Source organism: Balaenoptera musculus, chromosome 11 (assembly GCF_009873245.2).
Source record: "Balaenoptera musculus isolate JJ_BM4_2016_0621 chromosome 11, mBalMus1.pri.v3, whole genome shotgun sequence".
Classification (NCBI taxonomy): Eukaryota; Metazoa; Chordata; class Mammalia; order Artiodactyla; family Balaenopteridae; genus Balaenoptera; species Balaenoptera musculus.
In genome coordinates, this window is record NC_045795.1 from 58,270,762 (window position 1) to 58,378,338 (window position 107,577).

At 45.8% G+C, this 107,577-nt stretch overlaps 1 protein-coding gene across 4 annotated transcripts; it reads right to left on the reverse strand.

Moving 5' to 3' along the window:
• Positions 1 to 21,323: 21,323 nt before the first annotated feature.
• Positions 21,324 to 107,230, reverse strand: GASK1A (golgi associated kinase 1A). Of its 4 annotated transcripts, none has more exons than XM_036870459.1 (10): positions 106,448 to 107,230; positions 105,779 to 105,883; positions 96,003 to 96,085; positions 93,910 to 94,019; positions 93,220 to 93,333; positions 85,924 to 86,053; positions 40,261 to 41,529; positions 24,374 to 24,496; positions 22,461 to 22,564; positions 21,324 to 21,842 (listed from the first exon to the last, which is right to left on the reverse strand). In XM_036870459.1, exons 7-10 carry the CDS (start codon positions 41,482 to 41,484, stop codon positions 21,632 to 21,634), a joined length of 1,662 nt encoding a protein of 553 aa, XP_036726354.1. In that variant the 5' UTR covers positions 41,485 to 41,529; positions 85,924 to 86,053; positions 93,220 to 93,333; positions 93,910 to 94,019; positions 96,003 to 96,085; positions 105,779 to 105,883; positions 106,448 to 107,230; the 3' UTR covers positions 21,324 to 21,631. The 4 variants fall into 4 exon arrangements, with proteins under 4 accessions (XP_036726354.1, XP_036726353.1, XP_036726356.1 ...); XM_036870458.1 differs by having other exon boundaries at positions 106,416 to 107,230; XM_036870461.1 differs by lacking the exon at positions 93,910 to 94,019 and having other exon boundaries at positions 106,416 to 107,230.
• Between the last annotated feature and the right edge of the window lie 347 nt (positions 107,231 to 107,577).

Below are 107,577 nucleotides of genomic sequence, written 5' to 3' on the forward strand. Positions count from 1 at the left end.
CTGCACCTCCACTGATCTATGAGATAACACTTCTGTCTCTCGAATTGGAAAAACCCTGTATTTCATTTATAATTATTTTAAATGATAATGCCCAAGTGGTGAGGCAGTAAAAGTTCGTAAATTTATGCAGGGCAATTTGACAATACAGTCAAAAGCCTTTAAAAACATACAGACCTCTAACCAAGAAATTCTAATAAATGTGGATGAGTGCAAAGGCTGAACAGTGTTGTTTATAATGATAATAAGTTATAAGGCTGGAGTGGCTATATTAATTTCAAAGTAGAATCAAGAGCAAGGAAAATCATCAGGGATAAGAAGGGATATTATGTAATGACAAAAGGGTCAATTCACCAACAAGACATAATAATCCTAAATGTGAATGTACCTGACAATAGAGCCTCAAAATAAATGAATCAAATACTGATGTAACTAAAAGTAGAAATAGACAAACCTGTAAGTACAGTTGGAGACTTCAACATCCTTCTCTCAACAACTGATAGAACAACTAAGCAAATAGTCAGCAAGGATACAGAAAACCTCAACAACACCAAAAACTAACAGGATCTAATTGACATTACATAACACTCCATTAAACAACAAAAGAATACACATTTTTTCAAACACTCACAGTATATATATTAAAATAAACTCTATCCTGGACCATAAATATAAAAATTAGCAAAAGACATGAATAGACATTTTACTGAATATATATATATATATGGCAAATAAATACATGAAAAATGAAAAGATGTTCAACATCACTAGCCCTTAGGGAAATGCAAATTAATACCATGATGAAACAGCTAAATTAAAAAATAATGTCAATATCAAATGCTGGTGAGTATGCAGAGAACTCTATCTCTCATACATTGCTGGTGGAAATAGTTTGGTAGTTTCTTAAAAAAAATAAACATGCACTTACCATATGACTCATCAATCACACTCCTGGGCATTTATCCTGGAGAAATGAAAACTCACACAAAAACTTGTACCAATTGTTCACAGCTGCTTTATTTGTAATACCCCAAAACTGGAAACAAACAAAATGTCCCTCAACAGATGAATGGTTAAACAAACCGTAGTGGATCCATACCATAGAATACTATTCAGTACTACAAAGGAATGGACAATTGATACAGGCAACAACTTGGATGGATATCAAAGGCACTATGTTGAGTGAAAAGATGTCAATCGCAAAAGGTTACATATATGATTCCATTTATATGACATTCTTGAAATGATAAAACTGTAGAGATGGAGAACAGGTTAGTGGTTGTCAGGAGTTAGGGATGGGGTAGAGGGGGAAGTGGTGAGTGTGACTATATAAGGGTAGCAGGAGGGAGGTGCACCTCTTTGAGGTGCTTGATTGTGGTGGTGGTTACACAAATCTACACGTGATAAAATGACACAGAACCATACACAACTTTATACCAATGTCAAACACCTGTTTTGGGTACTGTACTATAATTATGTAAAATGTAACCATTGGGGGAAACTGGATGAAAGGTTCCATGGAACCTCTCTCTACTATCTTTGCAACTTCTTATGAATCTATAATTATTTCAAAATTAAAAGTTTTTAAAAAGAAAGAAAGAAGCAAACAAACAAACAAAAACCATGGACATTACTTAGGTCCTTAGCCATACAGGATTAATTAAATAACATCGTGGACCATCTGAGAAATCATTAAAAGAATGTTGCAAAGTAATATTCACTTAACACTTGGAAGATATTTCATATTATATCATATTTAATTTTTAAAAAGCACCAAAACATTCAAAGTGACCCCTCTTTAAAAAGAGTATATTTATGCAAAAGAGTCCAGAAGGATGTCAGCACATACCCTGTATAGTGAGATTATAGATGATTTTTATTCTCATCTTGTTCATTACCTATATATATATATTTCTCCCCCACCCCCGCCCTAAACATGTATTTTAATTTTAAGGTTTAAATTTAAGTCGTATTTAGTTTTAAAAAAGCTCCTAGGTTGAGTTCACGGTTCTCTACAACAGCTGTCCCCAACCTTTTTGGCACCGGGGACCGGTTTCGCGGAAGACAATTTTTCCACGGACAGGGTTGGGGGCGGGGGGGCGGAGGTGGGGATGGTTCACGCGGTATTGCGAGTGATGCTTTGCTCCCTCGCCCGCCGCTCACCTCCTGCTGTGCGTCCCGGGTCTTGACAGGCCGCGGACCCGTCCTGGTCCGAGGCCCAGGGCTTGGGGAACCCTGCTCTACAAGAAGGACAGTAATGGTCAGCCGATGGAAAGAGGCACCAAGCAGCCCAAGAAAGCAGCCCATTACCAAAGGTGGGAAGGGATTGAGTTCTGGACAAAGCAGAGTCTTCTGCTTTGGACATAGCCTGTGGGTCCCCTAGGACCCAGTTTGCAGACAAGGATGATGTTTCATTTTATGAGCCAATCATGTTTTAAAAACTATTCTGGTTGTGGAGCATTAGGTAGTGCTTTACTTGCTGGTAGGAAGCTTTAATAGACGGAAAAAACAAGTACTTTCCTTTGTAGTAAATACCCAAGGTGGGCTGAGTAGCTGTCTTTTTGAAGTCTTAACCAATACTTTCAATAAATCAAGTATTTATGCAGCACCAAGCTGGGTTTGGCATTCCTCATGACTGAGTCCTCTCCCTTCCTCTGGGGTCACATTCCCTTTCTATTTCTATATGTGGATGACTCCCAAATCCACATCTCTAGTCCTGAGTTCCAGATCCACACTTCTGATCAAGTTGCTTGGGGCATGTTTCTACCTGGCTTACCTGACAGCATCTTAAAGCCTATGTGATGAACATGACGATGATGGTAATGATTTTAAATAGATCTGCAAATTATTTTACTCTCCTTCCTTCAAAAGATGAAGTTGAATTATTTTTCCCTTGAATAACTTAGTGATTCACTTAGTGGCATAATGACTCACTGCTAATAAATAAAATATGTCAGAAGTGATAATACGTGATTTCTGAAACCAGGTCTTAAAAAAGACATAGCATCTACACCTCTGTCTCTGTCTCTGTCTCTCTGGTAGCCTTTGGAACATAGCTGCCATGTCATGAGGAAGCTCAGGCCACATGGAAAGGACATGCATGGGCACATTTGTTTGCTAGGGCTGCCACAGACTGGGTGGCTTAAACAAAAGAAATTTATTTTCTCACATTCCTGGAGGCTGAAAGTCCAAGACCAAGGTGATGGCAGGTTTGGTTTCTCTCCTGAGGCCTCTCTCCTTGGCTTGCCGATGGCCATCCTCTCTCTGTGTTCTCCCATGGCCTTTACTCTGTGCACAAGCATCCTTGGTGTCTCCTCCTCTCCTTACTAGGACACAAGTCCATCAGATTGGATTAGGGCCCACTCTAAATGGCCTCGTTTGAGCTTAATTACCTCTTAAAGTCCCTATCTCTAAATACAGTCACATTCTGAGGTACTGAGGGTTAGGACTACAACGTATGAATTTGGGGGGGGGACACAATTCATTCCATAACAATGGGTGTACCAGGCAACGGCCCCAAGTAGGCCTTCAGCTGACAAGCAGTAGCAATTGTCAGACATGTGAGTGAATGAGCCCTAAGGTGATTCCACCCTCCAGCCTTCAAGCTACCTCAGCTGATACCCCAGACATCACAGAACAGAGATAAGCTGTTCCTGCTGTCGTGTTTAAATTTTTGACCCACGGAAATTACAATAAGTAATACATGATTTTTGTGATTCTCAAGCCGCTATGTTTTGGAATATGGTTATGTAACATTAGATAAATAATATCCTTGTATTACACTTGTCTAACACTACATAACAAATCCCAAAACGTACTGGCTTAAAGCAACAATAATCATTTATTATATCTCACAGTTTCTTTGGGGCCAGAATCCGGAAATGACTTGGCTCGTTGGTTCTGGTTCAGGGTCTCTTATAAAGTTGCAATCAGATGTTGGCTGAGACTGCAGTCAACTGAAAGCTGACAGAGATGGGAGGATCTGCTTCCAAGGGGGCTGGTTCACGTGGCTGGAAAGTTTGTTCTTCTCCATGTGGACCTGTCTATACGGCCTCTTGAGTGTCCCTGTGGCCAGGCAGTTTGCATCCCCAGAGCAAGTGATTTAAGAGACCAAGGCAGAAGCTGAGAAGAGACCAAGGCAGAAGAATACCTTTTGTGACCTAGCCTCAGAGGCCTCATACCACGTCCCGTCTGTGTATTCTATTGGTCACATAGGTTGACACTGATGCATGTGGAAAGGGACCATGCAAGGGTACGAATACCAAGCGACAAGGATCTTTGAAGACCCTCTTGGAGGCTGGCTACCATAATGATAATCAGAGATACCATCTGTTCAGTACCTATTATGTGCTTTGCTTTAGATGGAAATGATCTCATTTAATCCTCACAACAACCTCATGCGGTAGATTATATATATTTTTTACATCTTTATTGGATTATAATTGCTTTACAATGTTGTGTTAGGTTCTGCTGTACAACAAAGTGAGTCACCTATATGTATACATATATCCCCATATCCCCTCCCTCTTGCATCTCCCTCCCACCCTCCCCATCCCACCTCTCTAGGTGGTCACAAAGCACCAAGCTGATCTCCCTGTGCTATGCGGCTGCTTCCCACTAGCTATCTATTTTACATTTGGTAGTGTATATGTGTCCATGCTACTCTCTCACTTCGTCCCAGCTTCCCCTCCCCCCGTGTCCTCAAGTCCATTCTCTACATCTGCGTCCTTATTCCTGCCCTACCACTATGTTCATCAGTACCGATTTTTTAAAAATAAATTTATTTATTTATTTATTTATTTTGGTGTGGGGGCTGCATTAGGTCTTCGTTGCTATGCACAGGCTTTCTCTACTTGCAGCAAGTGGGGCTACTCTTTGTTGCGGTGCACAGGCTTCTCACTGTGGTGGCTTCTCTTGTTGCTGAGCATGGGCTCTAGGTGCATGGGCTTCAGTAGTTGTGGCATGCAGGCTCAGTAGTTGTGGCTCACAGGCTCTAGAGCACAGGCTCAGTAGTTGTGGCACATGGGCTTAGTTGCTCTGCGGCATGTGGGATCTTCCCAGACCGGGGATGGAACCCGTGTCCCCTGCATTGGCAGGTGGATTCCCAACCACTGTGCCACCAGGGAAATCCCAGTACCGTTTTTTTAGATTCCATATATATGAGTTAGCATTTGTTGTTCTCTTTCTGACTTACTTCACTCTGTATGACAGACTCTAGGTCCATCCACCTCATTACAAATAACTCAATTTCGTTCCTTTTTATGGCTGAGTAATATTCCATTGTATATATGTGCCACATCTTCTTTATCCATTCATCTGTTGATGGACACTTAGGTTGCTTCCACGTCCTGGCTATTGTAAATAGTGCTGCAGTGAACACTGTGGTACACGACTTTTTTGAATTATGGTTTTCTCAGGGTATATGCCCAGTAGTGGGACTGCTGGGTCATATGGTAGTTCTATTTTTAGTTTTTTAAGGAACCTCCATACTGTTCTCCATAGTGACTGTATCAATTTACATTCCCACTAACAGTGCAGGAGGGTTCCCTTTTCTCCACACCCTCCCCAGCATTTATTGTTTCTAGATTTTTTGATGATTGCCGTTCTGACTGCTGTGAGGTGATACGTCATTGTGGTTTTGATTTGCTTTTCTCTAATGATTAGTGATGTTGAGCATCCTTTCATGTGTTTGTTGGCCATCTGTATGCCTTCTTTGGAGAAATGTCTATTTAGGTCTTCTGCCCATTTTTGGATTGGGTTGTTTGTTTTTTTGATATTGAGCTGCTTGTATATTTTGGAGATTAATCCTTTGTCAGTTGCTTCGTTTGCAAATATTTTCTCCCATTCTGAGGGTTGTCTTTTCATCTTGTTTATGGTTTCCTAGTAGATTATATTTGTCCCCAGTTTATAGATAAGAAAGGCTAAGAATCAGTAAACATTTTGCCCAGGGGCAAGTAGCTAGCAAATGGAGGGAGATGGAACCCAGCTTGGTGTGACTCCATCCCAGCCTCTCCACACTCTCCCGGGCCCTGAAACCTCCAAGTCACTTTCACCTTCTCTCTCCTCACCACCAAGTTGTGTAAATTCCTGCCATGTTTATCCTCCCCCTCATCCTCTTCCAACCTTGCCTCTACTGTCCTGATTCAGGGTGGTCCCCAAAAATATGACTAAAAAGAATACATATTTGTTAAATTAAGGGAGAAACTCTAGCAACCTGTTATAGCTCTACTGTACTCAGTTTGAAACCCACGCATCTACCGTATTAGGATCTTTAAAAGGAATCTGCATGCTCAAAGCAAATGGCTAAACAGGAAGCCAAATAATCTCAATGGAATCTGTGCCCAGATCAGAAAACAAGGCCAGGGCAAGGCCCCGGAGAGCTGGATTAAGAGAAGAGGCAGAGAACAAGAGCCCTTCTACCCAGCCATTAATGCCAGGCTGGTTTATCTGGCTATGGAAGCGGAATGAGGTTTTCAATGCCTGTAAAAATATGCTTTTAGGACTTCCCTGGTGGCGCAGTGGTTAAGAATCCACCTGCCAATGCAGGGGACACATGTTCGAGCCCTGGTCTGGGAAGATCCCACATGCCACAGAGCAACTAAGCCCGTGCGCCACAACTACTGAGCCTGCGCTTTAGAGCCCTCGAGCCACAACTACTGAGCCTGTGTGCCACAACTACTGAAGCCTGCGCACCTAGAGCCCGTGCTCCACAACAAGAGAGGCCACCGCAATGAGAGGCCCGTGCACCACAATGAAGAGTGGTCCCTGCTCTCCGCAACTAGAGAAAAAGCCCATGCACAGCAATGAAGACCCAATGCAGCCAAAAATAAATAAATAAATAAACTTATATGTAAAAAAAAAAAATTAACCATTCATTAAAAAAAATGTTTTTAAAATTTTAGTAATTACTTTTGAGGAAATATAATTTTCATAAACCTCCCCTAGTGTATGTTTTTAGGTTATATTTGCCCAGCTCACTGATGGCATGTTAAGACATTTTGCTAGTATTTGGGCTCTCCAAGCCTGTTTGCCATGGGGACATTCCACTTCTCCTCCCACAGGGGGCGCTCCCCGCAGATAAGCAGGAGGTATAATCACAGCTTTGGGGAGTCTCCCCCACTACACACTGACTTGTATAGATAATTAAATGCTACCTAGGAAGAGGGATAATTATAAAAGACACATTAATTTCCTGAAACTGAAGCTCAAACGATTGCCTTTAATAAACTTTAAGTTTTGGAGGAAGATGTACAATGTGCATAATTCAAAATCATCCCATTCTTTCATCTCCTCTCCCCCAACACTGCCTTTTTCCTTTTGCTCCTGTCAGTGACTGCTATTTTAATTGTCCTGCTCATGCAGGCTTCCAGAAAGAGATTTTACTCTGAATGTGAGAGAGAAGACACATCCTTTAGTGGCAAATACTCACAGTTACAAAGAAAAAACAGTGCCTTTGGTACACATACGTGGGGAATACCTGAGAATCTGGCAAACTGGCCGCCCCACCTGCTACAGGACGGTCCTGGGTCACTTGCTTGTCTTCCTCTGTTGGCTCATTTATGCAAATAGCTGCAGTTACCCCCTGAACATGGCTGCTTCTGAAATCTCCAGCTCAGTGGTTTACTTCACTTTCTCCCACCCGATGTCCTGAATTTCTTGGAGGATAATTTTGCTGGAAACTTAGAGGTTAAAAACGGGGAACATTGGCTAAGTGAAATAAGTGAGACAGAGAAAGACAAATACTGTATGACCTCACTTATATGTGGAATCTAGGTCGCCCCCCCCCAAAAAAAACAAGTTCATAGATACAGAGAACAGATTGGTGGTTGCCAGAGGCTAGGGCGTGGGAGGTGGGCGAAAGGGGTGTATAGAATCAAAAGGTACAAACTTTCAGTTATAAAATAAATAAGTCATGAGGCTGTAATGTACAGCATGGTGATTAGTTAATAATACTGTATTGCATATTTGAAAGTTGCTAAGACAGATCTTAAAAGTTCTCATCATAAGAAAAAGATTCTGTAACTATGTATAGGCATATTAACTAGACTTATTGTGGTGGTCATTTCACAGTATATATAAATACTGAATCATTATGTTGTACACATGAAACTAATACAACGTTGTATGCCAGTTATACCTCAATAAAAAATTAATTAAATGCTAAAAAAATAGGGTATGTTGTAATACCTAGTAGATGGTGAGGGTATGAGGGAAAAGGTGCTGCCACACACTACAGATGAGAATATAAATCAGTGTGAATAAGTCAGGGACTGCTTTGGGCTGTTAGCAGCAGAGGGCTGCCTGCAGTAGCTTAGAACAATTAAGACTTTGTTTGCTCAGGTCTGAGAAACAGCCCAGAGCTGTTTGAAAGCTCTAACAGGGCTTTCAAGGACCCAGACTCGTTTGGCCTCCCTGCTCCCCCCTCCTTAGTGCACGGTGTCCATCCTCAAGGTTACAAGAAGGCTGCTGCAGCTCCTGCCATCACAACAGAGACCATTTGGAAGAGGAAAAAGGACTGGAAGCAAAAAGGACTTTCCTGGAAGTCTCACTCAAAGCTTCTGCTTCCATCTCACTGGCCACCCCATCTACAAGGGAGGCCCCAAAATGTAGCTTTTTGATTATTAAGGGACTACAGGAGAATGGATATTGGGTAGGCTGCCATGAGGTGCAGACTTTTTGGACGACAATTCAGAAATAGCTATCAAAATTTAAAAATTTAAATACACTTACCTCTTGACTCAGAAATCCCCCTGCTAGGAATTTATACTGGAGATGTGTTCTCATATATGTGCATGTGCTTACATACCACAGTTGTTTCTTACAGCAGGAAAGGATTCATGGACATGCATTTTCACTAAGTGCAATGTCTCAGTGAATGTCAGGCTCTGACCCATCCGATTAGCAACTTCTCTTCCCGAGCAGAAGGTGGGTAGAGACAGGGAGCAGGAATGTGGCTGGGGGTTCCGTCTCAGCCAAAGTAGTAAAGTAGGGAGGGGAGCATAAATGTTTCTCTGCAGCCGTTAAGAGGACGCAGAATGGGATTTATTAAGGAATATTAGGTGACTCAGAGATTCACTGGGATGGATGAGGAACAGACTCTAGACTGGTTTTCTAGGAACAATTCCCGCAATGTCTGAGAACCGAACTGCCGAGGGAGCAGCTGCCTCCCCATCTCTGGACTCATGCTGCTCTGCCATGGGATGGAAGCTACCACTGACTCTTCCAGATATAGAGAAACCACAGTCCTCTGCTGCCATTTCCCCCGGCAGGGGTACCACCTCATGGCCTTCTCTTCCTTCTTCCGCATTTTATAGGGTGCATCTGCTTGGTGGAGCCTTGGTCCCAGGGATCCCTTGTTGCAGAGTCTGGAAGATGGAGTTTGTATTTCTCCATCTCCAGTGTGGACAGCCTGGTGGAAGGGGGTTGGAGTGAGGGCAGAGTGAGATCCTGATGAGTGCAGACTTCTGTATCTGCTACCCTCACCAAGCACTTCATGTAGTTGCTTTTCAAAAGACAGTCCCTCTCATAAGAGGAATTCTCTTGCCAGATTTTAAGACATTTTTCTTTACCTTTTTACATGGCAGCATGAAAATCAGATAGAATAAGGCTGTGAAGCTATTGGCCAATGTCTGTCATATGGTAAGTGTTCAGTACATGTTAACTATTAACCAGTAAGGAGGTACCTTTCCAGCTGGCCCTTCAAGGTTGGGGGGTGGGAGTTGCAACCCAAGGTGCTTAAGGAGAACAGGCAAAGAGAGCGGGGGGGAGGACCCATTAATGAAAGTGTTCATCTTTAATTTTTTTCTTCCTGTGGTCCATCTCACTTCTCCCCGAGTGTCTTTTCATTCCGCAAGAATGACCAACTTCACTTACCGTCGACTCTACCTACTGAAACCTCTGAATGAGCCAGCCCTTCACAAGACTCCAGAGTTGTCGGTAGTCCCTGACTTAGTTTCTGCTGTGTATCTCCATCAGCCTTCACCATTTTTTGGTTGATTGTCCAGAGGCAGCATGACTAGAGAATGCACTACATCCAGGTGAAACCTCAGAGAGACAGCAAGATGGATAACGTCTCTGCCTTGAACGAGGCCCCAGATGAGCTCAGTTGCTTAGTTGCCCAAGGAGACTCTATCTTTTTTTTTCAAACTACCTAAACGATCCACTGTGCACCACACACAAATCCTAGCAAGAGAATGTCTGCTGATTAGGGCGGTAGTTGGTTTGCGGAGGCCCAGCTATAGGCAAGTTGACATTCACGCAGATGCTATGTGGAACAGCATTGTTCACTGCTGGGGGTCTCCCACTGAAGTTAAGAGGACCTCTGGGTCTCTAATTCTACATGGGGAACACCATCCTTCAACAATTTCCTTCATTCAGCAAACACTCTGTGCAATGTATCATTTGGGGGTATTTATCAGTGTTTGGGGGGGATCTTCAATGTGTATTTTCAGACTACATAACCTCAGAGAAGGCATTTGAAGACAAGGTTGAAGGCTTGCTGGCTTTGCTTCCTTTAATTTTGGAAAAATTCTTCTAGTCTGATCGAATCTACCTGATTCATAGCCAAGCTAGAAGGGGGCAATCATCTGAAAGACATTCTAAATCATTCTGGAGGAAAAAGAAACCCTCTGTTTGTCCTGCTCTCATTAGATTGCCGTCACAGGAGAAATCGCCAGCCTTTGGCCTGAGTTTGGGGGGGATGAAGACCAGGCTCTTGAACTTGCTCTGTCCCATATTTTGTTCCTCTGTCAAGAAATTGGTCCTGGCTTGTGAAACAGACATTTTGTAAAAGCAGAAATAGTAATGAGGCTGACGTCAGCAGTGTGGCCTAAACAGCAAATGATCTCACTGGCATATGAAGATTCATCAGTTCAGAAGAGGAAGATTATTCCTGAAGATGAGAGAGGAGAATTCTTAAAACAAAACAAAGATAGCTTGTTGGAACAGAAAAGTCATTCCATTCCTGGGGCAGGGAAGGAAATCCAATACGGGCTGCTCATTTCCCACACCTGCCCTTGGGGTTTGCACATAGAGCTCACTCCTTGTTCCTCCTCCAATGCCAGACTTCCAAAGCCCAGTGAACACACCAGATGCTGCATATACCATCTGGATCATCCCCACCTATAGGAATCTCTTACTCCTCTATGACTTTCATTTGTTGTATCATTCTCTTAAGTTGGGTTCCCCCAAAACAAGAATTTGAGAGAAAGTAGTTTATTTGAGAGGTGGTACCAGGAAGCTCCAGCCAAGGGCTGGAGAAGTGATACAGGAAGGGAAGGAAGCTAATATAGGGGGAATTAATACCGCCACTGTGGGAATCAGTGTCTCATTCCCACTGGGGAGCCCTGGAGACTGCACAGACCCCGCCTCATTGTCATCTTGCCTGAGTGGGATAGGAATGGAGGCTTTTATCCTTCACCTCCTATCCATTTTGCAGGAGCTATTTCTAGGAGTCTCAGAACCTCCTGCCCTGCACTCATGGAGAAAGCCCTCAGATGGAGAATCCCAGGTGTGTTCCTTAAGAATCCATCATTATACAAGGGAGTGGGGAAGGTTGAGGGGATGTGGGTAGGCAATGACAGCATCTGCTGTACTTTCCCTCCTTTATTCACTAACTCATCACTCTGTGTGAAGCCCTGTGCCAGATCCTGTAGCTGCAATGAAGAACAACACAGACACTATCTGCAATCTCCTGGAGCTTAAAATCTAGCAGAGAAGTCCAATGTTGATTAAATAAGCATGCAAGTATATAATAAAATCAGTGAAAAAGTGAGGTAGAATAAAAGAACTGCGAGTTCAGGGAAAGGATGGCAGGAAAACATACTCTGGTTTGAGAAATCATGGAGGGCTTCTTTGAGGAGGATGTGAGAGTTATCTAACTGGAGGTGAGAGAGAGATGGGAAGAGCATTTCAGGCAGAAGAAATAGCATGTGCTTATTTGTATGGAAATATATTAATATAAATGTTTCAGACATTACATGAAGTTTCTAAAAATCTTAAAAAAAAAAAAAGAAATAGCATGTGCAAAGACCCTGAGGCACCAGGGGCCACAGTAGTGAGGCTAGAGGTCAAAGAGCAAGAGGATGATTTGGGGCTCAATAAGGCTAAAAAGGTAAGTATGAAACGTACTGTGCAGGGCTGTGTGAGCTGTGCTCGAGGTTTTGGTCTCTGTTCTAGAGCAGTGGAAGCCATTGAAGATTGTTAAGCTAGGAAGTGATGTAATTAGATTTTTAAATTTAATAGATTTTTAAAAAAGAAAAGATAGTTGCTGGGCAGAGAATGGGTCAGAGTAGGAAAGAGTGGAAGAAGTCATGAAGTCAAGAATTGATGGCAGGATTTCTGCTCCAGCCCAAATAGAGACCGGATTTATCCTCTAGCCTGAAATAGTTATAAAATTGAACAAAGCATATGAAACAATGGTTTTTAAGACATCGGGCTTGCTTAATGATGCACAGTGATCCCTGAGAGAGAATAAACAAATGAGGTAGAGTTTATAATTTCCCCAGCTTACTGCATGGAGAGTTTCTAGGCCAAAAGAAAAGGAAACCAGGCAGAGTCCTGAGTTGAGAAAAAGAGCTGGAAGTCTTGGGGAGCCAGAGCAGCCAGAGTTCAAAGGGTGGAGTACTGGAAAGGAGAGAACTCAAACAGAAAGAGAGAGTTCTAGCCATAAAAAAGAATGAAATGATGCCATTGGCAATAACACAGATGGACCTAGAGATGATCATACTACGTGAAGTAAGTCAGACAGAGAAAGACAAATATTATATTATATGTTAATACTTAGATGTGGAATCTTTAAAAAATGATACAAATGAACTTATTTATAAAATAGAAATAGACTCACAGACATACAAAACAAACTTATGGTTACCAAAGGGGAAGTGGGGGGAAGGGATAAATTGGGAATTTGGGATTAACAGATACACTCTACTATATATAAAATAGATAAACAACAAGGACCTACTGTATAGCACAGGGAACTATATTCAATATCTTGTAATAACCTAAAATGGAAAAAATCTAAAAAAGAAAAGAAATATATATATGTCACTATGCTGTATGCCTGAATCATTGTAAATCAACTATACTTCAATTTGAAAAATAATAAAATAAAATAAAAGAGAGAGTTCTAGAGCTCTGGATAGGGTCCCCCTCAAATTTTTGGTTGAATATCGATCAGTGTATGTGTATGAGGAAACACCCAGAGACCAAAGAAAGAATCACCTAAAAGGATTAGAGGGAATAGGTCCCAGAGCTCACACGGGGCTGGGAGATTTCAAACCTCCCTCTGAATAATTAATAAGACAAGCAGAGAGAAAATCACTGAAAATGTAGAAGACTTGAATATGTAAGTAAAAATATAGAAGACAACCAACTTGACCTAACTGATATTTAAAGAATACCCCAAATAGTAGAATATTCATTTTTTTCAAATGAACATGGACCATTTACCAAGACAGACAATATTTTGGTGCATAAAATAAGTCTTAATAAACTTAAAATGATTCAAGTTAAAAGTAGGTTCTCTCACCAAAGTGGAATTAAATCTGAAATCAATGATGGAAACATACCTGGAAAATCCCCCAATTTTTGAAAACTAAATAACACATTTATAAATAACTCATGGATCAAAAAGGAAATTAGAAAATATGAATGAATGAAAACAAAAACCCAACATACTAAACTTGTGAGATGTCACTAACAGTACTTAAAAGGAAACTTATAGCACTAAAGGCCTAGGTTTTTAAAAAAAAAAAAGTTTCCAAACTGATGACTTCAGCTTCTACCTTGAGAAACTTAAAAAAAAAAAAATTAAACCACGAGTAAGCAGATGAAAAGGAAATGATAGATCAGAACAGCAGTAGAAATAGGAATAGAAAACAGAAAAACAATAGAGAAAAATCAATGAAACCGAAAGCTGATTCTTTGAGAATATCAATAAAATTTGTAAGCCTTTAGCAAGACTGAGCAGAATAAAAAGAAAAATTAAAAGATTACCAATACTATGAATGAGAGAGGCGACATCATACAGATTTCACAGATATTAAAAGGTTGATAAGGAAAAGTTATGAACAATTTAATGACAATAAGTTAAAAACCATAGAAACTTGAAAGATACAAAGTATCAAAATTCTAGAAAAAATAGATAACTTGATAACCCTATAAAATATCCCTTAAAAGAAAAATATTAATAAATTGGACCTAATCAAAACAAAAAACTTTTGCTCTTCAAAAGATACTGGTAGGAAAATGAAAAAGCAAGTCACAGACTGGGAGAAAATATTTGTAAACATATGTTTGACAGAGGACTCGTATTTAGAATATATAAAGAACTCTTAAAACTCAACAATAGAAAGACAAACTTTTTTTATGAATTTATTTATTTATTTTTGGCTGCGTTGGGTCTTCATTGCTGCGTGCGGGCTTTCTCTAGTTGCAGTGAGCGGGGGCTCCTCTTCGTTGTGGTGCGCAGGCTTCTCACTGAGGTGGCTTCTCTTGCTGTGGAGCACGGGCTCTAGGTGCACGGGCTTCAGTAGTTGTGGCTCGCGGGCTCTAGAGCACAGGCTCAGTAGTTGTGGCGCACGGGCTTAGCTGCTCCGCGGCATGTGGGATCTTCCCAGACCAGGGCTTGAACCCGTGTCCCCTGCACTGGCAGGCGGATTCTTAACCACTGCGCCACCAGGGAAGTCCCAAGACAAACATTTTTAAATGGGCAAAGATTTGAATGGACACTTAACCAAAAAAGCTATGTCACTGGCAAATAAGCACATGAAAAGATGCTTGGCATCATTAGTTATTAGGGAAATGCAAATTAAGAACATAATGAGGGCTTCCCTGGTGGCGCAGTGGTTGAGAATCTGCCTGCTAATGCAGGGGACACGGGTTCGAGCCCTGGTCTGGGAAGATCCCACATGCCGCGGAGCAACTAAGCCCGTGAGCCACAATTACTGAGCCTGCGCGTCTGGAGCCTGTGCTCCGCAACAAGAGAGGGCTCCACAGTGAAAGGCCCGTGCACCGCGATGAAGAGTGGCCCCCGCTTGCCTCAACTAGAGAAAGCCCTTGCACAGAAACGAAGACCCAACACAGCCATAAATAAGTAAATAAATAAATAAAATTTTTAAAAAAAGAACATAATGAGATACTATTACTCACATATTAGAATGACTAAAATTAAAAATTAAATTATACTAAAAGCTGGTGAGTATGTGGAGCTATTGGAACTATCATACACTACTTAAAGGGAATAAAATGGTACAACCACTTTGGAAAACAGTTTGGTAAATGCTTAAAAAAGTTACACATACACCTACCACATAATGCAACCATTCTACTCCTAGGTATTTATTAAGATAAAAGAAAGCAAACATCCATACAAAGACGTGTACACAAATGTTCACAGCAACTCTACTCATATTGCTAAAGTAGAACAACCCAAATATCCGTCAAGAAGTAAATAGATAACCTGTGGTCTATCTATGCAATGAAATACTACTCAACAGCAAAAAGGAATGGACTAGTGATATCAATAACAACATAAATATGCTGAGTGAAAGAAGTCAGACATACTGTATGATTCCACTTAGATAAAATTCTAGAAAATGCAAATCTATAGGGACAGAAAGCAGATCAGTGGTTCCCTAGGCAGGAAGGGCTGGAAGGGCAGGAAGAAATGATTACAAAGGGACACGAGGAAACTTTTGGAGGAGGGAATGTGTTGATTGTTTTGATTGTGGTGATAGTTTCATGAGTGGATACATATGCCATAACTCATCGACTTGTATACTTTATATATGTGCCATTCATTCTACTTCAATTATATCTCAAAAAGCCTATTTAAAAAATAAGGGTCAAAAAAAAAAAAAAATAAGGGTCGATGTGGCTTAGACCAAGTTGATGGAGACGGTGGAGATGAAGAAAAGTAAACAGATTTAACAGATATTTAGCAGGTAACTGGCAATAGTTGTGATGGATTGCATACAGGGAGGAAAGGAGAGGGAGGTACCAAGGTTGTCATCTGTATTAATGGCTTGAGCAATTGCTTTGATGTGTGGACAATCATTGAGATGGGGAAGGCTGGCAGAGGACTATGTAGGGAAAGATGATGAGGTCAGTTCTGGGCATATTGAGTCTGAGGAACGATTGAGACATCTAAGAGATGTCAAGCAGGCAGTTGTAGATCACTATGTTGGAAGCTGAGAGGAAGTGGTCTTGAGACACGGCCTTGAAAGTCTTGGGCACTGATATAAAATTACCGTATACTTTAATTTAATGTTTTGTGTCTGTACACTTTGTCTTCTCGTTTGGGTTGTAAGCTCTGTGGGTGCAAGATTTTTAACTTATGCCTCTACCTATGTCACACCACCCTTTTATACCCACTTTAGTAGAAGCAGCACGATGAGGTGGATGATGCATGGAATTTAGAATGAGAGAGGCCTGGCTTCAACATCTGACTCACCACTTACTAACTGTGTGACCTTGGGCAAATTGCTTGCTCTCCATAAATGGTAATAATATTAATAGGATGTATTTCATAGGTTACTGAGACATCTTAATATGATAATATAAGCTAGAAACCTGTTGAACCTATCTAAGCCCCAGTTTTTTCCTTCGTAAAATGCATGCAATGATACCTTCTTATCAGTTGGCTATTGCTGTACCACAAGCCACTCCAAAATTCAGAGGCTTACAGTAACAGTTATTTTTTTATTACAACTCCCATGTGTGTATGTCAGGCAGGGGACTGCCCTGGTTGATCTCCGTCGGTTTGCTTATGCGTCTGTGAGTTGACTGCCGCAGCTTAGCTGGGGCAGTTCTCTTCCATATGTCTCACCCTCCTCCTGGATCCAACGGACTTGGGCAGGCGTGTACCTTCTCAAGAATGTGGCAAAACAGCAAGAGCACAGGCCCAACTGTATATAAGTGCTTTTTCACACCTCTGCTTGTACCGTGTCTGCTAACAATTCTTTTGGCTGAAGAAAGTCACATTGCTGAACTCAGAATCAAGGGATAGAAATGTACACCACACTGCTTTGAAGTGAAAAGGCACATGGCAAAGAACATAGGTAGTGATAGGTCAAGAATTGGGGCAGCAATCCAATCTACTGCCTCTACAAAACAAAATATTTTCTTGTAACATATATAACATGCCTATCTCATTATATGTTTTCAATAACTACATCTGCTCCCATCTTCAACAAATGTTGGATTATCGACTCTGATTTTAAGGGTAAAAATAAATTGGTTCCAGGCATTTGAAGCCATCCTTGCTTATTATGAAGCTTGGCATATTATATAAGAGAGTAATAATTAACAGTTCGGGTTAGGCACCTTCACACACAGACAGTGGCAATGTAAATAGATACAATCTTTTTGGAAAGCAACTTGACGATATGTATCAAAAGCCTTAAAAATGTGTACCCTTTGACTCAGAAATTTTCATTATGGCAAGTCTACCCTAAGAAAATAGGAGATATATAGACAAATGTTTATGTGTAAGGATGTTCACTGAAGCAATATTTAGAGTAACAAAAAAAAGGAGGATAACGCCAGATTAATTTGTTGCAGGGGAAAAAAAAAACTCTCATTGAAAACAGCTAAAAAGGCTGGACTAAAACAAATCTGTTTGGGGACTGGAGAGTTACCAAGACAGTCACAGCTTGAGGAGCTGAGATTAGAGATATATGGAAAAGTAATTAAGGTGAGCCACATTCTATGCTGTTTTCCCCTCAAAGCATATGTGGGTTCTTGGATGGTACAGCCAAAGAGACTAAGCAACAAAGAAACGCTTTTAAGTGACACAGAATCTGAGGAGGGTCTGAGGAGGCAAAAATTAGAGTTCCAAGCTATTAAGACAGCTACGGCTTGAGAGGCTAAGATCCTCTCAGTGGTACAGAAAAATGATGTGTTTATTATCTCAAGGCATTCACCAGTTCACAAACAGTGCAGGCTGAGAGAAACAAAGCAGAAGGTGGCAGCCAACAGATGTTTTGTGGCCTCAGAAGTATGGAAGATAAAAATCGGTTTTGAAGTCCTGACAAGAAAGACTCCTGGGACTTCCCTGGCGGTCCAGTAGTTAGAACTCCACGCTTCCACTGCAGGGGGCGCAGGTTCAATCCCTGGTTGGGGAACTAAGATCCCGCAAGCTGCGTGGCCAAAAAAAAAAAAAAAAGAGAGAGAGAGAGAGAGACTCTGGTAAGCACCTCACGCTTTCAAATGGAACTCCTAAAGGCCTGCACCCTTGGAATAAAAGTGAACTAAAAGTAAACCAGGGCTTCCCTGGTGGTGCAGTGGTTAAGAATCCGCCTGCCAATGCAGGGGACACGTGTTCGATCCCTGGTCTGGGAAGATCCCACATGCCGCAGAGCAGCTAAGCCTGTGCGCCACAACTACTGAGCCTGCGCTCTAGAGCTCACAAGCCACAGCTACTGAGCCCGCATGACACAACTACTGAAGTCCACGTGCCTAGAGCCCGTGCTCCGCAACAAGAGAAGCCACCTCAATGAAGAGTAGCCCCTGCTCGTGACAATGAGAGAAAGCCCGCGTGCAGCAATGAAGACCCAACACAGACAAAAATAAATAAATAAATTAATTAATTATTTTAAAAGTTATTAAAAAAAAAAAGTAAACCAAATCTTATAAGACTGATAGCCAATCCATGCTGTGATTGGATTAAAACAATCTATCCTAATTCTACCTGCCTGCCATAAGCTAAAGGCTCATTTAGAGCTTCTGCAATTTTATACACAGTGTCTGACACTCAACCAAAATTCCCAGGATATCAAGAGACGGTGGAAGGAAAAAAAATCAGACAATATAAATAGATCCAGAGGTAGGCAAGAATATACAATGGAAAAAAGAGAAAAAGAAAAAAACAGTCTCTTCAGCAAGTAGTGTTGGGAAAGTTGGACAGCTGCATGTAAATCAACGAAGTTAGAACACACCCTCACACCATACACAAAAATAAACTCAAAATGGCTTAAATATAAGACATGACACCATAAAACTCCTAGAAGAGAACATAGGCAAAATATTCTCTAACATAAATCGTACCAATATTTTCTTAGGTCAGTCTCCCAAGCCAATAGAAATAAAAGCAAAACTAAACAAATGGAAGCTAATCAAACTTACAAGCTTTTGTACAGCAAAGGAAATCATAAACAAAATGAAAAGACAACCTGTAGACTGGGAGAAAATATTTGCAAATGATGCGACCAACAAGGGCTTAATTTCCAAAATACACAAATAGCTCATACAACTCAACAACAACAACAACAAAAACAACCCAATCCAAAAATGGGCAGAAGACCTAAAAAGACACTTCTCCAAAGAAGACATACAGATGGCCAACAGGCACATGAAAAGATGCTCAACATCACTAATTATTAGAGAAATGCAAATAAAAACTACAATGAGATACCACCTCACACTGGTCAGAATGGTCAGCCTTAAAAAGTCTACAATAACAAATGCTGGAGAGGTGTGGAGAAAAGGGAAGCCTCCTACACTGGTGGTGGGAATGTAAATTGGTGCAGCCACTATGGAGAACGGTATGGAGGTTCCTCAAAAAACTAAAAATAGAGTTGCCATATGATCCAGCAATCCTACTCCTGGGCATATGTCCAGACAAAACTATACTTAAAAAAATACATGCACCCTTATGTTCACAGCAGCATGATTTACAATAGCCAAGACATGGAAACAACCCAAGTGCCCATCAACAGGCAATTTGGTTTAAGAAGATGTGGTATACATGTTCAATGGAATATTACTCAGCCATAAAAAAGAATGAAATATTGGGACTTCCCTGGTGGTCCAGTGGGTAAGACTCCATGCTCCCAATGCAGGGGTCCTGGGTTCAATCCCTGGTTGAGGAACTAGACACCACATTCATGCCACAACTAAGAGTTTGCATGCTGCAACTAAGAAGTCCACATGCCACAACTAAGACCTGGCGCAGCCTAAATAAATAAATAAATAAATATTTTTTTAAAAAGAATGAAATATTGCCCTTTGCAGCAACATGGATGGACCTAGAGAATATTATACTTACTGAAGTAAGCCAGAGAAAGAAAGACAAATATTATATATCACTTATATGTGGAATCTAAGAAATAATACAAATGAATCTATATACAAAACAGAAACAGACTTGCAGACATAGTAAACAAACTTACGGTTACCAAAGGCGAACAGGGATGGGGAGGGATAAATTAGGAGTTTGGGATTAACAGATACAAACTATTATACATAAAACTCATAAGCAACAAGGATTTACTGTATAACACAGGGAACAATATTCAATATCTTGTATAACCTATAATGGAAAATAATCTGAAACTATAGATATATAACTGAATCACTTTGCTGTATACCTGAAATTAACACAATATTGTAAATCAACTATACTTCAATAAAAAATGAAAATTAAAAATAGGTTTCCCTATCAGATGAATTAAAAACAAAAAGTTTGAGAATAGCAAGTGTTGATGGGAAAACAATTAGTCCCCTACCCTCTGTGTAGGAGCGTAAATTGACACCACCATTTTGGAGGGAATTTGGCAGTTTCTCTGAAAATAAAGAATGCCCATATACTTTGATGCAGAAACCCACCCATAGAAACCTAGCTAGCAAAAATACTTGCACACCATGCAAAGATGTTCATGGCAGCATTGTCCAGAATTGGTGAAAAGTCTGAGCCATCTAAATGTTCATCATAATGAGAACAGCTAAATGAAATATGACACATCCCTGCCTGGGAGTTCCATGCAGTCATGAGTAAGAATTGGGTCAACCCAGATGGCGGATACAGAACATAGTAAATATAGTAAAGTACAAATAGTGAGTTGACAAACAAAGATACCCTACTTTATTATATTTTCATTTGCGTGCAGTGTGAGTGTGAATAAAATGCGTATCACATCTCTAGGGGGTTTCTGGAACTCTCACTTTTTATCTTATATGCTTCTATTATTTATGAATCTGTTTTTAGTGAGCATGTATTACTTTCATAATTCTTAAACCAAAAACATAAGTGAATAAGGATTGAACATCTAAAGCCTATAAAGACAAAATGCTTAGTGCTTCATTTCTTGGACCTGAGTTCACTTTCAGCCAGAGCAGTTCTGGGCCACAAGTACAACTCTGTGAAGATCCTTTATCAGGCTCATCTCATGTGTGCATGTGGGCATACACACATACCACACATGCACAACTACCTACACACCTCTACACACACACACACACACACACACACACACACACACAGAGTTGCCCAGCTCCGCATGTGCATGTGGAATGCATGACTTTACAGCACCTGGAGCAGTTCATAGAACATTCTTGTGTATTTATTGGTGCAAGGGAGTAAGCAGCCAGAGCTGAGCAGGCAGAAAAGAATGTGAAGAGACTGAAAACCCAACACCCACCACCTCCTCCACCATCCCAAGCAGATGACACGTCCTGTGGAATCCATGGTGCCCTCCTGATTTCTGGCTTTTCCCTTTTGTCTTCAAGACGGGTGAACCCAAGAAAATGTGGCCGTGAGGATGGGCTTATCCACTCAGGTCATGTCGTGAGATGCCCCCCCCCCTTCTTCCCCCTGCAGTGAGGTGAGAGTCCCGCCCAGACCGTGGGGGGCTTACGGGCCCTCGTCCCTGAAGAGTGTCAGGTTGTGCGTCCGGATGTAGCTCAGCAGGACCTGTCCTCGCCGCTCCAGGGTCTGGAGGACCCGCTGTAGGCCTTGTTGCCCGCCTTGGCTTTCCCAGAACACCGGGTCTGTCTGCAGTGACTTGAGCAGCATATTCTGTAGACACCCTGATGCGAGAACCTTCACGACAGACTCAGGAAACCTGGAGGAAGGTCCCCCAGTCCCATAACAGAAAGGAAGAGCAAAAGCCATCTCAGAGAGTTTCCGTGAAAGGCCAGGCCAGTCGGCCAGAACTTGCACAGCTGGGGACCCACAAAGCCAGCCCGCAAAGTCTCCGGGGCCACCTGCTGACCAGTTATCCAGGAACCCTTCCACCCGCTCTGCTGTGACAGCAGGCAGGGGATAGAGCTTTCGATGGGTCCCACCCCCCTGAGTGGGTGAATCCACTCTGCTGGCCCGGGTGAAGTGAGGAGGAGCCCTAGGAAGGCCCAGCCGCTGCAGGTGTGAGCAGGGAAGGTGGCTCCCAGGCTAGCTCCCTGCCAGGGAAGGGCCAGCCTGCCCACTCCCCAGCAGGGCAGCCCATGTTGTGCAGGGCCAGGAGGCCCTCTGGATACTGGGGAGGGGGCAGCCCATCATGGACTTGAAGGGCCTGCTGGCTGTATCCCCTCAGCTTTCCCAGGACTCCTCAGCCCCTTCTGAGGCTCATCCAGCAGCTTTTGCCTGGTGGACTGTGGACTTCTCTGGAGCCACAGTTCAAGGTCTCCAGCAGGGCCATCAAGCCTCAGCCCCTGAACCTCCACCCAACCGCTCTGACCCTCACCCGTCGATGCCCTCCAGCAGCCGGAAATTCAGCCTGTGCTCCGGGTGCTGAAGGTTGCCGGCGTTATCGATGTAGACCAGATGAGAGAGATCACTGCTCCGGACCTCAGGCAAGAACACGGACAGAGACAGAGGAGAGTCAGGGAACAGCCTAGCTGGTGCCCCTGGACTCTGTTGGGGCTCAGCAGCTTGGGGGGCCCTGAGCTGTCAGTCCCACCGCCCACCCTGCTACTCGCCCAGATGGTCCCCTCGCACTGAGCAGTGAGCTCACCCCATGCCGCTGCCGTGCTTAGGGAATCCAGGCACCCTCTCAGCGAACCCTCCCAGCAACCTTGGGAGGTGGCCACTGATATCAGCTTCATTTTACAGAAACAGAGGCACAAAGAAGTAATTTGCATAAGCTCACACAGCTAATAAGTAGCTGGCTGGTTCAAACCTGGACCCGCAGGCACAAGCCACAGCACCTTCTGCAAAATTGCAAGGCAGAGGGACTGATTCCTGTTCTGGTGGCCGAAGGGGTGAGGAGCACGGGTGGGAATGGGAAGGGGCAGAGATAGCCCACCCAGGGGCTGAGGCTGCGGATGTATCGCACACGTGCACCCTCACACACGCGTGCCCGCCCACGTGCCCCCTGTGCCCGTCCCGGGCGTTCCCCTGAGCATCAGCGAGGACACAAGACACCCTCCATCCTCAGGGAGCACTGCCCATCCACTGTCCCCACAGTTTTAGGGCCTCCGAAAACTCTTCAAAACTAAAATCAGCAGCAGGGAATTCTTTAGCACCTTAAAGCTCTGGCATGGTGGGAACAGGAGGCCATCTCTTCCGGCCCCCTACTCCCACCCCCATGCACACACTCCACTCCTACACGTTCGCCAAGATTCCCTGGTAGTTTCCCATAATTCTCTTCAGCAACCTGGGCTTCAATTATGAACTTTTGTCTTCAGGACCTCAGCTTCCCCTCTCTCTGCTTCTTCTACCTCTCACCCCCCTGCGCACACCAGGGATCATCTATTTCTCGAAACCCGATGACTCCTCCCTCCAAAAACTGCTATCGGGAAGGATCTGTGAGACAGCTGCCCACCAGGGGTAAAGGATGGATATAAAAGCCCTTCCTCTCCCAGGCATATTTGCCTTTTACTGGGGAAGGAGAGAGGTGGCTCTGGGGCAGGGGAGGGAGAGTTCCCAACACCCAGCAGCACCACGAGGCAGCCCTGGCCTGCGGGCTGGTGGGGCTGCCTGACGCTCAGCCCAGGGCAGCATCTGACGGCTACCCTCCAAAGCAGCTGGCCAAGGTGAGGCGGTGAGGACACCAGCCTCACTGGGGGAAGACAGAGCAGCCCTTCCCCGGGGTGGCACTTTGCTCCTCGTGCAGGAGAAGTGGCTGTTCTGCCCCACCAGCCTCTCACCGATGGCCTCGGCACATGGCTTCCCACCCTGGGCTGTAGTTTCCACAGGAGGCAGCACAGTGTTCCTCCAACGGCCCCAGCCTGTGAGCTGTCAGGGGCCAGGAGAGTGCCCTGTCACTGCCACCAACCAGACATGCAGCTTGGGAAGCCCCCTTCCCCGCTCCAGGCCCCAATTTCCATATTTACTGGCACATTGAGGATGTCCTACTAGACACACAGTTATCACACTCTGCTTCCTGGAGCCTCAGGGCGTCCCCGGAGTCTTCAGGGCTCAGAGGAGTTAGTGACAACAGCTCCAGCCCACACCCCATACCTACCTAAACCACATCCCCAAAGCTCCACCTGTGTCAGTTCTATATATTAAGGCTTCCTGAAAACATTTAAAGGGTTCTGTTGCTGAAAAGAACAGGATTGGGACACCCCAAGGTCACGTGATCTCTGACACTTGCCAACAGCACCTGCTGATGGAGACAGGAAGACCTGAGTCTGGGGCGACCTGGGGACATACCAAGATGTGGACCAGCCGCAGCTCCCCCGGGTTCCGGCATTTCTCTCGGAGCCTCTCTTCCACACAGGGGTCCGAGGGCTCGGGCTCGAAGCCGCAGCAGTAGCGATCCAGGCGGTCGTGGACCTGTGGGGACACCGTCCTCTGAGGGCCCAGCACTTGGGCCGCCGGAGCCCTGGGGCCACACGCTGGGGGCCGTCCTCAGGGATCTTGGCGCTGGTCAGCTCTGCTGCTGGCCTCCGGCTGTGATGGGGCTTCTGCCTGCTCCTCAGCCAGCCTGCCCTGCACCAGGATTGCCTGCTCACACTGCGTGGATTTCCACCCAACATTCACTGCTTAGTCTCTGCCACGGGCCCTGAGCTCCAGCCTGGGGCTGACTGTCTGGTCTACCTGGGGAGACCCACACATGACCACTTTTTCTTTAATCAGCAAATGCTACATCAGGGATTCCTCCCTTCACAGAGATAAAAATCTTTTAATGACCATCCAGGCAGCTCCTGCCTCTAGGACAGTGCTTTCACCCTGCAGGAGGCCTGAATCAAAGTCAGGAAGGAGAGCATTCCTGTTCCTGGCTCCTCTTACACTGGATGCCTAAAATGGGAGCGATGACGCTCCCTCAGAGATGATCATGACGTGATTTAATAAGAAATATGGTCTCTGTCCCTGGCTCCTGGCACAGAGCTCCTAAAACCCCTGCAATTTGCTCAGTGATATGAGTGTCTTCTGTTATTCATAATAAACCCTCTGACCATATCAGAGTTTAATAAGGTGACTCAGGGGAGCCCTTAGATAACTTCAGGCTGGTTGCCAGATAGACATGTAGAGAGTAGAACTTTCAACCCTACACTCCAACCTCTGGGAAGAGTAGGAGAGCTGGAAACTGGGTTATAAAAACTCTTGAACAGTGAGATTTGGGGAGCTTCCAGGTTGGAGAACACACCCACATGCCAGGAAGGTGATGTACCCCGACTCCATGAGAACATACAGGGTTGTATACTTGGGACCCTTCCAGACCTCACCCCATGTACCTCTTCAACTGACGGTTCACTTACATCCTTTGTAATAAACCAGTACACATAAGTAAAGTGTTTTCCTGAGTTCTATGAGCCATTCTAGCAAATTATTAAACATGAGGAGGGGGTCATGAGAACCCCCAATTTATAGCCAGTTGGTCAGAAGTCCGGGTGGCCCAGGATTTGTGACTGGCGTCTGAATCAGCAGTCTTGTGGGAATGAGCCCTTCACTTGTGGGATCTGACACTGAGTCCAGGTGGATAGTGTCAGAATCAAATTGTACACCCAGTTGGAGTTGGAGAATTGGTGGGGTCAGAAGACATCACTCAGATGACCAGCACCACTGCCGCATCTCTATCTCACCCACTCCTCACAGCAGCCTTGCAAGAGAAACATTATTGTCCCCATTTACACAGGGGGACACTGACCCCAGACTTGCCCAAGGTCATACATGTGAAAGCAGTACAGCTGGGATTTGAACCGAGGTCTGCCTGGCTTGAGCCCAGTGCCCTCTGTTATCCTGCCCTGCTTCCCTGAAGGTCAGGAAGGGTGAGCCAGTTAGAGGTCAAGTGGGGTCCCCATCATTACACTAGTCAAGGCTGGAGAAGAGCTTTCAAAACTGTGAAGGAGGAAGAGGAGGAACCAGAAGTCTCAGAGCCCATCATCCTCCTCCACGACAACAACTGAGGCAGCAGCAGGCATTGGGGCTGTCTGGATGGTCCACACCCATCTTCCGTGGCCGCTGTTCTGCCAACCCAAGCCGCAGACCTGATCCAGCTTTAGCCAGCACCACCATCGTGCCTCCCTCTGCCACATGCAGCCAACCCCCTCCACACATGGCAGAGGGGACGGGGGCAGGGTTGGGGGGACGACACAACCTATGACCCCCAGGATGCGGCACTCATCAAAGCCGGGCCAGCCACCTCGCAGCCCACTCAGCCCCAGCTCAGCGCTGGCCGGAAAAGGTCTCCCTCCACTTCCATCTCCCTTTGTAGGAAACTCTCATGTGTTCTGAAGAAATACAAAATTGATTTCCTTCTACACAAGCCAGAAAATAACTATAGTTCTATTCACCAATCAACCTCACAAAACCAGAGTCCAGAAATGAGACAGTGTTAAACAGTCCCAACTACTGTCCCAAAGCTGGAGGACAGACCCAGCTTGGCCGGGAGCAAACGGCCAAGAGTCCTGTCCAGGCAGCGAGCCCATGAATGAGCCCCCGGCGCACACAGTCACTGCTTTGGTCTCCCAGACTTTGCATAACAACAATTACAAGTAATAGAAAAGCCTGGCTCAAAAGGGCTTTAACCGTAGGGGAAATTAAGATCATCTACCGCAGGAAGTCTCGTGATAGGGTAGGCTGGGGGATTTAGCAGCTCCTACTGTCACGGTAAGGACTCGGGTTTCTTTCTGCTTCTCACTATACCCGCACAATGTTAAGGACATCCCTTTGTTGTCTCAGGAAGCCTGCAGGTGGCTGTTGCGGGTATGTTTTTCCTTGTTCATGTCTAGAGAGAAGGAGATAGAGACACAGGAAGGGAGGGAGGGAGGGGCGGGGAGGCGAGGAGAGAAAAGGAAGCTGTCCCCCAACAATCATGGAATAGAAGTCCTTCCTTTCAGCCTGACTGGACCATATTTGGACACAGGATCATCCCTGGTCCAGTGGCAGCCGGGGGTGCACAGACCTCCGAGCCCAGGCATGGGGGGAAGGTGAATCACGCCAGGGCTCTGTGCAGAAGGAACGGGAGCGATCAGCTGGGTCCACCGGAGCCCCAATGTCCTCACTCAGGCTCGTAATAGAAGCGTTGACCGGGACAGGGCTGAGGACGGAGCCCTGCGGCGCGGCCCAGAGACCTCCCAGCCCTCCAACTATTTTTAAATCCACCTGAAGCTAGTATCACGCCCCCATCTTTCTCCATATGGTCCTAGAACTTAGCGGGTGAGGGTGGTCCTCCTCCGTGCATTCACACACACGCCTTCCTCAGCAGGAGCCTTCTGAGGCTGCCCACACAGAGGTTTAGAACAGAGGTCGGCAAGCTTTTTCTATAAAGGGCCAGACAGTAAATTCTTTAGGCTTTGGAGGCCATACGGTCTCTGTCACGACTACCCACCTCTGCTTCTGTAGTGCATGTTGTACGTATTCTAGATAATATGCAAACAAATGGTCATAGCTATGTTCCAAAAAACCTTTATTTACATACACTGACATTTTAATTTCATATAATTTTTATATGTCACAAAATATTCTTCTTTTGATCTTTTCAACCACTTAAAAATGCTAGAACCATTCTTAGCTCATGGGCCATACAGAAACGCAGAGAGGGGAATTTGGCCTACAATCTGGGCCATGTCTGTCACCCTGGTTTGGAGCCCAGTAGATCTGGGGGTGAATCGTGGCTCCACTGTGTCCTAACTCCATGACCTAAGGAAGTTAGTTAACCCCGCTACGCCTCAGTTTTCTCATCCACAAAGTGGGGCAGTGATACTCCCTCAGGACCTCACTGAGGACCACACAAGGTGATGATGTAAACAAAGCAAGGGTGGTTGTCCTGGAGAGCCCTGGAAGGGACAGGCCCAAAGGCCTGGAGGAATCTCAGGGGTTCCTCCCTCCAGAAGCCCCGGCCCCACCCCAGTTATAGGCCTGAGAACCAGAGTCTGAAATAAAGCAGCGTCATGACAATCTAGCCACTCTCTTCTACGTGCAGGCCTGGTTTCTGGAGTGCAGACAAATCTGAGATGGACACTACCTACCAAGTCCTCTTTGGCTGGGAGAATAAATGCCAGGACAGTTCTAGCAAGACTGAAATACAGTAACTGCTCTGGATTTCACGTGATGCCTGATGCACAGCCAGCCAAACCCCCTTCCTCCTGCCAAACGCTCCCTGACCCTGTGCAGATTTCAACTCGCTGCAGCGTTGCAAGTTGAAATGCTGGAAGCTACAAGGAATAACAGCCCATACAATACAGGCGGCGCTGGCGTCCCCAAATCTACACCCATTTGAATGCTGAACAGGAAGGGGCTGGCCAGGCGCAGTTGCCAGTGTGATTAATTTGCCACGCTGTCTGGGAACTTTTTTCCACTGAAGAGAAATTCAGTTTAAACTGCAGTAGTCAAGCAGGACCAAGCTTAAGCTTCATTCCCAAATCGCTTCAGGATTTGATTTTTTTTCTCCTTTTTGAAAAAATGAGGAGTTACCAAGAAAAAATGATAATCCTTTGCAGTTTTGGTTTTCTGATGAACCTAGCAGAGTTGGATGATCGTGAAGTTTTTGTTTAATTCTAGTTAAACAGTCGTGAAGCCCTTACTCTGTGCTGGGTACTGCTCTGAGTGCTTTATCCATCACCACTCATTTAACCCCTCCCAGCAGCCAGGAGGCAGATACGGTTATTATCCCCATTTCAAAGATGAGGGAACTGAGTCACAGAGGCTAGTAACGTGCCTAGGGTCTCACAGAGCGAAAGTGGTGGCACCTAGGGACTTCCCTGGCAATCCAGTGGTTAAGACTCCATGCTTCCAACGCAGAGGGCACGGGTTCGATCCCTGGTCAGGGAACTAAGATCCCACACACCACACTAAGACCCCACATGCCCACGCAGCCAAAAAAAAAGAAAGAAAGCGGTGGCGCCTAGACTCAGACCCAGGCAGTCTGGCTCTGACCACTGAGTCAGACTGGGTGGCAGGTACATGTTTTTTGGCACCAGAGAGTACAAGCTCCCCAATGCAAAGAAGAAGATGTGGTTCAACCTGATCCCCAGCACTTGTTTTGCACAACGAGACTCAGTTGAGGTTTTTTGAGTGAAAGGATGAATGAATGAAGCACATGGCTGGCTGACAGCAGGAAGGATCTGGGGCTGGGGTCGGGGGGTGCTTCACATGAGGACTGATCACTGAAAGCCTGCCCGTCAGGTGAGCCCTACATCCCTGCCCAGGATACCAACAACAGAAGGCTTCAGGGGGAGGCCTGGCTCTGGGGCCCCCAAACAGGACAGCTGGTGGGACAAGACACTGCAGTCTGCCGAGAGGGACACCAGGCCCAGCTGTGGGGAGGGGAGGTCTGGGAGGAACCCAGCACAGGGCACGAGGGGTGGCCCGAGTCCTCTAACCCATCCACCAGGCTCCTGGGCCAAGACGCGTTCCTCAGCCAGTGCCTGATCTGAGTCTGGTGGATTCCAGAAGAACTGCCTGCTGTCCCTGGTGGCCCTGCCCCTTATGCAGGACCCTCCCCCCCACCTGGGGACAGTCACAGGCCCAGGTTCTTCTGGATGGAAAGGGTGGCTCTTGGCCGGGCCAGCTCACTGCCAGATTGCCCCAGAGTGGCAGCACCTCTGTCCAAGGAGGGCAGCAGGCTGGCCCCACACTGACTGGCTGCCTGTTAAAGAATTCGTGAGGCTTTGGGGAGGTCAGGAGTGGGGGAGGAAGGGTTACTCGGCACTGACTCTTTCTCTCCTCTGATGACCCCCTCTGCAGTGCTCCCCTTGTGTCCTGACAGAGGGCAACCTTCCCGGAGGCCCTGGGGAGGAACATCTGGATGCCTCATCTGCCCCAAGCCTGAGGCCAGAGGTCTCAGCACCAGCTCTGGATGTGGGTGAATAGACTGCCTGGTGGGCTTTGAGGAGATGGTCTGAGAAGAGCTAGACCTTATCTAAAAAGACGTCTGTAGATCACCCTACATTTTAAACATCAACACAAAACCCAGCAGCCATGAGAAGATGAATCCGCCACAGTAAATAGGTTCCAATCAAGAAAACTGGGATGAGTCACCATGGGAACACCTCTCACAAAAAGTCCCCATATCAATACACTAGAGGGGGGAGTATTGTGAGCTCCTCCATGGACACTCAAAGGGCATTGGATATAATTTTTACACCCATTCCTGACAAGAAAAACTCTTAATAAAGCAAGAATAGCAAATAGTTCTTCAGTCAAAAGCCAACATGATGTTTAATGGCAAAACACTAGAAATTGTCCCAAATAGAAACAAGTCAAGTCCATCATCCCATTACTATTTACCATTAATCTAGAGGCACCACAATTGTAGTGAGGTAAGAAGAAAGAAAGAAGAGGCAATGAGAAGACAAAGTGCATTCATTACAGAAGAAATGATCGTATACTTGGAAAACCCAGGGGATAAACCAAGCCACTGTTAGAAGCAGTACGAGGTGGGCAAGAGGCCAGTAACCAACTGTGACACAAAAATAATAGCCTTCACACAGGCCAAGAGCTACGGGCCAGAACATATTGAGATAGGCTGGGACCTGGGACCCTTTACCAGAGTGCTTGCAATACAAAGAAACTATAAGGGACTAAAAATAACTGCACACAGGCTCAGTGGGGCAAATTATGAACACTAAGATACAAAAAGGTCACAAACTAACTGCCACTTCTGAGGTGCCGGGAGCAAAAGCAGGGCCCCCGTGCACATGATCCCTGCACACAGCACCACCAAGGGGGTGTGCAGACCACCTAAGCTACGCCTCCTGTCCAACCCACCCATCCGCCCCCAGCCTCACCCATTTAAGGGAACAGCTCGCCCTCGCCTTGGGAAGAGAGCAAGGGCACCTGTTTCTTGTTTTCGCTCCCGTGTGCCACAGCACGAGCTCCAATAAAGCCTTGCCTGAATTTCTCATCTGACTTCTTATCAATTTCTATTAATTTAGGTCTTCTGTCCATTTTTGGATTGGGTTGTTTGTTTTTTTGATATTGAGCTGCATGAGCTGCTTGTATATTTTGGAGATTAATCCTTTGTCGGTTGCTTCGTTTGCAAATATTTTCTCCCATTCTGAAGGTTGTCTTTTCGTTGTATATGTATAGCTGATTCACTTTATTATAAAGCAGAAACTAACACACCATTGTAAAGCAATTATACTCCAATAAAGATGTTAAAAAAAATTTTCTATTGATTAAAGAGTCCAAGAACCCAGGTCAGTAACAATATAATGGAAGGAAAGAGGCCATTTTCAGTGGTCACAAGAAGATGAAATAACAGTATCACCCCAACATGGAAGTGAAGATCGAGCTCAAGAAAACGTCAAGATGCTTCTGCAGAACAGGAATAAATGGAAAGACATAGCCTGTTCTTGGCTAGAATGACCCCGTATTTTAGGATGTAAATTCTCTCATTAGTCCATGCAAATTTAATTTGATTCCAGTAAAGTCCCAAAAGGACTTGGGAAGGCAAAGGAAGTAACAAGCTGGCTCTTAATTTCACAGAAGAATAGTATGCAAGAATATCAGAAAAATCTTAAAAAAGAGCAATGAGAAAGACCGAGCACTCCCAGTTATTAACTTAAAATATAAAGCATGATCATTAAAACAGTGTGATTCTGACACATAAATAGACAGACCCTTTACTGGAACAGAAGAGTCCAGAAATAGACTTTAGTACATATGGAAATCGGCTATATGATAAAGACAGCATTTCAAATTGGGGGAAAGAATGATTTTTCAACAAATGGTGCTGGGACATTTGGGTTGCCATCTGAAAAAAAAAGTCATTGTTTTGCACCTGATCCCTTATTCCAAAATAACTTCCAGATGGATCAAAAATATATGTAAACACATGGGAGAATTTTTTAAATAACCCTGAAATGAGGATGGCCCTTTAAAACATAATACACTAACCTAGAAATCATAAAAGAAAAACCTGATAATGTAAACAACACTAAAAAAATTTTTAAATTTCTGCACGGCCGAAAGACTAGAAACAAAGTTTAATTGACAATGGAACCTGAGAGAAATATTACAATGCAATGAAAACAAAAGACTAATTTCCTTAATCTATATGAAGCTCTTAAAGTCATTAAGAAAGAGACCAACAATCCAACAGAAAATGGGGCAAAGGATATGAACGATTAAAAAAAAACTCTAAAAAGAGGCAGGACGAGGGTGAGGCAGAAGAAAGTGCTTCTCGATGTCAGGGACATGCACAGCAGGCTCAGCACCTGAGACGGGCACTCTTAAAATGTTTGCGCCTGGGGCCCCTCCCTTGCCTCATGAACTCACTTTCTATTGCTGCATAACAAATGACCACAAGCTTAGTCACTTAAAAATGACTCATTGGGCTTCCCTGGTGGCGCAGTGGTTGAGAATCTGCCTGCCACTGCAGGGTACACGGGTTCGAGCCCTGGTCTGGGAAGATCCCACATGCCACGGAGCAACTAGACCCGTGAGCCACAATTACTGAGCCTGCACGTCTGGAGCCTGTGCTCCGCAACAAGAGAGGCCGCGATAGTGAGAGGCCCGCGCACCGCGATGAAGAGTGGCCCCCGCTTGCCACAACTAGAGAAAGCCCTCGCACAGAAACGAAGACCCAACACAGCCATAAATAAATAAATAAATAAATTAATTAATTAATTAATTAATTTTTAAAAAAATGACTCATTAACTCAATTTCTGTGGGTCGGAAGCCCCTCCCGTTTCTGCCGGTTTCTCTGCCCAGGGTCTCAGGCTGAACTCAAGGCGGGGCTACATCTCTTTTGTAACTCAGGCTCCCCTCCTGGGCTCAGTCTGGTTGTTGGCAGAAACCATTCCTCGTGGTTGTAAGACTATGTTCCCCGAGATCTCAGGGTCCTTCCAGAGGCCGCCCCTCCCCATAGGCAGTTCATAGCGAGGCTGTTTACTTTCTTCCTCGAGGCCCTCAGGAAAATCTCTCTGATGCTTCATCTTTGAAAGACTCTCCTGATTGGCTCAGGCCCACCCAGGAGAATCTCTCTTTTGATTAACTCAAAGTTAACTGATTAGTAACCTCAACAATATTGTAATAACTTTGTATGGTGACAGATGGAAACTAGACTTATCTTGGTGATCATTTTGTAATGTACAGAAATATCAAATCACTATGCTGTGCACCTGGAACTAACATAGTGTTGTAGGTCAATTATACTTCAATTTTAAAAAAACACCCAAAGTTAACTGATTGATAACCTAATCACTGAAATGATATTCCATCTATTCACAGGTCTCATTCTTACTCAAGGACAGGAGTTAACACTAAGGGGGGTGGTTATCTTGGAGACCATCTTAGAATTCTGCCCATCACACCTCACCCTAGTCGAGGTCCTGCTTTTAAACATATGTAAAGATGCTTGATGTCGCCCTTTAAACACCCTTGTCCGGGTGGGCTGTTTCACCCCTCCATCGTTGGCTGCACCATCTGTGCAGGAGGGAGGAGTGCAGCACCCATCTCTTGGGTCTGTTGTAGGACTTGAAGGAGCTCATGTGTGGGCACTCCATAAACGGTAGCTACTATTATAGTTCATGTCACCGGCTGGAAGCCTGAGAGGTCGGCAGTGGTCACGGATCTGGGCTCCTCTCTAATTGCCACAACACCTGATGTTCCAGGGAGCCCAAGCCAGAGGAGATGCCATGAACCATAGACTTGAACTCAAAATAAGGAACACACACAGGATCACAAATGACTGAACCCGGATCCCCAGGAAGGAAATGGGCCAGCCTTACCCAGAAGAGACCTAGAAGAAATGACTTTTCCAGAGTCAGTTAAGTCAGCAAAGAGGGCAAGGGTATGCCCTCTATGGCCAAACTGCACTAGATTCGATCCCAGCTCCAACACTTAAGGCCTCGTGACTGTGGGCAAGCTCCTTAGCCCTTCTAAACCTGTTTCCTCACCTGTGGAAAGGAGCTAAAAATACTGTGCACCCCCCTAGGGCTGTTATGCATCAACACATGCTAAGTGCTGGCACAGGACCTGATGTGGAGGACGTCAGGCAGCATTTTATGCTGTCATCTGTTCTGGATGCATAAGTTAATTATGTGCCAGAGGCAAGGGCTGGACAAATGACTCTCACATTGTTTTCTGCCTCTAAGATTCTCTACCAGACCCGAAAAGAAATAGAGAAGCCCTTGGGATTCTTTTCAGTCTAGAGGAAGGAGTGGTATTTGAGGAAGCAGAACACAGCAGCACCTAGATAGGAAGTCATACAGAGACCCTGGATTCATTCATTGATTTGTTCATCCATTCATCCACTCATTCACTCATTCAACAAGTGCTTATCTAGGACCAAATCAAGAGCTTGGCCCTGTGCTAGGTGCTGGGGATGTGGTAGTGAACAAAACACAGAGACAGAAATGAACAAATAAATAAAGTAAAACTTACATACTGTGCTGGTAGTCAGAAAGGAAATAGATAGGATAACACGAAGGAGAAAGAGGATAACAACGGGGAAGTAGAGTCAGGAGAGCTGAGGCCCGGGGAGGAGGAGTCGGAGGCACGTCGGAGCTAGAGGCCCTTGTACCTGAAGAAACCGACCGAGGCCACGTGCCAAGAGGCGGGGCTAGAGACAGCAGACAGGGCTGGATCATGTGGGTCCTTGCAGAACCTGATACCGAGGGCGTTGAGATGCTTTGCCTTATTGTAACGAGGAAGTAACACAATCTGATTTACAATCGTAAAAGAGGTATGTTCTCTACCTGACCAGTTGTCTGTGAACTTCAGAGGTCTCCCTCCAACTTCCAGCTGCTGTAAGCTTTGCCCAGGGGCTTTCTCCAAATGCCAGGGAATTAACACCTCCAGGAAGAGCCCTCAACCAAAGACCAAGGGGAGATTTGGCTATAAATACCTCGCATCCCTCACCTCTTTGTGGGCTAACTCTGAACGTGTATTTTATACCATTTCTCAGACTTTTCCTGTGGAACTAAACCCCAGTCGCCCACAGTGGTGACCTGCTTGTTGACACGCCCTTTGTTGGCTGCCTTCCCTCCATCTCACTTTCCTCTTCCCTACAGGTGTTTCCTGGGGTCCCCTTGCAGAGGAACCACCACAGTGGAATCCTGGTCTCAGGGTCTGCCTGAGGGAAATGAAACCAAGACATCACTCCGGCTTCTGTAAGGAGACTGGATTGGAGGGGGACAAAAGCAGAGGCGGGGGGGGGGGCTTCCCTGGTGGCGCAGTGGTTGAGAATCTGCCTGCCAATGCAGGGGACACGGGTTCAAGCCCTGGTCTGGGAAGATCCCACATGCCACGGAGCAACTAGGCCCATGAGCCGCAACTACTGAGCCTGCATGTCTGGAGCCTGTGCTCCACAACAAGAGAGGCCGCGATAGTGAGAGGCCCGCACACCGCGATGAAGAGTGGCCCCCGTTTGCCACAACTAGAGAAAGCCCTTGCACAGAAACGAAGACCCAACACAGCCATAAATTAATTAATTAATTAATTAATTAAAAAAAAAAAAAGCGGAGGCGGGGAGACAAGTCCAGGTAAGAAAAGATGGCGGCCTGGACCAGGTTGGTGGGAGCCGAGGCTTTCTGGGGTCTGGACTTTCCAGAACATGAAGGCCCTTCATAAGCAGAAGCTGCAGAATGACTTCCGTGAGCGAACATGACTCTCTCACAGACTGTCCGAGTTCTCCACAGCTTCTCACCCAGTCGAGCCAAGCACGTGCCCTCTAAGAGGAAGCAGGGCGTGAGAAAAGAAGCCTGTCTAAAAGGGAAAAATGCAAATGTGCCCAACCCCCCAGCACTTCCTTCTCTCCCTCTGGCCTCTGGGTAGAAGGGCCTCTTGGGTCCAGGCACGACAGCCCTTGGGTTGGATTTGGCTTACGGCGGATGTGATGGTCATAGCTCCTCCCAAACGCGGTTGGCTGTGCCACCTTCACCGTCCCAAGAGGAGGAGGACTTTGTGTCTCTCACCAGAGTGCATGCAACTCTGGCAGCAAGTAGCCCTGGCAGGAAGGCGAGTAGAGCTCTTTGAGCCCCTTCCCCCCAGCAACACACATACACACTCTCCCACCCATCGTGTCCAGCGAGTACAACCAGTTTCTCACTGACCCTCTCTCTTTGTCTTACTTCTCCCGATGACACAGCCCAGGGTGGTGTGGGAGGGCACCCACTCACTATCAGTCCTTTATCTTTCTTAGAGAAACCAGTTTATTAATCAAGAACACCATCCTGGTCATGCCGGCCTGCTGAAACTTGGTTTTGACTTATCATTCACTGGGAGCAGCAGATGCTATCGGTACCCACCCCCACTCCTTGGCACTCACCACTCCTGTGCATACTGATGGCTTTCTACCGCAAGTGCCTGCAGCTCTCTGCCTTTGCCCCTTTCTGGCTGCAGGAGCATGGACCAGTCTAGAGGTTCCAGGAAGTCAATGCCCTCAGGAGCAGTCTCAACCAGTGATGGCTGGGAGTTAGTGGGTGAACAGCCCAGCTTCTTTGGCCCTTGGGTGGGACGATTTGAGGCGTTTTCTACATACTCCCCCAAAGGTCTCAGCGGGATGGAGCCCCAGTTGCCCACAGCAGTGTCTGGGCACCATATGGAGAGTATGTGGGTTGATGTGAATGGTGTGCACATATGTGGCTATAGCATGTATGTGGCTATGTTCATGTGTAAGTTCATGTACAGTGTGTGTTTTGGGGGTGTGTGTGACTGATTTGACTATTGTCTAACAAGTATTTGCTCCTGTCCCTCTTCTACTCTGAACAGAGTGTACTTCCCTTCCCTGACATTGGGCTTGGCCATTGACTTAACTTTAGCCAAGGGAATATTAGCAGAAGCGACATCAGCAGAGGCCTTAAATGTGCTTCTGCAGTTTGGTTGAGCCCTTGGGCTTCTTCCACTCCCCATTAGAAGGATTGCCCCAGGTGGTGCTGCCTCTTCAGCCTGGGCTCCAAAATGAGAAACGACAAGCAGACCTGAACCCACAGCTTGGGGCCAAGCTCAGCTGAGCCCAGCTGACCCACAGACCCTGGAGCAAGAAATCAAGAGCTGGTGTCTCAAGCCATTGAGTTTTGGAGAGGTTTGTTACATGGCATTATTTCAGCAATCACTAATGCACAGTGTTATGGGGGATTTGCAAAGTACAGGGTATGGTTTGTGGGGTACAAGGAATGTGTCTGAGTACAGTGTTTGTGTATTTTGTGTCTGGGCAAATGTTATGTTGTGATACATAAACACAGAATAACAAGGGTTTAGATTGGATGAGACAAAACAGACGAGCAAGCAAACTGCAGAGTGGGCTGCGTGTGGCGTTTGTACCTGGCTTCTGGTCAGAAGGGACCTCAGGTTCCTGGGCTGGGAAACCCACAGCCCCACCTCTCTCCAACTTGCCCGTGGCTTCTAGGAAGATGGCATCCTCCAGACAGGGGTGTTTGACTTGCCTGGTGTTCAGCAAACCCAGGAAGAGGTGGCACGAGGCCAGCCAAGTTGCGTCTGACCACACACCCAACCTGCGTGTGCTTTGGCTGTTGAACCTTCCACCCCCATGGCAGGGCTTGGCAGCTCGGGAAAGGCTCCACACCACAGCCTCCAAAGACGGACAGAGGGGCTCTGTGTGGGCAGAAAGCTGCTGCGTGCACATCAGCTGGACTGGGGCTTTGCAAGGAGGCGCCTCCGAGCTCAAAGCCCCGGGGCATCCCTGCAAGCACCCCCTTTTCCTGCCCTCATTCATGGTTAGATGAAGAGGACTCTGTGAGTAAGTGGGTAAGCTCTGGAGTCAGACCGTCCAGGCTGTGTCTCAGCTCCACTAGCCATGGCCTTGGGCAAGTAACTTAACCTCTCTGGGCCTCAACTGTTCAACTTTAAAATAGGGAGAAATGTAGTATCTCTCTAGTAAGGTTGCCATGAGGATTGGATGAGTTAATTCCTGTAAAGTGTTGGAGACAGTGCCTGTTTATTATTGAGCTTGGGCCACCCACCAGGCGCTGTATGAAGTGCATTACGTGAATGATCTTGCATGCAGAAACCACACAAGGTCAGTGTTATCATCTGATGGAAGCTGGGCTCCCCCAGAGACAGACCCTGAGATAAGAATTCAAAGCAAAACCAGTTTATCTGTGAGCTAATTCAAAAACACAAGCAAGGAGTAGGGAAGGGAGACAGGGAGGGCCAGCAATGACCACTGTGGGTTAACTAGGGCTCGGTCCTGGTAGGGGACTGAGAGACATATGGAATACGCACCACAGAGCTACGCCAGTCAGGGAGCCGGGGCTTTTACACACCAGCTCCCATCAGTCACAGGAGGGCAGCTCCTGGAGGGAGCATGACCAGCTCTCCCAGTTTGCCTAGGACTGTAAGTCTGTGGTCTGGGAAACACCTCCATCCCAGGCTAGATGGCAGGTCACACTGTCTGGAGGGCATTAATTCCCAGCCCTCAGCCTGTCACACCCTGGGCAAAGCAGGCTCAGGGCCCAGAGCAAGCCCGAAGATGCAGGTGCTGGCAATTCAGGGCTACCAGGTGCCCAAGGGCATACGGCTGGGACACCCAGTCCCATTTAGAGGTGAGAGAAGTGAAGCTCAGAGAGGCAAACTAATCTTCTCAGTATCACACAGTGGCAAGTGGCCTGTGTGCAGGGGGTTCAAACCCAGGTCTGCCTGATGCCAAAGCCCATGCCAAGCACCAGGGCCCACACTCCTCCCTCCACAAGGGCAGCCACGAGACAAGGACTAGAGCAGCTGCGAGTATCGTGGGAGCCCAGCTAGTCTGGTGACTGGAGACCAACATCCACAGGCAGACAGGTAACATCCAAGCGTTTGGGGGTGGGTGTTAGACAGTTAAGAAGTGTGGTCTTCGGCCAAAAGGAGAGTCTGGCAGCCTTTAAAGGGGGCAGCAGCTACTCAGCTCAGGAGGATTCCTGCCACATGGCAATGAAGGCCCCATGTTACTAAACCATCCAATGTTTCAAAGGAAGGGGGATTTTCATGAGAAATCTCCAAAGTATTAAATGTGGTCTGAGAATTTTCTAAAACACATTTCGAACCAACCTTATATGGACCAAAGAGGGTGCATCAGTCCCTGGCTACCTGGTTGTGGCACTGAACTTGTTCGGTGGTGCGTCCACTCACCCCAGTAGGTAAATTTAGGGCTAGTATTGATCTCTTTCCTCAACAGGGGTCCCTACAGAAATGGGGGCTGGCTTGGTGTGCATTTAGCACACATATCCACCTGCTTTGCACTCTAATCGTTTTTTGTCTTTCTTTCTGGCCACATTTCCCCACTCGTGTCTCCACGGCTGACATCCAGCTCACAGGTCCCGGAACAGCCACACTGGCTGTTCACAGGTCACTTAGTAAATAGCTAATGCCTGCAGTCCCCCTGTTAACCACTGGGCCCTGACCGCCAACCCCTTCTCCAGGACCCCCGAAAACTCCAGGGTTAACTCCTGGCCCAGCAGGCACCTCAGCTGGCCCTGTGGCTTCCTTCTCATTCTTCAGGGCCCAAGCTGGACCAGTATCATCCCTTTATCTCTCCCCTCTCCCATTCTGTCTCTCCTCCACCTCGACTTTCTTTTTCGAATTATGCAACCATCTTGAATCCTTCTTAATTCAAGGATAAAACATTACAAACAGTAGCGTGCTGATAAATGTTTAACAACCAGCTCTCAGGGAATAGGGAGGAGTCCTGATTTGTAGCATTTGCCGATTCCCTTGGTGTAAATACTCCTACGCTGGCCAATTTCAAGCTACCAACATGGATGAATGTGGAGCTAGCAAGAGATATGCAGTAACTCAGCATTATGTAGTATTTACTAGGTAGATGCAAAAAACCTCAAGAGCTCAGATAATAGTACAATGTAAAATAATTATGAAGTAATGAGTTCGGAGTATTTATTACCTTTGTTTCTAATATAACTTATTATATTGTGAGCTTATATAATGTAAATTTTAACAACGCCTGTGTTTCACAGCCAGGTCATAAAATTCCTGAAATTCTTGTGAGCCGACATGAGCTCGTTCCAGCACACCACTGGATGAATGAACTCAGAGGCAGAAAAACAACAAAAACGGGTGCTTGGTGATCAAAAGGCAAGGACTAGGGGGAAAGTCACCGTCCATCCTCAGGTGGACAATTCCGGCATCTCAATTCACCTCAAATCCCCTACCTCCACTGCTCCCCACCCCCGCCCCACCTGGACCCACTTACCTGCAGCAGGAAGTCGAAGAGTGCCAGGCGTGCCCACTCGGCGTGGTGGATGCCCAGGCATGGGGCCTGGTCCAGCTGGCTGCAGTCACGTGCCAGCAGGGCCTGGTACTGCAGCCAGCCCAAGGCCAGCGAATTCTGGTCATCATCTGGATCACCCAGGTGCTGCACGTCGGGTGCCCACCAGATGACGGGCCTTGCACCACCATCCGTGTAGCGGTAGGGCAGCAGGGGGCTGTGGAAGCGCCTGGCCACGGCAGGTAGGCTCCGGCGCAGCCCCAGCACACGGTCCACGTGGAAGGCCAGGACCTCAGACAGGTCCCCAGGCCTCTTGATCAGGCCACAGAGCCCCTGGGAGCAGAGGTGGCTGAGCCCCGGAGACAGGTCCTGAAGGGCACCCTTGGCGGAGAAGCCAACCTGCAGCACCTGCCCGTGGCCAGGGACCCTGGCTTTGCCCACCACCTGCCCCTGCGCCAGCAGCTGGAGGGTCTGCACATCCTGCTCTGTGAGCCACGGGGGCACCTGCTCGCTGGTCCTCAAGCCACTCGACAGCCTGGGGGTCTCAGCGTCACACCACACAGATCCGTGCAGCTCCCCAACAGAGCCAGGCCACTGATGAGCCCCCGTGGCCGGGGCGGGACCCCCTGCTTGTCGTCCACCAGTCAAGGCTCTGTTCCTCACTCCTGGCAGATCCCCGCCTTCTGCTGGATGAGGCCGGAGGGTCGGTCCAGCAGTAGCTCTCCAAGTCTGTAATGCTGCCATGTTGTGTCCTGCGAGGGGGCCATATGGGGTGCCCGTCTCACTCTGTGCCTCCCAGAGGGGACCACTGTGCCAGGGGAGGTCCAGGTCTTTGGCTCCTGGACCCCTGACCTCATCTTCCCTCAGGAGCACCAGATGCTGGGTACTGAGTCTCAAATCTCCTGGAGGTGCCAAAGTAATGCCCCTCTTGACCCTCCCTGGATGCCTGCTGTCCACACTCCCTCCGTGGCCTTGCTCCTCAGCACACACCAGGATGGAGCTCCCAGGCAAGGCCCAGCCTCTCCGGAACCTCAGGTTTCTTGCCCGCTGCCTCCAGCCGGAGCTCAGAGCCTGCCTGCTCTGGGGGGCAGGGGCACCAGTTACCCGCTGGGGCTCCATGGGACCAGGGTCTGGGCTGGCGGCTGGGTGCTGCGGAGGGAAGCGGGTGACAGCCACCACAGACAGAGCCATTAAGAGGCAGAATGCCATCACCAGCCGCCTCTTGCCACGCAGCTTTCTCCAGAGCCAAGATGCCTGGGGGACGGGGTAGAAAAAGAAAGCTTAAGACCTGCGAAAACATCAGCCCTAACCCACAAAACAACAGGACGGTGGATGAAGGAACATCTTGGGTGAACGAAGCGGGAAAAGAGCAGAGCCAGGTGGAGTAGCACCTAGCTGTCCTCAAGAGAGGCATGGGAGCCGCCAACTGCGCTCCTGCTTCAAAGCTCAGCCTGCTTTGTCTCCGGGACAGCGCTGGCGGATGCCTGCAGGCAGATTAGGCTTCTCCTCTCTGAATAAACTGCCATTATGACTCTAGTCACCAAGCACACTAAGAGCCTTTCCCCATCTTCCTCCACCACTAAGTGCGGCCCCTGTCGTTTCCATCTCCGCGTGATCCCACTCTGCGGACCTGCAGTCGTCTCCCACAAGCACGCTCTTCCCTTTTCCGGGGCACACGGCCGCCCAGCTACAGATGACCTTGCCGGGCCTCCCTAGCAGCCAAGTGTGACCCTGGGACTAAGTCCTTGCCTATGGCCCAAAGCAGCCAAAAGGCGGTTGGCTGCCCCGGCTTTCCCCTCTCTGGGCACATAGGTGTGGCAGTGCCAGCTCCACACGTCTTGGCAAGGACACCCCCTGGGGCAGTGAGTTTTCAGCATGTGATCTCTGCACCAGCAGCATAAGCATCACCCGGAAACTTGTCAGAAATGCAAATTCGCAGGTCCTACCCCGGAACCACTAGATCAGAAACGGGCGCAGCAACCTGTGTTTTAACAAGTTCTCTGGGTGATTCTGATGCTTGGGCACCGTGGAGCCACCAGAAGGAAGGAGCTTGCATGACCCCATGGGAGCAGAACTGGCAAAAGCTGTTTAAGCCACTGTATTTTGGAGCCCCCCTAACTGTGAGCCTGAGGCACCATCTCCATCCCCTACAACACCCCAGCAGCTACATCAGTCCAGGCACCCTGACCCCTGACCAAAGCTGATGGGGCCATCCTGGACCCTGATCTACACTGGGCCAAATAGCTCCTAAGCCCCAACCTTGCCCCGGGAACAAAGGCTTGTGACAAGTCAGCAAGGTTGGCTTGCTCTGCTCATGAACTTGAGATCAGGGGCACATGGCTGCCCAGCTAACAATGACAGCAGCGGCCGTATGCTATTGAGAGCCAGTCTGCAGGGAGAGAGAAGAAACAGCTGCAAATCAGAAACCCAAACAGGAGCGAGCACCTGCCCAGCTTCCTGAAGCTTCTGGTTCCAGACCTGACCTGGCCCAGCTCTCTGTTCTTCTTTCACTGGGTGGATTTAGCCCATTTCCATTACCTGAGATTCCATACACGTTTAGTCTTTGTTCTGTCATAATATTTTATGGTATATTTTTTCTATTTATAATTTTTGAAGTCTTTCACTATGTTTTCAGTTATGTTTACTTTGTTTTGTGGTGTATATTTCTTATAACATTTAGGAAATTTTGATTTGGATCCTAATGATTACCTTTATGATTATATGCCCTTAAATGTCTAGTTCTTTAAACAGCAGCTCTTAAACCCTAGTAAGAATAATCATAAAATTATTTCCTTTTCCCCCATTCCCTACCATTCTTTTGCTATTCAATTTTAATCACTAGTATTATCTTTTTTAATGTTTGCCTTTGTACAATTAAAAATGCTTACGTTTCTACTATATTTTGTCAGCTTTAAATGATATTCTTTGGTCCCCAGCTATTAGTCACAAACAGCATGTTTATTCTTTCTCCCACTTTTCCCTCATTCACCTTCCAAAGTTTTCTATTTGTGTCATTTCTATATTGTTAGGATATAAAACATGTCCCTTCTACTCTATTACTCCAATACTCACATTTGTTCGGTCTTAGTTCTTCAGTTAAATATATTCTTTGCATACGCCTGTCCCCTTTTGCCCTAGTTTTCCATTATTTCTTGGTTGACTGAAGTTAAAACTCCATAATTTTCTCAAGAAGTACTCATGGGTATAATAGTCTCTGGGTTCTTGCATGTTCAAAACTATTTTTCTATAGCATTCATACCTGAAAGAAAGTTTGGCGAGATATACAATATTGCTCACAGTTTCTTTCTTGGAATAGCTTGTAGGTTCTGCTCCACAGTTTTCTAACATCAAATGATGTTGTAGAGAAATCTAAGATGAGACTGGCTTTTTACCCTGCCTCGGAGCCCTAAGAATCCTTCCTTTATCTTCCCTTTTTTTTTTTCATTTTTTCCCCAGCTTTACTGAGGTATAATTGACAAATAAAATTGTGTATATTTAAATTATTAAACATGATGATTTATGTATAGATTGTGAAATGATTACCACAATCAAGTTAGTTAACTCATCCATCACCTCACACAGAACTTTTTTTGTGTGTAGTGAGAATGTTTAAGATATACTCTCTTTGCAAATTTCAAGTATACAATACTAGCTAGTCACCATGCTGTACATTAGATCCTCAGATCTTATTCATTTTATAGCTGAAAGTCTTTTTTTTTTTTAGATTCTACATACAAGTGATACTATACAGTATTTGTCTTTCTCTGTCTGGATTATTTCAGTTAGCATAATGTCCTCCAGGTTTATCCACGTTGTTGCAAATGGCAGGATTTCCTTCTTTTTTATGGCTCAGTAATATTGCATTGTATACATGTATGCATTTTCTGTATCCATTCATCCATCGAAGGACATGTAGGTTATTTCCATGTCTGGGCTATTGTGCATAATGCTGCAATGAACATGGGAGTGCAGATATCTCTTTAAGATTTCTTTTCCTTCAGATAAATCCTCAGAAGGGCTCCTCCAATTTCTGTTTGGGGTTCCAGGGGCCCCCTCTCTATAGAGTATGCTTTTTGTGCCCTGTGTTATGTTCCCCTGGGCCCCCGACTGATTCCAGCTGCCCTCACAGTGGACAATCCCCCCACCTCAAGCCCCGGAACCATTCCCTGCTTTCTTGCCCACTCTCAGGGAGGCACAGAGGAAATTAACACCTTTGGGGACAACCCTCAACACATAGGTGACAAAAGTCAGTGGGTAAATAAATGCCCAGCCTCCATCCTTCAAAGGGACAATTCTGAGAGGCATTCTATATAATGCCACAGGATATGCCCAGTGGGACTGAGCCTCTTTTCTATAAAACAGATGATCTTTGTCTCCCCCTAAGATGCCTTTAGCTGATGATCCTTTTGAAGTGAGAGTCTAACTTTTTGCCTTTATTAGATATATTTTAATATGATCTTTATTACTATTTAACACACACACATATGTGTAATACATGCATAGATAAGCACTGTGAAAAACCCAGATAACACAGTTGGTCCTCCATAATCATGGGTTCCACATCCCCAGATTCAACCAACTGCAGATCCCATTATTGATGTTAACTTTTCAATTGTATATGAGTTATTATCTCCTTTAATCCTCACAACAATGTAGGGAAATGGGAATTATTCCATTTCCTATTTTACAGATGAGAAAACTGAAAGGTCCAGAGTGCTAATTTGCCCAGAGTCAAACAGCTGGCAAGAATACCAGTATTTTTAATTAAAACTAAAAGTAGAAATGGCCATGGACAAAGAAGTCTGTTTGGTTTTGTTTTTTCCTTCTACAATAAAAAGAAAACTATGTTTTCAAGTTGGATTCATAATCTGGATTCTCAAAGTTCCGGATACCACTAGGGAAAAATAAATCATCTTTTAAAAACGTTTCAAGAAGACAGACTGTTTTGATCCTTCTCTAGGCCTCACTTGGCTTCAGACAACCTGGGGAAAGTTGGCAATTGTGCAGTTGTGCAGAGAGAAAGGTTCAAAACGGCCATGAGCAGATGTCCCTGTAGGGCCACACAAGCAAAGCTTTTGGGAAAAGAAAAGCTGCTTTGATTGAACTGTAAAAACATCCTCTGGAGAGAAATATTCAGCTGAATAATAAAGAGAACTTTAGAGAAAGTAGTAAAGAATGATGCACAATGTACTAGAAAGTTTGCTGGTGGAACCCAACTGACCCCACTGCTACACACTGGCCAGTGGAACCCGCCCCCAATTCTCCCATCCAAAACACACGCACTGTCTCTTGCGACGCTGGTGGCAGTAGGGAAAGGAGAATGGTGTCTGGTTCTACAGTTGCTCTGTTTCTCCTCCCTCCTCAAATCTCACCTCCCACCCTTTCACCAAGACTCCCCCCCTTAACTTCTCAGAGAAGATGCCCACTGGACCAGCAGGCACATCCGCTCACAGCTGCAGAGGAATCGGGGTGAAAAAAGAGAGTAGCCAGAAAAACTTTGGGGAAGACACATTTGAGTTCTAGATTAGCTTGTGCCCTTCTGGGTTGAGTTACAATGGGTGAGATACACAACCACTCTGCCCCATTTCCTCAGTTATAAAATGGGGGAGAATGAGATAAGTCCTCCCTCCAAAGACTGGCATGAGAAAAAAGTGAGTCAAAATATAGAAAGGACCCACTACATAGTTTGGTACATTTACATGGTGGGATCAGGGTTTCTGTCCCCACTTTCCGAACTCCCTCTATTTTTCTGGGATCGGAAAAATTTCCACCACCACCCCTTCCTGGGTTTTGGCATATTGCAATGGGGACATTTGGGAGTACAGCTCAAGGCAGAGACAGAAAGAGAAACTCTTTCATCATAAAACCACAAGCATAAATTAGGAGGAGGCCACCTGGGCAGTGAGAAGGGTCTTGCCCTGCAGAGGCTCCATCCAAAGATAATCCAGGATGGAACAGGAAGGAATCACTTGGCTTAAAAGTATATGGGAGGGCTTCCCTGGTGGCGCAGTGGTTGAGAATCTGCCTGCCAATGCAGGGGACACGGGTTCGAGCCCTGGTCTGGGAAGATCCCACATGCCGCGGAGTAACTAGGCCCGTGAGCCACAACTACTGAGCCTGAGCATCTGGAGCTTGTGCTCCGCAACAAGAGAGACCAAGACAGTGAGAGGCCCGCGCACCGCGATGAAGAGTGGCCCCTGCTCGCCGCAACTAGAGAAAGCCCTCACACAGAAACAAAGACCCAACAGAGCCAAAAATAAATAAATAAAATTAAAAAAAAAAAAAAAGTGTATGGGAGGGCTTCCCTGGTGGCACAGTGGTTAAGAATCTGCCTGCCAATGCAGGGGACACGGGTTCGAGCCCTGGTCCGGGAAGATCCCACATGCTGCGGAGCAATTAAGCCCATGTGCCACAACTACTGAGCTTGTGCTCTAGAGCCCTCGAGCCACAACTACTGAGCCCATGAGCCACAACTACTGAAGCCTGCGCACTTAGAGCCCACGCTCCGCAACAAGAGAAGCCACCGCAATGAGAAGCCCGTGCACTGCAACGAAGAGTAGCCCCCGTTCGCTGCAACTAGAGAAAGCCCGCGCGCAGCAACAAAGACCCAATGCAGCCAAAACTAAATAAATTAAAATTTAAAAAAAAAAGTATGTGGGAAGTTGAGGAGAGAAAGGGTGGGAACCAAGAAGAATGTACCCACAAGGCCTAAAAGGAAAAGACTGAGATTTTGGCTTCCCTAACAACTGTAGGAAGGGGACCCAGGAGAGTAGTAAAGAGCCCGGTCCACTGAGAAGCTGCGGGCTGTGCTGGGCTGGACACAGGAGCCGCCACCAAACTCCCCATCATCGCCTCCCTCCATACAGGGTGCAGGCAGCTCTTAAACATGAAGTGAAAGACAGTGCCACTTTTGGAATCATGTGGACCATTTCTTTAAAGTCTCTATTGAATTTGTTACAATACTGCTTCTGGTTTTTGTTTTGGTGTTTTGGTCACGAGGCATGTGGGATCTTAGCTCCCTGACCAGGGTTCGAACCCACACCCCTTGCGTTGGAAGGGAAGTCTTAACCACTGGACCGCCAGGGAAGTCCCCATTGATGGAATCATTTGTTCACTATTCCTTCCTCCTCACCCTGCCATGGCTTCACTGAAGATAGAATACACTTCCTCACCCACTGTCTTTGACCTCGGTCGTGTGACTTGCTTTTGCCAATGGAATGTAAGTGGACAAAACACAGGCCACGTCCTACTGGAGGCTTTAAATGTGCTTGTGGGGTGTTTGCCGCCTCGCAAACTTGTCCTCCACCATGACAGGAGCATGTCCCAGGCAAGGCACCAGGAGCAGACCTGAACCCAGTCCCCAGCCTGGACCTAACCCAGCCACCCCCTACTGGGCCCAGCATACCCACAGCCAAGATCAGGGTGCATATTGTTGTAAACCATTGTGATTGTGGGGCTGTTTGCTATGCAGCATGATCACAGCAAACCCTAACTAATACAGATCCTTTGGCGATTTCTTTTGGGCTCAGTGTGTGCCCTTTGTCAGAAAACAGTAAGGCAGTTTAGTAATGTAGTGGCCTTCCCTTGACTAATAAGGGCATGGTGGTGTCACTACAGATGCACGACAGGCTCTGACGACGATGATGGTGCAACCTGGTCACGGACACATCCCATGAACCAGTTTCCCCCATGAGATGGGCAGATGACATGGAGGACGCCTTCTGTCAAATGAAAACCAGAGAGGTCTTTTGAGAAGAACTTTTTGGAAAAATTCCAACATACACTGGTGGCCTCTGCACAGACACAGTTTGAGAAACTAGAACATTTAGAGAAAAGGACTCGATTACAGTTAGTACTGTAACCACCAGCAGAAGACTTTTTCTCATTTCTAAAGGGCCACGGGAAAAGGAATGCTCTTCTTCTTTGGGAAAGTTAGTCAGGACTTGGCCTCACTTTGGGGCACCAGCTCTCCCTTCCCCAGACCACCCCCCAGAACGCCCTGCTGTAAACCCTGACATCCCAGGCTCATCAGATATGACTTTCACCGGCTGCTGCACAGGAACGAGCTGGCAGGGACAGAGGCAAAGCCATATTTTCTCAACTCCCGGATGTCAAAAAAAGACAACGAAAACCTGGTCCCTCACTGAACTGCCTTGGCAGGTGGGATAACATGCAGGGCAGGGAAGGTGGGGAGAATACAGAGATCGCATGTTCCTCTCCCCATCACGACAGACAGAATCACAAAGCACTTGTACAGTGTTTCTTGGTAGGAGTTTCCTGGGTGGGAGAAGGGGCAGAGGGAAGTCACATGGGGTGTGTGTGTGTGTGTGTGTGTGCGTGTGTGTGTGTGTAATAAAAATCAAGTTTGGCTCTAGTTCTGGAGTCATCACTAAGGTGTGACAGCCCCTTCTGTTCCATCCCCCGACCTCTGCCCTCTACTCAGCAGCCCCCACTGGCTGATCACTGATTCATCACTACTCAGACTCTGGGTGAGACTGGCAGAGATTTTGCAGTTTGGAATTTCTGTTCCATTTTTTAAAGACCAGTTAAATAATTTTCATAACAAAACCATGGCTCGGGTGAGAGGGAATACATAAGCATATTTTCAGAGGGCTGGATTAAAACCACATGTTGGTCCTGTGAGTAACACTGCAGGCTGGACCTGCTCAAAGTCTGCTTCCCTTGGCTGAACCCAGAATCAGGCCCTAGGCAGGGGGAGCTGGGCTGGCGCAAGACTCTGGGGGCAAAGGCGACAGGCACAGCCAGTTGGACCCTCCAGGCACAAGGCGTCCCTCTCCCAGTTAGATCTCTGGGTCCTGGGAGGCCGGAATTGTTCGTGCTACTGTGGGCAGAACCCCAGGCTGCCTGTCTCCTAAGCCACCACCCAGCCAGGCCCCTTGCTCAGTTCCATTGGAGAGCTGTGATTTTCCTTCCACATCAGCAACTTCAAGACAAGAAAGGAAATTTTGCCCCTGTAATTTCTGGTCCAGCCAATCTCTAGGCAGGGGAAACCCAAAGGAATGATAATTAACATTTATTCAGTGTTCACTATGAGCCCGAGACTATTTGAAGAACTTTACTTCTATTAATTCATTTAATCTCTCTGTCAGTCTTGCAAGGTAGATATGAGGATTACTAACCCATTTTACAGGTAAGGAAAACAAGGCATAGAGAAATGAGGTGACCCCAACTTCACAGAGGACAGCGTCATGACATGAACCCAGGCCATCTGGTTCCAGAGCCAGTGACCTAATAACTGGGTCACTCTGGAAAGGGGCTGCTACCCACAGCCCCTGCTCCAGCTCTGATTCCAGAGGACTGCACTGGGTCTCAGGGGTGGGCCCTGCTCTCAAAGGTTTAGCTCTTTGGGATTGGTCAGTTCATCTGTAAAATGAAGCTTGAGTGAGATCAATGGTAGGTGACAGCCTTTTTGCACTGGGACAAGTTGAGGGAAAATAAAATGTTTTCAGGCTACATTTATTCTTCTTTCAAAATGAAAATAACTTATTGTGTTTCATGCTCTACTTTATTAAATAGAAGAATATCAGTGAGAAAATGCCACCATTTGACCCACTCAACTCTGGGCATACTTGAGAGGTAACATCAGAAGCGGGTTTCTAATAATCTGTTATCCTCAAATTAAATCTAGGGCTTGACTCAAAACCATGCAGGTTCTATGTCTCCTGCTCCATCCAAAAGAAGATGGTGCCCAAGTTCCTTTCAGCTCAAGCACTCTCAAGACTGTAGCCAGGAAATTGAACATATCTGACTTGAGAAGTGACTATAGCAGATCTTATTAACAACAGCCACTTACTAAGCATATACCATGCCCCAAGCACACTCAAAACCCCACAAAGTATGTACTGTAAATATGATGAATTCACAACTATAGAAATTAAGATTTACAGGCTTCCTGACTTCAGGCTATACTACAAAGCTACAGTAATCAAAACAGTATGGTACTGGCACCAAAACAGAAATATAGATCAATGGAACAGGATAGAAAGCCCAGAGATAAACCCACGCACCTATGGTCAATTAATCTATGACAAAGGAGGCAAGAATATACAATGGAGAAAAGACAGTCTCTTCAATAAGTGGTGCTGGGAAAACTGGACAGTTACATGTAAAAGAATGAAATTAGAACATTCTCTAACACCACACACAAACATAAACTCAAAATGGATTAAAGACCTAAACATAAGACTGGATACTATAAAACTCCTAGAGGAAAACATAGTCAGGACACTCTTTGACACAAATTGTAGCAATATCTTTTTGGATCCATCTCCTGGAGTAATGGAAATAAAAACAAAAATAAACAAATGGGATGTAATTAAACTTGAAAGCTTTTGCACAGCAAAGGAAACCATAAATAAAATGAAAAGACACCTACAGAATGGGTGAAAATATTCACATATGATGCAGCTGACAAGGGATTAATCTCCAAAATATACAAACACAACAGCTCAATATCAAACAAACAAACAAACAATCCAATCAAAAAATGGGCAGAAGATCTAAACAGACATTTCTCCAAAGAAGACATACAGATGGCTAAAAAGCACATGAAAAGATGCTCAACATCACTAATTAGTATTAGAGAAACGCAGATCAAAACTCACACCTATCAGAATGGCCATCATCAAAAAGTCTACAAACAAATGATGCTAGAGAGGGTGTGGTGAAAAGGGAACCCTCTTACACTGTTGGTGGGAATGTAAATTGGTACAGCCACTATGTAGAACAATATGGAGGTTCCTTAAAAGACTAAAAGCAAAGCTACCATATGATCCTGCAATCCCACTCCTGGGCATATATCCAGAGAAAACTGTAACTCGGAAAGATACATGCACTCCCAATGTTCATTGCAGCACTATTTACAATAGCCAAGACATGGAAGCAACCTAAATGTCCATTGACAGAGGAATGGATAAAGAAGATGTGGTACTTATATACAGTGGAATATTACTTAGCCATAGAAAAGAATGAAATAATGCCATCTGCAGCAACACGGATGGACCTAGAGATGATCATACTAAGTGAAGTAAGTCAGACAGAGAAAGACAAATGTCATATGATATCACTTATATGTGGAATCTAAAAAAATGATACAAATGAACTTATTTACAAAACAGAACATAGAAAACAAACTTACGGCTACCAAAGGGGGAAGGGGTGGGAGGAGGAATAAATTAGGAGTCTGGGATTAACAGATAACACTACTACATTTAAAATAGATAAACAATGAGAAACTATATTCAATATCTTGTAATAACCTATAACAGAAAAGAATTTGAAAAAGAATATATATATATAGATACATATAGATACATATATATATAACTGAATCACTTTGCTGTACACCTGAAACTAACACAACAGTGTAAACAACTATACCTCAATTTTTTTTAAAAAATGAAAATCTCTTTTCATTACCTCTTCACCTTTCCTTAATCTGCCCAAGTAAATGCTCTCCTTGGCACACCTGAAGTAAAGCATTTTGAACAAATAAAGGCACTACAGGTATTCTGCCTTGGGGGATTTATGGCAGAGATGGGGGCTAAAGGTTCATGATGGGGGATAAATTGAAGCTCTCCTAAGGCTCAGATCTGAATCTCATTCACCCCAAGCAAACGAGTCCATGGCTCTCTGCCCAGGTTCTGCCGCTTAGCTTTCACAGCATAACTTCAGGCACATAGTAACCTTGTGATGTGATGGAAACTTCCTGGTTGAACAATATGAAGACCAAATGAAATCTCAGAAAGTGATGGTTCTCATTCCGGGGGGAAGAAAAGAAACATGGGGGAGAGCCCCAGAAAATACCAGCTCTAAAAACAATAAAGAGAAGAATGTTACATTTCGAGATAGCAGACATCTATGATCCAAATGAATTCACCACACCCTCATGAAAATAAGAAAAGCAATTCAAGAAATTGTTTCAGCAAAGGTTTCAGCCAAAATAAAAATTATTTTTCAAGAACTTTAATAGAAATTGAAATTTCAACTCTTTCCACCCACTTGGCTGCATTTTATTTAGGACATAAAGGGCTGTAAGGTGTTTTCAGATTTGGGGATTTAAGAAAGCCTAGGGGACTTCCCTGGTGGCGCAGTGGTTAAGAATCCGCCTGCCAATGCAGGGGACACGGGTTCGAGCCCTGGTCCGGGAAGACCCCACATGCCGCGGAGCAGCTAAGCCCATGTGCCACAACTACTGAGCCTGCGCTCTACAGCCCACGAGCCACAACTATTGAGCCCACGTGCCACAACTACTGAAGCCCGTGCACCTAGAGCCCGTGCTCTGCACGAGAAGCCACCGCAGTGAGAAGCTCCTGCACTGCAATGAAGAGTAGCCCCCACTTGCTGCAACTAGAGAAAGCCTGCGCACAGCAATGAAGACCCAACACAGCCAAAAATAAATAAATAAATAAATAAATTTATAGAAAAGGAAAAAAAGAAAGCCTAGGAAGTGGCCCTTGCAAGCATTAGAGCTCTACTGGAGGACACCGCCTGTCAGGAGGGAGGCTCTGGCTGGGTAACACCTGAGCATGGGTTTGCCTTTTCAGTCTCCATCGTTTACTGTAGTGATTTCTGTCAGTGGCAACTGAGCTGTTATCTACAACTGCCTGGAAACCAACACGTGACTAGAGCACCATGAAGTGGAGGACACTGGGAGAGCCATGTGATGTCAGGCACTTCTGAGACCCTCAGGGCACAAGTGTGGGGATTCAAGGTACCTAGGGCAGGAGGCAGGCAACTTCCTCCAAAGGGACAGTGTAGGGCTGAGGCACGGAAAAGTGTTGCTCCCCAAATTCTGCTACATCACAATCTTACCATTTTATTCTGCGTACCCCAATAGGGCAGGCACTGGGTCAGGAAACAGGGACACGAGCATGAGGAAGGCTTGGCTCTCCCCTTAAGCAACTCACTGTCTCATTGTAAAAATGTGAATGATACAATCATTTGCCCCAAACCAGTTTTGGCCACCCCAAAGCCCCCCACAAAACTGGCCTTGCCTACATCCAGGGCATCTATCTTCCTAAGGTTGAAGGGGTGCAGATGGCAGAGTATGGAAAGCCAGGGAGCAGAGCTGGGTGCCAATCCCCAAGGACTCCACCACAGTCAGATAACATCTCACATTTGTTTAGTGTTTTTCACTATATGGCTAGAAGGATGTTGTTTCCAGACATTCTCACAACAACCCTGGAAGGGAAGAAGGAATTCTCACTATGCCCATTTTACAGATGAAGAAATTCAGGCTCAGAGAGACCTAGCCATTTGTGCAAGGTGGCACACCAACTAAATAGAAGAGCTGGGATTCCAACTCAGGTCTTCAGCCTCCAGAGACCAAGTGCTTTCCTGCACACAGGAGCCAGGCCTGGGGATTTGGGAACACACGAGGGAAGGATTAGCTAAGTCCCTTGGGTGCTCATCCAGAAGCATTTCCTTTTTTTTTTTTTTAACATCTTTATTGGAGTATAATTGCTTTACAATGTTGTGTTAGTTGCTACTGTATAACAAAGTGAATCAGCTATACATATACATATATCTCCATATCCCCTCCCTCTTGCGTCTCCCTCCCACCCTCCCTATCTCACCCCTCTAGGTGGTCACAAAGCACCAAGCTGATCTCCCTGTGCTATGCAGCTGCTTCCCACTAGCTATTTTACATTTGGTTGTGTATATATGTCCATGCCACTCTCTCACTTCGTCTCAGCTTACCCTTCCCCCTCCCCATGTCCTCAAGTCCATTCTCTACGTCTGCATCCTTATTCCTGTCCTGTCCCTAGGTTCATCAGAATGATTTTTGTTTTTAGATTCCATATATATGTGTTAGCATACAGTATTTGTTTTTCTCTCAGAAGCATTTCTGATGCTCCCAGCTGACATGGGGGAGCCAGTGCCAGCAAAAGGCTTTAGAAGACCTGAGAAATTCCTACGTCTGTCTCTTCATTACACGAGCTGGGAACCTGATACCAGCCGAGACACGGGAGATGATGGGCTTCATTATCCTTCAATAAATACTTTCCAAACATCCACTTCAGAAAGGCAGAATCCTAAAGGACACCCTGGAGGACACACAGGAGCTAGACTCTCTAGGTCCAAACCCCAGCTCCACCACTACTGAGCATGTCATATAACATCAGTTTCCTCACCTGAAAAATGGGTATGATAACGGTACCGACCTCAAAGAATTGTGGGGAGGATTCAATGACTTTTAATAAACTGTTAAGAACAGGGCACTGCATGTATTTTTATCGTGATTACTCAGCACTATTGTTTAATCCCAGGATTATTAAATCCCTGCAGAACTTTGCGACTCCAGTACCTTCTTTAGGTTACTATCCTGTGCCTCACTCTCTCCAACTGTGAACAGCTGGTTAACGGTTAAGTCACAGCACTCTGAGGACGGGTAAGTCATGGTTGAGAGGAAGGCGCATTGGGAAGTCTCAGGAACTGACGTTAAGATACATCCTCAGAGCCACCATTTGCTCAAGTGACCAAAAGAGCAGCCTCTGACTCCAGCTTGGCAAGCCCAGTGCCCCAAACTTCTGGACATCGGCTGTGGAGCCCCAGAGAGGGTTAAATACTCTTGGAGAGAAGCTTGCCAGCAGGAGAGCAGGGCTCAGCCATGAAATGCCTTGAAGATTAGCCCTTGGGAGGGTTAAAACAAAGCTACCCTTGGAATCTGAGCAAGTTTATCAGATGGGCAGTCTGTGGGCTGAAGGGGAAATAAAAGGACCCTTCTGTGGGAGGGCTCATGGGGCATTTCCCGACAACCACGGGGCATAGAGCTCCTTCCAGCAGGAGGCCTGGGGCTCAAGAGGACTAGGGAGGAACTGGGCAGCCATGAACTGTCTTGGAGGCACGGAGGTCCTCCCTCCAGGAAACTCCATGACGTCGGCTGTAGCCAGCATTGTGGAGCACCTCCTGTGCCAGGCTCCATGCCAGGTACTTGGCTCACAACAGCTCATTTACTGTCTGCAACCTCCCTCTAGGGAAGGCATCACTGTTCACATCAGGCATTGAGGAAACTGAGGCACAGGGAGCTCGCGTCCCGTCCTCACAGCCTCATAGCTAAGTGGCAGAGGTGGGATTCAAACCTGGGTCTGGCTGACTCCATCAGTGTATTAACTAGAATTCTGTCCCTGCTCTTACAGAAGCCTCAAAGAACAAGAGTTGTTTCCCTGCCTGCCACCCTTCTGCAAGCAAGCAAGCAAACCTGGAAAGCTGGCCTCATCCTGCCCCAAGAGAGAATAAAAAGCCTTTGCTTTCAAAAGCCAAGGCTTCTAGAGGTGAATTAAGCTAGGCTTTCTGTCTGATATTAGGTTACCTAGGTGAGGGCTCGATTGGAGCCAAACAATTCAATTTAGAAAAATCAAGGCTGTTGTTCATCTAAAGATGGTGGATGAAATACATGCCATTCCTCTCTGCCCTCCTGAAACCTCATAAAAATGACAGTAAAGGGGTCTTATTTTTAAGGGACAAACCCACAAGGATAAAGAGAACTGGGCAGGAGGCAATGGAAGCAAAATTCAGTACGCTAGAAAATAGGTGAGTGAATGGCAATGGACCTAGCAGACCACAAAGGCTGAATTCTAAACAGGAAGGCGGAAGGGTAAGACACACCATGATCTATCCTGCAGAAGCCACCCCAACATGTCCAGAACTGGTGCCACCAAGTACCACCAGAGGTGGGGGTGAAGGTGAGTCAAAAACAAGAGGGTTGCTTGAAAGTCTACTTAAGAAGAAGCTAGCCCCCCAGATCCCTTGTTCCATGCTGCTTGGCCAGATAATGCAGCCCTGCACCTGGCTAAGGACTTGGAGAGAGAAAGCCAGGGAATCTGTACACTGGGGCGCATCTGGCACAACTGAGGGCAGGGAACTATACTGAAAAGAGAAGTTTTAAGAAAGCATTTACACACTGAACATTGAAATATTGCAGGGCCCCCCCCCCAAGTAGCCAAGAAAATGGCTGAAAAGAAGACTCAAGTTGTAGTGAACACAATTATTTGCATCCCGCCACCATACACACACATTCACACATTTGCATTTTGATGGATTAGCCCTAGCGATGGCCTGGCTTGTCCCCATAGTCATGGAGTCAGTTTGTTGCTGCAGCCATTAAAAGCCAAAGCTTCCACAGCAGTGGCTACTTGAGGCTCTTTAAGCCACCAATAGGCACATCCTGAAAGCCTAACCACAGTTGCTATGCCTCTCACCTGCCCTTCCCCTGGCCCCCATGACTAGCAGGTGGGTGGTACCCACGAGTACACAACCTGGAAGCACAGCAAAATTCAGGTCGAGTGGAGCAAACCTTTGATCACTGGGAGAATGAACCCAGTGGATAAATTCAAGTGGTCCTGAATTCAATTTGTGCAGCGTCTTGGTAGGGCTGTAAGATCCTGCAGTCAATTACACTTAGCAGCAGCCAGCTTAAAAATGGATCCTCTCAACATCTCTCCCTGCGTCTCTGTGTGTTCCTTGAGCTTGCACTCACTCTCCAACAAAACAATAGCACAGGGCTTCCCTGGTGGTGCAGTGGTTGAGAATCTGCCTGCCAATGCAGGGGACACGGGTTTGAGCCCTGGTCTGGGAAGATCCCACATGCCGCGGAGCAACTGGGCCCGTGAGCCACAACTACTGAGCCTGCGCGTCTGGAGCCTGTGCTCCACAACAGGAGAGGGCGCGACAGTGAGAGGCCTGCGCACTGCGATGAAGAGTGGCCCTGCTCGCCGCAACTAGAGAAAGCCCTCGCACAGAAACGAAGACCCAACACAGCCAAAAATAAATAAATAAATTTTTAAAAAACAACAACAAAAACACAATAGCACACAAACCTTCTGCCTCAGGCTCAGCTACTGGGAACCCAGGTGAAGACAAACCAAGACACCATCATTGTGAAATTTCAGAACACTGGGGGAAATACCCTACAAGTTTCCAGAGAGAAAGAAAAAAACTGAAACAGGTTTTATACAAAGTAATCAAGAATAAGAAAGGCTTTGGCCTCATTACTGCGACATGGAAGGCTACAGCACAATTGAGCAAATCCTTCAAAATCTGACAGAAAATGATTTCTGGCTTAGAATTTTATATTCTGCCTTAGAATTTTATACTCAGCCAAACTATCAATCCCACTGTGAGGGTAAAATAAGAGCAGTTTCAGACATACAGTGTTTCCAAATGGTTTACTCCTCAGCACCAGATCACTTGGACCAATGCAGCTGTCAACACAAACACAAAGGCAAGCATAAAAATTGCAGTGCGATGGGGTTCCAACTGACGGGAGAGTTAGATTCTAATAGAGAAAATTAGGCAAAAATGAAGTCTAGATCAAAACTACCCTTGAAAATCCCTTAAGAAAGAAAGAAATGTATACACATCTATTTTTCCTCCAACCTTAGAAAAGAGGCTGAGTCTTTTGTCTCAAACAAATAAAACCACAGAGTTGGGAAATTCCAGTAGCACACTCAGCCTCTGAGACCATGTGTCTTGAGAAACACTTGGACCGTCTACCAAGAGATTCTGGGGGAGGAATGTCTGAATGCAGACCCACTTAGCTCCATTCACATTTGGAAGAAGACTAGCAATAATTAACACCAGATTTCTAATCAGCAGAGTTTCCGTGTTGTGCAGTTTCTGGTAATAAGAAGAATCCAAAAAAGAGAGGGGTGTGTGTGCGACCTTGAAAAAGGTCAGGGAGCTGCCTCAAGGGCAGCTGGGGGCCTTGAGGAAACACAGCCTCAGGTGGGAAAAAGGGTGCCTGAGGAGAGGGGCAGCAGCCTGAAGGATAAGAGGAAGAAGTGAGCCTAGGATCCAGTTGGCAGGAAGCCTCTCTAGCCCGCAGAAATTCTTTCTCCAAAGCAAGCTTGACTGCCCTCTCACTGGTCATGTAAATTTTTTAAAGTAATGTTGCCCCAGACACCCCCCAATGCCAGCCCTCTGATGACAACCCGAGGGCCCCACCTTCACCTTTACCTACGTTGTTTCCCTAATTTCTCACTGAAGCTCCTGGCAAAATCAGGTGTTCCTGGAAGTCAGGAGCTGTCGCCCCCGCCCCACCTTGAATCCCAGCTCTCCTCTTTGAAAGGGATAAAGTCAATCGATGTTTCCCCCATCTGCAGCTCTGTATTCATGAATAAATAAGCAAACGTGCCAGAGCCCTGGTTAGACAGAGTTCTGCCAAGGAGAAGATCTGGTGCTGGGTGTTCCCAACACTGGAACATCTGGGATGTGTGTCCGGTGGACACACCGGGGGAGGGGCAGAGGTGGAAACAAGGAAGAGGAACCAAGGAGAGAGCTCTCCTAGGCAGGAAAATGTGGCTGAACTCCATCTCCCTCCTGGGACAGGCATCCGCTGGGTACCTCACCAGTGCATGACAAAAGAATGAGAGTGGCATGGACATATATACACTACCAAACGTAAAATAGATAGCTAGTGGGAAGCAACCGCATAGCACAGGGAGATCAGCTCTGTGCTTTGTGACCACCTAGAGGGGTGGGATAGGGAGGGTGGGAGGGAGGGAGATGCAAGAGGGAGGGGATATGGGGATATATGTATATGTATAACTGATTCACTTTGTTATAAAGCAGAAACTAACACACCATTGTAAAGCAATTATACTCCAATAAAGATGTTAGAAAGAAAGAAAGAAAGAAAGAAAGAAGAAGAAAGAAAGAAAGAAAGAAAGAAAGAAAGGAAGGAAGGAAGGAAGGAAGGAAGGAAGGAAGGAAGGAAGGAAGGAAGGAAGGAAGGAAGGAAGGAAGGAAGGAAGAAAGAAAGAAAGAAAGAAAGAAAGAAAGAAAGAAAGAAAGAAAGAAAGAAAGATTTTTCCCCGTCTGCAAGAAAATGTAAAATTTGGTCAGGGAGATGTGTCCAGGGCAAGACTTTAAAAGGCAAAACTAGCAAGGAGGAGAAATTAGTCTTCAGTGTCCTCTATGCCCCCATTCTATCCCCAAATACATCTAAAATGAAATTGTCCATAACCTTAGCCACTTGTTAGATGATTATACAGTTCATCTCTTGGGAGCAGCACTCTGAAACAAGTGTAAGAAGGACAGTGTTTACAAAGTATTAATTCCTGCTTGCATTCCTGAGACCCTGAGCTGCATCTTATCCATCTATCTGGGCATGATATAGAAGAATGTTACAAAACGGTGCAAGGAGTTAGACCTTCTAACTTCTGACATGCAAAATAGAATTATGTGGAAATACACAGACTTGTAGATGAGGCTGTTGTCTTGAAAGACAATTTCCCAGATTCCTTCATCTCTCCTTAGCATCAAGGACCAAGCCTGGAGAATCTGGTTAATTTGGCCCAGGGGCCACCAGTTTGAGACCCCTGGTTTATACGCTCTCTAAGTTCCTTCTACTTCTGAGATTCTGCAGCTCCCTGTGTTTCCACAGACTCAAAAAAGAACTTGATTGAAGAGCTGTCAACCTAACTCTGGAAGTTATTTGTTAAATATCTAATTACTACTGATTTGGGAATTTGAAGTCACATTGGTCCCACAGGACCCCTAGGAGAGCACAGCCCGAGCCTGACCTCACAGGGCCAGCTGATGAGGGGGGAGTAATTCATGATCCTCAAAGCAGAAGCTAGATGACTCCTATGGTAAACTGAATAAGGGCTCCCAAAGACATCCAGGACCTAATGCCTGGGACCTGTGAAAGTTACTCTATGTGCAAAGAGGGACTTCGCCGATGTGATTAAATTAAGGATCTTGAGATGGGGAAATTATCCTGGATTACTTGGGTGAGCCCTAAATGTAATGACAAGTGTCTTTATAAGAGGGAGGCGAAAGAACACTTGACTACAGAAGAGGAAAAGGCAGTATGATGATGGAAGCAGAGATTGGAGTGGTGCCATTTGAAGACAGAAGATGGGGCCACAAGCCAAGGAATACAGGTGGCTACTAGAAGCTGGAAAAGACAAGGAAAAGGATTCTACCCTAGAGCCTCTAGAAGGAAGCAGCCCTGCTAACACCTTAACCTCAGCCCAATGAAACTGATTTCGGACTTCTGACCAGAACTGTAAGAGAACAAATTTGTGTTGTTTTAGCCCACGAAGTCTATGGTAATTTATGACAGCAGCGAGGGGAAACTAATACAGTCCCTACCCTGGCTGCTGCAGGGATGGGCCATACAGTCTTTAAGATGTCTTCCCACCGCAGGGGCACAGCTGCCAGGTCTCCGCTCCAGGACAGAGTGACCTACTTGTCATCAGAAAGACAAACCGCCTCTTGGGGTTTGTGCACACTCTCCAGGGAGCCCCCTGCCCTCAGGCTTAGTGAGGACGGCTCACAGCCCACGGGCATAGGCTGAGCAAGGGACTGAACACCCACATCCAAATGACCCCGGGGGCCCCACTCAGTCCCTGACCTCAGGGCCAACCCCCAGGGCAAATCTGCTCACCACGACCTTCCCCCAGTCCCCAAGCTGTTTGGCAAGCTTCATCTCTGGGCCCAGAGGGATGCAGCAGCTCCCCACGCTCACCTACCACCACCAGCCCCTTAATGACACACAGGTTCAGAGCCACGCTGCCTGGATGTTGATTCCAGCTCCACTGCCTCCTGGCTGTGTGAACTTGGGCCTCCATTTCCTCACCTGTACCGTGGCGATAAGAATGGCACCCCCCCTCATAGGGTGGACCATTCACTAGCTCATTGAGCAGATATTCCTGAGCCAAGCACTCTCCAGGCAGAAGTGAAACATCATGAACAAAACAGACAAAAGTCACTCCCCTTATGATGGTGACATTGTGGTGGGGAAAAAAATGTGACTTCTCACTCATAAAAATAATATCACTCCACCAAGTACTGTGAAAGTTATATGAGCTGTTGTAGGTAAAACATTCAAAACAGAACCTGAAATATAGTTATGTTTACTCATAACTGATCATAATTTTCTAGCAGGACCCATGGGGTTACCTCCATGGCAGGGTTCCTGGAACCTGCGCTCAGAACACATGCCCATCAGGTGGGCGTGCGAACCCCCGACTCCCGAGATGGGAGGGGGCTAAACGACGTGTGCTTTCTCTCCCCCTCCCTGCCGACTGGTTGCTCTGCTCCAATCTCTATGCTGATTATATGTTGGGGTTTTTCCAGCCCCACTGGCTGCCCCAAGAGCCCCCTCCATACCCATAACTGAATTACCATTTTGTTCCGGCTCACAAGAGCACTAGTGTGGGAACACCGCAGGCCTGATGGAATATTCGAGACCCCGCCATTTGTTGGAAATTTTCTCTGGCTGCCTTGGTATTAACAGCCATACATTTTGCTCTCAGGCCTGAGAGTGGGGATTGAGGCTGAAAAACTAAAGTTTCTCTCTGGGCCATTCTGTTCCAGCCTTCCAGAGATTTCTACTCTCTGGCTGCTCAGAGGCAAGGACACGGCCCCAGAGAAGAGTTGGTGGTGGGGGGGGGGAGCAGGTCTGTGTCCTACATACACACTTCCCCCCAATTCCAACCAAACCCGTGACAACACGGGGCTGAGTCAATTAGGGACACTAAGGGGAAAATCCACCTCACTCTTTGCCTTAAATCCATCCCAGTCATAGCAGGTCATATGGACTTCTCCAGAATAAGGCCTAGAGGAGAGTTTGTAAACTGGGATCCTTGGGCCAAATCTGGCCTGCAGATGTGTTCTGTTTGGCTTGAAATGTTTTGAATAAATTCGAGCCAATGTTTAAAAACCAGGATATTTCCCACAAAAATCCAGATTTCCGGCTTCCTCTGAAAAGGGGGAAGTTCTAGCCACCACTTGGGCCCACATTCTCATATGGCCGGAGTCGAGTATGGCTCCCTCTCTCAATGATATGCTCTCTGCCATTCACCACAGGCTCCACCACTCCCTATTGTCTGTCTCCCAAGAGAAGGAAGGACGGTTGCCTTTGGAATCTCACTTGCTTTATTGTTTTTCATAGGAGATAAACACTTCTCTGACCACAGCTCAAGACAACTTGAGAAAACAAAACATAGATTGGTTTTTTCTTCATTATACCCAGCCCACTTCTTTCACTTATGCCAGCAGCCCAGGCTCCATAAGCACTTCAGTTTATACTTCTTGGTCCAGAGCTGCACTGTCCAATATGAGAGCCATGAGCCACGTGTGACTATTTACATTAAATTAATTAAAGTTAAAAATTTCCATTCCTGGTTGTTCTAACCACATTTCAGGTACTCAACAGTCACCTGGGAGTAGTGGCCACCGTGGTGGACAGCGCAGAGGAGAACATTTCCATCATCTCAGAAAGTCGTACTGGGCTGGAGAGATTTAAATATAAGATGTGGAGGCTACCATCCAGTGAAGATACCTGTTGAGTTCTACGTCTGTGCCACATTGGGAGCTCTGGGGAGAGCTATCCAGTGGTTCGCTATCTAACCAGGGAGAAAGCCGTAGCCAGTGACAAGAGATGACAGGAAGTACCCCTTGGTGTCACAGGGACCCTCTCAGAGCCAGAGAAGGGGAGCGGGTCTCTGTTTTCACGATACAAAGAAAATGCTCTGCTTGCCCATTGCACGCCCTCTTGGCCCAATCCAGGCAGTCTCCTCAGAGGCTTGCAGAGATCGGGACTCTCTCAGCCCCGTCATGGCGATGCTGCTTTGATGTCTGGCATAAGTGTTAGAGGCTCCCCAAGCAAAACACACAAGGAGAGTCAAACTCCAACACACCCCACTGCCTGCGTCTCCTGCCCTCACGCCCCTCAAGGCTGTCCTCTGTCCTCTCCACGAATCCAGATCTCGCCCACTCCCAGGGCTCCTACTCCAGCCCCTGCCCTTCCCTCCCCTACGTCTAAACAAGACACTCCCGGGACCCAGACCCTCAGGGCAACGCTCTACACAAGAAACTAATTTCCAAGAATATTTACTTTCAACAGAAAATTTCCATAGATGCCACCAAAAGAAAACAGCTGCATCTAAGTGTGAGAATTTTCAGGTTGATCAAGTGGAAAGAGACTCAGATTTCTGGTTGTAGGGCCCACCTTAAAGTCCTTCATACTTACGCACTGCATGCCTCAGCAATTACAGCATCTCTGATCTCTAAGTTACTTTACTTATTGCTCTCTAAAATGGATCTAATGATACCAGCCTTAACACTTGAAGGATTAAAGATTCAATGAGATAATGGATAAGAAAGCTACAAAGCCCAACACAAATATTTGTTGTTATTAGTTCTAAGGGGGAATGATCTTCCCTCAGCCAGCACAGAGGCCAGCACTCACTAGAAGTTTGTTGAAGATTATTTTTTAATGATCCCGGAGTAGAAGGTGAGGAAAGACATTTTTAGACAAAGGGGACTCTTGGCATATTCCAAGATCAGATCACACAGACGAACATCTACACAGAAGCAGGGCTTCTGAATCTTTTTAGTACCAAAGACTACTTCAGCCACCTGGTGAAGACATGACTCTTTCTCAGGATGCTTTTTTTTTTTTTTAATGTATAAATAAAAGGCATAGGGTTACAAAGGCAATCAATTATACTGAAACACAGTCATCAAAATATTCCAAAAAACAAATTTGTGATATAATAATACATGTGCTTCTTTATTAACACATTAAATAATGAGATCTGTCAGCACATCTAATAACCAATGCACTTTCAAAGTAGTGAGGAGTAAAGACTATAATTCAAAGGATCTGCTTCTACTCTCATGTTGTAAAATCTCTGTGATTCCTCTTGGTGACAAAGTCACAGGTCTTGCTAACACTACTGTGGTCAGTGCCTACATTCATTATTGAAGAAATGCTGAATTTCCGTTAGAGATTAGAGAAAATAAAGATGGGACTTTTCTTCATCCAAGTTTAGGGCTCCTCTGAATTCTAGGCATGGATCCCGGTCAAGAATCCTTGAACTGGTACCCTTGACCTGGTACCATTTGATTCTGCCTCTCTCTCATTCACCATTATAGGGATAGATCCATATGGCTTATATAAAGGCAGGCCCTTTATAGCACATATTCCCCCAATTCCCCCACTCCAGAACCCCTTCTGCATGGGAGCTAGGGTCCAAGGATACCCCCCCAACTCCTGCTCCCCTGATGCACTGAAGGATCCTACTAACAGTCCTGGTGGCCCAGGCCTTGCTGCATCTCCTTGCTGCACCTTCTACCTGTTGTCTAGGGACAAGGTAACCGCAGCTCCCATTAACTGAGCACTTACTATGTGCTGATGACTATTGTATGAGGTGCTTTATGCTCATTACGGGTCGAACACACAACCCCACAAGGAGGCAGTGTTATCTTAGGGGAAACAGAGGCCGAGAGGTTAAAGGTTCACTGACTTGCCCCAGGTGATAAGCAGGGTTGGAATTCAGTTCTGATTACAACTCACCTCTGAATCCTTCATGCTTTAAAACCATACCAAGTAAGGTATTGTGACAATTAGAGTTTAAGGCCAGTCACCCTGGGCCGCTCCCCAGGAGACGGGTGAATGTGAACAAGGACCAGGAGCCTTTCCTGACACCCAGAGAAGCGGCTGAACAGGGTGGCATTGCCCAGCCCTCCCTACGCCCTTCCCAAAGGGAAATGAGAGGATTTTAACTAGAGTTTCAAGAGAGAATGTTCTGAAAGGAAGGAATACAATAGCATCTTTGTAGTTGCAACAGGATCTCTAGGGCATCAGGAGAAGTGGGGAGAGCAGGGGGAAGGAGGGTGAGACAGAACTGTAGGAGCTGACTCGGACTGGGGCCTGCAAACAGTGGCTGGGTGTGAAGGGAGGCCGGGAGGGAGTACTGTCCAGGAGGCCACCGCTGCCGGTGGCCAGTTCCCCAGCCGGGAACCAGGTCCCCCAACAGGTACACACTGAGCTTCTGTGTGAACAGACAACAGAGCCACTTTGTCCTGGAGAAAGAGGCCTGTGTGCCCTGCCCCCACTCTCCTCCCAGCACAGGGATGGGCATCCAAATGGCCCATTCACCGGCCATCCCAGCCTCCAGCCCTCAAACTGGCTGCAGCCTCCACCTCCACTGGGCCCAGGCATCCCAGGCAGCACGACCCAAAGCCCTCATCCCAGCCTGGGCACAGCGTGAGTCCGTTACTCCCCCCGCCTCTTCCATCCACCTGGCTGGAAACCAGTTATCACATTATCCTTGGGGCTGGAGTTCCTTCATTTCCTTTGGCGAAAAGGATGAAGGGGGTTACGGATCCTGTACTTTTTGAAATTATGACCTTCTAAGTTTAGAGGTTTAACTGCCTGTGGGTCTTCCCTTCCCACCTCAAATAAGACCCCAAGCATTTAAAAGTACAAAAGCAAAGTTTTAAATCGTGGCCAGAATGAAGAAGAAAGGCATGACCTCTGCCTTTAGTTTACAGTCCAGATGAGAACATGACCATACGCAACACTGCTGCACTACGTACTTAGGTTGTAGAAATTACTGAGGGAGGTATAAGTTGCCTGTGTGTGTATATGAAGGAAACTTGGAATGGAGGATTGGACTTTCATGGATAAACTCCTTTCAGGAAACGTGGAGACTGAGATATAAGAGACAGAATGTCTTGAGAATTCTCCAGTGCCTAGTGCACTGGAAGGCAACTCACAGCATTGGTGCGAAACCAGTCTGGACAGAGGCAAGGCCAGCCGCTGGACAACCAAGTCTGTTCTGCTGATAAAGCTCCCTGGCAGGAGCACAGGGCAGACACGGGGACACAGGAAGCGCCCAGAGGCAGTGGCAGTTGGCCCTAGGCAGCCAGGCCAGCGGAAGGCATCACTGCTCTGCCAGAGGGCAGCACGCTGCTGAAACCCAGCCCAGAGCACTGTGCCCAGCGCAGCTCCGATCCTGTGTCCCCCGCCTGGCATGCTCAGACTTCGAGGGGCACCTGTGGGCTCCACACGCGTGCCGAGGGGTGAAAGGGCCTCCCCGGGGCCGTCCTTTTTGTCTCTGAGCCTCAGCCTACCCGTCTCACATCCATACACCTCCAGCTGTTACTCTTCTCTTTTTTCTCTCCCTTTCTCTCTTCTAGCCCTAACCCCTTCTGCTGCCTTTGACCAGTTCTTTGGCTGAGGGCATTTCTGTAAAAACCCCTACCCGACTTGGCTTCTAAACGTGGAACCATGACCATGCTGCCCAGGCCAAGATGGAAGGATTTGAATTCTCCAGATGGTTCTGGAAGAAGCTGTTTGCTCATTGCAAGCACATACCCTTGAAAGCCAAACAAAAACTGGCCGCAAGTAAACAGCATGTGACACAGCCCCTTCCTGCGGCCACTTAGCAGAAACCCAAGGCCAAGCCCATGGCAGGCAGGGAAGCTGGGCCAGGAGAGCTGGAGCAGCCGCAGCCCTGCCCACCCTCCAGCAGGGCCTGGGGGCCAGGAGGAAGGGGACCTCTGTGGCTGCGCCAGCTGGCAGAGGGCCTCAGGGGCTGCAGGCAAGGCGGCTGGAGGGGCATAAATAACACCGTCCTCACTCATTATTGCAACTATCTCTAGCCAATTTTTATGATTACAGTGGCAAAACCAATCCAGAGGATGAAGGGAGAAATGTCAAACACTTCACCGTGGCTCTTAAGAATATACCATAGTGATCCATTTTATACAGCTGAAATGGTTAGTATCTTTTCTAAATAAGTACCTTCTATATCATGGTTACTTCTAAATGTGACTAGTTAAAGGGCCCCATAAGATAAATAAAATAGGGCTTCCCTGGTGGTGCAGTGGTTGAGAATCTGCCTGCCAATGCAGGGGACACGGGTTCGAGCCCTGGTCTGGGAAGATCCCACATGCCACGGAGCAACTAGGCCCGTGAGCCACAATTACTGAGCCTGCGCGTCTGGAGCCTGTGCTCCGCAACAAGAGAGGCCGCGATAGTGAGAGGCCCGCGCACCGCAATGAAGAGTGGCCCCCACTTGCCGCAACTAGAGAAAGCCCTTGCACAGAAACGAAGACCCAACACAGCCATAAATAAATAAAAAATAAATAAATTAATTAATTAAAAAAAAAAAAGATAAATAAAATAAAGATGAGGAGAGAGGAGAAAGGCACAGAAACCTCTGTACCCAGATGCCTGAGCAAGAAACAGAAGTTGCTCTTGACTTGCCCTCAGGTTGCCAAGGGTCGGAGGTTCTCCTGCCCAAATATCTCCCTCCCCTGCTCCCTCTGGCCAGCCACAGGGCCATTCCACCCTCTGGTCCACTGGGATCGTAATCGTTCCCCAGACGCTCCCCCTCCACCCCACAGCCCGGAGTCTCCCCTCCCTTGGAAACTGCTCTCTAAAATGCAAACACAGTCCCACCTCTCCAAGCTCCAAAGTCCTTCCATTGCCCGCTCTGTCCTCAGGATAATAACACAAATCCCCTGCTGGCTACACCACTCGTGCCCCATTTCCAGGCTCTGCCTCCCCCATTTCCAGAAGGTTTCCCCCAACTCCCTCCCAGGCAACTTTGATAGCTCACCTTTGCCTTTAGGGCTTTGCTCACGTCGTTCCTTCTACTAGACTGCTTTTGCCTCTTCTTATTATTATTTTTTAACTATTTTTTCTATTATTTTTTCAGTAAAACTAAAATTTTTGTATACAGTTCTATGAGTCTGAACATGTGCATAGAACCACCACCACAATCAGGACACAACAGTTCCATCAGTCCAAAAACCTCCCTCAAGAATTCCAAAGCCGGGCTTCCCTGGTGGCGCAGTGGTTAAGAATCCACCTGCCAATTCAGGGGACACGGGTTCGAGCCCTGGTCCGGGAAGATCCCACATGCCGCGGAGCAACTAAGCCCGTGCGCCACAACTACTGAGCCCACGTGCCACAACTACTAAAGCCCGTGTGCCTAGAGCCCGTGCTCCACAACAAGAGAAGCCACCGCGATGAGAAGCCCGCGCACCGCAACGAAGAGTAGCCCCCGCTCGCCGCAACTAGAGAAAGTCCGTGTGCAGCAACGAAGACCCAATGCAGCCAAAAATAAATAAATTAAATTAATTAATTAAAAAAAAAAAGAATTCCAAAGCCACGGGGAATAAGACTCAGGCCCTAGCCAAAGGAGACCCATGTTCGTTCAGAACTAGTCAAGGCCTGGAGACCAGCGGAGGCCCTCTCCCCACCTTTCACTCTTACCCCCCTTCAGCCCTGAGTTCACCGGCTGCTACCTTAAAGAACCTTCTGGCTCCCTCTCAGTAAGCAGTTCTGGAGCCCCAAGGCCACTTCCAAGAATATGTGCACACGGTGTGGGGGGGACACACAGAGAAGGGCAGCCTGGGGGTCACCCACAAACCCTTGCTCCATCCTCACTCTCAGGCCAGGTGGCCCATCAGATGCAGGCCTATGTAGACACATTCAGACAATACAGGGATTGCACCCCGAACGCCCCAGATGGAAACACTTTAGCAGTCACATCAAAAAAACAATCCAAGCAAAGAAAGCCCAGGTGGCTCAGGCACCAGGCCTTGAGGAAACCGGAAGCACCCTGCTTCTACGTCAGCACCCTGGCAAGGAGGGAGGGCTAGCCTCCCGGACCTCTTCCGAGGGGACTGTCAGCATCTTTGAGGCCCATCTGAAGCACATTTCTCTCCCTGGCCCATGAAACTGCTAAGGCCTTTGCTCACTTCTTTGTGAGGCCTATCAGTTCCCCCACCCCCGTCCTACCCCTTCCAACCCCCTGTTTTTGGACCACCTCCTGCTTGGTCTGGTTGGGACCAGCGGATTATTTAAACCCCTCTGCTCCCCCCCAGCCAGCCCTACAGAGCCTGGCTCGTGTATGTAGCAGGAGCTGCTCCGTGAGGGAGGTGCCCACAAGAGAGGGTATCAAATTCCCTGCAGGCTCCAAGGGCTGGAAGTCCTGATTCCCAGTTCTGATTCCAAAACTGGGTTAACCTCTTCTCTTCTCCGGCTGAGCCCGAGAACCTGAGGGCTTCACCCAGACCTTCGGCAGGGTGATTTCCCGGGGTACCCCATCATTAGACCTCAGGAGCTGCGGCTGAGTGGGGCTGCCTTCTCACCCAGCCAGCATTCAGCAAGGAGGCCCAGGGCACACAGACGGCAAACATCTCCTACGGGCTGGGTATTTCCTGCCTGGTGAGAAGAGAGATCTAAAGGAGCAAGAAAACTACTTTAGGTTAGAATCTGTCTACACTTGGTCCACATTTAGAGTCCCAGAAGCACCTCCTAGTCAGGTACTGAATGAAATACATCGATGACTTCCTTACTGTTTGTTTTAGGTCCTGACAAAAAGAAAACTTATTTTTGTGGGTTCTCTGTCAAACCCCCATTCTTATACCACCTTTGGTGTACCAAGTGGTTTCACCTCCAACATTCCTTTTGCTCCTCGTAGCAACCCCTTAGTATAAGCCCATTTTACAGATGAGGGGCCTGGGCTTCAGAGCACTAGAGTGCTTACTCAAAGCTGCACGGTAGCTAGTCTGGCACAAACCTCGTTCTGATTTCAAACCCTGTGCCTTTTCTCCACCACTCCAAGCTGCACCAAAGGCCTCAAGTATATGAAGAAGCCACAGTGTCTGATGGGACCTGCAGGGTTGGGGTGGGGGAGTGAAGAACTAGGAGACCTGGGCTCTAGCCCGGCTCTGAGTGACCTTGAGAAGGTCAAACCGCTTCTCTGGCCTTAGCCCCTTCACTTAGAGATTCCCCTCTGAGTCTTAACCTCCAGGGACTTGAGGTCTTGGTTCTTCCGAGGAGAACTGACCCATGTGTGGGCTCTCCTGGAACCCCCTTCTCTCCACGGCCTGCCTGATGACATGCTCATAGTAGAGTGAAGACAGACAAGAGGAAACTCCTCCTACACCCACACTCTGGGCCCTCAAGCATAGCTGCAGTTAAATTTTTGATGAAGAGGCTGAAGGAATTTGTGCTTGTGAGCTTGCCTGATTCCCACTTCACCAGGCACTCTGATCTCCATTTCCATGGATGATCAGAAGCTGGCCCCATGCCACTGAAAACAGCCCCAAAGTGGAAATGACCTGAAGTCCACAAGCAGGGAGATGATTATCAACGTCATGGTATTGAGCATTGAAAGTACAGCGATGAAGATCTTTTTAGAGATGTACACATGGAAACTTGCTTTGACAAAAAGTGAAGTAAAACAAATCAGACTGCAAAACTGCATGTTCGGTATACAACTCTTTAAAATAATACTCAAAGAAGGGGGGAAAACTGTGGTGGGGTGGGGATGGTGGTGTGCTGAATTGGGCGATTGGGATTGACATGTATACACTGATGTGTATAAAACTGATGACTAATAAGAACCTGCAGTATGAAAAAGAAACAAACAAAACAACTAATACTAAACTTTCATTGGGTTATTTGTATTGAAATATGTTAATATAAATGTTTCAGACATTATATGAAATTTCTAAAAATCTTATATGTTCTGGTATAATGTTATAAGTCATAATTCTAGTTATTACTTTAAAATGTATATCTCAGAAATAACTAATTTTCTTGTCAACTGCATTATTATGAACTTTCATCAAATCTTTAACCGTGGTCATTTTTAAGTCTTTTGTCATTTACAGTCAGTTCTGGGTGTACTCTGATGCTTTTGCAAATATGTTCCTATAAAAGGGTTTCATCTTCAAGGAATTCATGGAAAAGACTGACAAGCACAGGTTTCTGGTAACTGACTGTACTGCTGAACTGAATGAATAAGCATTTTCAGAACTCTAATGAAAAACTGATGAATTCATAAAAGTGCTAACAAAAGATCAAGATGAAAAATAATACTCAAAGAGAGTAGAAGATACACCAAAATGATAACCATGGTTACCTGTAGAAGTTGGCAGTATGGCTGTTATATAAAATATATTATATTTCATATATTTTTTTATCATATATATTTTTTATCCCCCAAGGACCAGAAAGAAAACTTTTTTTTAAGTTGGCAGTAATAGTCTTAACTTCTTCTATCAATATTTTTCATCCAAGTTCGAAGTCTTCAGCATCCATCAAGTCTCCCACCATTATTGTAAGGAAAGGGACAAGTGTCCCACTCTTAGCTTTAGAAATACACACACCAAGCCCTGGCAGAGACTCACAGCCCCTTCACGATGATCAAAAATGCCCTCACAGGTCCCGCAGCTCAATGTTCACTTTTGCAAAAAAGACATTTAAGGATTCCAGACTTTTTATATTTCTAACTCAGGTTTTCCCATTTTATGTACCTTGGATCAGTAATATGATAGTGTTAAGGAATTACTGAATATTCGAACAAGCTGGGGAAGTTCACATCTCAGTTTTAATGAATTAAAAGAAGCTTCTCTGTGGAAAGATCCTCCAAGAGGGGCATATTACATATATCATTTCCCAGCTGAAGTTCACCAAAGTCTTCTATTTTAGGACTATCTCAAAGAGTAGCAGTTCCACAGATGCAGGGATATCTGGGTAAGCGCAGGTCCTGTTCCCTCAGCCTTCTAGCCCTGTGGTTCTCAGTCCTGGCTACACACTGCGATATCTAGAGAGACTTCGTTTTTAAAAACTTCTTGGTCTGGGTCCCACCTTGGATTTGGTCTAGGGAGCAGTGAGAGTCAGTGCTGAGAACCACTTCGCCCTCACACCCTCTTAGCTACCCATGAGAAGAAGAGGTCAACACCAGGGCTGGGGTCCAACCTCAGAATTATTCAGGCATCATCCATGTTTGGAGCTAAATGGCACCTCAAAGGACATCTAGTTTAATCTCTCATTTTACAGAGGAAGAAACTGAGGCCCCCAAAGGGCTCCTGGTCCCCTGTCTCCTCCTATACTGGTTCCTGCCAATGCCGGGCCCCCAGGCCTCTGGACCACAACACCCTTCATTCAGAGGGAGAAGCAAAGGAAACCTTCAGATGTCCAAGGCCATTTTGCTGCCAGAGGTTGCCCATCAGGCCCCTCTCTCTGGCAAGTGGACCCAGACACAGGGAAATCCTGACTCAAGTCCTGTTCCTAACACACCCCAGAACTGAGGATGAGAAGCCAGGAGGCTGCTGGCTCAGGGAAACGGGAAGCCCACCCTGGCAGTGGAGCAATCACATCATCGTGGCGCCCAGAGGCTGCCCGAGCTGAAGGCAGGTATCTTCTCCCTCCTGCACCAGCCTCCACCGCAGGAGGCCTGAGAGGCTCTGCCATGGACAGAATACTCCTGTAGTCAGCAGTAACGGCCCTGAGTGGGTGGCCTTAGCCCGTACTCTCTTCTGGAAACACTCTGGCCACCGAACAGGGAATTCTGTGGTAAAAAATCTCCACACTTTTCACATCCTGTACCTCTGATCACTCCCCTTATCCAACCTTAAGATTCCATTATTAATTCCTCTTTAGCAGCCTTGAGGGGAAAAAACAAAACAGAACAAAACTCTGAGGATTGGGGAGAAGGTGCTATGCAGGGGTAAAGTGAAATACACACACACACCCAGCCTCATAGGCCCCCCGCTCCTGGTGACCAGGCTTCTGCCTTTGGTTCTGACACTGCCAGGACACCCTGGCACACAGGGAACTATCCTCCCAGAGACTGTCCATCCTACAGGGAATCTCTGGGCACCTTCTCAACTCCAGGCCCACAGCTAAGCTCCTTGAGGAGAATCTCCCCTGAGCTCCAATCTGCCCTCTATGAGCTTGCGGTGGGGACGGGGAGGGCTGTCCACAGAAGCAGACAGGAGAGCCCCTCTGGGTTCCTTCAGAGTTCAAACTCATCCTAGTAGCTGACACCAGCCCCTGCCCCCGGGGAAGGACGGTGAACTGCAGGAGCGGTGGGGGGCTGGCAGCTCCATGTAGCTTCTACCTGGAAGCAGAGCTGATCAGCATCCAGTGCTGAGGGAAGCTCCTTTCCTGAGGCTGCACCTGTGCTTTAAGCTGCCCGGACCACATTCTCAAAGGGTCTGTTTTTCCTGCTTGTTGGTGTTTGTGAGTTTTATCGATGGAAGGGCCACTGTTCACAAGGTCCCTGGCTTCATGAATGATGCCCCAGGCCGTCCAGTGCTCCCACACCTGCCCTGTGGTCCCAGGAGGTGGTGGGAAATGGGGCACTGGGAGACAGGCATTTATTTGAACATTACCAGGGCCAAATTAATTCTATGGTAATAAGTGTAAGGCATTACTTCTTTTTTTTTTTTTTTGTATGTGTTGGGTCTTGGTTGCTGCGCACGGGCTTTCTCTAGTTGCGGTGAGCAGGGGCTACTCTTGGTTGCGGTGTGCGGACTTCTCATTGTGGTGGCTTTTCTTGTTGGCAGAGCACAGGCTCTAGGCGTGCTGGCTTCAGTAGTTGTGACTCGCGGGCTCTATGGCCCAGGCTCAGTAGTTATGGCGCAGGGGCTTAGTCGCTCTGCGGCATGTGGATCTTCCCGGACCGGGGATCGAACCCCCATCCCCTGCACTGGCAGGCAGATTCCTAACCACTGTGCAACCAGGGAAGTCCCAAGGCTTCTTAATATTAAAACGTGGCTTAGATATAAGCTAATACAGAATTCACATGCATTTTGCTGAGGAATGAAGTGACTCCAAAGGCGTCTCACCCATCAGAGGCTGCCTTGGGTGTCCCATGGAATCCTCTCCTCTCCCTGCGCTGTGGACTGGATGGAGTTCGTGCAGCGCTGCCACAGGGTCACAGCGCAGCCAGGGTGTGCAGGTCCACGAGGAAAGCCGCCTTATTACGGTCCTCCCCCCAAGAGGCAAGCAGAAGAGCCGATTGCCGCGTCCTAAGTCCCCGCCCTCCTGCAACTTTCGGGGAACGATTCTGGCCCCAGGAGGCTGCGCAGGCTCCGCGCGCCCGGAGCGGGTGCGCTGCCCACGGTCACCTGTCTGGGTGCCCACCCCACACGCGCGTCCCCTCCCGTGATTCCTACCATGTCCCCCTCGGTGGCTGGACCGGCTCCTCGGCGCACTCAGCCTGCTCGCCAGCTCATCCCGCCGCCCGGCCCGCCCCCGGCACCGTGGCTCTCCCGGCGGCTTCTCGGGACGCGGGATCCGGACCGAGGGGCCACAGCTTTCTAGCGGCCAACTCCGGGGCGGGCGATGCGCGGCGGGATGCTCTGAGGTTACGCTTCGTAGAGGAGGTCTAGGAGAATGCACACGCGGGATCTGTCGTTCTGCGGTAGCCTTCCCGCAGCCTCGAGCCTCCTTGATCGGCTAGGGACGCTTGCAAAGTCCTGGTCTCGCGTCCCGGCCCAGCCTCCCCACTTCCCCGAAAGCGCGGGAGGGGGGAGCTCCTTTCACAATAAAAGCCCTGCCCCGGGCTCGAGCAGCCGCAGCCGCCTGAAGCAGGGGCCCAGGTGCCAGGAAGGAATGGGCCCCGCCCGCCGGTCCGCTGGGTGATGAGCCGAGGCTGGGGGGCGAGGGGCGCTGCGCAAGGCCTGGGGACATCGCCTCGATCTCGCCTCCAAGGGGTGCGGTGCACTGTGAGCCCGTGGCAACCCGGGGGTTCCTGCGGAGGGTCTCCCAAACTATCGCTTTCCCCTGCAAAGCCTCAGAAAGACACCTTTACTGGCACCTTATAGCCTTGCTTGGGCCCAGTCCCCAAGGGCGATTTGGAAGGAAACACGGAAGGAGAATCCGTTGACCACTTAAGGTCATTAACGATGAACAGTTTTTCTCCTTGAGAACTAATCAGTGTTTAAGTTGCTGCAGTAAGCCACTGATACCAACCTCTCCGCTAAGGATGCGAACACAGGGCCCTATGTCCCCTGGGTCTTCATGCTCCTTGTTGGAGAGAAGACTGGGCTTGGAGTCCATAGCCCTGGAACTGGGGGCTGGCCCCTCTGTAAACAGCTCAGCGACCTTCTACCAGTGCCTGGACCTCTTTGAGACCAGTGTCCCTAAGCAGCCCAACGTTGTATCTCAGGATTCTTAACAGCCTGCAGGCAAGAAGGTGGAGGTGGGGATAGAGTCAGCAGTAGGACTCAGAGAATCTGGGAACCAGGCTAAAATATTACCCTCCAAGATTGAAACTAGTAAGAACCATTATTAGACGGACAAAAACTGGTATCTTCCCAGAAGTTCCCTGCTACAGAATGCTTTGAGGTTGTCACTGATGACAGTGCTTCTTAAGAGGGTCTCCTTAAATTGTGTGTGTGTGTGTGTGTGTGTGTGTGTGTGTGTGTGTGCTGGGGCTACGACACATGGAAAAGAAAGTATTTTTTTCAGTCCTTATCTTGTTCCAGATGCTTTCCAGAGGTTATTTCATTTCATCATCACAAGCAATCCTAAGAGAGAAATTTTGTTACCACCATTTTTCAAATAAGGAAACTGAGGATTAGGCAGTTGTAGTGACTTTCCTGAGGCCAGATAGTCAGTTAGTAGTTTAGCAAACCAAAGTCTATTTGCTAGAGCACGTGAGAAAGAGGAAGAAATCGATAAGCCAGGAACAGGGGGCAGGATGCGGTGCTGAAAACTAGAGCTTACTTGTGCACAGGGAGGACGGTGAGAACTGAGAATCTGAGTGCTGGCTGAGGAATGTGGAGGAAGGGGGAGAGGGACAGACAGAACAAACTTTTTTGTGTTTTGTCCAGATGTTTGGGGAGACGATGTGGTCTTTTGAGTCTCCTTTTCTGACTGCAACCTACATAAGATGAACATTCTTTGTCATGACCTTTTACACAAACATACACGTACAAACATAACTAAAACAAAGTTTTATAAATCATTGTTACACGTAGTGCACTCCAATATGTTCTATTCTATTCCATCTTAATTATTTTTAATGGTGTTCTGTAATTACTCTATTTCTCTAACATCCACTACTGAGTATAGTTTGAAAAACACTGTACTTGAGAGTAGAACAGAGACATTTCTTTAATGTTTTCAAAGAGCTTTGTGGTCTTCTACAGAATGTATCTGTTATATAGAAAAGGAATTTTAAAGGCAGGGATTTTGTTGGTCAAGTTTGAGAACACTGAGCACAGTTTTTTTTGTTTTTTGTTTTTGTTTTTGGCAGTAGGATTTGCCAGAGCCTTTGATGCTAATATATGTTGAGGTTTTCTGAGACAGGAGGAGAGTGCCCAGTTTTTCCCAGGTTTACTGGATGTAGAACTCTTTTTCAGAGGAGTCCTCTCTCAGGACTCATGGGACACCCTTGGGAAAAGCTGTTCCAGGACCTGGTCCCGACAACTGAAGTGTCGCATACGAACAGGGAGTGAAAACTCTACATTCTGAAGCCCGACTCCCAAGCTCAGCACCATTTTGTTCACCTGATACTCTGCTCAGAGAAGGATCAACTACCCAGATGGTGAATGTAGGAACTCCATTCGTAAATGAACAACTGCCACTTTTATAACCCAGAATGAATGTGAGCGGTCAGTGTCCAGGAATGACCACAGCTGAGGAAGCAGATAAACTATCCAGCTGAGGACGCACGTGGGATCTGCAATCATCCACCTGCCTTTCACAAGATCCTGCCTAGACTCCTGCCTTCCCTTTCTTTACTAACTCCTAATTGAAACTGATTCCTTCCAGCTCTGAAATCCTATGAAGTTATATTAAATTTAGATAACCAATAAATCCCTCCTTGCTAGGAAACAGCACTTCAGGCAGTATTTACTTTCAGAACTTGGGCTGCTTGAGAGTTGGCTGCTCCCAGGATACTGGTAGGGCCTCTGGTTACACAGTGGAGCTTGCAAGTGAGAAACATTCAGCTGAGACAGGTTGGCGCTAGTGAGGAATATTTTACTATTTCCACCAGAGAGAGCTTCCTACTTCATCGCAGAGTGAATCTATCTTCACCTTAACCATTCCCAAGGAGTCAGGCTTACAATTTGCTCTAATGACTTTTAGAGCTCCTTATAAATTGGTACCCCAGGCAGCTGCCCAACTGGCTACTATTTTTTTTTTTTTTTGCTGCGCCTTGCGCTTGCGGGATCTCAGTTCCCCGATCAGGTATGGAACCCGTGCCCCCTGCAGTGGAAGCGAGGAGTCCTAACCACTGGACCACCAGGGAATTCCCACAACTGGTCCACGCCTTGATATGGTTCCATGTCTCATTCCAACTCAGACTTACTAAATCAAAATTTCCAAGGCTTGAGAATCTGTCCATATTTTTTAAATTAATTAATTTATTTATTTATTTATGGCTGTGTTGGGTCTTCGTTTCTGTGCGAGGGCTTTCTCTAGTTGAGGCAAGTGGGGGCCACTCTTCATCACGGTGCGCAGGCCTCTCATTATCGCGGCCTCTCTTGTTGCAGAGCACAGGCTCCAGACGTGCAGGCTCAGTAATTGTGGCTCACGGGCCTAGTTGCTCCGCGGCATGTGGGATCTTCCCAGACCAGGGCTCGAACCCATGTCCCCTGCATTGGCAGGCAGATTCTCAACCACTGCGCCACCAGGGAAGCCCTCTGTCCATTTTTTAAGCATGATAATTAATTCTAAAGCACAGCTAGGCTGAGAACTGCTGAGCTAAGCAACTCCTCTTTCTTGGCTCCCATGTCTAAATGACCATTCTAAATGATTCTGGAATCTCTCTCCTATCCATTCTCACTGCCACTTCTTTGACCCAAACTCTTGTCTCACTCGCAGTACTCTTGCAGGGACTCCCAGGCTCTGCTTTTGCTCCTTCCAATCCATCCTGCACATCACTACAAAAACGTAAATGTGGACCTGCCACTGGCCTGCTCCCCATAACTCTTGGGATTAAATGCAAATTCCTCAGCATAGCTTTCAAGGTCCTTCAGCGTTTGACTTCTGATGACCTCTCAGGCCTCTTACACATTTCTAAACCTTCTTAAGTGCTATTCCCTCCATCTCAAAGCCTTTCCTTTCTTTTTTTTTTTTTAATTGATTTATTTTGGCTGCATTGAGTTGTCGATGCTGCGCGTACGCTTTCTCTGGTTGTGGCGAGCAGGGACTGCTCTTCATTGCGATGCGCGGGCTTCTCATTGCGGTGGCTTCTCTTGTTGCAGAGCACAGGCTCTAGGCGCGCAGGCTTCAGTAGTTGTGGCACGTGGGCTCAGCAGTTGTGGCTCACAGGCTCTAGAGTGCAGGCTCAGTAGTTGTGGCGCACTGGCTTAGTTGCTCCGCAGCATGTGGGATCTTCCCGGACCAGGGCTCGAACCCGTGTCCCCTGCATTGGCAGGTGGATTCTTAACCACTGTGCCACCAGGGAAGCCCCTCAAAGCCTTTTCTTGATACACTCATTTCTAACCTGACACACCTCCACCGCCATTCACCCTCACCCCCAAATCCTCTCTATTCTGAAGACCCAGCACAGCGTGTTCCCTGAAGTTATTACCTTGTTAGTCTCTCTCATGGACCTTGGACTCCCTAGAGGAAGGGACCATTCTGGGCCTTCTGTGTTCACTTGCCTAGCACCAAGTAACTGCTCAGTAAATGCTTTTGAATGAAGAAATAAGAGAGAAGACCGGGGTTCGATAATGAATCTGCTGCTCACCAAGCATGGGTACTCAGTAAAGCAACTCTGCTCCAATGGCTTCATGTTCCTCGCCTGACAAATAAGAACCATCATCCCTGCCCAGCGCACCTCCCTGGATTCCTACAACCATATAATGGGTTCATATAAATTACATCATCCAGAACAAAGCCTGTGCCATGACAAACTTTCAAACACATTTGTTGAATCCGTGAATGAAGGAATGAATGAATAAGAAAGAAATTTCCTTTGTGGCAGAGAATGCTAACATCCAGTTTACATTTTCTCTTTTTATCTTCACTCACTGAACCCCTGTATTTTATAGGGCAGCAGTGTACTCAGCCAAAAGAATTACGTATTTCACAACCCCACTTGCAAAAAGGGACAGTCGATGGGAAGTAAATGGAAGTCATTGAGTGGGGCCCACAGGAAGCTCTTCCCAGGGGGCTGGCATTGCTTTGATTATCGCTCAGCAAATATTCACTCCCCTTCGCCCTGCTGTGAGCAGAGCATGTGTCTTTGCCACTGTCGTTTGGCTTGGCCATGGACTCACCATAACCGTTAGAATGTGAGCAAGTAGAGGCATTATATCTGCTTGTGCAGCATCACTTGGCTTTCATTCTGGGGGTTCACCATGTAAAGAACAAGCCCTGGGTAGCCACTACCCTCTAGTCTGAGCCCTAGAATGAGACACGTGGGACAGACCTGAGCCCAACTCACTGCTTGGAGTCACACCCAGCCGCCCCAGAGGCGTGACGATAAACGCTGCGGTTGGAAATCACTGAGTCTTAGAGAAGTTTGTTCCATGACATTATAATAGTAAAAGTTGAGGCATACAAGTAGGAGGGCCAAGCGCTTAGAGAGTCAATCTAGGACAAAAGGGTTCCCAGGTCAAAAGAAGAGCCCTATCATACCAAAAAGTCCCATAATAACATAATATATAATAAATTATTATACATATATGTGCTATTACTTCAACATAAAAATATAGAAACAGATGTCATATTAAATTACCTATTATTCTATATTATTTATTTTTGTTTCATAAATTCTATTATTTAAACAAAACAAAAATAGGACTACTTAGCAATAGTAATTAGTAGCAATGAAAAATATGTGTGAGAAAAATATAACAAAATTTTGGTTTCTTTCCTCTCATATAGCAATTTATTTAAACTCTTTATTGGATATTTATATAAACTATATCATTGTATATTCTTAAGCTATATAAGTGTAAGATTGCTTAAAAAGAGAACAGAAATGCAATAGGACTACTTAAACAGATATTACCTAGATTTAATTTAAAAATAACAATATGCTTCCTTCTATCCCACAATATAGTAGGATATTTTTACTCTCCTGTCAAAGATAAACTTTGACCTGTAGCTCTGCTCTTATCAAGTGTATGTTTCATTGATTCCTAGCATCAGTCCAATGTGATGACATCAAGCTAAATATCCTCTCAACAAAGGCATTCGACCATGGGAAACTTAGGATTTTATTTACTAGGTTTATCTATGAACCTGCAATAGCAGGTTTATAAACTTATAGGAATTAGTTTCCAGCTCTCCAAAAATGTCCATCTACTTTGTATCTACAGGTTTGTTTTGGTAGAGCAGCTGTTTGTCAGTCAGGTATTTTGCATCTGTAAATTCATCAGATGGGCTATCTATGTCTGAAATGTCCATCATTTTTAAACACTCTGAAGCATGTTGGATGCCATCATAAGTTAAACCTCTCTTTCTCGGGGAAAATAGTTTAAAGCACAGAGGTAATCTGAAGTTGTAAAATTAAATTCTAAATCAGTTACAGTTTTAATAAATAAATTGGGATTAACGGATACACACTACTATATATAAAATAGATAACCATCAAGGACCTACTGTATAGCACAGGGAACTATGTTTAATATCTTGTAATAACCTATAATGGAAAAGAATCTGAAAAAGAATACATATATATATATATATATATATATATATATATATATATATGAACCACTTTGCCGTACACCTGAAACATTGCAAACCAAGTATACTTCAATTAAAAAAATTTTTTTTCTTTAAATTAATTGAGAAAGTCCTGTTTAAACGGGCTGCCCTTTTCTGGTGACACTCTTTTGGAGTTCTAAAGCAGTCTTACTTCCAAAAATCAAGTCATTTTTTGCTTGTATGAGTTTTTGTTGCAACCTATCCATAACATCAAATAACTCAGATGTACTCAGTTCATCCTTTTTCAGACTTTGTGGCCTCTTCAAAGATCATCAAAACAGCTTTGAAGAAAGAGCATATAAATTGTTTTGCTATAATACTTTTCTCCACTCTCATTACTATATTTCCAAATTAAAGAAGGACATTGTTATAAACTGAATGTGCCCACAACCCCAAAACTCATATGTTGAAGCCCTAACGCCCCAGTGTGGCTGTATTTGGAGATGGAGCCTCTAAGGAAGTAATTAAGGTTAAATGAGGTCATAGGAGGGGCCCTGATCCATTAGGATTAGTGTCTTTATAAGAAAAGACTCCAGAGAGCTTGGTTTCTCTTTCTCTCCACATGCTCACAAAGAAGAGGTCATTTGAGCAGCCATCTGCAACCCATGGAGAGAGGCCTCACCAGTCACCAACCCTGCCGGCACCCTGATCTTGGACTTCCAGTGTCCAGAACTTTTCTCCACAGTGTACAATATGCTCTGTTTGGTTATTCACCGCCCTAATCCAGATGTACACGTCCTTCAATCTGTCATTAAAATAAGTCATTTAGCAATGGAATAGAATAGAGAGCCCAGAAATAAACCCACACACCTACGGTCAATTAATCTTTGATACAGGAGGCAAGAATATAAAAGGGAAAAAGATAGTCTCTTCAGCAAGTGGTGCTGGGAAAGTTGGACAGCTGCATGTAAATCAATGACGTTAGAACACACCCTCACACCGTGCACAAAAATAAACTCAGATCGGCTTAAAGATTTAAACATAAGACACGACACCATAAAACTCCTAGAAGAGAGCATAGGCAAAACATTCTCTCACATAAATCGTACCAATGTTTTCTTGGGTCAGTCTCCCAAAGCAATAGAAATAAAAACAAACATAAACAAATGGGACCTAATCAAACTTACAAGCTTTTGCACAACAAAGGAAACCATTAAAAAAATGAAAAGACAACATATGGAATAGGAGAAAATATTTGCAAATGATGCAACTGACAAGAGCTTAATCTCCAAAATATACAAACAGCTCATACAACTCAAAAAAAAAAACAAACAAACAAACCCAACCGAAAAATGGGCAGAAGGGGCAGAAGACATTAATAGACATTTCTCCAAAGAAGACATACAGATGGCCAGTGGGCACGTGAAAAGATGCTCCAAGTCACTAATTATTAGAGAACTGCAAATCAAAACTACAATGTGTATCACTTCACACTGGTCAGAATGGCCATTATTAAAAAGTCTACAAATAACAAATGCTGGAGAGGGTGTGGAGAAAAGGGAACCCTCCTACACTGTTGGTGGGAACGTAAGTTGGTGCAACCACTATGGAAAACAGTATGGAGGTTCCTCGGAAAACTCAAAATGGAATTACCATATGATCCAGCAATCCCACTCCTGGGCATATACCCGGACAAAACTATAATTCGAAAAGATACATGCATCCCTATGTTCACACAGCACTATTCACAATAGCCAAGACATGGAAACAACCTAAATGTCCATCAACAGATGAATGGATAAAGAAGATGTGGTACATATATATGATGGAATACTACTCATCCATAAAAAAGAAAGAAATAATGCCATTTGCAGCAACATGGATACAACTAGATATTATCATTCTAAGAAAGAGAAAGACAAATACCATATGATACCACTTATACGTGGAATCTAAAATATGCCACAAATGAACCTATCTACAAAATAGAAATAGACTCACAGACATAGAGAACAGACTTGCGGTTGCCAAGGGGGAAGAGGAGAGGGAGAGGGATGGACTGGGAGTTTGGGGTTGGTAGATGCAAACTATTACATTTAGAATGGATAAACAACAAGGTCCTACTGTATAGCATAGGGAACTATATCCAGTCTCCTGGGATAAACCATAATGGGAAAGAACATAAAAAAAAGAATGTATGTATGTGTATAACTGAGTCACTTTGCTGTACAGCAGAGACTGGCACAACATCGTAAATCAACTATATTTCAATAAAAAAATAAGTCATTTAGCCTTCTTTTTCAGTGATGTCTGGGTCATACTGGCATTGGTAGGATAATCATTCTTGTTTTCATTATCTGAACTCTTAGAAAACATGGTCATGATATTCACAATGTCAAAAATTAAACTAGCACTATCTCAATACAAAGTCCAATAGTTAATCCACAAGCAAAAATGAAAAATAGGCTGTTAGTGCTCATGATTACAACACACTTAAGGTGGACATTTAAGTCACATCATTTGGAGTGATGTTACAATGAATGCTCCATTTTTGTGAACCGTAAATCATGGTTGCCTGCATCAATGGTAAGGGAAAAAAATAAGCAACAGCAACTACAGAAGGCAGATAATCTATGCCATATCCATCTGACACTAAAAATAGTATTGCTTTCAGCCCCTATTTTTCAGGTAGCCTCGTGGGGTTCTATATTCTCCCCCAGACTTCTACATCCATCACCAAAAACTGGGACTTTTTGTGTCCTGAGGAGGGGTTTCCTGGGATGCTAAACTTTCAGTGCTAAAACTGGGACAGTACTGAGCAAACCAGGGGGTTAGTCACCCTTGCCTAAAGGAAGCTCGGAGTCTATATCAGTTATATCAACTTCCAGAATGGATGGATTCAATGAGTATAGCTATACTTACTGAGCATCCACAATGATCGGGTATATAGTGCAAGGTTTATTCATGCGCATTTAATTTTTAAAAAAATATTTATAATAGCTCCACAAGTAGCTGTTATAGTCTCCATTTTATAGATGGAAAAAGTAAGCCTCAAAATCTAGGCTCCACCACTCATGGAATTGGGGAAAAGTGGAAAATGGATTTTTGTCCTTGCCTTGGCTAGAGAGGAACCATATCTGAGTAAACTAAGGGTCAGACACACTGGCAAAGAGGAGAAAGTTCAGTAACTCTAAGGGAAAGACAACAAATTATAGAGGGGTGAGTTAGGGCCTGACAGTCCCACTGTCCTTTGAGCCCTCCAGGTGGCTCCTTTTGTTTCTGGAACATTAGGACCTTGTTTTATTAAGAGTTGCATCCCTTATGCAGTAATTCTTAAACTTTGTCTCTAATGGCAGGTCAGAGAAAATTTAGACTCAAGGCACATGACCAGGGATGAGGCTGTAAACCACCTTATGTCAGCATGTACTTTAATGTTAAAATAATTAAATCATTATTAAAATGTTTAAATACACTTTGACCTTGTATTTCAAAATCTTTGTCTGAAATTACTGCTCCAGAAAGCAGTAACTATGGGCAAGCTAATTAACGTTTATATTCCTTATAAAAGCAAATATAAAATGATGCCGTCCCCTCTCTATTCCACAGTCTCTGTGAGAATTGAGAAGAAATAATTTACATAAGACATATTCTTTAAGTTTATTACTATTTGGGGAGTCAAGGGTCCATGCTTATGTCACGACTGTATTTTTTTTTTCTGAAATTCTACCACTAGTTCTCACTTGTAAAACAGTCCCAGCTCAGCCAAGCAGGACATATCACATTTAAAGGCTAATTCCCTGGTCCAGACCAAAGAGTTAAGATAATCAGTATCTCATTTTCATACTTATTTATCTTGTGTTCCAAGTGTAGGCAACAAGGTAAGTATTGGCTATTTCAGATTTATTATCTTATCACCACAGATCTGAGCAACATTGTAATAAAGAGTATAACTTCATTATTGATATTTGATCACTAAGAGCTTTCAAGCCTCTTTCCTCCCTCTTCTCCTATCGCCCCACACCTGGACAGGCCTGTAAGAAACCCCGCGGGCTCCCTCTCCTGGTGCCAGTGGAAGTTCAAACCATGCCAGCCCCTGCAGGCACACTTAGAACCCTCATCCCAACGCTACTACCTACACAAAAAGAATATCCAAATGGCCAATAAGGATATGAAAAAGGTACTCAACATCATTAGTCATTAGGGAAATATAATTAAAACCACAATATGTTACATCTATACTAACACCAGAATGGCTAATATTAAAAAGACTACCCAGGGGCTTCCCTGGTGGTCCAGTGATTTAAGACTCCGTGCTTCCAATGCAGAGGGCATGGGTTCAATCCGTGTTCGGGGAACTAGAAAAGACTATGAAGGAGGAGACTGCAGAGTATCTAAGACTCTCATACACTGCTGGAAGCAGGATACATCATTACAACTATTTTGTAAAACTTTTGGCAGTATCTGTCAAAGCCAAGCATATGCCTAACCTGTATGATGCAACAATTCCACTCATACAATAATTAATTAATATAAAATTGTATAAATGTATCTATCTACCTATAGATATTCAAGAGATATACATGAATAGGTCAGTCAAAAGGCACGTAAAAGAACGTTCATAGTATTTACAAATGCCCCAAATCTGAAGCCAACCAAATATCCATCAACCAGTGGTATATTCAGTCAATGGAATAGCACTCAGCAATTTTAAAAAGCCTCTGCTACACGTAACAACATGGATAAACCTCACAGACAAAATGTGGTAAAAGCATCTAAACATAAAAGAGCAGATACTAAATTATTTTGTTTGTCACCTATACTAACCTATAGTAAGAGAAATCATTACAGTGGTTGACCCTTGGGAGGAGGTTGACTTGTAGGAGACATAAGGAAGCCGCCTGGGCTATCTTGATCTGGGTAGGAGGCATGAGACACCTCACTGTTTGCCTCCAGTGGAGCCTACCTTGCTATTCTCAAGCTTGCTTTTTCTTACTTAGCAATATATTGTGACCATTCCCATGTAAATAAAAGTAGCTCTCTTTCATCAAGTTTATGTTGCTGTCACCTTTTTTTATTAAACATACTTTCAGGAATCTTGTCTCCCTAAGCAAGTTACAAATGCTACAAGGGCAGGGGCTCCATCTTGCAAATCACATGAAGAAAGAGAATTTGGAGCTGTGGAGATAGTCAGACCTGGTTTTAAAACTGAATTTCACCACTTTGGGCTGTATAACCTTGGACAAATAATGTACCCATCCAGCCTCAGTTTCCTCATCTATAAAATGGGGATATAATGCCTACCTCGTGAAGTTTATTAGAAAGTTTTAAATAGACAACGAACGTAAGGAACGTAATACCTAACGGGTGCTCATCGAATGACAGCTGTCTTCTCTTCCAGCCTCATCAAGGCCTTGCTCATAGAGCCCTCAGAAAAGCTATGATGATTCTCTTACCTTGTTCCTGGAACCAAGCAGCAGTCTAGAGAATAAATGAAGGGCAGCATCAGCTCAACGTGCTTCCTAATGCCAATCACTTCTTCTCAAGGTCAGGAGATACTGTCTAGCTGATCACACCATTTAAGACCTGAGGATGAATTCCGAGAACGCATAGTAATGGGTATCCTGAATTGCTCTCCCCAGTCACAGACAGCAATCCCCTCAGAAGGCATAAAAATGAGGAAATGCACTGAACTTCAAGGCTGGCAGGTGGGGTTTGACAGAGACCACCTAGGCTAGTCCCAGAATCAGGAGTATAAGAGAAATGTGTTCAATAATGAGGATTTGAAGAAGTATATAGCACCCCTGAGTGGCCAATATTCCATATGGAAGCTGTTCTGTGCTTTGATGCAGCCTGGGGTTTCTCCTAACTGCTGTATCATGTCCTGGCTTCACAAGGGTGGAGACAGAACTAAGACACATTCAGGAAAATGAGTACAGTTGGTCCCACAATCTGTTCCTCACCAAGAAGATCTGTGGCTCTGAGCCCACTGTGCCTCTAGGGCCTCCTAGCTTCATAATAGGCATTAATTCAACAACCTCTTGCCATAGGCATTGTACAGACCTTAACCTGAGCAAGCCCCACCCCACTCCTTTTTTTTAAAAATAAATTTATTTATTTATTTTTGGCTGCATTGGGTCTTCGTTGCTGCGCACAGGCTTTCTCTAGCTGCGGCGAGCGGGGGCTACTCTTCATTGCGGTGCATAGGCTTCTCATTGCGGTGGCTTCTCTTGTTGTGCAGCACAGGCTCTAGGCGCGCAGGCTTCAGTAGTTGTGGCACGCGGGCTCAGTAGTTGTGACTCACGGGCTCTAGAGCACAGGCTCAGTAGTTGTGGCGCACGGGCTTAGCTGCTCCGCGGCATGTGGGATCTTCCCGAACCAGGGCTCAAACCCGTGTCCCCTGCAATGGCAGGCGGATTCTTAACCACTGCGCCACCAGGGAAGTCCCCCACCCCATTCCTATATTCCGCCCTCTGATCTTTCAATGTGGGTGGGATTCATGAAACTGTATTTCTTGCCAGACTCCTGCCTTCCACTGTATATGGCTGTCTATCTTCTTGTAGGTTTCCTAAGAAATATGAGGACAGATGCCATGACTAACTTATTCACAAAGGTAATCTTGGCACCTATCACGATGCTTGGCACAAAGAATGAGCTTAATAAATGTCTGCCGAATAAATGAATGTTAAAGTGCTTGAACTGTCCAATATGTGCTGTAACTACTGATTGCAGAACTCATTTCACTCACTCACTTCTTGATCCAAGATTTCTTAAGTATCTCCCATGTGCCATGAACTATATAAGGGGCCAGGGTGACAAAGATGACTAGAACGTTATCCTCTGCCCACAAGGATCTCCAGGTGGGAGAGAGAAGGTGTGGAAGTGAATAATATGACTAGAGCTACCATAAAGGAAGGAGCAGGCTGCCCTTGACACCTGCCTGATAGGTGGGCTAAGGCTTCTGAGCCAGCTGACTGTTTGGGATGAGTAGGCGCTCTCTAATTAGGCAACTCGGGAAGGGGGGGCATTCTACTCCAAGGGAACGGGACGCTGTGCATGAGGCTGGGTCAGGGTCACTTTGCATTGGCCAAAGCAAGTCTCATGGCCGAGGCTGACTTCAACAGAGTGTGAAGAATAACCCTCCCCCAGAGAGAATAAGTGACTCTCTGGTGAATGGCAATATGAGCTCATTGCCCACGTGAGCGGTCCTCCCCACAGACAGTAAGCTCCAGGACTGTTTGATGCAAGTCAACGTTTCCATTCAAAGATCGACCAGAATTCAGGAATTGAGGGGAACCTACAGAGTGTCTCTCACATTTGATGATGCCAATCCGCCAGGTACTGGCTTTATCAGTTTTCTCTTTGACCGAGAAGCCCTGTGATCTGGCCATGTTGGGTGTACTTTCCTTCTTTGTCCTATTCTTCAGAAAAGGATAGTCAGAGAGAAGACCCGTCCATCTTTGGCTTTGTTTAATAGACCTTCTATTACTACTGAGCTATCGCAACAAATACTGACATTCTCATCTGGTCCCTCAACAGTCACTCAGTATGCCCTCCTAGCTCCTCCAAACTCAGGGACATTAATAAAACCTTGCTCAAATCTCCTCTACCTGCTGCCTAAGAAACAGAAACTTTCTCAGAAAAGGCTTTGAGTCATCCCTCAGGATCAATTCAGATCCATCTACACAAGTCCTTAAGAAAGAAGAAAAGTCCTTAAGAATTGAGGCAAAAGGTAGTATATTGCAATTTGTTCTCTTCTCTTTTGTATTCTTTTCAGGACAAGATCAGTCACAAGGATGGGGAATTAGAGAGTTGGATGTCTGTGCTCAAATCATCATATTAAGTTAAACATTTTTGAGTGGTATTTTAAAATATAAAATTTAAATTGGTCGTACCATATCCCTATTGGCTACAAGTTGGTAGATGCAGTGAAATTTAGAAGGACATAACCCACTTTCTAGCAATGTTAACAAATTTTGCTGTCAGTTCCCATTGTACTACAACACTCAATAAAAAAAAAATAAACTTCTAATTTTGTTATAATTACACAGGCTTTTCCGAGATATCAATACGCCTGGAGCAAAAACTTTATTAAAGTCAAACCCAGCAACATGGTGCTCTCAGGACATTGTTTCAGGTATTATCTCAATAACCCTCCACCTTATAGTGTCCATTTGAGGGCTTCTCCTCCATTCCAGTTGCTGGACTGGTGGTTGGTTCTCCTGGCATGGATGGCATGCAGTGCAGATTCTATCACAGGGTGGCACAAGACTCAGGTGCCTAATTAGGTACCAGCATATTCTTGGCATTGGAAATATACTGAGGCATAGCCACTTCTCCTCACTAAACATTGTATTGCTTAAAATTAATTCAATTTTTAGCAAGTCCAAGCAGCTATCAGCTTCTTGTCATACATGCCTATCTCAACAGTTGGCTCTGCTACATAAACAATCAGATCTTCACATACACATTCATTTATGTAACATTGATTGCCAACCAACATGGTTCTCTAGCTTTCTTCCCCATCGCCAGGCTGTGATAAACTCTACAGTTGCTTTCCCCAACTCTTCTGTCTTTTGTTCCTATTATTTTCTGTAAGTGCCTGACTCCTCACCAGTAAGGCCTCTGAGTAAGATCTTCAGTTCTGAGTATGCAAGGGAAGACAGAGGCTGCGACTGGCCCTTCCACAGGCTCCGTGTGCGGGAGCCAGGTCCCGGGAGGTCTTTCAGCGGCAGGGCCAGGAGTAGTGAAGAAAGAGAAGCCTGGGATACCTACCTCAAGAACCTAGAGTGGGGCACAAAGCAGCAATAGGGGTAGATGAAAAACGAAAGTGGTGCAACCATGGTCACACGTGGAGACATACTCACTGAATTTGAATTCAAACCTCTCAGTAAACCCCCATGTATTCATTCGTAAAATTCTGACAATAGGACTTCCCTGGTGGCGCAGTGGTTAAGAATCCGCCTGCCAATGCAGGGGACACGGCAAGATCCCACATGCTCCAGAGCAACTAAGCCTGTGTGCCACGACTACTGAGCCTGCACTCTAGAGCCCGTGAGCTACAACTACTGAGCCCTCGAGCCACAACTACTGAAGCCTGCGCACCTAAAGCCCGTGCTCCACAGCAAGAGAAGCCAGCGCAATGAGAAGCCCGCGCACCGCAACGAGGAGTAGCCCCCACTCGCCGCAACTAGAGAAAGCCCACGTGCAGGAACGAAGACCCAAGACAGGCAAAATAAATAAATAAATAAATAAATTTATGGGGAAAAAAATTGTGACAATAATAACCGCTTACTGCACAGAGCTATTATACCATTGAGATAAAGAATATAAACTCCACACCATAATACTTGGCTCATGTTAGGTGATCAATAAAGAAGATGTGGTATACATATATATGAAATATGATGCAGCCATTAAAAAACATGAAATAATGCCATCTGCAACAAAATGGATGGACGTAGAGGTGATCAAACTAAGTGAACACAGTCAGATAAAGACAAATATCATAGGATAACACTTATAGGTGGAATGTAAAAATTGATACAAATGACAACTTGACAAAACAGAAACAGACTCGCAGACTTCAAAAAGACATTTATGGTTACCAAAGGGGAAAGGTGAGTAGGGGGGATAAATTAGGAGGTTGGCATTAACATATACACACACACACACACACATATATATATATATAATAGATCATCAACAGGGGCCTACTATACAGAACAGGGAACTCTACTCAGCACTCTGTAATAACCTAAATGGGGAAAGAATTCAAAAAACAATGGACATATGGATATCTATAACTGAATCAAGTTGCTGTACACCTAAAACAAAAACAGCATTGTAAATCAACTCTACTCCAATTTAAAGTAAAAGTTAAATGAAAAAAAAACAAAAAAAATAAGGAAATAAATGCCTACTCTGTTGCCCTCAGGCCTAGTGACCTGGGCTGGTGTCACATCCCTGGAGCCTGAGCAGGCCTGGGTCCCCTGGCTGGAGTATGCTGGGGCTGAGGGAGCCAGGGGGAAGGACATGCCAACAAATGAGCCCCACCCGGACTCAGAGTGCCCCGTCCCCTCTAGATGGGACCACGATCACCAGATCCAGGCAGGCCCTCCTACACCTAAGCCAAGCCTACTGCACCCAAAAGATGGTGGACCCTCTGGGCTCAAAGAGCGTTGACAAGGGACCTGGTCACCAGGTCCTCCATGGTAAGGTCCCCACCTCCAGCCTCCTTCCTTAGAGCCGCCCCATGTACTGACGACAGCACCCTCAGCAGAGTGGTTATGCAGGGGTTGGCATCTGCCAGGGTAAGGGGAAGAAGGAATGAGGCACAAGCCCTTGAGTCTTTGTGCTGGCACACTCCCCTCTCATTGACAAGCCAGGAACACAACTTTCCCTAAGGCTCTGGTTGCCTGAGTCACCGCACTGGAGCATGAAGAAATCCTGCCGCCTTGTGGCCGCTTCCTGTAACAACAGCTATAAACCCGGTGCTGCTGGGCACTTCATGTTCACAAGGCCTGAGGGGCGTTAAGTGACACCTGCCCTCAAGTAATGTCCTGGGGTAGGTCATCGAAGAAGAATTCAAAAACGGGAAGACTTTCCAGAAGCCCATTTCAAGAGGTAACTTTTACTCACACTGTTTAAGGAAAAAAAAAAATAAAAACACATGAAAAGATGCTCAACGTGGCTAATTATCAGAGAAATGCAAATGAAAATGACAATGAGCTATCACATCGCACCAGTCAGAATGGCCATCATCAAAAAGTCTACAAACAATTAATGTTGGAGAGGGTGTGGAGAAAAGGGAACCCTCCTCCGCTGTTGGTGAGAATGGAAATTGGTTAAGAGCCACTGTGAAGAACAGTATGGAGGTTCCTTAAAAAACTAAAACTAGAGCTACCAAATGATCCGGCAATCCCACTCCTGGGAGTATATCCGCAGAAAATCCTATTTCAAAAAGACACATGCACGCCAACATTCATTGACCTACTGAAAATGGCCAAGACATGAAAGCAACCAAAATGTCCATCAACATATGAATGGATAAAGCAGATGTGGTTGATATACACAATGGAGTATCCATCAGACATTAAAAAAAAAAAAACAAAGAATGAAATAATGCCATCTGCAGCAACATGGATGGACCTAGAAGTGATCATTCTAAGTGAACTCAGTCAGACAGAGAATGACAAATATCATAGGATATCACTTACACATAGAATCTAAAAATTGATACAAATGAACTACTTCACAAGCCAGAAACAGACTCACAGACTTCAAAAAGAAATTTATGGTTACCAAAGGGGAAAGGTGAGCAGGAGGGATAAATTAGGAGGTTGGCATTAACATACACACACTCATATATATAGAAAATATATCATCAGCAAGGACCCACTCTATAGCACAGGAAAGTCTACTCAGCACTCTGTAATAACCTAAATGGGGAAAGAATTCGAAAAAGAATTCTTTTGATGTATTGATATGTATAACTGAATCAAGTTGCTCTACACCTAAAATAAACACAACATTGTAAATCAGCTCTACTCCAATATAACCTAAAAGTTAAATTAGAAACAAACAAAACAAAAAAAGAAGAAGAAGAAGGAAAGAAATGCCTACTATATTCCCCTCAGGCCTGGTAACCTGAGCTAATGTCACATCCCTGGAGCCTGCGCAGGCTTGGGTCCCAAGGATGGAGGGTCCTGGGGCTGAGGGAGCTGGGGAGGATGTGCCAGCAAACGAGCTCCCGCTGGCCCTGTAGTGCCTGGTCCCCTCTGCATGGGACCACCGTCACCAGATCCAGGCGGGCCCTCCTACAGCTTAACCAAGCCTAGTGCACCCAAAGGATGGTGGACCCGCTGGCCTCAAAGAGCTTTGACAAGTCACCTGGTCTCCAAGTCCCCTAGCAGTAAGGTCCCCACCTCCAGCCTCCTTCCTTAGAGTTGCCCCACGTACGGACGACAGCACACTCAGCAGAGCGGTTTTGCAGGGGTTGGCATCTGCCTGGGTAGGTGAAGGGTAAGGGGGAATCTAGTAATTGGTACAAATGAACTACTTGACAAGCCCAAAACAGACTCACAGATTTAAAAAAGAAACTTATGGTTACCAAAGCGGAAAGGTGGGCAGGTGGGATATATTAGGAGGTTTGGATTAACATATACCCATTAATATACATATAAAATAGATCATCAACAAGGACCCACTGTATATCACAGGGAACTCTACTCAATATTCTGTAATAACCTATATGGAAAAGAATCTGAAAAAGAATCAGTATATGGATACATATAACTAAATCACTTAGTTGTACCCCTGAAAGTAACACAGCATTGTAAATTAACTGTACTCCAAAATAAAATAAGAATCAAATTTTCAAAAATGTTTAACTTATTAATAATCATGAAAAGCTAAAATAATTTTTTCTATTTGTTTTGTTGATTAGTTGACAAGATAATACTGCACTGAGTTTATCATTTTTGTAAAACTGGGAGAAACTGGTAAATGGTTATCACAAATAACCAGTAAAGTACTTCGAAAAATCTTTCCACATATCCCCAGGGATAAAAGCATCCTAGTATGTAAGACACTGAAGCACGGTGTTGTGTACTCCATTTAAATAGATGAAAAACAGACCAATCAGAAACAGTGTGATTAAGGATCCCAAACACTCCATGATGCTGGGCACAGAGAACACACGTTTTCATTTTAATCAAATAAAAACAAAGGGCATTCCTTGTTTAACTCACCTGTAGAACCTGCTCTCCTGTTCCTCCTGTTTAGGGGTCCCTGGGGCTGGGTGAAACGTGACTCTTTCCCTCGCTCAAGATGAGAGACCAGAGCTAGTTTGGAAGTGGACGATGCTGCTTGAAGGGAAGAAGAAACAACACAATGAAGAGCAGAGTCACGCGGGTCAGTCTCAGCGAGGAGAGGAACCCCGGGGGAACCGAGCAAGCGGTACCCTACAGAGGTACAGGAAGGGTTCTGGGAGGAGATCTTGGACAGTGTTTCCAAGGAAGCCTGAGACACTCTGGGAGGCGAATTTCTATTTAAAGGAAAACAAATGTTTTACCTTCCTTGTTAAAGAATGGAAAATTCTCTAACTGTGGAAAACAGATGTATGGCTCCTAGGAGCAACTCCCACATGGAGACAAAGGGGCTGAGTTCTCTCAAGATAATCTGGAGGTTCAATACTAGGGTGAGGGTACCAAGAGACTGCTCGAGCCCTGGTGTACCCAGAGAATCGCCTCTAAGGCAGGTACAGAGGGAGGACAGCTTTTACGATGGAAAAAGAAGGAAAGCCTTCTTGGAAGCCAAATAGACTCCAGGGCTCTGTGTACCTGGAAACCCTTAACATCGCCATCTGGGGTCAGTTAATAGTTATAAGAGAACCTTTAACTTCTTAGGGCCCAGAAAGAACAGCAGCAGAGAGGCCTTACATAGAGTTCTCCAGCATCACGCTCCTGCACAAGGCCCTCTGAGCAGGTATCAAGCTGGCCCATTCCTTGTCAGTGAAGTACACAGCCACATCCTCAAAAGCCACTGATTCCTGAAACGACAAGTTCCTCCTATCCCAGGCCTCAGGACTCTGGTGATGGTCAAAACTGTCAATGAGAGGCTGAGAACAGCATCTACAAGGACGTATATTTAGTACTGGGTCCCTCATGTGCCTGAGCGGTTTTTGTGTAAAAGTTGCAAGGTGTAGAGGAAGAGGACAAAAATTAAAGGCAGACAGCCAGCCAGAGTTCCATATACTTTCCCAGTTAGAACAAAATACATCTTCACTATGAGCTTCCAAATACATGCGACCTCCAAATAGACTATAATATAGAAGCTAGACTTGGGCCTGAGCATGAATGTATATATATAAAAGAAAAACTAACATATAACGGGATATGGCTGCTACCTTAGCTCCGAGCCCCTTCCCACTCTGTATAATATATTTGGGTGATTATTTGGGCTGCTCATATTCCTGTCATTTCTCAATTGTGCGTTCATCCAAGTTCTTCCTCATTCTTGTCTCCTTTCTCACTACCCCAGGCACAATGCTCTCACATTTGTCCATGACTCCCCACCCCCATGTAGAGGTAGTGAGGTTAGAGAAGCACAGGAAAGTACTGCTTACTTGAGATGGGCTAGAGAAAAGTCTGTTTATCAAAGGACAACATTAAGAGAGTGAAAAGGTGGGAATTCCCTTGCTTTCCAGTGGTTAGGACTCTGCGCTTCCACTGCAGGGGGCCCGGGTTCCATCCCTGATTGGGGAACTAAGATCCTGCAAGCCTCGGGGCACGGCCAAAAAAATAAATTAATAAGAGAGTGAAATAGCAAGCCACAGACTGGGAAAAGGAACTTCATAATACATACATCTGACATAGGACTTATATCCATAATTACTACAACTTGGAGGAAAAAAATGACACACAATGTAAGAAACAATGGGAATGTATCTCAACAGTGACTTCACATAAGTGGACATCCACGTATGCAATAAACGTATGAAATGGTGCTCTGTATCACTCCTTAATGGAGAAAAGGCAATTAAAAAACCCCAATATGATATCAAGAATGAATGAGAAGTATTTGCAAGGATGTGGAGCAACTGGAACTCTCTTGTACTGCTGGTAAAAGTATAAATTGGAACAACCATTTCAGAAGATTGTTGGGCAGCATCTACTAAAAACTAACCAAATGTATAGCCTATGACCTAGCAATTTGACTCTTAAAGATACACCCCAGAGAAATGAGTGCCTGTGTTCATCAAAAGGCATAAGCAAGAATGTTTGCTGCCTTCTTATTCATAGTAGTCGAAAACTGGAAACAATCAAAATGTCCATCCACGGTAGAATGAATAAATAAAATGTGGTATAATCATATAATGGAAAACTATTCAGCAATGAAAAAGTACAAACTACTGCTATGTGCAACAACACGGGTGAAGTTCACAGACATAAAACTGAGCAAAAGAAGGCAGACACAAAAGAGTAAATTTTGAATGATTCCATTTACATGAAGTTTAAGAACAAATAAAACTAATATATTGTCATAGCAGTCAGAATAATGGTCATCTTTTTTTGTTTTGTTTTGGCCATGAGGCTTGTGGGATCTTAGTTCCCTGACCAGTGATTGAACCCAGGCCCTTGGCAGTGAGGGTGTGCGGTCCTAACCACTGGACCGCCAGGGAAGTCCCATAAAGGTCAACTTTGGGGTGGACTGCTTGGGATGGTGCATGAGGGAGTCTGCTGAGGTACTGATAATGTTCTATGTCTCAATATGAATGATGGTCTTACAGGTGTGTGTATTTCTAAAAAGTGAGCTATACAGTGAGTTATATGAATTATAAGTTATACCTCAATGAGAAAGCAAATTTACATATTTATATATATAAAAGTATGTTACATATATTTTATATATGCATATGTAACATATATAAACTTATATTTATATACACTTGTATACTTTAATATGTGCATATATAAATATATCTGTACATATGCACATGCATACATGCAGGGGCAGAGGAAACCCAGCTCACCTGGGGCCTGGTTGTTAAGGACGCTGTTGTCGTCATCTGACCTCTTTTATTCCTGTCTCAGGGAAAGGTAACACTCTCAGGAACTGAAAGTAAAGAAAGAAGGATTAGTGACAATAATTCTACTGACCCTAATTCTTGCATATAGCATCTGACCCATTCTTTTTGGGGGCTACATGAACTATCAATACTATTCATTAGTTATTGCCTTGTATCGGTGGCAATTCTCAAGCCACAGAGGTGAGACAGCAGGCATAAGAGGGAGCACAGAAACAGAAATCGTGTGGAGAATATAATTAGCATACAATTTCCCAGGTACATATTAAGCCGACTGGTTCAGCGAACAGATGAGAAGGTGGACTGACAAAACTAATTTTCAGTACTCCAAAGAAGACATCTTAGGAAAGAGGACAGAAAAGGAAACTAGGGCATACAGTGGTACAGTGGAGAGAATGCTATGGGCTAAAAAGAAAGCTGGAGTTCCAATTAAGATCCCTAGAGTCAGGACTTCCCTGGTGGTCCAGTGGTTAAGACTCTACGCTTCCACTGCATGAGGGTGTGAGTTCGATCCCTGGTCTGGGAACGAAGACCCTGCCTGCCGCACGGTACAGCCAAAAAAAAAAAAAAAAAAGATCCCAACAACCCACACAGTACAGACGGTAGTAAAAGTCAAAATGAAATTTGAAAATAGTTTATTAGGAACATCTTTTTTTTTTTAAAGATTTGATGTGGGACCTCTTTTTTTCTTTTTTTTTTTTTTTTTTGGCTGTGTTGGGTATTCGTTGCTGTGCACGGGCTTTCTCTAGTTGTGGCGAGAGGGGGCTACTCTTAGTTGTGGTGCATGGGCTTCTCATTGCAATGGCTTCTCTTGTTGCAGAGCAAGGGCTCTAGGCGCGCGGGCTTCAGCAGTTGTGGCTCGCAGGCTCTAGAGTGCCGGCTCAGTAGTTGTGGCGCACAGGGCTTAGTGGCTCCACAGCGTGGGGAATCTTCCCGAACCAGGGCTCGAACCTGTGTCCCCTGCATTGGCAGGCAGATTCTTAATCACTGTGTCACCAGGGAAGCCCTGATGTGGAATCATTTTTAAAGTCTTTATTGAATTAGTTACAATATTGCTTTTGTTTTATGTTTTGGTTTTTTGGCCACAGGCATATGGGATCTTAGCTCCCTGACCAGGGACCAAACCTTCACTCCCTGTGCTGGAAGGCAAAGTCTTAACCACTGGACCACCAGGGAACTCTTAACCACTGGACTGCCAGGGAAATCCCACATTAGGAACATCTTGATGTCTCTCTACTACTATTTTTTTCCTCTAAATAGAGATGGATTATAAGATGATCATTCAATTTTATAAGAGTATTTGGGATAGGTGGTGATAAGAAAAACACTACCATATTAAATGATCCATCAACTTCATGACATGTCTCAAATACTCCAAGTTCTAAATATTGTTGCATCAGGGAAGCCAAGCAATTTCATTTGTAAACTAATAGTTCTAACTCCCTTTCTAGGTCAGTTAACTAGTTCATCATTAGGAAATAAGCCTTCTGCCATTCTACAGAATGAATCAGCAAGGTTTACACATTAAAGGCAACACCTGAAATACAAATAGCTGCCATTAGATAGATTGGAAATCGTTAATAAGCATAAAAGTGCATGCACTCGTAGATTTTAAAAACAACTTCCATTTCAACTCCTTATCTGCAGTTTGCTATTAAGTCTCAGGGTCCATCAGACAAAAGACTTTATATAGTCAGCACACGGCCCTTTCCTCCACTGACCCTACTTACTGAATCCAGAAAGCTATCCAGGAAGGTAGAGGAAGCTGAGGCTGTCAGAAAAAGAGCTGTCAGGGGAGGCTAAAAACCACATCTTGATAGTTGCAGGGATTCCAGAGGCGGGGAATGGACGGGGAAGAGTAGCTATAAGTGTAAACAAAAGAACTTTAAAAGAAAACACAATGTGGTAATTCCCTGGTGGTCCAGTGGTTAGAACTCTAAGCTGCCAATGCTTGGGGCCTGGGTTCGATCCTTGGTCTGGGAACTAAGATCCCGCAAGCCCTGTGGTGCTGTCAAAAACAAAAACAAATAAAACAACACAATGCAAACCTACACAAGTAATGCTGCTAAACTCATGGATGGTTTTTGTCCAAAGGTAACAAAAGCAGTGATTCATATTGAGTAAATGGGTACCCCTTGTAGTTGTGTACTCTAATTCTCTTAAATCATGATACTGACATCATATCTTTGTAATAAACATCCCTTACAGTGGATACTTAATATTATTGACATATTACACAAATGGCCTTAAGCAAAAAGGTGTGATCTGTACAGTTGACACTATGAAAAGCAAATCATCTGGAAGTAGAACAGCAGCAGAGGCCACCCTTACAAAGCACAAAACACTCCTATTTTCCTATGGGGAAAACCATAGCTATGGAATTGAAGCATAAACAACAAGCCCAGGTGGGAAACAAATCACAACATACTTCACTAATGGCAGGGACCATATGTTTTATCTGATTGATTGTGAACCTTAACAATTACGTTATGACAATTACGTTAAGAGAATGTAATGAGGAGTGAAATAAAGGATGTAAAAAGAACTAAATCAAGAAATGTCGGGCTTCCCTGTTGGCACAGTGGTTAAGAATTCGCCTGCCAATGCAGGGGATACGGGTTCGAGCCCTGGTCCGGGAAGATCCCACATGCCGTGGAGCAACTAAGCCCGTGCGCCACAACTACTGAGCCTGCACTCTAGAGCCCGCAAGCCACAACTACTGAGCCCGCGTGCTGCAACTACTGAAGCCCACACGCCTAGAGCCCGTGCTCCGCAACAAGAGAAGCTATCGCAATGAGAAGCCCGCGCACCGCAACAAAGAGTAGCCCCCACTCGCTGCAACTAGAGAAAGCCCGCATGCAACAACGAAGACCCAACGCAGCCAAAAATAAAATTAAATAAAATTTTAAAATAATAATAATAATAAAAAATAATGTTTCTATAGCCCCAATACGGTGCATAGGATATTATATGCTAAACATTAGACACATATTAGGTGCTTGATGGATATAACCCTTCAAGAGATTTTTATTTTTATTTATTTATTTATGTTGCACTGCGCGGCATGAGGCATCTTAGTTCCCCAACCAGGGATGGAACCCTGTGCCCCCTGCAGTGGAAGCCCCAAGTCTTAACCACTGGATCGCCAGGGAAGTCCCAAGATTTTTAGATTAAACATTCATATGAGCCAATCCAAATCCAGGGCTCCACGTTCTCCAATTCTGTGAAGGAAACAGCCTCCATGGGGGTGGGGGGAGAAAACCATTTCAGTCTTCTCAAAACTTTGGGTACTCTATGAATCGCTTCCAGATGGGGTTTACACCTGGCCAGGCGAGTAAGGCGAATAAAGTGATCACAGACTGATTTCCTGAGACCACCTGAAAAGGGAAAGAGCATTAAGTAGCTGTGCACAGGCCTAGGGGTAGGGCTGGGGTCTCCGCAGCCTGGACAAGCGGGGGCTGGAGCGACCGAGGGCAGTGTTCTCTGCTGACAGCGCATCCTGGAGCTCAGACAGTTTAAATAATTTGAGGACCTCGGTGTCAAAACTTGAATTTGTGTCAGTATCCAAGTGTGAATAGGCCGCAGGCTGTCCTGGGGACGAGAAACTAGGCGTCAGGAGCCTGCGGCCCGCGTCCCCAGCCCGCCAGCGCCCCCTCTCGATGCGAACGAGTCGAGCATGGGCGTTGGGGTGAGGACCCCGGTGCAGCAGTAGCCCCGCCGGTCTCCCCCAGGGTCCTTCCCGTCCTGCTCTGACCAAGCCAGACCCGCTCACCGTGGGCTCTGAGTGGCCTCTGCCCCTCTCCAGCGAACAGAGCTTTGGGGAACCCCTCGCGGGTCCTCACAAACCAAACCCTCACGCGCTAAAAGCAATGGCTGAGCCGGAAGTACGTCATCACAGTGACCTGTCAGCCTATAATTTACCTGAAATTCTCTCTAGTGATCTTAGAGGACCCCACATCTCAGTGGTTCCTCCTAGTTCCCACCAGACGAGCCTGAGGAAAAAAAGGCGAGGTAGGTGTCTTCCTCTCAGGCTCCGCGTTCTTTTTTATTTATTTTTTTGGCCGCGCCGCACGGCTTGCGGGATTTCAGTTCCCTGACCAGGGATCAAACCCTGGCCCTCGGCAGTCAAAGTGCAGAGTCCTAACCACTGGACCACTAGGGAGTCCACAGGACTCCGCGTTCTGAGTCAAGGCAGAGGGCTTGGCTTGTCCTAACCTTCAGGCCGGAGAAGGAAGCAGGGCCTTCATTCCATTGGATATCGGGTGAAGGGGCGGGGCCCAGCTGAGCCAATGAGCAGCGGAGCCTGCGAGGTCATCCTTCCTCTTGGAGGCAGGAGCCTCTTCCCTGCCAGGACAGGCCCGGCTCCTGCCTGGCAGATTTTCCACCTACGGGTGAGTCCCTCCCTTCAGGGCCTAGAGGAGAAATCAGGGACCTGGAGAGAGAGCTGAACTGGGCTGAGGGCCTGACCTGGACGGGGTGGGGACCTCAAGACAGAGGAGGCACCGAAACGTTTGCTGAATGAATGAAAGTCGAGGAACAGAGTAGCGATCTTAATATATATCCAGAAGACCCTTAGAAAGTCAAAAAGGCGGTGCTTTTCTGTCCTGCATAGGGAGAGCCACCATGAATGAGTGAGGGAGGGTGAGAAGTGAATCCGGGCCCCAGCTAGAAGCCTACACACAGTCCTGCAACCTTTCTTAGACTTGTCCACCACTTCATTTGTCCACCACTGCCAAATGGCCCCATGTGTCTAGCTCCTACCCCGGCCACTGTGATGCCCCACATGGGGCTCACAGTTTACAAGTCTTTTCGTCTCACACTGCCAAGAAGGCTGTGTCCAGAGGAGCATCCAGCCCTCAGCCATACCCTACTGAGGCCGACACTTCCCCGGGACCCATGAGGCCCTTGTGTGGAACCCAGGTCACATCTTTTCAAGATAACCTCAAGTCCTCCATCGTCTGCATAACCTGAGAGCTTTATAGGAGTGTCTGTGGTCACCTCCAAAAGACCTTTAAATATGGGAGAGCAGGGGTTAGGATTTCCCTGCTCAAAAGAACATGGAGTTTAAAGCCTTACTGATAACATTGTTCCAGAAAAGTGTCAGCTTACTCCAGGGCACTTCAGTATTCCTGAGGAATAAACATGATTTCTTTTTCCCTCCCACTGGGATGTTCTCAGATGTAAGTCACTGCTTCTGCTCTTTGACATATTTTCCATGTAGAAGATATGGAGCCTGGAAATCATGCCGACAGTTGGAGTAGGCCATTCCCAATTCCCATCAACCAAAGACACTTGGTTAGGTAGGTTTGCCAAGGCAAAATCAAAACAACCTATGCCAGGGAATTCCCTGGTGGTCCAGTGGTTAGCACTCTGAGCTTTCACTGCTGAGGGCCTGGGTCCGATCCCTGGTCGGGGAACTAAGAGCCCACTAGCTGTGCAGTGAGGCCAAACAAACAAAAAAACCTATAGTATATTCATCTTAGAACAGCAATCTAGTTTTAGCAAAACATCACTGTTCCTCATATTAAATTAATGCAATTTAAATATTATCGAATTTGAATGTTCAGTTGTAATTGTGTAATAACCTAAAAACATAGGAAATTTATATCAAGCTTTAAGGGTACAATATTTACAAGATTTAGGGGTACAATATTTTTTTACACATTTTACAAATTCTTACTCATCCAATTGCTTTAAACATAACCCATATGAGCATATTTTTAGCCATTTAGAGCCTGCCTGCTTTGCACAACTCGTGAAACTGCACCTAATGTCTGCTAGCCATGGATAAGACAAACTCTGTGGCCGTAAAAGACCCCAAACTGGGGCTTCCCTGGTGGCACAGTGGTTGAGAATCTGCCTGCCAATGCAGGAGACACGGGTTCGAGGCCTGGTCTGGGAGGATCCCACATGCCGTGGAGCACCTGGGCCCGTGAGCCACAACTACTGAGCCTACGCGACTGGAGCCTGTGCTCCGCAACAAGAGAGACCGCGACGGTGAGAGGCCCGCGCACCGCGATGAAGAGTGGCCCCCGCTCGCCGCAACTGGAGAAAGCCCTCGCACAGAAACGAAGACCCAACACAGCCAAAAAATAAATAAATTAAATAAATAAATAAACAAATAAATAAATAAAATTTAAAAAAAGAAAGACCCCAAACCGCTGCTGCCCTTCAACGCTCTCTGAAGGGCAGAGACTCCCACCTTGCTGTTGAGCAACACTGCCTAGACGAGTAAGCCTCCTTTCCAATTCGCCTCTCCACCCCACCCCCTCCCCGGGATTCCCTGGCCTTCTTCCCCTGCTGGGTTGGCCCTTCAGTAAGGGACTTCCCCTCCTGCGAGCTGTACAGAGGCCGCACAATGTAGTTTGTTGTACAATAGTGCCATCTAGTGGTCTTATCTTTTTCTTTAAAAAAATTTTTTTGTATTGAGGTATAGTTGATGTACAATATTATATGTTTCAGGTCTTGTCTTTTCTTGATCATCCCTCAAATCCTTGAACTCACCACAGAATTGAAACAATATAGATATTCTTGCCTCTTCAGTTCTTTAATACCATTTATTGAATGCTGGTTAGATCATTACTAATGGCATTGAATCATCATGCCGCCCATGAACATTGGTTTCCAATGACATCCTCAAAGGTTATTACAATAACTGCAAATACAAGTCTTACGCAGGATATTCAGTAAAATATTAACTGTAATAAGTTTTCTGGTCATGTTAAATTTACCATTTGGAATGTTATAGTCTAATCATTGAAATCACATATTTTACAACCACAACTGCTCTTAAACTGCTGTCTTAGTCCATTCAGGCTGCTAGACAAAACACTATAGCCTGGGTAGCTTATAAAGAACAGAAGTTTATTTCTTACAGTTCTGGACACTGGGAGGTTCAAGATCAAGGCACCAGCATGGTCGAATTCTGGTGAGGGCCCTCTTCCTGGTTCATAGACAGGGCCTTCTTGCGGTGCCCTCACATGGAAGGGAGCTAAGGAGCTCTGTGCGATCTCTTTTGTAAGAACACTAATCCCGTTCATGAGAGCACCTCCCAAAAGCCCTGCCTCCTAATACCATCACATCAGGATTAGGATTTCAACGTATGAATTTTGAAGGGGACACAAACATTGAGACCATAGCAACTGCTATAATCATTGCGTTCCTAGGATGTGATGTCTTTCAATGTCGGTTATCTTTCTCCCTTCCATACCACCACCACCAATGGGGAGGATAAGCAATGGGCCCATGTGAAGAGTAAGAAGAGCAGTTCAATTCACCCAAGAAATGAATGTCCCCTTCCAGCACAGCTTAAGACTGACCCAGGACAGCATGGCGTCACTGCATCAGTGGGGGGTAAGAGAGGACATCTATCAGAAAGCCTGTTGAAAGCCCTCAGAGGAGAGAGGCGTGGCCACCCCCAGAGAACTGCCTGACACGTTGTGTGGGGAAGAGTGACCACCCTCATGGCCAAGAGTGGGGAATGCACAAGATAAAGGATATTTGCTGCCACCTCTGTTGTCGTTGGGTGTTGTAGCCCATAAGCAGCATTGCAGTAGGAACGCAGAAGAGCAAGATCTGACACAGGGGCTCACACATGCAGCCCACCCCAAGGGAGGACAGCAGACCCACAGTAGCCCAGAGCCTTGAATTCAAACCTGTGCCTAAGATGAATGAGTCACCCCGAATCACTCAGCATCATTCTGATGGCCCAGTGTCATGTGATCCTGTGGGAAAAACCCAGGCTGGCCTCCCTCCTAGAACTGAGGTCCAGCCATAGAGCCCTGGCACAACCCTATAGGTGTGCATTCTGGAGTTCCTTAGGACACCTGGTCAGCCCACACACTGAGTAAATGCTCAGAGAGCACCCCAAATGGGAGAAACGGAGCCCAGGGCCCATGGAGATCACAATCTACTCTCAGAGCACCCCATCTGACAGTCCTATTTGACCTAGCCACACCCAGGCAACAGTAGATGACTTTTAAAATGTAGAGGAAGGGGGGACTTCCCTGGTGATCCAGTGGGTAAGACTCCACGCTCCCAATGGAGGGGACCAGGTTCGATCCCTGGTCAGGGAACTAGATCCCACATTCATGCCACAACTAAGAGTTTGCATGCTGCAACCAGGAGTTCACATGCCGCAACTAAGACCCAGTGCAGCCAAAATAAATAAATAAATAAAAGGATAAAAATAAACCAATAAAAAAAAATGTAGAGGAAGGAACTCCAAAGTGCAGGACATCCTGCACACCCTGGGCACATGCCCTGGGGTGGGACCCTGTTTTCCTTGGTCTAATGGTGGTGCTGGGCATGCATTTAAGTGCATGGCCAGAGAGTTGCACATACCATTTCACAATGGCCAAAGGTTGGTCACATGGCCAAACATACCTGCTGAAAAAACTGGAAAATTTAGCAATTTTTATGGAAGAAGGAGAGAATGGAGACTAGGTGACGAGTAACAGTCATTACCATGTCCATTGCACGATAGAATGCAAGATAGACTGGAAATGTGAATATCTAGCTTTCCTATACTCTAGAGTGAAAGACAGCAACAGAGAAAAATGCTGGGAAAGGCCAGAATAGCCCATAAGGCACATCAGTACCTATTAGGAAAGAGTAGCTCCTAAAGAGATACAATCCCATAGGTGCGTGACATGGCAAATGGAACAAGGGCAGGATTTCAACTCCCATCTGTCCCTTACACCAGTTCCTCTTTGCACGATTATCACAACCATACAGGATAGACCTGGAAATGGCTCTGGATTCAGCCACCGGTAATGTCACACACTCCTCCCCCTTGTCAACTACTTGGTGCTTTTTCAACACATTTCTCCATATTTATACAATACGTTAAAATAAGAAAAACATATAGCAGGTCTGATCTCTATCTCCTCCACACACTGAGAAAGGCTGTAACTCTCTGGGCCACAGCTCAGCAAATATTCCCAAGGAGAAGGTCTGGGGAATGTGAGATTCATGTTATGTGTCTCATCTCTCTCAAAAATCATCACATTGCATTGGTTGCTAATGAATATCTACAAACTTGTTCAGTGTTTTGTTTTTTTTTTAAGTGTGGTCCACTTTGAAAATTTTAAAAATTCAAAACTCCACCTCTTCTCAAGATGTAGAAAAACTGAAGAAGGGACTTCCCTGGTGGCGCAGTGGTTAAGAATCCGCCGGCCAATGCAGGTGACACAGGTTCGATCCCTGGTCCGGGAAGATCCCACATGCCGCGGAGCAACTAAGCCCATGCACCACAACTACTTGAGCCAGCGCTCTAGAGCCCACGTGCCACAACTATTGAGCCTGCATGCCATAACTACTGAAGCCCGTGTGCCTAGAGCCCGTGCTCCACAACAAGAGAAGCCACCACAATGAGAAGCCAGTGCACCGCAACGAAGAGTAGCCCCCGCTCGCCGCAACTAGAGAAAGCCCACACGCAGCAATGAAGACCCAACACAGCCAAACATAAATAAATAAATAAATAAAAATTTTTTAAAACCTGAAGAATATGGCCCCACTCTTACAACAAAAAATAGCCAGACTGGGACCTCCCTGGCAGTCCAGAGATTAAGACTGCAGGAGGCACGGGTTCAGTCCCTGGTCAGGGACCTAAAATCCCACATGCTGCATGGCACAACCAAAAAAAAAAAAAAAAAGCCAGATAATCTGAAATTTTTCTTTGAACACACCAGAGACCTGAAGTCTCAGGGCAAACAACTTACCTAAAATCTAAGGAAAGACAGACACTCTCAAGGTCATTCCTTATATTCATCTCATTTGGGGACAGTCCACCTTCCTGACCAATCCTGCTATGGAGAAGCTCACCACTGCAGAGTTGGAAATAACATTGAGTCAACTGGAGGGAAAACAAAAAATAAAAATACAGAACAACAATAAGAAAACAACCAGCATATAAATTCATTGTAAATAGAATAAGGCTGTCTTGGGAATTCCCCGGCAGTCCAGTGGTTAAGACTCTGCCCTTCCAATGCAGGGGGCGTGGGTTCGATCCCTGGTCAGGGAACTAAGATCCCACATGCCACATGGCACGGCCAAAAAATTTTTTACAAAAATAATAATAAGGCTGTCTTTAAGAAAACAGACAAAAGAGGCTGTAGTGAGAAAGGCAGAGTCAAAGTGGTAAGCTTCAAAACGTCTTAAGGCTAGATAGGATCAAAGAAAGGGGAAGAGATGGGGAGAGGGCATCTGGGGGAGCAGAAAAAGTGCAAGCTCAGAGGAAGAAACTGAAACAGTGTGTGTTGCAGTGAGTGGAGAGGACTGGCTGGAGCAGAGTCTGGGGAGGGCAGGAGGTACAGCTGGATTGGGATAATCAGGCCAAGAAGGGGAGGGCCTGCTAACCTGCACTAGGGGGACACACAGAACAAGATTACATTTAAAAGTTTCTCTCCAGGATGAATTCTCCAATGACGAATAAAATTTGAGTTCTGAATGAAGACTTTCCCACATTTCTCACATTCACAGGGTTCTTCTCTAACATGAAGCCTTCAGTGCTGCTTCAATCCTGAACTCTTGTTGAAGCCTTTCCCACACTCTGCATTTGTAGGGCTTCACCCAAGGGTGGATCCATTGATATTGGGGTTTCCTTTTTCTTTTTTCTTTCCTTTTCTTTTTTTCTTTTGGATCCATTGATATTGACTTAAGCTGACTTTTTGCTTGAAGGCCTTGCTGTAGTCCTTGCATCTAAAAGGTTTCTCTCCAGTGCTGACTTGCTGGCGCTGAGTTGAAGTTAAAGGCTTTGCCACACTCTTTACACACCTGGAAATTGCAGATGTGTGAACTGACCCCAACATTTTTTTCTGATTTCTTATGTGCATGACATCTATTTTTTATAGGAATTTTCTCATTATTTACTCCCTCCTTTGCTGAATCTCTCTTATTTTTCTTCATTCCATCCCTTATGAGACTTCCTGAAGGCCTCTCTATCTTGCTCTCTGATTCACAGGTAACTTGAAAACCAGGTCCCTGGGGAAGGTCTCTTAATGTTCCTCTGAGGCCAAGCCACGGGATTCACTTTTCTCAGAAATGTCTTGTTTTGAGGCCTAAAGCGCAAATTCAGCCCTGATTTCACAACCTGAGAAAAAATAATAAATGCAAATGTTAAAGAGGGAACTAGATCATCAAAGATACGACTGTATGCTGTAAATACACAGCTTTTGTATGTTTACAAATTGGTTTCACAGAGCATAGGGAATGAAGAAAGACAAGGAAAAGCCCTGGGACCGAAAAGGGAAAGGGGCTACATCTGGTCTCATGGCCAAAGATGCAAAAGGAGACGAGATAATTATGGTTGGTCCAAGAGAGTAACATTGTTGAAAATGGAAATCTGATCATGGGAACGGCCTCAGAAGACCAAAAAAGAATGAAAAGTGAAGAGGATATTGTGTTGGGTGGGCTGGTGAGACTCCTCTTCATCAATTAAATGTCAAACAAAAAATTAAATTAAATAACTTAGGTATTCCAACTTAGGGGTATGTGATGAATGCTATCACGAAGCTTGCAA

Excerpts from the sequence above, each read along its gene's own strand:
- GASK1A (XM_036870457.1), bottom strand. Across the intron at positions 24,497-40,260 it reads TCTTCGACTTCCTGCTGCAG|GTCCACGACCGCCTGGATCG; the intron begins GTAAGTGGGTCC and ends GTGTCCCCACAG. Across the intron at positions 22,565-24,373 it reads TGCGGCTGGTCCACATCTTG|GTCCGGAGCAGTGATCTCTC; the intron begins GTATGTCCCCAG and ends TTCTTGCCTGAG.